The sequence below is a fragment of the Silene latifolia genome, chromosome 7, assembly GCF_048544455.1.
Source record: "Silene latifolia isolate original U9 population chromosome 7, ASM4854445v1, whole genome shotgun sequence".
Lineage (NCBI taxonomy): Eukaryota > Viridiplantae > Streptophyta > Magnoliopsida > Caryophyllales > Caryophyllaceae > Silene > Silene latifolia.
The window spans coordinates 104,924,785-105,068,963 of NC_133532.1; the positions used below are offsets into that span (position 1 = coordinate 104,924,785).

General features: G+C 38.9%; 6 protein-coding genes, 2 long non-coding RNA genes and 1 pseudogene across 11 annotated transcripts; 6 read left to right on the forward strand and 3 right to left on the reverse strand.

Annotated features, from left to right (window-relative positions):
* The first annotated feature begins 59,066 nt into the window (after nt 1–59,066).
* On the forward strand, nt 59,067–62,190 carry LOC141592456 (uncharacterized). Its single transcript, XM_074413137.1, has 2 exons — nt 59,067–59,599; nt 61,515–62,190. Exons 1-2 carry the CDS (start codon nt 59,276–59,278, stop codon nt 61,986–61,988), a joined length of 798 nt encoding a protein of 265 aa, XP_074269238.1. The 5' UTR covers nt 59,067–59,275; the 3' UTR covers nt 61,989–62,190.
* Nucleotides 62,191–69,923: 7,733 nt separating this feature from the next.
* On the forward strand, nt 69,924–78,008 carry LOC141592460 (uncharacterized). The gene is made up of 2 exons (XR_012521158.1): nt 69,924–70,268; nt 77,258–78,008. It is a non-coding gene; the product is annotated as an uncharacterized LOC141592460 (long non-coding RNA).
* On the reverse strand, nt 71,341–79,184 carry LOC141592459 (uncharacterized). The gene is made up of 2 exons (XR_012521157.1): nt 79,096–79,184; nt 71,341–71,645 (listed from the first exon to the last, which is right to left on the reverse strand). It is a non-coding gene; the product is annotated as an uncharacterized LOC141592459 (long non-coding RNA).
* Nucleotides 78,908–93,455, forward strand: LOC141592457 (WAT1-related protein At4g30420-like). 2 transcript variants are annotated; one of them, XM_074413139.1, is made up of 7 exons: nt 78,908–79,249; nt 79,708–79,782; nt 79,901–80,017; nt 80,122–80,368; nt 92,406–92,564; nt 92,688–92,839; nt 93,163–93,331. In XM_074413139.1, exons 1-7 carry the CDS (start codon nt 79,071–79,073, stop codon nt 93,209–93,211), a joined length of 978 nt encoding a protein of 325 aa, XP_074269240.1. In that variant the 5' UTR covers nt 78,908–79,070; the 3' UTR covers nt 93,212–93,331. The 2 variants fall into 2 exon arrangements, with proteins under 2 accessions (XP_074269240.1, XP_074269239.1); XM_074413138.1 differs by having other exon boundaries at nt 78,922–79,249; nt 93,134–93,455.
* A 419-nt stretch (nt 93,456–93,874) lies between these two features.
* LOC141592458 (cytochrome c oxidase subunit 6b-2-like) lies at nt 93,875–95,922 on the reverse strand (annotated as a pseudogene).
* A 4,115-nt stretch (nt 95,923–100,037) lies between these two features.
* Nucleotides 100,038–101,777, forward strand: LOC141590463 (uncharacterized). The gene is made up of 4 exons (XM_074411055.1): nt 100,038–100,430; nt 100,589–100,819; nt 100,947–101,471; nt 101,634–101,777. Exons 1-4 carry the CDS (start codon nt 100,038–100,040, stop codon nt 101,775–101,777), a joined length of 1,293 nt encoding a protein of 430 aa, XP_074267156.1.
* Nucleotides 101,778–110,758: 8,981 nt separating this feature from the next.
* On the forward strand, nt 110,759–111,073 carry LOC141590464 (putative mitochondrial protein AtMg00310). The gene has a single exon (XM_074411056.1). The coding sequence runs from the start codon at nt 110,759–110,761 to the stop codon at nt 111,071–111,073; it is 315 nt and encodes a 104-aa protein (XP_074267157.1).
* A 99-nt stretch (nt 111,074–111,172) lies between these two features.
* LOC141590465 (uncharacterized) lies at nt 111,173–111,895 on the forward strand. The gene has a single exon (XM_074411057.1). It carries the CDS (start codon nt 111,173–111,175, stop codon nt 111,893–111,895), a length of 723 nt encoding a protein of 240 aa, XP_074267158.1.
* A 25,792-nt stretch (nt 111,896–137,687) lies between these two features.
* Nucleotides 137,688–143,080, reverse strand: LOC141592461 (protein FLX-like 4). Of its 3 annotated transcripts, XM_074413142.1 has the most exons (6): nt 142,843–143,080; nt 141,945–141,969; nt 141,796–141,851; nt 139,911–140,485; nt 139,250–139,389; nt 137,688–138,130 (listed from the first exon to the last, which is right to left on the reverse strand). In XM_074413142.1, exons 4-6 carry the CDS (start codon nt 140,411–140,413, stop codon nt 137,868–137,870), a joined length of 906 nt encoding a protein of 301 aa, XP_074269243.1. In that variant the 5' UTR covers nt 140,414–140,485; nt 141,796–141,851; nt 141,945–141,969; nt 142,843–143,080; the 3' UTR covers nt 137,688–137,867. The 3 variants fall into 3 exon arrangements, with proteins under 3 accessions (XP_074269243.1, XP_074269242.1, XP_074269241.1); XM_074413141.1 differs by lacking the exons at nt 141,796–141,851; nt 141,945–141,969 and having other exon boundaries at nt 139,911–140,488; XM_074413140.1 differs by lacking the exons at nt 141,796–141,851; nt 141,945–141,969 and having other exon boundaries at nt 142,843–143,075.
* Nucleotides 143,081–144,179: the final 1,099 nt, after the last annotated feature.

The following is a 144,179-nucleotide window of genomic DNA, read 5'->3' on the forward strand; positions in this document are numbered from 1 at the left end:
AAATAATACAACTCGCAGCGGAAATAAATAAAGTGATATAATTATTCTATGTGATTTAGACTTCAACTATGGTCCAAGTCGAGCTCTCATCCCATTGCTCCCGAGTAAGCTAATCTTTGGTACCTGTCAAATCTGCTCCCCATAAAACGGTTCACCGCAGGTGTTCACGAATACATAGTCAACCACGAGGTTGAGTGGGAATAACCAACAACAAGTCAAAGTGAAATGATATGATATATAATGCAAACACAATTGTGCTCATCACCCGAAACATGCTCATCACCCGAAACACCCGTTCATCCCGCCAATCCCTGGCCCGGGGTATTCATCATTCCAACCGAAGTTGAAGTATTCACCATCCCAACCGAAATTGAGGTATTCATCATCCCAACCGAAGTTGAGGTATTCACCATCCCAACCGAAGTTGAGGTATTCATTTATACACCATGCCAGTTATAAAAACCATCTCAGACACGAGCTGAGGTATCCAATGCAAACGAAATTCCAATATAAATAATCAATAATAAACAATCCAATGATATATAATCCACATCCATTAATCCATCCAATTTCACAATACTTTTATAAATTCCACAAACCAACAAAGACAAGACGAGTTGAGTAGTTATCCTACCTTTTCGCAAATCTTCGAGTCACGCGAGTCACACAAGCAATCAAAATTGATTCTTTATAAATTCATAACCTACATAACATAATTATGTACAATTACTTTATAACCAATAATCAACCAACTAATCATGCACTTATCCTATTCCCATCACGTCCTAATCCTTTTGACAACTTCAAAGCTAAATCTCTAATTCTACTTGTTTTACAAAGACTGCTCAGTCTCGCTATAAAATTCATAATTAATTCATCAAAAATCAAAACGATGCAAGACCAGTGAGGTTGGAACCCTAAGACACATATCTACAATTCTTGTGAAACAGACTTTCTTCAAATTCCAGACTTATCAGGGTTTTCTTGAAGGAATCATAAATACTGACGAATTCCGTCGCATAAAAAGTATTGACCTCTAAAATAAGTTTAACAAATCCTTTTCAAGTGAAACAAAAGCCTAACATCATCTAGACTCTCCAATTTTAATGTATGAAAAAGACCCAACTCAATTTCAATTTATAAATTACGTTTACAAAATAAACTTTAGACCACTAGTGCATTCGCGGATTCTCAGTCGACATGTTCATAACGAATTTATTCTGGAAAATCTACAAGTTCAATTGCTACGGAATTTTACAGACATCAACAAGACTTGAAAATAACCTAAGTCTATTCTTTACGTTTTTGAAGACAACGACTTTAAGATAGTCTGTTAGTTTGTTTAAGACAACTTACAGATTTGTTGAATTGCTGTAACTTTATTCTAAACATTGAAAGATTAAAGATGAACTTACAAAATAAAAGATGATGAACTTCTTTTTTTCCCCTTTTAATTCTCTCTCCCCTCTCTCTCTCTTTTATGTGATATTCTGAGTTTTTATGTGGAATAAGGATTTATGGTTAGCTTAGCCTTGCTTATATACTAGTAAGGTAGTAATATTTTAGGAAAATTTCTCTCTTTATTATTATTATTATACTAGTCTTACCATAAGTAGGATTACCATACATCTCTTTTACTAATTTAATTATTAAGATATTAATATAATTATTATTAATTTCCCATATTATTATTATTTCCATATTATTTATTATTAATTCCCGATACAAAAACCCGATCACACCCATACTATACTAATAAATTTCGGTCCATATAATAATGGCACACGACCCAAAGCACAAATATAAGCTAAGCCTAATTCCCGACTTGGATGCTTAATTTATAATTTAATTAACGTCTTACCTATACTTATTATTAGAAATGTCTTTAATCAATTATTAATGTACATAAATTATTCTCGAAATTATTATCAAAATACGGTATTACGCTTCCCCCTTAAAATGAACTTCGTCCCGAAGTTCACCTATAACTACTACAACAACACCTATAAACATCCACACAACTGAGCACTATCCAACTGATGATAACACAATTATCCATTTACGATTATCAACCACACCAATCTTATCACAAGGTATCACAACAATAACTCAAAACATTCGTAGTATTACATTCCTTCCCCCTAAAAATAAACTTCATCCTCGAAGTTCGAGATAACAACCAACGGAAATAATTAGACCATTTATCACCAGAACATATAATACACATTGTAACATAAGACGACTATTATTTTCAACAGAACATCGATTGATGGCATAATTAATTTTAAACAGCAAAACCACATTGTTTAGTATATTCGAACCAATCTTTATTTAAACTCAACTACTTTACTTAACTACCGATGAACACATTGCCAGACTAAATAATAATCTATAACAAAATACGCCTAATTGTTTAGTATAATGGTCACTTAAGCCAATGAGATACTATCCACCCTTCCTTCATAATTGATTTAAATTTATTTTTCGTTCATTTTAATCCTTACCTAACGTCATCTAACTTAAGCATGGATGCAATTATCGTGAACATATATATGGCTTAGGGCAACACATTCCGCATATCACTATACATGTTATTCTACTTCACATAATTGACAAAATCAAATATAATGTTCAAGAGATCAAAAACAAAACTTGTTATACATTTTACATGTTATAACTTCTAACAATCTTCAAGGCTAGGAAAACACGTCATAACTCCTAACAATTATTAATACATAATAACATAACTACTTATTGAGAACATATACTTTTTAGAAAAATACAGAAAGTTAATAAACCATGAGAAAAAGAATGAAGGCCAAAGCTCATAAGATCAATTTATAATGCATTTGACAAACTACTTGGTCGAAACAGAAATTTTACAGGCAACTTGTCAGAAACTTAGGTCAACTTGTAAAAATCACTATTAATTGTCAAAAATTTAAATTTGGACGTGGCTTATCAATTTGAAAACTTACAAGAGTCTATTAAACAATGGAGTTGGAATTATAATAAATCATTAAGTATTTTTAAATGACAAGTTTTACAAAAACATGGGACGAAATTATAACTGTACAGAAATATTCCGACCACTGCCCATTAAAATATTTATTTCTCCTAAACCGTATATTATTTGAACATGATACCAGTGGCATATGAAAGCTAACTCACAAAGGTATCACACATAAAAATCCCGGGCAAGAATTTTAAACAAACAGTAAATGGAAGCCAAAACAATCAAGGGTAAAAATCTTGTGAAATCAACCAAAATCGCATTCTTCACAATTTTACACAATAAGTAATACTTTACGAGTTTAATCATATTCACACCTCCCACCTACATGTTATCATACCTTCCCACATCAAAGACATGCTTATCATAATGCTTAAAAAGAAATCATCCGCAATCATTAACGAAAACAGTCATTCAAACAAGCCAACAAATTCCTAAGGCCGAGAAATATACTATATTCATTTTAAATTATCCCACACTGAAATATCTCTCAAGGTACCCGGTTCAAAACTGTAAGGGCCATGGTACGAATTAAGGCTAGCTTCTTAACCGCACTAAGAGGGGCTTCTAACAGTTTTTACCTGTGGGTCATTTTATTTAGACACATCCTAAGTTCATTATTATTCACTAGTTAGGCCTGAGGATCGTTTTGCTCTGATACCACTTTGTAACACCCCCATTTATTCAGGAGCCTTTAGCTAGACTTTCCCAAATAAATAGGACTGTTACCATCTCGGTTTCCCGAGGTAGTGAATAACAAAGTACAACAAACCAAAGTACTTTAAATTAAAACTTTAATGATTACATATGTTTTACAATTTTGATCAACTAAGACTTAATATAAAATAATACAACTCGCAGCGGAAATAAATAAAGTGATATAATTATTCTATGTGATTTAGACTTCAACTATGGTCCAAGTCGAGCTCTCATCCCATTGCTCCCGAGTAAGCTAATCTTTGGTACCTGTCAAATCTGCTCCCCATAAAACGGTTCACCGCAGGTGTTCACGAATACATAGTCAACCACGAGGTTGAGTAGGAATAACCAACAACAAGTCAAAGTGAAATGATATGATATATAATGCAAACACAATTGTGCTCATCACCCGAAACATGCTCATCACCCGAAACACCCGTTCATCCCGCCAATCCCTGGCCCGGGGTATTCATCATTCCAACCGAAGTTGAAGTATTCACCATCCCAACCGAAATTGAGGTATTCATCATCCCAACCGAAGTTGAGGTATTCACCATCCCAACCGAAGTTGAGGTATTCATTTATACACCATGCCGCTTATAAAAACCATCTCGATACACGAGTGAGGTATCCAATGCAAACGAAATTCCAATATAAATAATCAATAATAAACAATCCAATGATATATAATCCACATCCATTAATCCATCCAATTTCACAATACTTTTATAAATTCCACAAACCAACAAAAGACAAGACGAGTTGAGTAGTTATCCTACCTTTTCGCAAATCTTCGAGTCACGCGAGTCACACAAGCAATCAAAATTGATTCTTTACAAATTCATAACCTACATAACATAATTATGTACAATTACTTTATAACCAATAATCAACCAACTAATCATGCACTTATCCTATTCCCATCACGTCCTAATCCTTTTGACAACTTCAAAGCTAAATCTCTAATTCTACCATTTTACAGCACTGTTCAGTCTCGCTATAAAATTCATAATTAATTCATCAAAAATCAAAACGATGCAAGACCAGTGAGGTTGGAACCCTAAGACACATATCTACAATTCTTGTGAAATAGACTTTCTTCAAATTCCAGACTTATCAGGGTTTTCTTGAAGGAATCATAAATACTGACGAATTCCGTCGCATAAAAAGTATTGACCTCTAAAATAAGTTTAACAAATCCTTTTCAAGTGAAACAAAAGCCTAACATCATCTAGACTCTCCAATTTTAATGTATGAAAAAGACCCAACTCAATTTCAATTTATAAATTAGGTTTACAAAATAAACTTTAGACCACTAGTGCATTCACGGATTTTCAGTCGACATGTTCATAACGAATTTATTCTGGAAAATCTACACGTTCAATTGCTACGGAATTTTACAGGCATCAACAAGACTTGAAAATAACCTAAGTCTATTCTTTACGTTTTTGAAGACAACGACTTTAAGATAGTCTGTTAGTTTGTTTAAGACAACTTACAGATTTGTTGAATTGCTGTAACTTTATTCTAAACATTGAAAGATTAAAGATGAACTTACAAAATAAAAGATGATGAACTTCTCTTTTTTTTTTCCCCTTTTAATTCTCTCTCCCTCTCTCTCTCTCTCTTTTATGTGATATTCTGAGTTTTTATGTGGAATAAGGATTTATGGTTAGCTTAGCCTTGCTTATATACTAGTAAGGTAGTAATATTTTAGGAAAGTTTCTCTCTTTATTATTATTATTATACTAGTCTTACCATAAGTAGGATTACCATACATCTCTTTTACTAATTTAATTATTAAGATATTAATATAATTATTATTAATTTCCCATATTATTATTATTTCCATATTATTTATTATTAATTCCCGATACAAAAACCCGATCACACCCATACTATACTAATAAATTTCGGTCCATATAATAATGGCACACGGCCCAAAGCACAAATATAAGCTAAGCCTAATTCCCGACTTGGATGCTTAATTTATAATTTAATTAACGTCTTACCTATACTTATTATTAGAAATGTCTTTAATCAATTATTAATGTACATAAATTATTCTCAGAAATTATTATCAAAATACAGGGTATTACAGTCTTCCCCCCTTAAAATGAACTTCGTCCCGAAGTTCGCCTATAACTACTACAACAACACCTATAAACATCCACACAACTGAGCACTATCCAACTGATGATAACACAATTATCCATTTACGATTATCAACCACACCAATCTTATCACAAGGTATCACAACAATAACTCAAAACATTCGTAGTATTACATTCCTTCCCCCTAAAAATAAACTTCATCCTCGAAGTTCGAGATAACAACCAACGGAAATAATTAGACCATTTATCACCAGAACATATAATACACATTGTAACATAAGACGACTATTATTTTCAACAGAACATCGATTGATGGCATAATTAATTTTAAACAGCAAAACCACATTGTTTAGTATATTCGAACCAATCTTTATTTAAACTCAACTACTTTACTTAACTACCGATGAACACATTGCCAGACTAAATAATAATCTATAACAAAATACGCCTAATTGTTTAGTATAATGGTCACTTAAGCCAATGAGATACTATCCACCCTTCCTTCATAATTGATTTAAATTTATTTTTCGTTCATTTTAATCCTTACCTAACGTCATCTAACTTAAGCATGGATGCAATTATCGTGAACATATATATGGCTTAGGGCAACACATTCCGCATATCACTATACATGTTATTCTACTTCACATAATTGACAAAATCAAATATAATGTTCAAGAGATCAAAAACAAAACTTGTTATACATTTTACATGTTATAACTTCTAACAATCTTCAAGGCTAGGAAAACACGTCATAACTCCTAACAATTATTAATACATAATAACATAACTACTTATTGAGAACATATACTTTTTAGAAAAATACAGAAAGTTAATAAACCATGAGAAAAAGAATGAAGGCCAAAGCTCATAAGATCAATTTATAATGCATTTGACAAACTACTTGGTCGAAATGAAATTTTACAAAGAACTTGTCGAAACTTAGGTCAACTTGTAAAAATCACTATTAATTGTCAAAAATTTAAATTTGGACGTGGCTTATCAATTTGAAAACTTACAAGAGTCTATTAAACAATGGAGTTGGAATTATAATAAATCATTAAGTATTTTTAAATGACAAGTTTTACAAAAACATGGGACGAAATTATAACTGTACAGAAATATTCCTACCACTGCCCATTAAAATATTTATTTCTCCTAAACCGTATATTATTTGAACATGATACCAGTGGCATATGAAAGCTAACTCACAAAGGTATCACACATAAAAATCCCGGCAAGAATTTTAAACAAACAAGAAATGGAAGCCAAAACAATCAAGGGTAAAAATCTTGTGAAATCAACCAAAATCGCATTCTTCACAATTTTACACAATAAGTAATACTTTACGAGTTTAATCATATTCACACCTCCCACCTACATGTTATCATACCTTCCCACATCAAAGACATGCTTATCATAATGCTTAAAAAGAAATCATCCGCAATCATTAACGAAAAACATTCAAACAAGCCAACAAATTCCTAAGGCCGAGAAATATACTATATTCATTTTAAATTATCCCACACTAAATATCTCTCAAGGTACCCGGTTCAAAATCGTAAGGGCCATGGTACGAATTAAGGCTAGCTTCTTAACCGCACTAAGAGGGGCTCCTAACAGTTTTTACCTGTGGGTCATTTTATTTAGACACATCCTAAGTTCATTATTATTCACTAGTTAGGCCCGAGGATCGTTTTGCTCGATACCACTTTGTAACACCCCCATTTATTCAGAGCCTTTAGCTAGACTTTCCCAAATAAATAGGATCATTCTTACCATCTCGGTTTCCCGAGGTAGTGAATAACAAAGTACAACAAACCAAAGTACTTTAAATTAAAACTTTAATGATTACATATGTTTTACAATTTTGATCAACTAAGACTTAATATAAAATAATACAACTCGCAATGAAATAAATAAAGTGATATAATTATTCTATGTGATTTAGACTTCAACTATGGTCCAAGTCGAGCTCTCATCCCATTGCTCCCGAGTAAGCTAATCTTTGGTACCTGTCAAATCTGCTCCCCATAAAACGGTTCACCGCAGGTGTTCACGAATACATAGTCAACCACGAGGTTGAGTAGGAATAACCAACAACAAGTCAAAGTGAAATGATATGATATATAATGCAAACACAATTGTGCTCATCACCCGAAACATGCTCATCACCCGAAACACCCGTTCATCCCGCCAATCCCTGGCCCGGGGTATTCATCATTCCAACCGAAGTTGAAGTATTCACCATCCCAACCGAAATTGAGGTATTCATCATCCCAACCGAAGTTGAGGTATTCACCATCCCAACCGTTGAGGTATTCATTTATACACCATGCCGATTATAAAAACCATCTCAGACACGAGCTGAGGTATCCAATGCAAACGAAATTCCAATATAAATAATCAATAATAAACAATCCAATGATATATAATCCACATCCATTAATCCATCCAATTTCACAATACTTTTATAAATTCCACAAACCAACAAAGACAAGACGAGTTGAGTAGTTATCCTACCTTTTCGCAAATCTTCGAGTCACGCGAGTCACACAAGCAATCAAAATTGATTCTTTACAAATTCATAACCTACATAACATAATTATGTACAATTACTTTATAACCAATAATCAACCAACTAATCATGCACTTATCCTATTCCCATCACGTCCTAATCCTTTTGACAACTTCAAAGCTAAATCTCTAATTCTACCGTTTTACAGCACTGTTCAGTCTCGCTATAAAATTCATAATTAATTCATCAAAAATCAAAACGATGCAAGACCAGTGAGGTTGGAACCCTAAGACACATATCTACAATTCTTGTGAAATAGACTTTCTTCAAATTCCAGACTTATCAGGGTTTTCTTGAAGGAATCATAAATACTGACGAATTCCGTCGCATAAAAACTATTGACTTCTAAAATAAGTTTAACAAATCCTTTTCAAGTGAAACAAAAGCCTAACATCATCTAGACTCTCCAATTTTAATGTATGAAAAAGACCCAACTCAATTTCAATTTATAAATTAGGTTTACAAAATAAACTTTAGACCACTAGTGCATTCGCGGATTCTCAGTCGACATGTTCATAACGAATTTATTCTGGAAAATCTACACGTTCAATTGCTACGGAATTTTACAGGCATCAACAAGACTTGAAAATAACCTAAGTCTATTCTTTACGTTTTTGAAGACAACGACTTTAAGATAGTCTGTTAGTTTGTTTAAGACAACTTACAGATTTGTTGAATTGCTGTAACTTTATTCTAAACATTGAAAGATTAAAGATGAACTTACAAAATAAAAGATGATGAACTTCTCTTTTTTTTTCCCCTTTTAATTCTCTCTCCCTCTCTCTCTCTCTCTTTTATGTGATATTCTGAGTTTTTATGTGGAATAAGGATTTATGGTTAGCTTAGCCTTGCTTATATACTAGTAAGGTAGTATTATTTTAGGAAAGTTTCTCTCTTTATTATTATTATTATACTAGTCTTACCATAAGTAGGATTACCATACATCTCTTTTACTAATTTAATTATTAAGATATTAATATAATTATTATTAATTTCCCATATTATTATTATTTCCATATTATTTATTATTAATTCCCGATGCAAAAACCCGATCACACCCATACTATACTAATAAATTTCGGTCCATATAATAATGGCACACGGCCCAAAGCACAAATATAAGCTAAGCCTAATTCCCGACTTGGATGCTTAATTTATAATTTAATTAACGTCTTACCTATACTTATTATTAGAAATGTCTTTAATCAATTATTAATGTACATAAATTATTCTCAGAAATTATTATCAAAATACGAGGTATTACAAATGCATCCTTTGAGTCTGCATTTGCATTTGTTTTGCATTCACGTTTCTATTTTTCCAGCTTACATTGTATTTATTTATTTCACATAAAATCCAAAAAAATTAGAAAATTTCAAAAAATTAATAAAATATTCACGTTTATTTCAGCATATAGGTTGAGTCGGAACGGTTGATTTCCGTGATGATATTGCACTTTAACTTGTCATTTTACTTGAGCCTTGCACTTTCATTGACGGTTATTAGCTGAGTCTTACGCATAATCTACGAGTTTTTGTTCAAATATAGCTGACTGTTTAGACTTGACCTGATAAATTGGCAACCTACTTTATAATTTCTGAGTTTTAGAGCCTTATAACTGGTGACATTCATGACCAGTTCATTAGGAATTGAGATTAGTACTCCTTGCCTAGCATGTTTATCATTTTTTCACTTTTATGACATTCGATTTCTTGTCAAATGCATATATTCGGGTTTGTGGTCGGTGTCACATGCAGGGAGGTGCTTGCAAATTTTTCCCTTTTCTTACATTTTTCACCCATTTAGCTCCACTTAAGCCAAATTTTGCCTTTTTGACCCATTAGCTACATCAAAAACTGAGCCTGCCTAGTCAAGCTAGTTTAGTATGTCTTTTGCGGTATGATTTTCCGTCTGCGGTTTGGCCCGTGTATATTTTGACTGGAGTTGGTGGAGATGAAGGAAGGGAGTATGAGTATGAATTGAAAAAAATGGAAAGAAAAAGGAAAACGTGAAAAGAAAAAAGAAAAAAAAAAGAAAAGAATATGAAAAAAAAAGAGTCAGACGTGTGAAAACCAGAAAAAGAAGAAAAAAAAAGATTGAAAAAGCTATTAATTTGTTTTATTTTATTCATTAAGACGGTATTTAAAAAGGGAAGTTTGTGACCGTCTCACTCCTCAGTTCTTATTCATATATTTTTGAGGAGATAGTGTAATTGGATGGTGAGTTGTGTGCGAAATGAAGGGCACTTGAGCTTTATTTTTCAGACAGTTGAGATTCGGACGGTCTTATATGGTCCTGTTTAGGAACTAGCTTGACGCTTTTACCTCCACATTTCCATAAATTATTTTGCCTTTTCTCACCTGAACCTCACTATTCCTATATTATTTGTAAGCCCTCGGCTGTGACAGACATTATTGGTTGGATTGTGTGCATTAGTACTTGAATCGTCTTTCATTTTTGTTGCATGCATGCTATGTAGGTCGCAGTTTAGGTGAGTGACTGTTTCTCTTTCTCTCTTTTACATATAATTCACCCTCTGCTTCATGAGAGAAGAGTGACCACGTGAGAGTCCGATTTTGTTGGACTTGCAAGGTCGATAGGTCGGCTTTATTTCTGAACAACTCATAACTCGTTTGCGTATTGACTGCTACAGCTGTAACTGTTAGTTTTGCAGCATTAAATTGGTTCAAGTAGACAAGTTATTGCTAGCTCTGAGTTTTCATTCCCGTTCCATTAGTTGCATTTTAGTTTACTCGAGGACGAGTAAAGGTTCGGTTTGGGGAGATTTGATACGTGCATTTTGTATAGTCTTTTTACCCTATTTTTGCACGTATTTCCATGTACTTTTGTACTGTTTATATTGCATTTTGCCCCGAATTGGCTACTTTGGTTCGTTTTATATATCTTGTCGAAATGAACGTAAAAGTAGTGGAATCGTACCATTTTCGTCCTATTTTGCATGCATTTTGAGGAGACGGGATTTTCAGAGTGGGATATTGCATTGGGATGCGTGAAGGAACGGTCTACGAAGCAGTCGGCTACTAGTTGGAGCTGTTTCAGAGGAAGAACACTCGATCGAGGACATTTATTAGTCGATCGAGTGGTTTTAGTGGCTTTGGAGGTCGATCGAGCAGTCTATTTTACTCGATCAACAATGCTGGAAATAGAGGTTACTCGATCGAGCAGTATTTCTACTCGATCGAGTGGATTGCTTGAAGAAGTACTCGATCGAGCTGTTTCAAACTGTTCGATCGAGTGGTTTGGTATCTCACGGGCCTTAATTAGTCCGTGTTACCTATTTTAGTTTATGGACTTCGCTAATTTCTATAAAAACACATAATAATTAGGTCATTAGGATCTATCTTTTCATCTATCATTTTTACACTACTCTTGAACGCTGCTTTTCTCCCTTCACTGTAAATTTTGCTTCCGGGGTTATTTTGCTTGGATCTTGTGTTCTTTACGCCGGAATTCTCGCGATTGTAATCTTTTTCTCTTCCTTAATCTAATCTTTCATTCATTTGCTTTAATTACTTATTTTGTTGCCTATAATTTCTGCCCTAATCTCTTTTATGCGATTTAATTATTTTTTTAATATGTTTGCCATTAGTTCATTCATAATTATTAGTCTTGACAATATTAATAATATGAGTAGCTAATTTATTTCATGTTGGGACTAGGGGATCTACGGTAGAATTGTGACGATGTAGTGAATAGGTTAGATGAATTATTTGTGAGACTCTGTCCCCATGGCAATTTAATTGTATTTACCGACTTAGTTGAGTGTACGCTTCTAAGTTACTCTTTAATCTGGTTAAATTTAATCTTGGATCGGAAGATTGGACTAAATAAACCTGCTATGAACAATAGACTATCCTGGCGAGGACGGAAGTTAAGTTAGTGAAAATCTAGGATAGAAAGTGGACCGGAAGAACTTTTCCATATCCGTCTCACAGTAATTTATCTGAGTTATTTACAGTTGAGTCACTGGACTACCGTAGTGAACCGAAATCCCGACATGTTCCTTTTTATTGATCATCTCTATTACATTTTCTTGCTTTTACTGTTCTTTCTTTACTACTCTTTCCTTTAAGCCTTTATTTAGTTTAGAAACCAAATTACAACCCCCCATGTGTGACCAAATAGACGGACCTTTTACAGATATCCTGCCTCCCTGTGGAGATCGACCTGACTTCCCTAGCTTTATAGTTAGTTTATATGGTTATTTTTGATAGGTATACGACTGCCCTGTCAGTATTGTTGTACTTTTTTATTCACTACCTCGGGAAACCGAGATGGTAACGCTCTCATTTACTTGGGAGGTCTAGCTAAAGGCTCCTAAATAAATGGGGGTGTTACAATTTTGATCTTTATTTTGGCTAATCTGTATTAAGAGGAATAGTGATAAAGATTAGATCAAATCAATTAAATATTGATTGTTTGATCCATGGTTCATAAATTGTACCTTAAATTGGTAGTTTGTAATAGTTTGTTTATGTGCTTAATGATAAATGTCTAACCTTTTACCAAAAAAAAAAGAAGAAAAATGATTGTTATTTATATCCATGTGTATGTATTAATATAATATTGGACAAAGAATGATGTTTAAATGGTTTTGAAGCGAGTCGTTTAAATAATGTAATTTCGAGTTTCTAAGTACGAAAATATGTAATTATCGTCTTAACTTAATCTAATTATAAGTTACCCTTATGTAAAACTTTTGAGCTGTAAGCACTAGCATTATTCATCTTGTGCTCGTAACACTCCCGATTTGTCCGTTAATTATTAATCATTAAACATGAAATTGGGTTATAGGAGAAAACAAAATGACGGATAAATTGGGGTGTACAGATGGTCTTCACTCCCCATGTTCGCCCATTGTGGCTCTCCTCACAAGGGGATGTGCACATTAATGATCTGAGATCGCTCGTTGCGATGAGCGGGGCTTAGGTGGCAAGACTGCGGTCTCCCACTGGCAGTATGGGTACCTGTTGCAATGGGTTACCTGACAGATATGGGCTATGGCTCATATAATGATACTTGGAGGTTGGAGATTGGATTGTTATAGGATTGAGCTGGATGGTTATTTTTTATTACTATATTTATGTTTAAGTGTGCAGTTGACGCCCCTTTTCTTTTGTTGTAAAACCTGCGGTGATTCATTGGGGGATGGTGAGCAGATATCTAGCAGGTTATGATTGCTTGAGCTCTCTTGCGGGACGGATGGATGTCGCTGAGTCTAGCTTTTGTCATAACTTCCACTGATTGCTAGTAGACTTTATTTTAGGACAGTTAGTTGTATTCACTTTTCATTTGAGGTTTTGGAATTTGTAACTCTAATTTACTCCCTCCATACCACACCAATGGTAACATGAACCCACTTTTTGTGAGGGGAAAAGTGGGTCCATGTTACCATTGGGGTGGTATGGAGGCAGTATTATACTTTTATATATTTCCGTTTTATTATGGTATCTGTGATGCTTACTACTTCGGGCAACTGAGATGGTAACACTCTTGTTTGCTACGGTAGGCCTTGGTAAGGCACTTTGGTAAATGGGGTGTTACACTATAAGCGACCCGCGAAATCCTCAGGTCATTGGACTTGGGGAATACTTTGACTAGCGCCTTGTCGAAGTCTCAGTCAAAGCGGGGGCTCTGTAGATACCCGTATCTGTCGATATTGGTATTTATAGAAATCCCGACACACCCCCGATGAACATAGGACGACATATATTTTTCAGTTGGCATTGTCATTATTTGAAGTTCTTTTTACGATGCAAAATGGGCGTCGTCTATGAAGCGTCTTATTAATGATATTTAATTTAAAAGTTTTAATTCGTTTTATTTAATTTAAATGATAATTAAATTAAGGGTTTTTTAAAAATTTATTTTATTTATTTAATTTGAATTTATTTTATGAGTTTATTTTATTGAAAATAAAATACTATTTGAGTTGAAAAATTATTTTGGAAGTTTAAATTGTTCTATAAATTGTATTTGAAAAATTCGATTTTAAGACGGTTGTATACGCGATTTCTAGCTCTATTTTGAGCTCGATTTAAGCTCGTTTTGGACTCCAATTTCGATGCAGTTTTGACCAAATCTCTTCCCCTCAAACCCATGTTCGAACCTCACCATTTCCCAACCCAAGAATGACCTTTAACCCACTCAAAATCTCGTCTTAAGCTCAGCCCGTCACCCCCAAACCCGTGTTCAACAACCAACCTCGCACCCCTCCAATTTTACTCAAATAAAACCCATCTCCTCACCTAGCCTAGCCTACATGCTAATCCACCATTCTATCCCTAACATCGTGCATATAGTCCACCAAGCCCAACAACCAACCCTACCTGAATCCCCCTCAAAACCTGAGCCAATCAACGCGCAAAGCAGGGGGTCCCTGCCCTTGTTTCGGTTCACCTTTCGTGCACCATGGCTTAAACCACGCACCACCCTTCAAGACACCACTTAAACACCTACCATATACCTTTCCATGATCCCCAAATTTCATATAATCTCCATAAAACCGAGCCAAATTCCCTTCCAGAACCGTATGACATACACTTTTCAAAAACCCGCAACAAATCTTTCTATGTTTCATATTCCGTATCCATTCACACCCATTACCTTATTCTTCAAGAAAACTATCTTCCATAGACTACTAAACCAGCTAAAAACCTTTAATAGTCATACCATTAATATTAAGATGAAATCTTAACACAAAAACCATATTTCAACCATTCCCGTATACCTATATATACGACCTTAAAAAACCCCTTGAAAGTAGTTTACCAACACCGAAACTTTGCTCCCCTAGTATCTCCTAACATCCATCCATAACCCAAAAAACACCACACGTGAAATCAAACCCAAAGCAACTCACGAAATGGCACGAAAAACCGAATGTTCTACACTCTGTTTTTTGCGTTCCTTCCTGCGCGGCAAGGCTCTATTTTGCCTCGATTTAAGTGCCCCTACCATCAAAACAACCCCTGTTTGTTTTCATATTGCAAATATATATTCCACCACGATTCCAAAACATCTTTCAATCGAAAATTGGTTAAGAAACAAGAGAGAAATTCGAGTTTGAAAAACGATGTTCGAGTTTAAAAAACGTGTTTGCAAATTAATTTTTATTCGTCGACGAGAGCCCCTCGAGACAAGATCTACTATCGATTATGATAAAAGACTTGGTCAGTGATAAATTCTAGATACCTCATTTCTACACCTTTCGCCAACCACCCACCGATGATTGGGCCGCATGTTTATCACGCAGAGCGATTTATGACATTTTCTAAGTTCATCGACAAGTAATAGCTCAAACAGTCGAGTCAACGTCATGGTCATCATCTACACATTGATACGGTCGTTTTGACAGTAATTAGAGTACATTTGAAGTCCGGGTCAAAAACCGTTTCCATTTTCTAAAACCGCCTTAAGCCGAGTCAGAATGTTCTAGAATACTCTAGAGTTTGATTCCTAAATATTTTTTTTTTATGATTAAATATCGAAAATATCTTCTTTATGGAATAAGGAAGCATACATCTTCCCTAATTCCTAAATTAAACCGCAGAAATCTTCGTTGATGAGGAGGAAAGGCCCCAGGAGATAACGCAGCAGGAGTTGCGCCTCTTGGAAAGGTCGCAGGTTCTACTGCGCATCTTCCTGGGCTGCTTTTTCCCAATTTCAAGAATATTTACGGATTTCTTTCCTAATCTGACTTTTTCCTAAATTCCTCTTCGTGATTAGTATAAATAGAGGCCTCTGCCTCACACATTTTTCACGCGAATGTCCGTCGTTCTCTTCTCTCTTTGCATTCTAAGACCGCGCTCTTACTTTTCGATGACTACGTGCTTGATCTACTCAACCACACAAACTCATATCATTCTGAGTACCAGTCACGTTACATAGACTGACCCACTTGACCAACTCCTCTTAATCAATTAAATCAATCGTTTTAAATCCTCCTAAAGAGGGAACTTTCAATCCTACATCGAGTCGAGCAATCACTAAACGACAACTTAGTTAATCTCGCTTCCTCAAACATGTAAGTCTGAGGGTATAAATCCCATTTAATTTTATATTTATTTTCTGTATTCATTTAATGTAAGATTTTATATCACGAATACTCTCAAAACCATCTTCAAAAACATGTTTTAAAACCCTTTCTAACGTAATAACAGAGAGACACCGTCGAGAAGAAACGCAAGAGCTGTTGCGCCTTCTGGAACAGTAGCAGCACTTGTTGCGCCTATTCCAGAGGCTGCTTAGCCATTGTTGCTCTTCTTCTTCTTCTTCTTCTTACTCATGTTTCTGCGTTGCTTTGTTTGAAAGTCTTTTCTCGTTTTCTTTCTTATTTCCTTCAAACCATTGTCTTTTCCAGTTTCTTAATTCTTTTTTATAAGCTCATTTCGACTTAAATCCCTCGCAATCTAATATTTCTGGGTTTTCGTCATTTATTCAAAAATGGATTTTAAAGGATTCGATTTTCTCCATATCGAGTCGTTTGAATTCGTCTTTGTACATGCTTTTAGTATGTTTTCCAGTTTTATCAAACCTTCACCTCCTTTAGTTTCATTCAAGTTTCGATCTTTGCGAATCCCACATCGTATAATCGTAACCATGTAAACCTTTGTATATCTTGTTTAATTCGTTCTTTTTCGCCTTATGACGGTATTAGATTCATATAATCAGTCTAAATCACTTCAATTCAAGTCTTATACTAATAATCAATGTAAATTAACCAATGAAAAATAACGAACAACGAGTTTAACTTTCACAGTCAGAATCCAACTCGAGAACAGTCGCATAAACTGATAAGCCTCTTCCAGAGGACGCAGTTCATGCTGCTCCTGTTCTTAGATGGCTTCTACCTCTGAACTCGTCACGCTTTGACGTAGGATTTCTAATTAGGCCTCTAATCGACTATTATCCATATTATCACCCTATAATACGACTTCTTTCCATATTTTATCTTGCTTTTAATTCTTTTGTTTTCTTTTCAAATCTTTCCTTTTGAGTGTATTTATGACGTAAATTCAAATATCCATTATAATTTATTTCTTATTTATTTATGTCATTCATCTTGTATGATTTATTTCTCTGGCATATTCACATGTAACGAATCTAATTCCAACCTCGACCTAATTGAGTGCTAAATTGTTGGTCAGCCGACATAGTATATATTCACATACTAGATTTTAAACATGAATGTTGCATAGCATGCATATAATTGACAACATATCGAATATAAATAACTTCCTTGATCATTAATAGAGGCCGCTATCGAGATGGGCGGGATTAGGTGTTCAAATAAAGAGCTTTCTAATACGTACCCTCACCCCTTACTCCGATATCTATGAGCATCCATGTTCATTGGCATCGCGAAAGTTATTCTAGACATAGAATGCTAAGGATAACGAATTTCTTAGTGTTCATGTCACTACTTTGTGTCTTGACATGACATTGATTATTCGAACGGTTCCAATTTTCCGTAAAAATTTGTGGCGACTCCGCAAATGCAGGCTTGCTCAAACCTTTCACCGGTTTCAATGCCTTTCAAATCGGTAATGGCCCATGACATGCTTTATCCAACCAGAGTTCCGTGGGAGTAGTGCCGCCGGCTTGAAATCTAACCAATGCGTGGGTGCGCGTGGCGCGGGTTGCTTGGTCCACAGTTTGGCGACTCCGCTGGGCGCTAGGGATGATACACTTAGTGTAATACTCCGTATTTATGAGTCTTTGGGTACTCTATCGAGTGGGCCTTACTCTGTCGAGTAAGGGTAAGTTGCGTTTTAGAATAGTTTCTGACAAGGGTACTTCGAGTAGCTAGGGTACTCGATCGAGTAAGGGGTACTCGATCGAGTACCTCGGTACTCGATCGAGAAACTTGGTTTTACGGGGAGTTTTCTCGGGTTTTGTTAATTACGCGATTAAGATATATAATCTTTCCGTCATCATTCTAAACACTTTTACAAAAAAACCTAATTTACTGTTAAAGAGAGAAAGCAAGTTCATTCATCTTCCTAATCGCATAATTAGCAATCCCCGGAGTTTGGAAGGTCAGTTCTCGTCGTTGGTTATACCGTTGAGTTCCTTGCGTCGAGGGTAAGATCTATGTACCCTTTTTGTTGTCTTTCCTTTGTTTTGGTTAAACCCTAATTTAGAGATTTGGGGGTTTTGGTGTGTAGTATGTGATGTGTAGTCTCTATGTGTTATATGATAGGAGGAGGGTTCGTAGAAGAGGCTTTTTGATACACCACCCACTTGATTGTTGTGCTTTCCGGGTAGGATTTCTACTCGGTATTAGTCCCATAATGGGATATTGGTGATGTCTTTGTAGTTAGTTGTTTGATATGATGATTGTCTTGTGTTTGTGGTTGTGATTGCTGTTGATGGTTCTCGAGATGCGTTCTCGGGTGAGTGGGGTCACTTGCGGGAGTGACTTCACGCCCTAGTTTCGCCATCACGAAAGGGGATGTGCACATTAATGGACACGGGTTATCGCTCGGTATGATGAGGGGCTTAGGTGGGAACGGCTCGGTCCCCCACGGCGGTACCGATCGGTGATTGAGGTGATTGGATTTGGTTGGTTGTGTGTGTGTGACAACTTAAGTACCCGTTTATCTTATTGTTGATATATGTATTGAATTGTGTGATTAGTACTCGACCCCGTTTAAATGTTTTAAAAACGTGGTGATCCATTCGGGGTGGTGAGCGATTATTGACGGTGTGATATGACGCGTATGGGATAGCCGGGATGAGTCATCACGTGGCGCTTAGAAGTCTTCCATTGTGTCGACGAAGTCTAGTAGCTTTGATAGTTTTAGTCAGAGACCGTATGAGAACCTTGTAATTCCTTTTATTCGTTTTGGTTTGAACATGTAATCACTTAATCTATAATTACTTTAAAAGTATGTTTCTTTATTGTCTTATGATATTCAAAGACTCGCAACCGAGATGGTAGTATCCTTATACCTGAGTGGTCCCGGTAAGGCACTTGGAGTATGGGGGTGTTACAAATGGTATCGAGCCTGTAACAAATGAACATAATGAACATAGGGAGTCTAATAAAATGAACCTGGTGTATGTGTAATGGGAGCCCCTACGATGCTAGGTTTTGGGTGAGTAGGCGCCCTCACTTCAAAATCTTGGCCCCATGATACTTAAGCCAGTCACATGGTATGGGAACGTGGAGTCCGTGTGTATATGTGCGACGTGTATGTTAATTGTGCTGTATATGGTTTGTTGAAAGCATGTTGCATGATAGTTGGTATACATGTTGGTTGGAATCGTTGGAAAAGTATATGAGAATGATGAACGATATGGTAGAAAAAGAAAGTAGTTCGTATATGATGATGTGTGATGAAGTGGATTTGTAATGTTGTTGTATTAGCAACATGGAAATAGGATTTGTAGTGTATGAGTGTGGTTTGTGCTATGAAAAGTTATGAAAATTTGAAACATGCGGGTAATACATGATTGAAAGTTGAATGTTATATGAGCATGATAGATGGTAATGTTTGGCTTTTGGTAAGTAGTAACATGAAGAATAGAGGTTCAATGATATGTGTTTTATATAACGAATTGGATGAAAAGCATGACGGTTGTTTATAACGTGGCACTTGATAACACGAAGTAGATTATTTTGTTAATTGTATGAGGAGTCGCGCAGATTTGAATGTGTAGTTGTAATCATAATGTTGAAATAATAATGAATGCATGGTACGTTAGGGTATGTGAGATAACATTCGGGTAGTATTCACGAATCATGACGCGATCGAGTGGGTTTGATTCGATCGAGTGGGTATTTGTCGTTATTTTTACCGAATCGTGTTTTTGGGCAATCGAGTACCTTTGGCACTCGATCGAGTATGGGATCACTCGATCGAGTAGCCGGGCTACTCGGTCGAGTAAGTCGAAGATCGGAAGGTCACTCACTCGATCGAGCATGATTGGGCACTCGATCGAGTAGCCTCAACTCGATCGAGTAGGTTCTCGTACTCGATCGAGTCCTTCGAGTAAGTCATATGCGTGTTTCGGGTCATATGTTTATCTTTTGACATTCGTTGCATATTATGTTCAATTTAAAGGTCTTGTATTACTTCTTTATGCATTGTTTTACGTATGTGTTGGTCCTGAAGCGTAAGTTACCCAATCTTTTGATGTAAAGAGTGGCTCTATGATGAGTATGAGTTCGGTGGGGAGGACATGAGTTATATGTGATTATGATAGATGGTGGAAAAAGAAAAGGAAGATTGGTATAGTTTATTGAGGCATGGCGCACGTTTTGCGAGACGGGATGAGTGATATGATTGTGTGTTGAGTAATGTAAAAATAAGTGAACATAGGCAAGGGATGATGTGAGTATAATGAACGTGAGAATGAAAAGATTGAAAGTAAGAATGTGGATAGTGGCAGCTTGAGATGTGTAAAGAGTTATGGAGGGAAATGGTTAGGAGTCGTGTGGGTTATGGATTTATGTAGTGAAAGTTCGTTTAAAGGGGTTGAGAAGAGTAATATATGGTGAACTTTGTGAAGACATGTCGCGAGGTGTATTTGTAGACAGTGAGTGAGTTTGGGAGGTTTGGTTTATTAAAAGATGAAACTACTGTGTGATTTCCTTGGAATTAATTAACGGTATTAAATGAATTCTGAATTCTAGAGATGTAAAAAGGAAGATGCAATTGTTTGAACATTAAACGTTGGTTCTATGGATAGATTAGTGGCAAGTATGAGTGATAGCATAATAAGAGAAGATCCATGGTAAGAAAGAGTGAGATGATGTCGGTAGAAAATAATGGAATTGAGTTTTGGAGCAACGAAGGGGTAACCAGATTTCTAAAGAGTTAGTTAGAAGGAATAAGGAGTTGAACTATAAATTGGTATTATTGAGTGTAAAGAGAAAAGAAGGATAAAAGTAAGTTGAGGAAAATGTTCACCGGAGCTATGTGATATAAAGATAAGGAATCATCGAAATGTGTGATGGTATCCCGAGGATGTTAGCTAAAGGTTATAGAGGAGTTTCAGGACAACATGATTGGTAATGAGTTTCGAGGAATTAAGGGAGTAAGAAGTTGGTGGAGTATTGGCACGATGCGAGATATTTGGTGGAGAGTTGGATGACAATACAATAAGATAGCATTGGGAATAATGTTGAGGTAATTTTGTGGATGGGTTTGATGTTCGTTATTTGCAATGTTAACCAAAAATAGGAGAAAAAACCATGTTATTTTGATATGAGTGTAAGAGATTTGATATACGAGCAGCGGTGGCATTGTGGTGTTATCACTAATGGTTAAGAGTGATGGAATATTAGAAAGGTAGCAATTCTAAAGAGGTTGATTTGGTAGGGACTTGATTGTTGTGTATGATTGTGAGAGGGTATAAGATGTGGTTAGATGAGGCGGACGCTATTAGTTGAATAGTGAAGGTATGGTTATATTTGGCAGGAAGTGATGGTTGTGCGGATGGGGGAATATGTTATGAGGGGCTTATGAGTTAAACTCGGGCGGCAGGTAACCTTTTTCGAATGGTAACTTACGTGGTCAGGATTGACTAGTTGGTTGTGATTACGAGTCTATGATATGTGTAAATGTTTGTGGGAGGTTCTGACCTCACAAGAAGTGGTATGGTGTGGTAATTATAAAGTTGTTTTATGAATGTTCTGTAATATATATGTTGGACACGGTAATTTAATTGAATGATATCCAAAAAGGTAATAATTTGATTGATTTGACATGGCTAGTTATAATTTTATGTGTATTGATAACACATGTGTATTCCGGGAAATGGTAGAGATGATGTTCATGAGATGTTTATCTGTTTATCCATATAATATGTTGCTTTGTGATTTAGCAAAGTGGATTTGAGTAAGTTTTTCTTGTTCAAGAAGTTATGTTGAGTCAGTACTTATGGGATTGTGTATGTTGTGATGTCTATCGATGCGGTTGTGGTGCCTCGGGTGGTGATCCTGCACGATATTTAGTCTTTGTGATGCGGGTGTTTTCGCACTACGGTGTGGTTTGTTGGTGGCGGTGTCGTGATGCCGTCACCGGTTGTGGTGGAGTAGGCGGGATGATTATGATTCGAGTTTCGAAAGTACATACCAATTATACATAGATTGTTGTTTCGTTTGTTGTTGTTTCCTGTGAGTTTCAGTTTGTGCTGATAGACAGTTGTCTTGTTTATTCATGTTTTCTTTACCAGGTTAAGTCGGGAATGAGGTAGAGTATGATATGAAATAGAGTTGTATATGTTTCGTGGTTGTCATGAGATAGTGATAATATGTTGATGGGACACGGTTGTGAGAGGTTGTTACAGTAATTTTGATCTTGCTTTCAGATGAGACATCGGTAGACATGGTAATGGAAAATGATTCGTGGAACATGTGTTGTAATGATCTGAAAGCGGCAGGTAGTTCATAATCTTTTGTTAAGACAGTGAGTGTAGGGTGTTGGGGAAATTAGTGTCATGTTAAGTTGTGTATGAGTTTTGCGGTAATGAAAGAAAGAACTTGAGGATCTAGTGTGCGTGTACGTAACGAGTGCGGATCGTGAGTTATGCTTCTGGGAGATAAGGGCCTTACATAGAGAGGTATGTTGTTTGGCAGTAATAATGAAGAGTGGGTATGGTGATTTGCTACGAGTTTATGGTATAGGTTAGGTGCTATGCCGAATGAGTTGAGGAATGGGAAATGTTTATGTATGGGAGCCTTGGATATAAAGATGGTGAGTGTTTGGTTTATAGACGGTTATCTTTGACATGTGGTGGTACAGAGGGTAATGAGATATAGATATGGTTTGGTATTAGTGAGTTACGAGGACGTAACATTTGTCTTAAGAGGAGTAGGATGCGATAAAACAGATTTTGATGGTTGTACATATGGTAATACACTCGAAAGTGAGTCTTGATGTAGAATAAAAGATCGATTCGTGTTGTGGGTGATTTTATTAAAAGGTCATGACCGTGCTTGTAGTAGCGTGATGTTTAGGAGTGTGAGAGTACTTCACTAGTGTTGACAGTTGGATGATGAGGTTACGAGTGTGAGTAAACTTCGAGGACGAAGTTCCTTTTAAGGGTGGTAGAATGTAACATTCCGTTTGATGTCTATGAGTGTCTTGGTATTGGATTTGATAGTTGATGATATTATGGAGCTAGCAGCATTAGGGGATGGTAGTTGGTTATGTATGGATTGGTGTCGTGAGAGATATATATGGGGTAGATATGATATAGTGAGTCATGTTGTGGAAGTAAACATAGTTGGTGGAGTGGGTGTTAAGAGTTCATGTTCTATGTTCCGAGTTCTTGATTCTTAGCTAAGTTGTTGTGTCTTGGTCTAGTCGGGTTGTTTTTTATGTATGGGTTGAACTTCGGGGACGAAGTTCTTTTTAAGGAGGGAAGACCGTAATACTCCGTATTTATGAGTCTTTGGGTACTCTATCGAGTGGGCCTTACTCACGAGTAAGGGTAAGTTGCATTTAGAATAGTTTCGACTGTTGGGTACTCGATCGAGTAGCTAGGATACTCGATCGAGTAAGGGGGGTACTCGATCGAGTACCTCGGGTTCGAGTAAGCAACAGTTTTCTCGGGTTTTGTTAATTACGCGATTAAGATATATAATCTTTCCGTCATCATTCTAAACACTTTTACAAAAAAACCTAATTTACTGTTAAAGAGAGAAAGCAAGTTCATTCATCTTCCTAATCGCATAATTAGCAATCCCCGGAGTTTGGAAGGTCATTACCGTTGAGTTCCTTGCGTCGAGGGTAAGATCTATGTACCCTTTTTGTTGTCTTTCCTTTGTTTTGGTTAAACCCTAATTTAGAGATTTGGGGGTTTTGGTGTGTAGTATGTGATGTGTAGTCTCTATGTGTTATATGATAGGAGGAGGGTTCGTAGAAGAGGCTTTTTGATACAAAAGTTGTAGATACCGTCTCTTGTTGTGCTTTCCGGTTGTAGGATTTCCTACTCCTCCCATAATGGGATATTGGTGATGTCTTGTAGTTAGTTGTTTGATATAATGATTGTACTGTGTTTGTGGTTGTGATTGCTGTGATGGTTCTCGAGATGCGTTCTCGGCTGAGTGGGGTCACTTGCGGGAGTGACTTCACGCCCTAGTTTCGCCCTTCGTGGAACCCGTCACGAAAGGGGATGTGCACATTAATGGACAGGGTTATCGCTCGGTATGATGAGCGGGGCTTAGGTGGGAATCCCCCAGTGGCTGGTCCGTGGACGAACGTTGGTTGTGTGTGTGACGATTAAAATGTTTATCTTATTGTTGATATATGTATTGAATTGTGTGATTAGTACTGACCCCGTTTAAATGTTTTAAAAACTGTGTTTATCTTATTGTTTATATATGTATTGAATTGTGTGATTAGTATTGTCTTATGATATTCAGTACCTCGGGCAACCGAGATGGTAGTATCCTTATACCTGAGTGGTCCTGGTAAGGCACTTGGAGTATGGGGGTGTTACACTTAGACTAAGTCTAGTGTTACCTAAGGTGAAACTTGAACAAGGTTAGAAAATATTTTATATGAGACAGTTGTCAGTTTTCATTACTCGACCTTCTTAGATCATTTCAACCAGCCTTCCTAGGCTTTTAACCAAACCAATTCGACCAATCGTCCCGTCTGGATGGTGCAAATTCCTATTTGTGCCCTAAATATGGATAACGATTGACGTCAACCATACCACGATGCTTACTTATGTTTGTATCAAGAGCTTTCATTACTCGAGCGAATGGACTAGGAACCGACCTTACTCATGTTTAGCACGGACCTCTCCACAGACCAGGGTTTGATAGCTTGGTATGACAACCTACCCTTTAAGCCAAAACCTTCTAAAAGCACTCAGCATACCGTTATAATGCCTATGCCTATGCTTGTAGCTTGTATGTTATCACCTTTTGTAAACAAAACATGACAAAATTTTCAAAAAACCTTTCTTCCAAAATGTAAAATGTAAAATCTTTCAAAAATGGCCTAAATAGCGTAAAGTCGATAAAATCAAGTCGAAACTCCGTCAAAATTTCAAAGGTCTTAATGATTTTCAAACTCGCTTTGAGTCAGCACTCCTACAATCACACATAATGGTTGTCTAGGATAACATTTCAAAAATCAACACTTTCAAAAACCGTCACACGACAAAGGGCACTCACGTCCTTTTGAGTCGAGTCGTTACACGAGTCCTTCGAGTAAGTGTGCAATGTGGTCAATTGTGTTTTGATTCGCCATCGGTTCTTATCCTCAGTCCAAGATGGTCGGAACTAACAAAAGTCAAGGAAGCGTCCACGGTCAGCCCGGTCCATCCGATGGTAATGGTACGAATCAAGTCTTGGCTGCATTACTCCGGCTCCAAGCGAGTCAAGATGTCGCATACACTCGTCTCCAAGCAATCGAAGGCCGCATTGTGGCGCTGGAAGCCAGACTTCCTCCTGCAGATGGTTCTATTCCTGACATACCAGTGCGCGATGATCCTCCACCCTTTGAAAAGCCTGAGCATTTAAAGTCTAATCCTCCACCTATTCTCACTGAAGCAGAAAAAACATCTTTAGTATCTGGAAGAGCAACTAATGTACCTTAAGGGGGATGACATCTACAGAGAAAATAGCTAAAAGTATGAAGCAGTAAATACCTAACTTCCAACCAACTTCAACATGACAGACATCCCGAAGTTTAAGGGGCACGAAAACCCTCTAAACCACTTTTGTGGTTTCAAAGACTACATGTCTATCAAGGGCATTAAGCCAGAGATGTTCCTAAGAATCTTTCCTTCATCTCTCGACACCATTCGCAAACAGTGGTTCTACTCTCTAGACCACAAGAAAATTGCTACTTGGGATGATGCTGCCATCGAGTTCACTAAAGAGTACGCAGATAATGTTGAGATACATGTTAACATGCGCACTCTAGAGGTCCTCACCCAGAATGAAAAAGAAGGTTTTGCCGACTTCCTAAGTCGGTGGAGAAAGACTAGCACTCAACTTGTTGAACCTCCAGATGAGGCCATTCTTGTGGAGAAATTTGTGGACAATCTAAAGCCTATCTATGCAAATCACTTGAGGTGCCAAAATATCAAATCTTTCAAAGATTTAACAGTGCTGGGTACTGTTTGGGCTAAAAATAGCATAATAAAGAAGGCCCATTTGATAAAATAAAGATTACAAAAGAAGTGGCGAGGAGGAAGGGAGCCCGCGGTCAGGGAAAAGGGAAATGGGCTTGAGAAGGATCAAGAGCCCGTCATAGAAGGTGCCCGCGTTAAGGAAGGGAGTGTTAGGGAGAATTTAGGGAGAAGTTAGGGAGATCGGGGAGAATTGGTAAGGGAGTCCGGGTTTGGAAAGAAGTCCTTATGGAAATAATATTCCTTTTCCATATTCAAGGTAGGATATATCTAGGGTTCTTACCCTATAAATAGCCAAGGGGAGCAAATCAAGAAGGGCATTCACTCATCCGCATATTCATTCAACATTATATTCAAGACAACCGCACTTACGCATTCACCTCAAAACCACGGCGTATTACTCTCAAATATATACCCGTCTGAGATCTTGCAGGCCTGACACCTAACGCCAGTAAGATTAGAATTAACGCTACCATTGTAATCATCCTCCTATTCATATAGTGCAATACTTGGCAGGGTACCGTCCCTCCCGCGGTTGTTCCCACATTGGGTTTTCCGCGTCACCAAAATCTTACGTGTCAACTTACATTACGCACTTTATTTTCTTATTTACTTAACGACATACGAACGAGCATACATCCAACCAACGAATATAGACTACATTGACCTTGATTAATCGATTTGGGTAAAAATACCTAAACAGTTTGGCGCCCACCGTGGGGCATTGTGGTCGTCAATCGTTGATATTCTAGATATACAATGGAAAAGCAAGTATCTGAAGCCATGACAGGGAGCAGGCAACCATCGCCACCACCACCGTCTACCCAAAGTCCAACATCGACAGTGGCCACGCAGGCTCCCGGACATACCTCAAGAATCATACCGACAACAAAAGCCTCTCTACCTCCCAGGACCCTCTGTCTCAACTCGGATCGGATCGACAAAGGAACATCAAGCTCGGGCGTCACTCCGCCGCCCGGGCCCACGCAAATCACCTCGCCGGGCGTGGAGAATCTTCAGAAAGCTATGGAAAACATGAGAGAAGACCAAAGGAGAGCGAGATGTTGAGGTAAGAAGGAGAGACAGAGAACTCGGGCACAAATTGATCTCCTCAAGCAAAGAAACACTCCAAAACAACGGACGGTGAAGGAAGATCTCCCTTGGTAGATCCGACACAAGGAATAATTACAAGATTGGATTTGGCTACGATACCATCAGATCGAAGGATAACCCCACGAGGGTTAGGATACCTCACACCGATAGTCGGGCGCGGCCGGCTAGTAGGATACAAAAAGGTGGCTTCCCCGTCGTCCCTGCGAATCGATCGACACCTATAGCGGATCCGAGTCAAACCAAAGTGAACGCAAAGGGGACAATCGTTACCACAATCCCCCGCACTGCCGGAGCTTATCGAAATCTTCAAGAACCGGATCGGGAGGAAATATGTAGACAAATGTGGGCGGACCCAGATTCACCAATATAACTAATCAAAGATTGAACTAAAGGAGATCTTTGAGCGAGGTCCCAGGGCTACCACCCCCACTCGAGAAAGCGGCTCTGACGATTCGCCGACTCACCATTCGTGGACACCATATCCATCACAACCATGCCAAAGGGATTCACAAATCCAAACATGCCTCTCTTCGACGGCACAAAGAGATCCCTTTGATCATGTTAGCCAATACAAGAAAATGATGACGGTAACAGCTGTAGGGCAAGTCAAGGAGGCTTGCATGTGTAAAGGGTTTGGGTCCACCCTAACAGGACCGGCACTCCGATGGTTTGTAAGCCTGCCCAACAGGTCGATATCTACATTTGCTGAATTGGTGAACGCATTTACTCAACATTCGCAAGCGAAAAAGCCACGAAGCACGCGAGGGGACCTGTATTTAGATCGTCCGGGGGGCGGAGAGAGTATTGGAGAATACAATACGGTTTAATAATGAGAAGGTAGCGATGCGAGAGTGTGATGTCTCAACAAAGCGGTAGAAGCCTTGAAGAGGCCTCCACCACGACTCCGACCTATACAAGAAATGACTATGTACCCCCGCCATAGTTTCGACGGTGCGGGAAAAGGCAAATGCGATCGACCGGAGGAAGATATCCTAGCTAGAGCCAGCTTACAGAGCACACCAACTATTTCTAGTATTTCAGTGGAGAAATCGGAAAAAAGCAAACCACCAACAAGAAGGACGAGAGATACGGACCATATGGGAGGGGAGTCAACGAGAATCGAGGAGAACCAGCTACTCCCACCCCGGCGAATATGGATTCACTACGGGTATCGGAGGAATCTTGAAGGCACTCAGGGAGATGGGAGATGGAGTCAGGTGGCCCAACCCACCAGTAGGAGAGCAAGCCTGGAGAAAGGATAGCAAGAAGAAGTGTGAATTCCATCGTGATATCGGACACAACATTGAGGATTACTACACATTAAGAAGAGAAATCAAGCGCCTGTACGAACAAGGAAAGTTGAGCCACCTATTACCACGTGGGGGCAAGCAGTAGGATAAGGTAGGTTCCACCAAGCCGGCAGACCCGTCCACATGCACTAAAATTATAAACGTGATAACAGGCGGCTCAGACTTAAGCGGCCTGACATACTCAGCAGCTAAGAGACATGCCACCGAGATCAAAGGAGACAGGCCAGCCAATTCTTGCAGAATTTCTCACAGTGAACTGCCAGCAGTAAGCTTTGATGAAGGGGATACATACGATGAACGAGAACATCATGACGCACTTATTATCACCCTGTCAATGGCCAACTGCACAGTCAGAAAGGTCTTGGTAGATACAGGAAGCTCGGTCAACTTAATCATGCTGAAAACCATAGAGAACATGGGGTTCAGCGAGAAGGATTTACAAAAGAAGACTATTCCGTTAGTAGGCTTCAGCGGAGAAACAGCCAGCTCGCTAGGTGAGATAGTCATCCCAACCTACGTGGGAGGAGTCAACAAGCAAGTCAGGTACCTGGTTATAGATGGCCCCTCTACTTACAACGTCATCTTAGGAAGACCATGGTTGCACCAAATGAAGGCAGTCCCCTCAACATACCACCAGTGCATAAAATTCCCCACACCATGGGGAGTAGAAACAATAAGAGGAGATCAGGAGGAAGCTAGAGGCTGCTATAAAAAGGCGCTCAAGTGCACTGCCAACCCTCCCGCGTAGCAATTACAGAAGCAGCCTATCCAGGACGAATACATTGAACCCCAAGCAGAAGAGCTGGATTAGATCAACCTGGATAGGCTGCGCCCAGAAAGAACCGTGCTCATTGGAGCAGGATGTACAGGAAGCTTACGACAGCAGCTAGTCAAGTTCTTGCAAGATAACATGGATTGCTTTGCATGGTCACACGATGATATGATAGGAATAGATCCATCCATCATAACACACAAGCTTAGCGTGGACCCAAAGTGTAAACCCATTCAACAAAGAAGAAGAAAGTTTGCAGCGGAGAGGAATAAGGTAATCAACCAGGAAGTAGATAGCCTGCTGGCAGCAAAGAAAATAAGGGAAGTGAAATATCCAGAGTGGTTATCTAATGTAGTGGAGGTGCCTAAAAAGAATGGGAAGTGGAGAGTATGTGTGGACTTCACCGATCTCAACAAAGCATGCCCTAAAGATCCATTCCCGCTGCCTCATATTGATGCAATGGTAGACGCAACAGCTGGACATGAGATGTTAACATTCCTGGACGCATGGAGTGGATACAATCAGATCAAGATGGATCCTGCAGATCAAGAGAAGACAGCATTTATGTCCGAGAGAGGAATATATTGCTACAACGTCATGCCGTTCGGCCTAAAGAACGCAGGCTCCACATATCAAAGACTGGTTAACCGCATGTTCAAAGAGCAAATAGGAAGAACCATGGAAGTGTACATTGATGACAATGTGGTGAAATCAGAAAAAGCCAAAGATCATATGCGGCATCCGCGAAACATTCAAAGACCCTTAGGGAATACAAGATGAAACTAAACCCATCTAAATGCACCTTCTGGGTATCTTCTGGCAAGTTCTTAGGCTATATTGTAACTCAAAGAGGAATAGAAGCCAAAGATCGAGCGATCAAAGTTGTCTTACAACTGGAATCACCCGAGAAACCTAAGGATGTTCAAAGACTAGTGGAAAGGTAGCGATACGAACAGTTCATTTCAAGATCTTCGATAAATGCGAGACTATTTTACGACGTACTAAGGAAGAGCCGAAGTTTGAATGGACCTCGAGCACGAGCAAGCCTTCGTAGAGAGTCAAGCATTATCTCAAAGTGACCCGCCACCGCTATCAAAGCCGGCCGGAGAACCATTATTCCTATACCTAGCCGTCACGAAGTAGCGTGAGTGCTTTGTCCCGGTCGAGAGCAAGAAAAGGAGCGAGAAGCCGTATACTACGTAAGCAAGTCTCTGCTGCCGGCAGAGACCAGGTACACATCTCTTGAAAAGTTAGTACTAGCATTGGTAGTAGCATCTCGCAAACTGCGTCCCTATTTTGAGTCACACGTCATACATGTTGTGACAAACTACCCGCTAAAAGCTATCATGAGGAAGCCCGAATCGTCAGAAGAATGTCTAAATGGTCTGTACACCTCGGTGGATACGACATCCAATACGACCCTAGAACAAAGAATCAAATCACAAGCACCGGCCGACTTCGTGTCAAACTTCATCCGCCATCCGTAATCCGCGATACGAGATCCTCACTTTAGAAGGAAGCAAGTCATGTAAGTCCGCGATGCATATCGACGAGCCTCCAACCAAAGGGGGGCAGGTGTAGGGTTAATTCTACGATCACCACAGGGAGACCTGACAGCGCAAGCTGTGAGGTGTGAATTCAAGGCAACCAACAACGAAACAGAATACGAGGCCTTGATATTGGGAATGAAGCTAGCTCTGGAGTCAGGGGTCAGACACCTGCTAATATCCAGCGACTCTCTGTTAATAGTCAACCACGTAAATGATGAGTTTATAGCAAGAGATTCGAAAATGATTGCATACCTAAAAGTAGCAAAGGAATTAAAACAAAAATTCGAAACTTGCAAGCTTAAACAGTCCCCGAGAGATCGAACGTGGAAGCAGACGCCCTAGCAACCCCGGGGGCAACATTCAAACCAACGAGCTATCCAAAGATTCCAATAGCACATATGCTAGAACCCTCAGTCCAGAAGGCAGACGAAATAGACAGGGGTGAACTGGAGGATCCACAAAGCGAAAAGGAAATCCAAGCAGTTACAGAGGAAGGTAAGAGCTCTCGGCCAAACAGGCAGGCGCCTGACCAAGTAGCCGATCCAGCAGACGACTGGCGCACACCTTACCTAGACTGGCTGCGTGTGACGATCCGCACACTCGAGCCCTTAGATTTATCTATGCTTATGTAATTTCATTTTCCTTGTACATTTGTAGTAAGTATTTTCTTAGTAGTTTTAGAATAGGTTTCCATAAATAGGTATATCGCTATTCTGAACTAAACTTGTAAATTCAATGTATCCTGCTACCAGGACCAAATAATCAAATTTGCCTCTATGAGAGGTGCTAGTCAATGAAAAACCGCTTCTCATCCAAAAGCTTGTTGTTGCTTGTTGCTTGCTTTCAATAATCGTATTGCTTACGTTTATTGCTTTCGTGTGCCGGACTTGATAATCGTGACTAGGATTCCCGACACACACCGACCCGAGACCCGAGTATCGTGCTAGTGGGCGATCCCTCACTAGTACGAAGATCCTTGTCGCTTGCATCTTGCCTTGAGACGGGCAAGGGTGCGCGCCACGGTCCGGCAAAAGTAGCGGACCGTGACATTTGGTATCGAGCCGGTCTTGGACGGGTTTCTGCACGCCACATTTGTTCATCGAGATCGAGAAAATGGGCGAAACAATCGAGGACCGAGTGGATGCCTTAGAGGACGCAATCGACGTCAAGCTTCCCAAACTCGAGGGCATCGTGATGCGAATGGCCGCGAGCCTCGAGGAGTTGCAAAAGACGGTTTGTGACCTTGAGACGAAGGTGGACGGGATGAACACCCGCATCGAAGCGATCAGTGGTGCGATCCCCGATGATCGGGAGGAAGAGATCAATCATCTGCATCGGAAGGTTGAGATGTTAGAGAACACGTGTGCCACGCTCGTGAAAGCGGTGGCCAATGACGGGAAATCTGTGGGGAGCCATAAGGTGAAGGCCCCTCCACCTCGTGCCTACGATGGGGCGAGGGATTCGAAAGCGGTCGATAACTTTATCTTCGATATGGAGCAATACTTCCGAGTAAGTGGGCTCGACGAGGACGCGGAAATTGTCACGGCAAGCATGTATCTAGTCGACGATGCCAAGATGTGGTGGAGGGCTAGGTACAAGGAAATCGATGCGGGCACGATTACGGTGACATCGTGGGCCGACTTCAAGAGGATCTTGAAGGATCACTTCTACCCCGAGAACACGGAGTTTGTTGCTCGGAAGAAGTTGAAGGAAATCAAGCACACCAAATCAATCCGGGAATATGTGAGGGAATTCTCAGCGTGCATGCTCGAGATTAGCGAAATGTCCGAGACGGATAGGACATTCGAGTTCATTGACGGGTTGAAGAGGTGGGCACAACAAGAGGTCATGAGGCGAATCCCAAAACTCTGTCTTCTACCATATCGGCTGCGGAGCGCCTACTCGACTTTCACGGAGAGCGAGAGGCACCAAGAGTTGTGGCACCAACGGGGAGTATGGGTGCATCACAAAGTGGGTACAATGGACAAAGGCCACAAAACAAATCATTTTCGGAGGGAACAGTCGGTTCCGCTCACAAGGAAGTCAAGCCCAATCGGCGAGCACTATAAACTCGCCCTCAAGCTCGTCTTCGAAGGCGGAAACTCTACGCTTCCACAACGAAGAGACCGTTCGCGTGTTTTGTGTGCAAGGGTCCTCACAAGATGGCCGATTGTCCGAACCAAGCGGAGTTCAATGCCATGTTCAAGCGAGATGCTTAAAGGGGCTCAAGAACGTCTTTGATGGGGCGTTGGCCGACTATCACCAAGAGTGTAACGAAGACTCGAGTGATGGTGAAGACCAACCACGGATGGGCTCACTTCAAAGGATCAGCGCGATGGGGAAGTACGAAGATTCCTCCGCCAAGAAATCCAACGGGCTCATGTACGTGGACTTGATGGTGAATGGGAAGCAAGCCCGAGCCTTGATCGACTCGGCGCCTCCCACAACTTTGTTACTAAAGAGGAAGGCGATCGGTTGGGGCTAGTTCTCGGGATGCTAACAAATACCTAAAGCCGGTCAATGGGAAAATGAGACGCGTCCAAGGAGTGGCTAAGAAGGTCGCGGTCCAAGTGGGTGAGTGGGCGGGGAGCTCGACTTCACCACCGTTCCGCCGGATGACTTCAAGTTAGTACTCGGGATGCGCTTTTTCGAAAAGCATTGGTAGTATTAAAACCAAGTGATGGATCGATGCTACTAATGGGGTCTATCGTAGTGAATACGGTAGATGGCGACGAAGACAAGGGGCAACATCGAATTTCGGCTATGAGGGTGATACCGATGCCGAAACAAGGGATGCGACCTTGGAGAATGCCTACGGTTTCGGTGGAGCCGAGGGCGAACAAGACCCAGGCTAACTACGATGCTAAGTGGCCTGGGGACGAAAGAAGAGTCTACCCCCTCACCGAGGAGTAGACAATGAGGGCGAGAGATGCCCAAAGAATTAGGCCTCGTACCATCGGGGGCCGCGTCGATATCTTGAATCGACGTCCTGGTTTGCGGGTCGATCGACCCAAGAGATAAGGCCTCGTACCATCGAGGGGCGCGTCGATGTGTTGAATCGACGTCCTGGTTTGCATGTCGGTCGACCCAAGAGAGAAGGCCTCGTACCATCGGGGGCCGCGCCGAAATGCGATTCGGCGTCTGGAGGACTCATATTCCCTTGAATGCAGGTGTTGAAGTGACGAGAGACAAGATGAAGGTCCGTTGGAGCCATTACTTGGAGAAAGCCCGAAAGAGTTCTTTTCAAGCAGCGGCAAAGTGGACTTTCCCGAGAGACAAGGAGCATGTGGTGGACTTGGAGAACATGATGTTCGGCAGCTTCTATGTCAAGGAACTCCAGCCTATCCTTGAAGGGACGAAGATGTCAGTCATTGTTTGGGATGAAGCGCAGATTCAAGCCGAGTTGTACAAGCCAACCCCAACACCGCATGGACAATCGAGCTCACCGAGGATGTCTCACGGAAGCACCATTCAAGATTTTTGTGTTGCCGAGGGCGGCAAGTTAGGTGGGGGAGAGTGTGACGATCCGCACACTCGAGCCCTTAGATTTATCTATGCTTATGTAATTTCATTTTCCTTGTACATTTGTAGTAAGTATTTTCTTAGTAGTTTTAGAATAGGTTTCCATAAATAGGTATATCGCTATTCTGAACTAAACTTGTAAATTCAATGTATCCTGCTACCAGGACCAAATAATCAAATTTGCCTCTATGAGAGGTGCTAGTCAATGAAAAACCGCTTCTCATCCAAAAGCTTGTTGTTGCTTGTTGCTTGCTTTCAATAATCGTATTGCTTACGTTTATTGCTTTCGTGTCTTAGGACTTGATAATCGTGACTAGGATTCCCGACACACACCGACCCGAGTATCGTGCTAGTGGGCGATCCCTCACTAGTACGAAGATCCTTGTCGCTTGCATCTTGCCTTGAGACGGGCAAGGGTGCGCGCCACGGTCCGGCAAAAGTAGCGGACCGTGACACTGCGCCACAACAAGCTACCAGATGATAAGAAGGAAGTGAGAGCTTTTAGAATAAAGGCCTCCAGATTCATACTTATTGATGATATATTATTCAGAAAATCGCTAGCAGCCCCTACCTACGGTGCCTGGACAAGGAAGAAGCACGACGTGTTGCATGCTCTCCACGATGGCGAATGTGGAAACCATGCGAGGGGGGAGTCTAGCAAATAAAGCCCTCGAGACAGGATACTATTGGCCTTCAATGAAAGCGGATGCGGCGAGTATGCACGAAAATGTGATGCCAGCGCTCGGCGCCCATGATCCATCAACCAGTGAGCCTCTGCACCTATCATCTCTCCCTGGCCATTCATGGCATGGGGCATGGACATAGTAGGCCCCTACCACGGGCCACGGAAAGCAGAACCGGATGCTAGCAATGACAGGTTACTTCTCCAAGTGGATAGAGCGAAAGCATTCACGGAGGTAAAAGACAAACAAGTCATTTCGATCATAAAACGAAACATCATTTGCGGTTCGGTATCCCATCGAAATCATATGTGACAATGGCTCACAATTCATCTCCAACGACACCGAGGGATACTTGTGCTAGGTGGAATATCACCTTAAAAAAGTCGGCACCTAGGACTCCAAAGTCCAATGGATAAGCTGAATCTAGAATAAAATCATTATGGACAATCGAGAAGGAGGTTACGGGAGTTAGGAGGAAAGTGGGCGGATGAATGCCACTAGTGTTATGGTCGAGACGAACGACACCAAAGATAGCAACGGTCAAACACCCTTGACCTTGTGTTTGGCGCGGAAGCGATCATTCCATCGAAGTTCTAGTTCCCACTCACGGGTATGAAAACATGACGAGGGAACCGAACAATGCGAGAGATGACCGAAGCCTGGACACAATTGACGAACTGCGAGCAAGCGCAAAAATCCGTCTGGCTGCCTACAAGCAGTCAGTGGCCAGGAGTTACAACAAGAATGTGAAAGTCAGGCTCCTAGAGGTAGGAGACCTAGTTCTCCGAGAGGTGTTTCAGAACACCAAGAATCGAAAAGCAGGCAAATTCGCCTACAAATGGGAAGGACCATACCAGGTAGAAGGAGTTGTTGGCCATGGCGCATCTGATGATGACTATGGACGGTCAAATCATACAACGCCCATGGAACATACTTCACCTGAAGAGATATTACTTTTAATAATAAGTAGACTCTAGCTTTCAGAATAATGTACTATGAGAAGCCAAATCATTTTTAAAGATAAAATAAAAATCCAGTAGTAGGCATACTGCCATTTTCACTCTTATTTCTTGCATCTTTGGTTATTTTTAAAACTTTAAACTACTATTGGATGGTGTGGTCTGGCAGCGTCCTGGGACCACAATTGCTCTGGTACCCCATGAGATGGCGATAGGTACTTCACATCATTTTAATAGATTTTCTTATTTTCAGGCTTCTCTAAGTACATCACTTTGAATTCTGGTATCTATGGTACTTTGAAAGGATGTCTAGCAGATCATCAACCGCCAACGCGGGGTGACAAGGCACACGGCACTCCAACATGCCCAACCTATTTTCTCCACAAGGAGCACCCTCACCAGGCGGACTGTGGAACATACGAAAGAGAGCCTGGTTGATAGCTGAATACGCTTATCCAGCTACCCCTGATACCACCCCTTGGACGTAGCTCGCACTAATCGCACTTAATCAGGGCCCAAGTATGCATGCAAAAACGAACATGGAACGTAGGGATATCTGCGCTACCAGAGTCCTGCAACGTCTCCATTTGGTCCTAGAATGACGATAAACTTGCCTCAATGATGCCCCTGCTGGCATAAAACGAGATGAACACACCTTGCGTCATGAACAAGGTTAAGTAGTCCACAAAACTGCGGCATACGCCTAAATCAGCCATCCGGCTGACACGGCAGCTAGCTTGGTCTGGATTAGTCTTTTCAGGCTGACCAGGCTGGTCTAAATCAGCCTCCAAGGTTGACACAGCCATTCCTCCTTACATTGCGGCATACGCCTAAATCAGCCATCAGGCTGACACGGCAGCTAGCTGAGTCAGAACGTTAGCCTTTTCAGGGTGACAGGACTCACCTAAATCAGTCAAGCAGACTGACACGGCACAAACTTCCTAAAATCGGGGAAGATAAAACAACAAGCACACGATATTTAAGCTAAAACCTTGCCAAACTATGACAAGGGGCATTTCAAAATACGGCCAAATTACGGCCTAAAGTTTAACCGCCACCTTGGCGGAGCAACTACAGAACAAGTTTAAAAAAAAAAAAACTTACAAAGTCTGCCACCTCTGGGCGAGACTGCCAAAAAAGTTCATCAAAACACAAAAACTTAATTATCGGTCACATTAATGACCTCCACCTCTGGTACCTCCTCTGCCTGCTGACCACTCATTTCAGGTACTACACCAGCTTGCATATCCTCAGCCGCCATAGCTCCCTAAGCTCCGTCAGCAGCATCCTGGGACATTCCAGCCTCACCCCCAGCAGCCTGCTCAGCCAACGCAGGAGAATTCACCTCACCAACCTCAGGCATCAGCATACTCAGATCAGGTTGAGCGGGGTAGAGCGTCTCCAACTGCTTCTCCTCTTCCTCTATGGCCTGCTGGGTGGGAGCCTCCTCAAAGGCAGCACGTATCCCGCTGATCTTTCCCCGCCAGGTGGCATAGGCGACAACGTTAGTGGCCAGGGAGATCAGCTCAGTGATCTTCTCCTCGGGCCCCCTTTCGAGAGAGTCGAAAAAGTCTTTGCATACCGCTTTGGTTTGAGCCAGTGATCGCCCCCTCCTTCAACTTCTTCTTGGTGACAAAGAAGCTCGGTCTTGACTCCACCACACGCTCATTCGAGATCAACCCGCTGCTGTGCCGATCTGCAATCTCCTTCTCCTTGACCCTGTTCTTGGCGCTGGTAGCACGGCTGGTGGTCTGCACTATGTTGATCATCTTCCTGTTGTAGAGTGCAGACTGAAGAGTCTGGGGCATAAATAATCAGAAGTCAGCAAAAGAGTTGAGAGGCAGAATTTGAGCAAGACGCAGATGGACAGACAGGTAGAGAACGAAGAATATTTACCATGAAGGCGTTGTGCACGTCATTTTCGGCCATCTCCTCTGGGGAGAACTCCGAAAACGTTTCCTCAACAGGAGGAAAGAGTAGCTGATCAATCTCCGGCTAGTAGGGCACCTTGTCCACGTTCCCAAAGCCCTCTGGGAAGTAAGTGATAATGCCTCCGCTGGATGAAGCCCGAGGACTGGCAGGAGGAGTAGGTGGATGGCGAGATAACAGGTTAACCTCCAGGGGCTCAACGTGCAGCAGAACTGGAAACCGTGGGAGGAGTCCGAAAAGAGGAAGCCGGAGCATTCCTCTTGGAGGCAGAGGCCACATCAGGGCTGAGAAGGTCTCTTTCTTTTAGCACTTTGGAGGATGAGTTCCAATGGATCAACTTTTGAACCTGCAAGCATACACAAGTCTCAGACGACAGGATGATTAAAACGTCAGTAGGAACAGCATGCAAGTAAAAGTGGTTGCAGAAATCTTACCGGAAGACATACTGTGAGCTGATTGGGGAGGATTGGAGGAGGAAGCAGGTGAAAAACCAGGAAGCAGGTCTGGGAACTTCCTCTCAGACTCAGAAATGCTGAACAGCTTGCTGCAGACAGGAATCTTGGCGCCAATACGGGTAAGGTCACGGGGGCCTGCACGAAGACGATGAAGTAAGCTAGTAAGCAGCGAGATAAAATAAATCAGGCGACAGGGAGGCTACTTACTCGAAGTCAGAACCCATTTCTCGAAAATATAATCAACAGGAGGCTGGATGGAGTCCTTCCTCACGTAGAAGAAGTCCTCAAACCATTTCTCATCACGGGATTTTGACACGTGTCTGAAGGGAGCCTCTCCATGGCCCCGGAATGAGAACTGACCCCGCCCGAGGATGATCTTTGTACATGTGGGCCGGATCGCCCCGAGTGACGGTTTACGGTACTCGACCAGCGGCCAGAGAATAGAGAAGAACTCTCCATATGGCAGCAAAAATTTGTGCCATGGCGAAATTGTTGGTGAAGATGAAATCTTGGACGAGTTTAGGGAAAGGAAAACGAAGGCCATATTTAAAAGGGTATAGGTAGAAACAGACCCACCCTGGACGGAGGGCGTCAGCTTTTTGTCCCGGTTCAGGGATGGTGATATCCACCCTATCACCAAGACCCAGCAGATTCTTGATCATAGGAATGTCGGCCGGAGTTAGGGCGGAGTCACAATCATGTGGGTGTTTGAAGAGTCCCCGAGAAGGGAAAGTGGGGTCAAGATTACGGTCTAAGGGTGTAGGGGTTGACGAAGATTGTCGAGTTTTACCCATAGTGGAGAGAGAAAATGAAGATTAAAAGAAGAAGAAAAGGTGGATTACCTGATGATGGAGACGGGGAAGGGGAACAGTGAAGCCGGCGAGGAGTGAAGGGGAAGGAAGATTGAGGGTTTAAGAGAGAAGAGTTTTTGAAATGATTTGAAGTGATTAATGAGAATGGAAGAGGGACGTTGGGGTTATAAAGAGGAGAGAGGGAGTTGGGTGCGGAGAAAGAGGAGTAGGGCGGCTGGAAATGATGGGTTGCATGGGAAGAAGTAAAAAGACGACGTAGGGTTTTTTAGCATTTGGTTACGTAAATTCCTTGCTCGATACTTGAAAGCGTACTTCACAAGAAATTTGGGGCAAACTGTTTGGGCTAAAAATAGCATAATAAAGAAGGCCCATTTGATAAAATAAAGATTACAAAAGAAGTGGCGAGGAGGAAGGGAGCCCGCGGTCAGCGAAAAGGGAAATGGGCTTGAGAAGGATCAAGAGCCCGTCATAGAAGGTGCCCGCGTTAAGGAAGGGAGTGTTAGGGAGAAGTTAGGGAGAAGTTAGGGAGATCGGGGAGAATTGGTAAGGGAGTCCGGGTTTGGAAAGAAGTCCTTATGGAAATAATATTCCCTTTACATATTCAAGGTAGGATATATCTAGGGTTCTTACCCTATAAATAGCCAAGAAGAGCAAATCAAGAAGGGCATTCACTCATCCGCACATTCATTCAACATTATATTCAAGACAACCGCACTTACGCATTCACCTCAAAACCACGGCGTATTACTCTCAAATATATACCCGTCTGAGATCTTGCAGGCCTGACACCTAACGCCAGCAAGATTACCATTAACGTTACCATTGTAATCATCCTCCTATTCATATAGTGCAATACTTGGCAGGGTACCATCCCTCCCGCGGTTGTTCCCACATTGGGTTTTCCGCGTCACCAAAATCTTACGTGTCAACTTACATTACGCACTTTGTTTTCTTATTTACTTAACGATGTAACAAACGAGCATACATCCAACCAACGAATATAGACTACATTGACCCTGATTAATCGATTTGGGTAAAAATACCTAAACAGGTACAAGGATTGAAGACGATATTCACAAAGGACTCTTGTCCAAACCTGTAGGGCGCGGATATCAAGGCTCAACATCAGCTGGAAGTCGCTCATACGGTTCAACTAACAAAACCGACGATGTCAATGTTATCGATACTCGGAATCCTCTTGGAACTCTGATGACATCAGATGAAAAAACTACCTCGGATTGCTCACACCTTATCTCTCCAGTCAAAGACGAGATCAATATGGTTGATCATGGAAAAATCTACTCTGCCATCACACCTAATATTGCAGATTTTGTCGCATGGGCAAAATGTGTGTGTAGATAAGTCACTGAATTGAAGGCTATCGTGTTGTCCATATGCAATCCCAATGTCTTAGCTCAAGAAAAGAAAGCCACGCAAATGGCCATTAGTCTATCCCATGAATCTACAATGCAAGAAGTCATCATGGTTGTTGATGATTTGGTTCAGCAGGTCATCGATCTAGAGGCCGAAATTCTACGTTTGAGAGAGCTCAACACTATCAATGGCATTTGGGCAGACGGTGATGAAGATGTTTAGCTCAAAGAACAACCTCTAGTCAAAGCCTTAGAAGATCTTGACGTGGATCATCTCACTCAATTAGGTCGCGCATATCAAAATATCACCCCAGGACAGACGAGTAATTCAGCTACCAATGGGAATGTCGCGCCTCCAACAAATAGTAATGAGGATTTAGCCACTGATCACTTAATGAAACAACGACCCACAGCAAAACGACGAAAAAAAGAAAAAGAAAATAAACCGGGTCGTTTTTACCTGTAAAATGATAGAACTCCCTAGATATAGGAGCTCACGGTTCGCCTTTCGGTTATCCAACCCTAAGATGGTCTCTCCTAATACCAAGCAAGCTGGACTCTTGCGCAGTTCCATTTGCTCGATAATACCCAAGAATCGCGGGTCACCTCTCATTTCTGTATTAGCATGGCCTTTTAAGACAAAGCAGTGAAAAAGGAAAAATTCAAAGGCTCTACGCCTCGCCGCATAGGAAATGGGAGGGTATTCCCTATCTATAAAACGGTCTACACGGTCGAACATTCTTACACCCTTAGAGGTTACAAGTCGATCCACCTCAGCCTTGGTCAGTCCTAAGAGGTCCCTAAATTTATTCTTCTATTCTTTGGAGCTAGATGGTAAGGCCGGAAGATTTTATACATCCCACCCTCCAACCGCTGCAAATTCCTGGGGAAAAGGATAGATTTCGCCTCCAAGAAAGGCAAATACATGAAAATCGGGGTCCCAATATTAAAGACAAGCATCAAGGAACGGTCTTACCACTTTTACTTGCTTAAAACTGATGATCGATCCAAAGTTAAAAGCACCCATGTCATGCTTCTCCACGTTCGAAAACTCGTTCGTCCATTCTTTGAGTCGGGATCCAATGGCGTCCATTTTTTGCAAATAATATTTTTGAGAGAGATTTTATATATTTGACGAACTACGGACTAATAGAAGGGAGAATTGTGAGAATAGAAGCTAACCCGAGGCCTCTATTTATACTATTCGGCATTTCCTAATTCTACTCAGGAAGAGACCAACTCAAGAGATGACGCAGCAACTGCTGCGTCCTTTGGAAGTGTCGCAACTTCTGCTGCGCCTCTTCACGAGCTTTATTTTCTGCTAATTTCCGCAGAGGATCTTTCCTATTCCCAGTTTAGTTAATATTTTCTATTCTTATAGGAATTTATTTGGTGAATTCGGAAATTTTGTTTCCTTACCAAATTTCTACTCTTGTTTCGCTGCAGAATCCTATTCCAATGCCGGTTCGCTTTTCGAGACGACATCGTTATTTCACATTTTGTCACACAAACACACTTAATCATTTCATTTTATTTTTTTATTTTTAGGGAATAATTTCGGTCCCTCCTCTCGCCACATTTATTTTATTTTACCTTTTTACACTTACACATTTCATTTATTTTGTTTTTTTTTAAGGGGAAGCAATCCCGTCGCCCGTCGTGCGTCGAGTCATTTTTGTGCTCACTATGGGGCACTTTTTTCTTTTTTATTTCACATTTTCAGCTTGGTCAAGTTGCATTTTATAGTGTTTAGGCCATTTTTATTTGCTACATGTGTTTGCTTGCGGTTTCTACTTGAATTTCGGCAGCATGACGATGTAAACCATCGATATGCCAAACCTGTTTCCAAGCTAACTTGCAGGTATGATAGAGTTTAAACCAAACAGCAGCAGTAAAAGGCTCGCGGGCCATCATATATACACATCAAAATATAGATATATACACCAAAATTCGAGCTCTTGCTCGAAAGGAAAGTACGAATGAACAAATGTACATGTATAGCTAGGACAACCAGCTAAACGACCCCTCAAGTCTACCACCATCGCCTCAAGAATGGAGATGTCGGCATCCCGAACTTCGAGCTCCCTCGACAGGCGGGCTTTTTCCTCTCGCGACTGCTCCATCTCGCGCTCTAGCTCACGCTCCCTCTTAAAAGAAAGAGAGTTGGTAAATAACAGAATATAGAAAGGTAAATGCCCCAAAAGTACCTCAAAATTCTCATCTTTGTCAAGAAAGGAAGGTTCATACCTGCCGTCCCGAGCCACCTGAAAGTGCCTCAACAGCCATCGCTCGCAGCCGGTTGGCCATCGTATACGGCTCCGTGTGCCTCGATGGTGCCACCTGCATTTTCATTTTCAAAAACAAGGTTTATTATCGTGTTCTTACACGATCATCAAAAGCGGTAAGACAGCCTAAACTGGGGCTTACCCTCCTCACGACGTACTGCCACTCCTCAAGTCCAGCCTCTGTCACCGCCTCGGAGAAGTACGGAATCTCCATAGACACCGTCGTACCACCTGGGCTCGCGTATTCCAGCGTCTCAGGGAAAGCTAGGGGCTTGACGCCCGCCACATCGATCTCCTGCCAAATCAAATTTGTCGTTTCTAAGCTACTTTCAAAGGAAGTTATCATTTCAAGTGGCTAAGTAGAAAGTATACTCACCACGATCGGCCAATACGCTAGTCTCCTCTGCACGAACTCCGAGTACTCGAGTTCGGGAAGAAAGAGAGCGTCATCACTTGCTCCTGCCAAGTCAGCCTCCCTCTCAACCTCTGAAGGCTCCCTAAACATCATCCGTGGAGGATCGATGGAAACCGTGAAGACGTCACGAAGACACTGCCGAGCCAAACGCTCACTCAGGCACCACCCAGGTCCCATGGGCGTCGTAAAAAGCAGCCTAATCGAGCTCCTAGGTCGAAGAACGTTGGCCACGAAGGCTGGAGCGCCAAAGTAATCCTCCCAAGCTCTCGACACTCACTAAATTGGATATCAGAGGTCATTCATATGATCGCTATCAATCGAGAAAAAGCGAATAAAAGTGAATACAAGGCAGAGTACTTATACTGTCTAGCTACACTGCATTGACACCCCTCCTGCAGGTGTTGTAAGAAGACCGCTGGCTCTTTTGCCGGCAAACGATCCAGTCTCTCACCATAGGGTACTCTCTCGCCATGTCTGCAGCCCTCGTAGGGTCAAAGTCATGGAAGTATAAGTACACCCATGCCTAGAAAAGAAGGGATTATTTCAATCAAAATGATCTTTCATTTCATATTTTATTTTCAAATGATCTTTCATTTCATATTTTATCTTCAATCAAAATGATCTTTCATTTCATATTTTATTTTCAAATGATCCTTCATATTCTATTTCAAAATGATCTTTCATTTATTCATTTATATTTATTTCTAAATGATCCTTCATTTATAAATAATTTGTCATTTTTACCATTTCTAATTTCATGACTCTAAAATAAGAAATATAAAGGAAGGCTCATACCTCCAAAATGAGACCTAGACTGACAGTAGCAGGAGAAGTCCCCTTTTCCATCAGTTCGGGACAAACTATGGCCCTCATGTACCGAGTGAGGGCCGCAAATCTAGGAGTAACCCACTCCAGGCGGTCTAGGCTACTCAAGTCAGCAAGAAAAGAAATAAGCTTCGTCAACAGCATCTCCCTCTTGTCTTCGAAGTAAATCAAAGACAGAAACCACCAGAGCCGCAAACGGGCCCGCTGCTCAGCTGTACACGGTGGAGGAGGCACCATGCCACCACCGGCAGTCATCTGCACTCTCGTCGAACCTTAACACCAAAATAATCTTTGATGTAAGAACTCGGAACCAGGCCGGGTACCCTAGCCGCGGCCCTAGCAATGTTCCAGCCGATCAAATCTCTGGCCTCAACCGAGTCCATTCTCATGGCCGTCGTAGGCCACACTATCTGCTCCTCTCCGCAAGGCAAGACGGAGATCGTGCCGCAGTCCTCCAAGGTGACCCCGATCTCTCCAAAAGGCATATGGAAAGTCGAGGTCGTGTCCCAGAAGCGATCTAGAAAGGCTCGGATGAGGCACATATTAGCCCGAATCTTCTTCCTCTTGATCTTATTAGCCCAAATCTTCTTCCTCTTGATCTCACGCCAGCCCCTCACTATGGCTCTGAAGGCCCCAAGCTCAATGATTGCTTCCTCCTCCGACAGCTTCTTGAAAGCCTCCATCATGGTCGTATATCCGGAGAACAACCTCATGTTGCCAGCCTCCTACATTTTGAAAGGTTTGTTAGCTTCTAAGCTAAGTAAAGTCGACAAAATAAAAAGAAATAGCAATACAAGGCCAGGTTGAAAGCTTACCATACTCCTTGTCGTACGATAAAGTGGCTCTCCGCTGCCCAAATGAGTTTTAAAGAATGAACGACCTCAAACTAAATTGTACAATGCCTCCCAATTAATGCTCTCTCCAAGTATAACATAAAGGTGTTTATTATGAGACGAGTTTACTGAAGGCGTCATTCTACTTGTAATATAAATATCTTTCATTATTTTTAACAAGAATAATTTAAACTATGGATGGTCTCTTCTTATAGTAATATGATCAATTTCACGTAGTCTCATAACAAATGGTACTATTAACCTCATCTTCTCGTAATGCACTCACTCGCTTCCCCGACCCCCCAACTCTCCCGCATCGACCACCCCTACCAGCGTCGACCAACATCTACACGGGCCGAACTTTCATTCTCCACTACTACCGCCCTTAGTAGCCCCCTGAAACAGCCACTGCAGTACTTCTCTGAATATGCCAACTCAAGCGCCACACGCGCCTTCTCACTGCGCCCTCCCTTCCCCGACCACCCTACCTTGGCCAATTTGACGACCACCACCCAGTACTCCTTCAACAACCAAAAAACCAAATCCTAATTGTAAAAATCCTCTTTTTCAAGTAAAAAAAAATTATTCAATCGATTAAAAGACATATATTAATAAAATTGTTGATAATACGGCGAAATTACTTGTGATATGCGCGAATTAAGATCCATAATTGTTGAACTATTAACGAATTTGTTAGGTTTTAAGATGGAGATAAGAGAGAAAACTTTTGTGGTGTTTTTTAATTTGTTTTTAAAATGAAGGGTAGGATTGAAATAATAGATATTAAGTGTGCAAGATTTCAATTGTGTGTGTAATTTAGCAAGTACGATAATGTTCAGTAAGTCTCACCTAAGACAGGCGGGTCAAGTATATAACACTTGTGTATATAAGAATACATAAAAAAAACATTATATTTGTCTTATATTAATTATATATACTGCGTGGTAAGATATTTGACTTGTTTTAGTTTAGGGCAGATAATATCATTTTAAAGAAAAATTTGTGAAAAAATAATTAGAATTGTACTCTTCAAATAGAATATGGCCGCCTGGCCGGGTTAAGATAGTTTTATTGTTTTTACAAATGGAAGAGTCCACTTGTAGCTTAGCCGTGGGAAGTGATAGTAGTGTTTTATGTCGGTCTAAGAGGGTGATTTTATCACCCTCGTGTCTTTTAATATGGGTCTTTAAGTATGCTTTTCCTAGCATTTGGTAATCGGGTATGATGTGGTAACTTGTGTGTTTTACCTCGGTTGGACAATTGATCTTAATGCACAGAACCCAAGAGTCAAAGAGCACCTTTCAAAGGTCAAGACAAGGCACAAGAGGCTCACATGTCACATGTAACCTAGAACCCAGCTGGGTTCAAGTTGTAATCTTTCCTTATTGTTTTGGGTTATGAAGACTATGGAAGGCTAAATCCTTCCCTACTTGGTGTAATTCATCCAAAGTCTCCAACTTTGGTATTGTAAGACTCTTTTAATCTCTTCTTATTTATCTAATGCTCTTTCCTTATGCTTAATTTTCATGTTGAGTAGATGAATGTAAGAATTGATCACTCTTGCATCTTGTTTACCCAACTATTGCAAATTCTAGAGAAATGGTTTAATCTATCTAGGATTATTTGGAGCAAGCTTGTTGTATGTTGATTTGGTTTAAAGCATTCATGCAATAAGTAGGAAATTTCATGTCTTTTCTCATTTGTATGGTTTAATCTTGTGAGAATTGATCCTAGCTTCTTGTCTTGGCACAACTCTTAATGCTCATGTTTGATTTACACTTATGGTTTAATGAATTGTTGATTAAACTTGGAGGACATGCATGGATGGTTTAATTTGTGTATGTTAACATCTTGACTTGAAAGTATTGGGTTGAAAATAAGAGGAGAGTTATAAAAGAGTCAAACTTTACTATTGTTGGTTATAAAGGAAGAATTGCACCAAGTCCTCTTAAATATTGAATCATGTTACTCACCAAGTGTTTGTTATATTGCTTGTTAGACTAAGATTGCAATTTTACTTTGTTTCATGTTACCAATCAACTCAAAAACCCCCCTTTATCTATGTTTATCGATTATTGGTCATTGTTGATAACCATTGTTTGTTTATAACCTTGTGTTTCATAGTCAATAGTTTACAATTCAAGTTTTTAGCTTAAAAGTCCTTCTCTTGGGACCGACCCTTACTTGCACTATATTGGTTTACCCATTAGAGTGATCTAGATTTAGTTTGGCTTATAAATTGTTAATTTGGTAGTTTAATTCTAGCATCTAACGACCTAGTTTTATTCTCTATCAAATTTTGGCGCCGTTGCCGGGGAAGGGCAACATATCTAGAACTTGAGTTTGTGAATTTATGCTTAGTTATTTTTACACTCCTCTTGTTGTTTTAAGTAAGTGGAAGTTCTAATTTGTTTTGTGTAGTGTCAAGGTTTATGTTTAATTCCCCACAAGGTGGTGAATTTACTCCCGTTGAAGAGGATTCATTCGGAGCATACTCTTGGTTATTTACGAACCCATGGTATCAAAGACCACCTAGGGAAGCCGAAGTTGAAGAAGAACCATTTTCGGTAGACCCTATTGAAGTACAATATCCTAGAATGGCGAACGATAATAGAACCATTCGGGAGATAAGGGCAAGGAACTATGATGAACAACCATTATGCATCACATACCCTCCTTTGGGAGAAAATGCCAACTTTGAACTCAAGGGTTTCTTCATTCACAACTTACCCAAATTCCAGGGGCAAGCGGGGAATGATCCTAACCGGCACTTATCGGAGTTTCACATGATGTGTGAAGGAGCCATTCCAAATGGGGTTACGGAGGATCAATTTAAGCTTCGTGCCTTTCCGTTTTCCTTGTTGGATGCGGCCAAGGATTGGCTTTTCTATCTTACTCCGGGGTCCATAAGTACTTGGAAGGAAATGAAAGCGGCCTTCCTTGAGAAATTCTATCCCGACTCACGCCACAACCGTGCAAAAAAGGCAATTACCACAATAGAGCAAGACCATGAGGAAACCATGTATGAATATTGGGAAAGATTTAAGAGGTTGGTGGCTCAATGCCCATACCATGGGTTGAGTGAGGATGACCTTCTTGTTAACTTTTATGAAGGTTTAGGCCAAGAAGATCAAAGGATGGTCAATTCCGCTACCGGGGGAGGTTTGGAGAATTATTCCATAGCGAATGCTAAGGAAATCATTGAGAGGCTTGCCTCAACCACAAGAAATTATGGTAGAAGTCAAAGGGGATCAAGAAATGCATCTTCAATGGGAACCTCCTCCTCATCTACTCAAAATGTTGAGCAAAGTGTGAATGACCTAACTCACCTAGGGAAGAACATGATGGTGAACAATCCAAACAAAGATGGGGGTCAAAGGAATCAAGTGGAATCAAGTGGAATGCAACTATTGCCAAGGTCCTCATTTGGAGGAAGCTTGCCCCATTATGATTGAAGAAGGAATTGGAGTGGAAAATGTAAGTGCAATGGGTTATGGGAATTACAATGCTAGGAATCCTTCCGGAGGAGGATATTACAATTATGACCCTAGTGGCAACACTTACAATGTTGGGAGTAGAGACAACCCTCGACTTGGTTGGGGTGGTGACACCTCAAAGAGCTTTGTGAATGGCCAATTCAACCACTTGAGGGACCAAAATTCACGACAAGGTCAAGGTTCAAATTCTCAAGGAAATAGGAATGGGAATTTCAACAACCAAGGTAGAAACCAAAACCAAGGTCAATCATCCCAATTTGGCAATCAAGGTAACAACACCAATTCTCAAAAGGAACCAAGTGTTCAAGACTTGCTTAAGAACATTTTGCAAGAGCAAGTTAAAACAAACAAGCGGTTTGACAAGATTGAAGCCGACAAGGGTGTTAGTGATGCCAAGGTTGCCAACCTTGAGGTCCAACTTGGACAAATTGCCCAAGAACTTGCCAAGCAAAACCAAAGGAATTCCACTTCTATTCCCTCCACTACATTTCCTCCTAGAGAAAATGCTAGTGCTATGGTATTGAGGAAGGGGAGAACTTTAGAATCCCCTCCCAAGAAAAAGAGAAGGTGCAAATCACAAGGGAGGGTTATTGAAATTGAAGAGCAAATTGAAGAAGAGCTTGTGGTTAAACAAGAGAAAGGGACATCTTCAAAAGCTATTGAGGAAGAAGAAAAGACTCCTTTGAGCATTGACAAAGGAAAGAAAGGAAGCACCAACACAAATGATCAACTTGAAGAGATTGAAAAAGAATATGAACCGGAGGTACCATTTCCTAGTGCCCTCACAAGTCCCAAGTTTGATAAAGACTCCGATCTTTATGAGACTTTTAGGAAATGTGAGGTCAACATCCCTGTTTTTACTATCACTAACTCCGCCCCTAGGTATGCAAAGTTTCTCAAAGAACTTTGCACCCCTAAACGGAAGCCAAGGAAAGGAGTTGAAAGGGTCACGGTTAGTAGGCATGTCTCGGCAATTTTCAAACGAAATCTTTCCAAAAAGTGTGATGATTCGGGCATGCTAACTATACCGTGCTCAACTGGAGGCAAAGCTTTTGCTAGAGCTATGCTAGACTCGGGGTCCTCTATTAATGTAATGCCTTATTCCATTTATGAGACCTTAGAATTGCCTCCCTTGTCTAAGACCAATGTTATGATCCAATTGGCGGACCGCTCTACAATTCACCCCAAAGGTCTTGTAGAAGATGTGTTGGTAGAGGTTGATAAATTCATGTTTCCGGCCGATTTTTATGTTTTGGACATGGAACCGGATTCCAAGGCTACACCCCTTTTGCTAGGGAGGCCTTTCATGAGAACCTCCAAAACCAAGCTTGACATGTATGATGGAAATTTGACCATGGAATTTGAAGGGAAAATTTTGAAGTATAATGTGTATGAGACAATGAAAAAGACCGATGATTTGAGTTTTTGCTACTTTCTTGATAAAATTGAGCCTTTGGCAAATCGAGTTTACCAATTGAGTCATAGGGACCCACTTGAAGTGGCATTTACCAACGATGTCGAGAAGGAAGGGTTGCGGTTTTTGTTGTTTCATGATGTGCAGGAAAATATAGAGGCATTGGAGAAGGAAGAACCATTAGAAGAATCTAAGGAAGAAAAAGAAATGAAAGAAATTGAGGAGGAATTGTCGAGCCCAGGCGCAGCCTGCGCAAGCCAGCGCAGCCTACGCAGCTCACCAGCGCAGCCTGCGCAGTACCCAGCTCCACGAAACCTTGTTTTTCTTCCTCTTTTTATGACTACCAATCCAAATTCCTTCACCTAGAAGCCTCCCTTGAAAGACCACTCCCATCCATTATAAAGCCACCCACCCCCAATCTAAAACCACTCCCCAACCACTTGAAGTACATGTTTCTTGGGGAAAACAACACTCTACCCCTCATAATTTCAAACCAACTTGAGGGTGATCAAGAAAAGAGATTGGTGGATGTATTGCACAAGTACAAGGAAGCTTTTGGGTGGAGCATTGCGGATCTTAAAGGGACAAGCCCAAGCGTATGCATGCATAAGATCCGGTTGGAAGGAGAAGCAAAGCCGGTTCGGCAACCACAAAGAAGATTGAACCCACCAATGATGGAAGTGGTGAAAGAAGAGATCATCAAATTACTCCAAATGGGAATCATCTACCCCATTAGCGATTCTCAATGGGTAAGTCCCACTCAATGTGTACCTAAAAAGGGTGGTGTGACGGTAATCGAAGGCAAAGAAGGAGCTTTAGTTCCCACCCGGATTCAAACCGGGTGGATAGTTTGCATCGATTATCGCCGCCTAAATGCCGTGACTTTCAAAGATCATTTCCCTCTACCCTTTCTAGACCAAATGCTAGAGAGGCTAGGGGGAAGGAATTTTATTGTTTCTTGGACGGATATTCCGGACACTTTCAAATTCCCATACGTCCGGAGGATCAATCCAAGACAACATTCACATGCCCTTTCGGAACATATGCATACCGAAGGATGCCCTTCGGTTTGTGTAATGCTCCGGGTACATTTCAACGTTGCATGGTGAGTCTTTTCTCGGATCTTGTAGAAAGAGTCTTAGAGGTCTTCATGGACGACTTCACCGTCCATGGAGACAATTTTGAAGCTTGCTTGGACCACCTAACTATGGTCCTATCACGATGCACGGAGTCACACCTTGTGTTGAATTCCGAGAAATGTCACTTTATGGTTAAAAGCGGCATCGTGCTAGGACACATAGTCTCAAAGAGAGGGATTGAGGTGGATGTGGCTAAGGCTGAAGTGATAAAAACCTTGCCATATCCTACTAATACTCGGGAGATAAGGTCGTTCCTAGGACATGCGGGCTTCTACCGTCGATTTATTAAGGACTTCTCCAAGATTTCTTACCCCTTGTGCAAGCTTTTGCACAAGGATGTGGAGTTTGTTTTTGATGATGCGTGTAGGTTGGCATTCGATTCTTTGAAGGAAAAGCTTGTGACGGCCCTGATAATTCAAGCTCCAAGATGGGACCTCCCTTTTGAAATCATGACCGATCCTAGTGATTATGCCCTTGACGCGGTCTTAGGCCAAAGGGACGGGAAGATTGCTCATGTGATACAATATGCTTCTTCACTTTTGAATGATGCTCAACGGAACTACACCACCACGGAAAAGGAATTCTTGGCGGTGGTGTATGCCATTGAAAAGTTCTGGGCTTATCTCTTGGGTGCCAAGGTCATCATTTATACCGACCACAAGTCTATAAGACAACTTGTAGACAAGAAGGACACCAAAGCAAAGCTAATGAGATGGGTTCTTTTGTTGAGTGAGTTTGATATCGAGATCAAGGACAAGCAAGTTAGTGCTAATATGGTGGCCAACCATTTGAGTAGGCTTCACATCAATGAGGATCTAGTGAAGACCATGGGAGTAGTGGACGGGAGTTTACCACTTGAATCTCTATATTCTATGAAGGCCGTTGAGCCTTGGTATGCTAACCTTGTCAACTATATGGTAACAAAGAAATTTCCAACCTCACTCTCATCAAGTCAAAGGAATAGGATAAAGGCCGATTCTAGATTCTACATATGGGATGAACCATACCTATGGAAGATGTGCCAAGATCAAGTCATTCGGCGTTGTGTGCCGGATGTAGAAATTCCATCTATCCTCAAACATTGCCACGAGTATGCTTGTGGGGGTCACTTTGGGCCTCGTAGAACGGCGCAGAAGATCCTAGAGTGCGGGTTCTATTGGCCCAAGTTGTTCAAAGATGCTCACACTTTCGTCAATACTTGCGATAGATGCCAACGTTTTGGCAACATCTCACGTAGAAACGAAATGCCCCAACAACCGATGCTTTATTTGGAGGTTTTCGATGTTTGGGGAATAGACTTCATGGGGCCATTCCCTAATTCTTATGGATTCCACTACATCCTCTTGGCGGTTGATTACGTGTCTAAGTGGGTGGAAGCCATTCCCACGAAATGTGATGATGCAAAGACGGTGAAGACATTTGTAAAGAGCAACATATTTTCAAGGTTCGGCTTCCCAAAGGCCATTGTTAGTGATAGGGGAACTCATTTTTGCAACAAGGTGATCTCAACCTTGCTTCAAAAATATGGTGTGCTCCATAAGATTTCTACGGCCTATCACCCCCAAACAAATGGCCAAGCGGAAGTCTCTAACCGGGAGATTAAGCATATCTTGGAAAGAACGGTCAATCCCGACCGAAAAGATTGGAGCAAGAGGCTTGAAGATGCTCTATGGGCTTATAGAACGGCTTATAAGACCCCAATCGACATGTCTCCATATAGGCTAATTTATGGGAAGGGATGCCACCTTCCCGTGGAAGTTGAACACAAAGCCTATTGGGCAATCAAAGCTTTCAATCAAAATGTCGATGAGGCGGGATTGCACCGAAAGCTTCAAATTCAAAAATTGGAAGAGCTTAGGCACAATGCCTATGACAATACTAGTATTTACAGGGAAAAGGCTCGGTCTTGGCATGACAAGATGGTGACAAGAAGGGTTTTTGAAGAGGGACAAGATGTATTGGTTTTTCAAAGTCGTCTCAAGAACTTTCCCGGCAAGATAAGGTCGAAGTGGTATGGGCCTTACAAAGTCAAGAAAGTCTTTCCACACGGAGCGGTGGAGGTAGAAGACCCGACCTCGGGAAAAGTGATAAAGGTCAAAGGGCAAAGGTTGAAGCATTACTTCAAAGGAATCGAGTTACAAGGTGAAGAGGATCTTCTTTTAGAAGATCCAATTTACAAAGATTAAATCTTCAACAATGACTACGTCGAGCCATCGACATTAAATAACGGCAAATTTGTAAATATTCTATCCCAATTTAATTGCTTTCCTAGCGTAGTTTATTTCCGCAATTTATTTCCTTGAATGTTAATTTCGTTTAATTAAATTAATTTGCATTGACATGTAAAAAGCACTTGAGGTTTGTTAAATGATGTAGTGATTTGCAAGAACCCTCTTGGAAGGCGTGCCCAAGAGGAGATGAGAGTCGGGTTTAATAGACAAGTTCATTGGAGGAAGCTTTGAAGAGGGATCAAGGGAAGTAAGAGCCAAAATTGGCTAAGTATTGAAATTATAATTAAAAGAAACAAGAGCAAAACTGCGAGGCTCGGTGCAGCCTGCGCAGAAGGCTTGCGTAGCTGCGCACGATTGCGCAGGCAACCCCAAATTTTGCGCAGCCTTCGCAGGTCTGTTTGCTCGGTTCTTTACCTTTCCTAATCCCGTCTTATTCATTCATTCTATACCAACTTCTTCATCGTCTAAAGCCCCAAAATTTCCTCTCATTCATTCCAACACTCATCAAATCATCCTATATCATCAATAAACCTCAACTATCTTCACCAAATTCTTCACCAAGTTCGTCTTTGCTATCAAAAACACATTCAAACCTCAAAATTTCTGACAAAAAACCCCCAATTTCCCAAGAACCCTAAAATTTCCGGGTTAAATTGAAGCTTTCTCAAGTGGATTTCTGGGTCACAAAGGGGTTTTTATGCAACATCCTTCTTCATTCAAGCAAGTTTGAGAATTTCCGGGAAGGTATAAAAACTTTCCTCCACTCTCTTTGTTTTCAATTTGTTTAATTCAATTTACATTGGTTAGTTGAGTTAAATCCTTATTTTTGATTGATTATTGGGGATTGTTGGCAATTATTTTCTGTTAGGGAAGGCACAATTCAACAAAACTACCTTAAACAATCAAGTTTGTGCTAGTGCACACAAGGTGTTTGTTGAATTGCCCCATAGAAAATGTTTCAGATTTTGGTTGTTTTAAGTGATTTTTGAAACTTTTGTAAGAAAGAAAAATGGTTTTTGGACTTGGAAAGGGGAAGTCAAATAAGAGGGGTGAGTCCTCAACCCAAGCACAACCCGATGCACCACCACCACCACCTAAGCCTTTTCGGGGGGGATGAAGGGTTAACCACACAAGCCAAAAATTTCTTCAAGTTCCTTGAGAGCAAACCCTTGCCTATATCAAAATTCCTTCACCCGGGGACCTTGAGGGATATGGGTATCTATGACCAAACCCTTGCCTTCCTCACCAAGGTAGGACTTGAGAGGTACATGAACCTTCAACCACATACTTACCCCGCCTATACCTTAGAGTTCCTATCTACCGTCCAAATCACGGGGGAAAGGGAGAATGCTAGGGTGAATTTTCGGTTGAACAAAGTGTGGCACACTCTAACCTTCGAGAGGGTGAGGGGGATTTTAAGAATTACTAGGCCACCCTCCTCCATTAACCCACCGGGAACGGCCTTGAATGATACTTGGTGTGCACTCACGGGAAAAACTCACATGACAAAACCTCCGCCATCACAAAGCCCCCCATCCGAATTCTTACACGGATGATATCTTGTTTCTTGTTTTCGATGGGGGAACCCACAAAGCTAAATGATGGGGTCCGTGAGTGCATTTGGGCGATGTTGCTTGAGGAGGAGGGGATTCCGGATTGGGCTAAGCTTTTTGTGGTAAGTGCGTCGAAGCATAGAGAAAAGAAAGGGGGTATAAATTGTGGGAGTTTGGTCACTCTTTTTGTGGCTAGCTTGATTGGTGCTATTCCCGATGAACAACCTAGGGTGTGGGGGAATAATCTTTACAATGAAGCGGGGTTGGTGGAGACCCATATGATCCACGCCGTGGACACGGTCCCATGGAGTTGCTATTGGTTGGGGGAGGGGGTGTGTAATACATGAGGCTACCAATGAATGGCTCCCTTCCAAGCGGGTTGAGAGCCCGCGATTTCTTTTGTCCCCCCGGGGCAAACCTCCCCAACCCACCCCCACAAAGAATGTGCAAAAGAAGAGCGATTGAACCATCCCATGGCCCCTAACAAATGGAAAAAAGAGAGGTTGAGATCATTGAGGGGGGATTTCATGCTACCCCACATATTCCTTCGTCCTACCAACCGCCTCAAGACACCCCTATGTATGAGGCCAGGGGTTCCTCCACTCCGACTTTGAAACCATGGCAACATCAAATGTTCCAATACTTTGAGGATACCCGGGGGACTTTGAAAGAGATTAGTGGGAGGGTTGAGAGCTCCCATTCTTGGCAACAACAACAAGGGCCAAGATTGGAGAGTTTGGAACAATTTTGTAATGCGTTTGAAGAGCACAAAAGGTTGGGAGATGAGGCCGAATTGGCTCAAAGAAGAATGCTTGAAGGGATTGTTAAAAAGCAAGAGGAGTCTTATGCTTGGCAACAACAACAAGCCAAGGTTTGGGCGGAGAATCAAGCTATGTGGCAAAGCCAAAACGAGTGGCGAGAGCAAGTGAGCCACCAATTTGGGGTGCAAAACGAAAGGCACCACCAATATCTTGAAGATTCATATCATGATGCTCAAGCCCAAGAAGACTCCTTTGGCCTCATTCAAGGCCTATTCGGCATGACTCTCCACCAACATGAACCAAATTACCAACCCTCCATTAATGAAAACCAAGTTGATGAGGCCTACATTCGGGCCAAGAAAGAAAGAGAAAGAAGAGAAAGAAGAAGAGGCAACCGGGGGGCATGTGAGCAAGGTGAAGGCTCGGGCCCCTCCAACCAAAACCCTTGAAGAATTTGGCACTCCTCCAAATTGAGGACAATGTGAGATTTAAGTGTGGGGGAGTGAGTAAGTGTAATATATGTAAATTGTTTCTTTTTGTCAATGCAAGTTCAAAAAAAAATCCGGCTAGGTGAAACCCACAAGGATGGGCACCTAAGGCAAGATTGGGAAGGTGGTCGAGGACGGAACGAAAACCCGAAAGGGCGTTCCGGGCAAAATGAAAAATCGAGTTGCGAGCCACCATGAGAGGAAAGGAAAAGCTAAGGTGAAAACCCGAAAGGGCGCCTTAGGCAAAATGAAGGATTTTCAACAAAAAAATGAAAAAATTGAAAAAGCAACACCAAAAATATGGAGGGACAAGAAGGGAGTGATATAAGGAGGGTCTTGGAAGGAGGTTAGTTTTAGGACTTAATTTCTTTTTGAGTCAAAGAAAATTGCTTCAAATTGGTGGTTTTTCATGTTGGCTACTAGGTTGTTGATCTTTATTGGCTTGGCCAACTTAGTAGCATAACTTGCATTGTTTGGAGTGATAAGGGGGTGATATAAGGGGAGGATGAATGATTTGGAGGATTGTGTAGGTCACTTTGCTATTGCCTTGGGATAAGGCAAGAGTGACCATTACTACTTTGGTGATATAAGAAGGGTGGTTGTGATGTTAATGAGTCAGAGTTGGAGGTGTGTCGTGTCCTTGTTTTGAGGGAGATATAAGGCGGGGGAGCGATGAAGAGTTTGTGTCAAATTTGAGTCAAGTTCTTTTCTTTTTAATTGGTGGTTGTGTAAGAGGGAGATATAAGACGGAAGAGGAAAGGGAAGAGTGATCATTCACCCCTACACGTACTCTCTTGTAGACTACATACTTGCTTATTTCGGGCTTTACTCGGGACTAGCAAAAGTCTAAGTGTGGGGGAGTTTGATAGTAGTGTTTTGTGTCGGTCTCAGAGGGTGATTTTATCACCCTCGTGTCTTTTAATATGGGTCTTTAAGTATGCTTTTCCTAGCATTTGGTAATCGGGTATGATGTGGTAACTTGTGTGTTTTACCTCGGTTGGACAATTGATCTTAATGCACGGAACCCGAGAGTCAAAGAGCACCTTTCAAAGGTCAAGACAAGGCACAAGAGGCTCACATGTAACCTAGAACCCAGCTGGGAGAAGTAGGAGTGAAGATTAGAAGAAATGAGGACATTTGAAGAGGTCTAGCTCTTGGAAATTAGAAGTCCAAAAATGCGAGCCTAGGCGCAGGCTGCGCAAACAGGGTGCGCAGCTGCGCACGATTGCGCAGGCAAGAACAATTCTGGCGCAGGCTGCGCAGTGCGCAGCTCTGTCTTACGGGATTTCTAATTCTCTTTTGGGCTTCTTAAGTGGAAATCTTTTTAGGTTTTCGTGAAGCCCTATATATACCCAAGAGTTTGAAGACCTAAATCATTATCTACCATCCTATCATCTCATCTAATCTCATATTTAGGGTTTTAAGCTTGTAATAATTTAGAAGACAATTTTCATTCAAGTTGTAATCTTTCCTTATTGTTTTGGGTTATGAAGACTATGGAAGGCTAAATCCTTCCCTACTTGGTGTAATTCATCCAAAGTCTCCAACTTTGGTTGTAAGACTCTTTTAATCTCTTCTTATTTATCTAATGCTCTTTCCTTATGCTTAATTTTCATGTTGAGTAGATGAATGTTAGAATTGATCACTCTTGCATCTTGTTTACCCAACTATTGCAAATTCTAGAGAAATGGTTTAATCTATCTAGGATTATTTGGAGCAAGCTTGTTGTATGTTGATTTGGTTTAAAGGATTCATGCAATAAGTAGGAAATTTCATGTCTTTTCTCATTTGTATGGTTTAATCTTGTGAGAATTGATCCTAACTTCTTGTCTTGGCACAACTCTTAATGCTCATGTTTGGTTTGCACTCATGGTTTAATGAATTGTTGATTAAACTTGGAGGACATGCATGGATGGTTTAATTTGTGTATGTTAACATCTTGACTTGAAAGTATTGGGTTGAAAATAAGAGGAGAGTTATAAAAGAGTCAAACTTTACTATTGTTGGTTACAAAGGAAGAATTGCACCAAGTCCTCTTAAATATTGAATCATGTTACTCACCAAGTGTTTGTTATATTGCTTGTTAAACTAAGATTGCAATTTTACTTTGTTTCATGTTACCAATCAACTCAAAAACCCCCCTTTATCTATGTTTATCGATTGTTGGTCATTGTTGATAACCATTGTTTGTTTATAACCTTGTGTTTCGTAGTCAATAGTTTACAATTCAAGTTTTTAGCTTAAAAGTCTTTCTCTTGGGACCGACCCTTACTTGCACTATATTGGTTTACCCATTAGAGTGATCTAGAGTATAGTTTGGCTTATAAATTGTTAATTTGGTAGTTTAATTCTAGCATTTAACGACCTAGTTTTATTCTCTATCAAGTAGTGATGATAATTATGACCCAAACCAAACCGAAATCAAATCGACTTGAAGGGAAAATTCGATCAAATCCAACTCTTAATAATTCATACCGATACACTAATTAAAAACCCAAATTTAAATCCACTATTGAAAAATGCGAACCAAATCCAAACCTAAACCATCCTACCCAAAACCAGCCAACCTGGTCTATTGCCATTTCAATACCCGTGGGGACTGGGGAAGCATTAAAGCAATACCCAAGAAAAAAGGGAACAACTATTAGTACGAAACTTGGAATCATCATCATCACCCATTCATCCTTGAGTCTTCTACAAGTGTCACGCAACATTAAGACAGTATAGCATGGTTCAACTAAAACCCCATCACTAAAATCCGTTTAAATCTCATCACAACATCATCAATATTCATCATACTGTAATTTCCATTCTTAATCCCAAAAAATGTCACCAATTACCGTATTCCAGAATCTGTTATTCCCACCACCTTCATCCATATACGTTTCAATTATGTCACTCGTAAGTGTTGGATCCATGGCTAATGCTGGTCTCTCTGAAATTAAGGGTAAACATCTTCAATACTCCAAATTTCTTAATTCTAAAGAACCAAAACAAGTACAAATTTCAAGCAAAATTGGGATGTTTGCCATGTATTCTCCTGCTTTTCTATTTGGGATTGCTTCATTTTTTGTCTTCCCTGATCATGGCTTGAGGTTTCTTTTGCTTCGTTTCGCTCTTACTATCCATTTTCTCAAAAGAGTGCTTGAGGTTTGGTTTTCTCTCTTTTCTCGAACCTCGAATTTTATTTACTAATATTTGGTTACTTTTGTTTACTTTTATTTTTTTAATTCTTTGTCAAACTATGTAAACAAATGATTGGGACGGAGAAATTATGAATTAAGACACACTTAAATGGACAATTGGATTTTGGGTTCATTTCCGTTGTCTATAAGACACACTTAAATGGACGTTAGCTGGTTTAGTTGGTAAAGTTGCAAATTTGTAGTCGTAGTTGTAGGTGCTGACTCCCATGTCTGTTTAAATCGCGTCTACATGACTACATCAGACCTGTTATACTCTGTATATAAAGTCTAGCATTCATCATCCATGAATCATCTATAGTAACAGGGAAGTGAATACAACTAAAAATCCTACTTTTAATAAGAGACTTCACCTATTCTAAAACCAACTCAGGCTTCAACAAAACTCGATTAACTCTAGCTTCGTTCCTCTGTTGATAGCATTTAGAATGTCCTTGTGACTCACTTGAGTCTGCTATTTTCACAGTCTTGAAATAAATTCTCATGACTCTTGACCTGACTTTAGTCCAAGCCCATAAAGGAACTCGATTGTATTCATTGTTTCCTTCCCATAATAAGTTCCTACAAATGGCATCAACTCTATATATCACTCCTTTAGGCAAGACAAAAATAGAGGCCCAATAACTGAACATGTAAGTCATCCTCATTCCTCCCATTCCCTCCTCCTACACCTTCCCCATGTCCCCTTGCGTTCTTTATTTATTTCCTAGCAAAGGGTAAATAAAAAAAAAAGTTTTGCAAGATACAGTCAGCATTTTTTGGTGTATGTATACGAGATTCGTAATGGAACATATAACCCAACTCTGTTGATATATACTCCATATAAATCGAAAGCTATTGATCACATGTGATAAGTTTGTATAAGACAAGTGTATCTGTGTGTACGAGATTGGTTGGGTTAAGATACTTGTTTGACATATATGCGTCTTCTCCTGATTCTGGAAATGGAGTGTCAAATACTCGAATCGAGTCCTGATAACAGAAGTTTCTACTTTTTAAAGATAGATTTAACTAGTCAGACCTTGCCGTTGCTTTCCGTTTTTCATCATAGGACAAGTAGGCCTGAATGCTGATATTTTTATCTATTTGAGAAAATAACCATTGAGGGAATGTAATTTTTTTTTCTTATAAACGATTTTCAAATGTCACAACACAGCATATGCTGAATTGTTGGGGTGATCATGATTTGCTTGTACCCATGTTTTCACTCTGAACAATGTCTGCTGTGTTTTTTGAACAATGTGTTTACAATTCATTAAATCTATGGCCACTGGATGTCACTGAATGCTTTTCAGTGCTTGTGATTGGTTTAAAATCTCTAGTATCTCAGTTGATAATATGGATACGAGTCGCAGTAGTCATGAAATTAGTGAAATGTCTGTAGCACTTCTATATGTGCAGTAGTGGATATCAGTTGTGATTCTGATTTTGTAATCATTCAATCGTTCGTTGTAGCTCAATCATGTCAATGCAGTCGCAGTGACATTCAAAACCTTCTTTAAATGACTGCGATGCAGTGTCTCAGTCCAAATTCAATACCATGGAACTTATGCTTACCCCAATAGTTATGCATGTATAGGCAGCAGAACAAATTGGTTGTTTTATCCGACCTAAAAACACATGAAATTCTAAATTATTTGATGTTTGGTTACCAAAAAAAAACCTGGGATCCTAATTCCTCTAAATTGGAGGAGTTTGCTTACATGGTCTCCTGCGTAAGTGAATTCATTTATTGTGTCTAACTAATCATCGTTTGCCAATTTGTACGAAACATAAAATCATATTAATTCTACTTTACACGCATTGTAAATTCGTATGGTGGATCAAATGATTATTGATTACTAATAAATTTTGGTATGCAGGTACTGTTTGTTCACAGATTTGGTGGTAGCGGAGTAGCTCTTGATACCGCATTCACTGTTTCCTTTAGTTATTTCCTCTCAACTGTGACAATGATTTATGCCCAGCACTTGTCTGAAGGACTTCCGGAGCCGTCTATTGATCTGAAATATGTCGGAGTTGGATTATTTTTACTTGGTATAGGGGGCAACTTCTATCATCACTACATCCTATCAACGCTAAGGAAAACGGGCGAGAAAGAGTACAAGATTCCCAAGGGAGGTTTGTTCGACTTGGTCATCTGCCCTCATTATTTTTTCGAAGTGCTGGGTTTTGTGGGCGTTTCGTGCATAGCTCAGACGTTATATTCGGTGTGTTACACAACCGGAGCAGCTTTGTATCTGATAGGTCGGAGCTACGCCACGAGGAAGTGGTACTTGTCGAAATTTGAGGATTTTCCCAAGGATAAGAAAGTAATGATTCCTTTTATTCTCTAGTTCTCAGGCAATAACCAAAAGGGACTATGGAGTTTGTACTGTACTCCTGAAACGAAAGTTGATAAAAATAGTTGGGATATTCTACGGTGTACTCTCGTGGTTTTTGGTTTTCTACATTGTACCCCTTTTTTTATATTCTATGGTGTACCCCTAACCTCTATACATTAGTCTATATCATGACCTTATTTATTGTTTTTGTTAACTTAGTTTCTTAAATGACCTATTAAATCGTCTATTTATAATTCCAATTACTCGATAACCTACTCATTTACTTATTAGTTCACCGAATTACTCATTAGCCCACGAAATAGTATACGAAACTAATTAAAAGTTCAAAAAATCTCCATTATTATGTCATGACTCATAACATATGTTTTTAATAGTAGTTGGTATTTATTAAAAGTGATTTATGATGTTTCTTATATAGAAGGTTGATACAACATTATTCGAATAAAGGTCGTTTCTTTTTATATAAAGTTAATGGAGAGTTAAACGAGGTTATGATGGAGAAAAACTAAGAAGTTTAGGGGTACAATGTAGAATTAAAAAAAAAAAGGGGTACAACATAGAAAACCGAAAAACTCAGAGTACACGTAGAATAGCCAATGTTGTTCAACCTTTTTATTAATTTTGTTCAGAGTTATAAATTGAACTCCTAGTCTATTGGCTAATAGAGAAAAGTCGTTACCTTTCACATAAATTGACCGGGGTAACAATTTTTTTTTGTTTTTTGTTTTTTTTAACGGAGCGTACACTTAATTGCATTACAAAAGTTCAAAAATCTCATTATTATATGTCATGACTTCGGTAGGGGTAACGATTTCTTTAAGCAAAATTTGTTCCAATGTGTTGGTGGCTGCTACGATTTGCATAGTAGTTGGTATTTATATTTCGGAAATAATTTATTAATCAAATAAAAGTTGATATTTAAGTATTTAAAGTAAAAATAATTCAAAGAAATATAATTTTATTATATTTTGAAGAAAAGTATTTATTTTGATAGTTTCGAGATGTTTAAAAATAGTTTAAACCGTGTAAAACTTTTTATTTCAAATAAGGGCGTCGGGGAAAATAACAATTCTTTTGAACATTGGGTAAACGAATTTGGAAATGGGTAGTATGAATATTCAATTTTCTTGATAAAAACTTTGTTTGATTTGTTAATGGTTTTAATTAATCGAAACGATTAAACCGATTTCAAAAAATCCCGACTCAAACCCGAAAAAAACACATTTCAACAAAAATTTAAGCTGTTTTGGCCATAATTTCTTCGTTTAATCGGATTTTCAGTTTACCTTTCCTAATCCCCTCGAGATCTAAACTTGGTATAATTTAATTTCAGTTTTCTTGAAGTTGTTTTAAGACCAATTTTCGGAAAATTTCGTTTTATATACTTATCTTTGTGTTTTAATTGTTTATTTAGGTGAAAAATTGGAGGACGAGTTCGGGGACTCGTATATTGTAGAGGATAGCGGCTAGTTGTCGTTAGGGTTTGGGTTTTGAGGTGCTAATTGCTCATTTTCTAAAAGGTAACATATTTCGAGTTCTTTCGACGAATTATCGCCATGCTTTGTTGTTTTTGTATGTTTGGTGATTTTTGTTTGAGTAGTAGTTTTCACATGTTAAAATTTGTTGTATGCTTAATTTATGCCTTTTGTTAGTTTAAATTTTGAATTGGGAACGACTTTAATTTTTTACTAAACAAAAATGGAAAAAAATGGTGGTGTATAAATTGAACTCCTTGAACTTGGTCCGTCTTGTTTCGCGTTTTTCTATTGGTCATTTCGGGTTAATTAATGTTAGAATAGTATAAGTAACAAATGGGTAGTATTTTGAATTAAAGCATACTAGTAACAAAAATTATGTTAATGGTAAAATTGTGCTTATATTAATAATTATCACATGTTAGGATAGTTTATAAGTTGAAATTGTAATGATTAGGCTCAAGGTAAATTTTATAGCGATAATTGTAATGTTTTGTTGATTGTCTAAAAACCGAGCCTTAGTCCCTTTGATCGATGCGATGTCGATTAATTGAGTGATTGGTCGTTAATTTGACCCGCACTAGGGTATTTGCGGGTAAAAATTCGGTTGAATGATTTAGATAATCGGCCTTTTTCTTGTTTTAGGCCATTTATCAAGCTTTAGTTCACATGTATAGCTTATTGAATTTAATAGTATCTTGTATTGTAGAAATGGCCCTAGTTTCCCCTAAAGCCTTTAATATTGTTAAAATTGCTAGAATTAGAAATTAGTATTGAATACTTATTGAGGATATTGTTGGGTTGTTTCTTTGAATAGACATTTATATAGCCTTTCACATGATAGAATGTTAGCATTTAGGTTGGTAAGTTGGACTTTTTGTCCTCTTATGGTTAAGTGGGTGTCTTACTTGACTTGTGTGGTGAGTCTTGTGTGGTGTGCTAAAGTATTCAAGCTTGGGACTAATTAGTATTTTCCTTCATCATAGATAGGTCTTTATAGTCTTTGACGAGTATATGTTCACTGCTTGATAGCCTTTGTGTTCCCGACTAGTGGATTTATATCCAAGTTGGGGCATGACCTCGATTTTATTTTGATAGTAAGGGGTCGAAAACCCTTTGGTGGACTCGTTAGGGTACTCACTTTGTTTTTAGAAAAATTGTGGGTCTTGGGTGCGGTGGTGTGTATCCGCATGTCTAGGTCTTTTTAGGCTAGGGTTGTGTTGTGTCTTGGCCATGTTTTATTAATATTAACCGCGGTTCGATTACCTTCCCTACCTCGTGGTATAGACTCCAGTTACAAAGTGACTATTGACTGCTAAAAACTTATGCTCTCTTTGATATATTGCCCTTTCTTGTATGGTGATTTTATGAACTGTAATAGGTGAGATGTAAGCGATTTGATTGATAAAGTTTGGATTACTATTTGAATTATATGATTCACATGATAGTTTAGTTTGGTCGGTTTAGGGGTCATAGGTTAGATTTACATGATAATTACATTGTTTATCATATTGTTTACATGTTTTACTACATGTTACATTAATTTTGACGATTCGTATTTAGGGAGGACTCGAAGTTACTCCCCACCGAATTGTGGCTTTCGTGTTTGTATAAAATGCGATTGACGATTTGTTGATGCTTAGTTGGGGTCACAGACGAGCTAGTGAGCAAGGAACCTTGGACTTAGTTTTGGCTATTCTATTAGTAAACCTTTTACACTTTTGGTTTGTATATAATTTGAAGGGACATATGTCTCCCTTTTCTATTTTGGGTTTGTATCACTATATCTCCGCGTCTTAAGTTATGTATGTAAATTAGTTTATCGAATGCTTTATGACACTCTTCTTGAGTTGGATTGGTTGTGAATGGTTTAGGAAGAAAATTTTTTGAAATTGCAGGTTTTATCTAGTTGAACCATTTACAAACATATCCTACCAGTTTTTCTGTAGAATTTACGCATTTAAGTAATTAGATAACGCTAATTTTTTTAAGGGTGTCACAGTTTATGCTTTGCTTTAAAAACTATGATGATTTTGACTGCTCTGAAATTAGTGATTTTTCTTTAAACTTGAATTTAGCGATGCTTTGCTTTGAAAACTATGATGATTTTGACTGTTCTGGAATTACAGATTTCTTTAAACTTGAATTTAGCGGCTTCCGTAATATGCTCCATTATGAGGCGGCCAAAAACTTTTGCTCTTTGATTTTGTCATCCTTCCCTAAATATGCTAAAGTTCTATTTCGTAGAACTGTATTTTTTATGTAGACAAATACGCTTTTAGAAGTGCAGACTGTTCTAGACACAGCGTCAATGCTTGAACCTAAGAATAAAGATATTCTTAGACAAAGAAATGTCAAGAATCTACGTACTATTAACTCTAATGGTAAAAGAAGTATCGACGATCATTTGTTATGTGAGGAGGCAACGAAAAGTATAAGACCTAACCCTACTATGGGAAATATTGGGGATAATTATGTGGAAGATAACAGCGGCTCTTATACTCCACTAGCAAGTAGGGATGAGCAAAATAAACTGAACCGAATTTTTAAACCGAAACCGAACCGATAACCGAATTAAGAAACCCGATAATTCGGTTTTTTTCCGGTTCGGTGCCCGAACCGGTTTTTTTTGGGGAAATCCGGTTCGGTTTCGGGTCCTAAAAAAGCAAAACCGGTTTACTTTTTTTTCGAAAAAAAAAAACAATAAGAAAACGACTTAAAATAAACAAAGATGTGTGATTTGGTTGAATTAATGGGGATGCACAAAGGTTTACGTAGGAATTTAAGAGTTAGGATGGAGAGGTGGGTTGAAAAGCGTCAATTTGGGGTAAAAAAAGTTAAAACCGGTTTATAAATTCGGATCCGGGTAACCGGTTTTCGGATCCGGTTTTTAAATTGCTAAAAACCGGTTAACCGGTTTAAAACCGGGGCGGTTTCGGTTTGGGAAAAAACCTGTTTTTGAAAACCGATAACCGAACCGGTTTCAAATCCGGTTCGGTTAACCGGTTTTGCTCACCCTCACTAGCAAGGATACCAGCACTTTTGATAAGGGTCGTGTTAAATACCGTCGACACGTTTACTAATTATCGTCGACTATTAACATATCTTTTCAACATTGCTCCCCATTAACCTTCCCTTGTCTCTCTCTAAAATCTTTCTAAAACAAAAAAAAAGGCCGTTTTTCGGAAAAAAATCGCAATTTAGTTTACGAAATTTTCGATTAAAACGGTTTTAATCATATCGACTAATGACGGTAACAACGATAAGTTAGTAATGATGTGCAAGAGATATGTTTACGTTTTAATTACGTTTCAAGTTTATGATTTGACGAACGGATTAGCGATCGATCCCCGCCCCCAAAACTAATCTAAGACGGAAATTATTAATTTTTTTTTTAAAAAATATGTCGGAAAAAATTTCCGTCCAAACGGAAAATATTTTCGTCCGGGACAAAAAAAAAATTTAATTTTTTTGCCGGACGAATTTTTTTTCGTCTGGACGAATAATTTTTTTGTCTGGATGGCTGGACCTAGGTGTGGATGAAAAAAATTTCATCTGATTTCGACTTAGATTAATTTTGGGCGTGGTAATCGATATAACAATAACGATTCTGTTCTAAACCAGCTAAATCTACTAACTAATTACAAATTTTTAAAAAATTAAACTAGTTTCGATTACTTGCGTCGCGATTTCTTAAATTTGGTGGCGAAATTGAAGCGGTGGTGACGAAAATGTCGTACTTGAAAAAAAAGTATAATATATGAGAGGTTTAGAGTGAGGGATAGATTAGGAAAGTCATTACAACTTGTCGACGATATTTAGTAATTTGTCGAAGACGTTTAGCAGGTTGGTTTTGATAATGATTTTGCTAAAAATTTTAATGATAATTTTTGTATGGGTTCTTTAACTAAAAAAAGGGGGGAAAAAGGAAATTTGTATGGGTTCGGACTGCAATCATGAGGACTATCAAGAGGGTGGTGTATTAAGTTGTTTCAATTTAGCAAAAAAGGGGAGGGGAAATTCCTTGTTAAGCATCAATGCGCATACCTATAAAAACTCCTTGATGACAAGGAAGTGAGTTTTTTCAAGAAGTCGCATTTATCTACTATGAAAATTCGGATACTACAACACCTGGTATTGAGTCCGATAAGACAACCTTCGTCAATCCAGGAAAGAATAAAAGAAGAAGAAAAAGGAAAAGGAAAAGGGAAAAGGTTGGTCGATTCAAGAGACTAAGACGATTATCAACAAGACTGGACAAACGTCTTTATCTTCTTTTGATACAAGTGTGCCTCTTGTTTGTGATCCCAATTTAGAGGGAGTTTTTCTCGCCCCATCATCCGAGATTGTCAACCACTCCGCCATTCTTCTTTACATCGTCGAAGTCTCATGTTAGGAAAATCCCCATTGTTAGAAGCCAATTAACAAGGAATCGAAGTCGAGGGGATAAATCTCCAGGATATCGTGTCTATACTTTACAAGGTAAAGCTCCACATACTCGTTGCTTGAGTGTGTCATGTTACAAGTACGCTCATAAAGCTCAAATGATGAAGAAAAGAAAAAAAATTGTCATCCGGAGTGTGTTATACTCCAGCAATCCTACCCTTAGATTAATTTTTTGTACTAAGGGCATGCACAATGAAGAGTTTTTACTCTCCTTTACTTTCCTCTCTCCTCTAAAAGGTCGCACTCTTCATTGTACCTTCCTTTTTGTTTGTCTGAGAGAAAGAGGTCTCCTTTATGCAGAGAGGTAATAAGGCATTGGCTCTTATGCAAGTTTGTTCTATTTTATTTGCTTCGGCCAATCATATTCCTTCACTTTTTTAAATAATACTCCCTCCTATTCTTTTTTTCTTCCCCTTTGGTTTGAGGGGAGGAATTAAGAAAACCAAAAAATTACCTAATTACCCCCATATAATCCCACCCCCATTTGTGACTATGAGAAAAAACTCACCCGCACTTCTATCACCCCCTTCCCCGCTACTACTACCTCCACCACGACACCCCTACCTCACGACACTAACAACCACACCCAACAACCGCGGTAGAGGAGGAAGGCAACAAAAGAAGGAGAGAGGGGCGGTGTATTTGAAAGGAAAAAAAATAAGAAAATAAAGGAGGATGAACGGTGGTGAGTGAGGGCGGTTGAAGTTCTGACGGCCGTGGCAGAGGAGAGGACAGAGGCGGCAGTGCAGATCTAAAGAAAAACAAAATAAAAAGAAAGAAAAAGGACAGCAGAGGAGAAGAGGGCGGTGGTGTAGTGGTCGGGTTGTGGAGAGGAAGAAGGTGGTAGGCGTTGGTGGTGGGTAGGCGGTGATGGCAGTGGTGTTGGTGGTAGGCGGTGGTGGTCGTTGTTGTGGTGGGTAGGCGGTGGTGTTTTGGTGGTGATGCGCAGGCATTGGTGGCGGTGTGGTCCTCGTGGCGACATGAGGGTTGGTTGGCGTTAGTGATGGGTATGTGGTGGTGTTGTGGTGGTAGTATTGTTGTGGCGGTGGTGGGTGGTGAGGAAGAGATGAGAAGTTTTTTTTTCTTTTGGGAGTGTAAGTGATGAGGGGTAGTTATGTCAATTTATGAACATTATATGTCCAAATAAGGAAATAGGGAAGAAAATTTGAATAATCTGTTTAAGGAAATAGGGAAGAAAATGGTAAATATGAGGGAGTAATAAAATTCGTAGAGAGTTAAGACTTATGCAACTTGATGAATGTAGCAGTAAAAAAAAAAGCAGTTTTAGAAGGAAAAGAAAGATGTCATTAATGCAGAAAAGATTAGTTGTAAGATAAAAGTCATGAGAGATAAAAACTTAGGAGGAAAAGAGTCCCCTTTCATTGTTCATGCGCTAATAATGTAATTGTTTCATCTGATTTAAAGAGTCAAATGTGCATTGTGCATTGTTTAAGTTTCTTTTATCGTTCCACCATCTAAAAAAAAGAAATTGGCGATACCTAATCCATGATGATGGTTGTAAGTAATTTTTTTTTTTTGTCAAATGAGGCGCAAGGTCAGGTCATTATAGCGAGGAGAAATTCGACCCTATAACCTATCGTCATATTAACTCAGTCTTAACCAGTATTTGGTTAAGATCTCTTAGGTATGGTTTACTAATGAGATTGTTTGACAACAAATCTTAAAAACCGACTATTATTTCAAGACCAATTATTCTTGCTTGTGACATATCTATAGGTCACAAGTTTGCGCCGGGTCGGATACTACCGTTTTATTAAAAATGGTAGAGAAAGTGGGGGCAAGTTGGCAGTGTAACACGGTTGCCAAGTAAATAAAAAATTGAAAATTGATTTGACTATTGAGGAGAGAAGAAGTGACACATTATTTGTTTAATATGAAATAATGACTTTCCCAATGAATATTATTTACCACACAATTAAAAATGAACCTACTCTAATCTCTCTCATTTCCTCTCATTTTCTCTATTACTCCTATTTTCTCTCTTTTCAACTCCTCAATCTCTCTCTAAGTTCAACCAAATTAAAAAAAAAATCAGACAATAAGGAAAAAATTGGCGACATGGTTGCAAAGAAAACACAAGCTAAAAGACCACCACCTAAAAATAATACTAGACGGACAAATGCAAGCAACGTGGTATTTTTTTTCACTGTCATTTTCTTCTCCGTGTTTCTCTCTTTTCAAATCCTAAATTTCCATTCTTCTTTTTTATTCGTCTTCAACTCTCTACAAATCAACCACAAACCCAAACATTAACACAATAATTCTAAACATGGCAAAGAAAATCATAACAAAAAAGGCACCACATGTGAAAGATACTAGAAAGAGACATGTAAGTGATGAAAATCTTGCTATATTGTTGTAGTTTGTTTATTTTTTATCAAATATTAACAACTTCCATGATTACTACCCATTTGTTGCTTGATTTTTTAAATTTTTAGTTTAATCTTACCATTTTATTTCAATTTTCCATTTTTAGTTTTGGTAAATTTACTTTTCATAGGTACTGCTGAATTTTTGTTGGTGATTGTTATCAATTTTAGTTTGATTGTTACTGTTTTTGGTTCATTTTTCTTTCTTATGGTTGTTGTATTTTGTTAAACTTTGTATCAATATTTTTTTAGCAAATTCCAAGATTTTTCTCATTTTTAGTTGCTATTAAATTTTGATTAACGAACAAAAGGAAATATCACCATATCGAGTTCACTTGTTTATATATTATAGTACTTTGTAATCAATTTAGAAATCTTACAGACATTGAGAGATGGTAACATATTTATCAATTAAGTAAACGTGTAACACACTGAAATATGTGTCCATTTCCTAAATGTTTGTGACCATATTTAGATGGTAACATATTGACCAATTAAGTAAACATTGTTCATGTTGTTTGAAGTAAAACTATGGAAACAATTTCATGTTTGGGCTTATTTTGGTCATGTTTTATGGTTGTGTTAAAACATGGTTCATGTTATTTGAAATAAAACCATGACTTGTGTGATTTTTAAGGACTTTATTTTGGACATGTTCTTTTGGGTGACATAGTTCCTAAAAAATGTTGCACAATTTGCCAATATATTACCTATTGCAGAATGGTAAAATATTCGATAAGGATGTGAACATTATAGGTATATGTCATGTAAGTTGAATAGGTCATGTATTGGCCAAGTATTAGCCTTATCAGTTAGAGTGTGTCCAAAGATCAATCAGTTACCTTCTACTACAATGACATAGGTAATTCCCTTTTTTAATCGTATCATATTGAAAAAGATATGAACACATAATTTGTAAAATACACTGGCATAAGTAATACACTTAAAATAACAACTTGTTTACATATTTATCCATTATGTTACCAATTTCAATATGGTAATAGAATGCAAAAATGATAACATTACTTAACATATAGAATGACATAGATAATATATTGATTTAGTTGGTAACATTTTGAAAATAAGTGCCCTACAACATGAAACGCAAGTCATAGTTTTGCATACAACTTAATTAACAACTGTTTAACACAGCCATCAAGCATGTTCAAAATAAATGCCCCAAAATACCAAACTACTGTTTCTTGACACGGCCTCCAGCTTTTGCAGCATCACCCACGGTCTTTTGACCTCTTCTGATTGTCATGTGTGTGTAGCGTTGGCTGTACTTGAGATCCTCAGCGGCAGATTCAGGTTCAGTTGTGGAGTTGTGGACTCATCTGGACAGAAAATATCGAATATACATTATGTCACCACGTTAAAAGAACAATGTTACCATAATACAACTGGAAGAAATGCTCACAAACAGTTGATAATTGGTTACATTTTATAGTACTCCACAACTTTACTAAGAGTTCACCATGTTGACACCATCCTCAATAATACGTTCATTAATAATAATCAATATAACTAAGTTATATCCACAAGTAGTAACAAATGTACCCCTTGTAACAGAATATGGAACCAACTCGGTTTAGCAACATTTTTAAAGAAATTGGTCACAAAAAATACTTCCCAAATACACTTCGCAAGTATAAATTATCACCACATCGATATAATATGTTACCATATATGCATAAATAAAAAACGGTCACAAACAGTTGATAATTGATTACATTCTACCGTACTCAAGAACTTCCTTAAACATTGTTACCCTATTGACAGTTTAATTCTATATGTTACCATTCTCAGTTATATGCTCATTAATAATGATCAGTTAAACTAAGTTATTATATACACAAGTAGTAACAAAGTGCAAAGTATATAAACATAATGAACCATATTAAACTAAGCAAAAATGTAATAAGATATGTTACCATTTAGTCAAACAATGTTAACAATTTTAGAATTATCATATAAACTGTATTACATCTTACAATATGGCCTTAAATTTCAACTATATGTCACCACACAACAGCCTAACACATATAAATAAGGATATAATGACCACGTTTAACAAATAAAACCAAGGATAAAACGGAAACATCTTACTCAACAAAAAAAATCCACATTAATCTACAAAAAAAAAGAATAATTCACAAAATAAACAAACAATTTAATTTGATGGTTTCTTCTAGTCACATAATATATTACAAGTGATCAAATATACAATTTTTTTTCAAAAGATTCATTTCCATAACAAATCTTGCAAACAAAAAATCCCTAATTTTTACCCAAATCCCAAAACTGGAAAAGAACAATTAAAACCCCCTAATTGACAAAAATGTGAGATTGTTCAACTCATTTCTTCCGTCAAGCACATTTCTTCACCAAACATTCTTAATTAGAAAAAAAATCAAAAACATAGGAATGCAAAACCGTATTGATGGCTTCTTCTAGCTAATCTTTGTTATTGGTAGATCTTCATACTAGTAGTCTAGTATTGACAATGAATTTTTTGAAATTTTTTTTGGTAGATTTTTAAATTATAATGTTCTAAGGGCGAAGAAAAAACTTGTGAATGTTAAAGTGTGAATTTCTGAGAATTTTTGGGATGTATAATGACAAAATAAGATGAGAAATGAATTAGAGGATGCAAAATAATGGAGGAAATTATGGAGTTGTGATGGAGTTGATGTATATGCTTGATACGGTTAACTATGGGAAGCATTCAATGCATGAGTGTAAAATCCAATAAATGAATATTAAAAATTGGAGTTTGTACTTATAAAGTACATGATTCATCCGCTTAACATCAACTCTTGTCAGCCACTTGTATTACCTATTCAGCTCATTTCCATATAATACGGTATGTGTTGGAAATATAGGGTCACTATAGAGGCGAATATATATTAAGATAATATATGTTGTTGTGTCGTGGTATAGAGACCACTGAATGAGAAACGAAATCGTCCCGACTATGGCACAAATCGGAATAGGCGTCGTCTCCCAAGGTCACACAACACTCCTATAAGTTGTGTATTCAACCATTAGGACATGGAACTCATATGGTATGCTCAAAATTATCAAAGAGATGTAGTATATGATATACATAAGATGTGTGTTTCAAATACTACAACCTTCTCATATTTGTAGTGGTAGAAATGGACATCATAACCACAAAGTTAATGGCATAACCACTACCAATAAACATGGGTCAAACATGATGTTAGTGGCTATAAACATGCAAGTAGTGGAGAGAGTGTAGAGATTCTCTTACAAGGCAATGGAAGGCTTCTCTACAATGTAATCTATCTAGACGACATTACTAGCCTTTGCATTACTTCCAACAATCCCCCACTAATGCAAATGATAGACAAAATTTTAAGCATATTAATAAGGATTGATACTTAAGCATTAGTATCTTTCGATTTGAACTAACACATAGTGAAATGGAACAATTCTTTCATCACCTAGAGAGTAAACGAATCTTGAACTCCTAGATTCCGAGGTAAATTCCAAACACATATCTCACCCTAAGTTCCAAACGAGTTCCGCGGTACAAATCAACAAGTTTATGGCCAAATGAACCTTGGGATTCTCATGAGTGCTCTAGAGAGCTAGCCTAGTCTCTCATAGAAGAAAGCCAATTCTTCACACTCACGTAGGTGATTCCATCTAAGTTTATCTCCACATTGTCCACTCACGCATGAGCTATAGAATCATTAAGAGTTCTAAGGCTCAACCTCTCGAAATAGCGGTGAATCCATCAAGTCCTTCTCAATAGGACCACCCAAAAATAGTGATATAGATTCATTAAGAGAAATATCTCAACCTTCATCATTACGGTGATCTCATCCAGTCCGTCTCACAAGGACCACCCAATTTTGGGCTATAAGACCATTAAGAGCTACATGCTCAACCTTCAAAAATAGTGTACATGTCCTAGGAATGGGATGTGTACACAAGTATGAGTTATCTACGGCTTCGTTAGACCACCCTTTCATTAACAATTTCCGGTATCCACCACAAATTCCTCAACTAATAGGCTTTTGCCCAATTCCCCTCGACAATTCTAGGAGTTCTTTCTTTCTTAGTCCATTAACTTTAGAAATAAATATGCTCCACTCAAATTCCACAAAATTAATTTGTGAGCATATCATTCTTAACCAACTTTCTCAAATCTGCATAAACTGTGTAAATTTATAATTCATATACACATCAGTTTTAACATTATCAAGTTGATATTAGCATCATGCTAAAGATAAACATTAGGCAAAACTCTATACCCCCACAATTAAATAGTAGTTAATAATAGCTTCACAATCACCTTGCATCTTACCCTGCAAGGTTAAGAGCAATATAATATGCTTACACAATAGACAAAGTTATAATAGTCTTCTCAATAGACTTAAAACAGATCACCATAAAAGGTGAAAATGTACTCACCAAAGATCTCACCTTGTCGTCAATCATTACCTTTTGTTTGATTTATTATTTTTCTAGCTATCCAATCTAGCGCAATTCTCAATATTGCACCTTAGACACTTCAACAAAGGTAAATGATCAATTTTAGGAATGAGTACACAAACAAAATGTACCAACACCATAAGCTACATTGAGTCAAATCTAGTTATACATATTAAATTTCTCACAATAGTCAAAACATGTTCTCTTATAACTCATTAGCATCATTATTCTAATTAAATATAGAATTTCACTCTCACATCATCATAAAAAGAACAAATAATCTTCTTTGTTATTTTTTTTTGCTAATAAATTAACATAGAAGAAAATATACATGAAGTATTTGTGATTTTTCACCCAAAATCATATTATTTTACTGAAGTCTCTATATACATCATCAATCTTATATTAGAGAACAACGAATAATCTCGATGATTGGTTCACTTATACTTTCTCTTTGCAAATCCACATTTTACAAAAAAAGAATTTTACTTCTTACACACATAAAATCAATCATCATAGTCTCATATAGTGTGGTGTAAGCAAGTATATAAATAATTGGACCTTACGCAACCATTGTTTATTGACATAGCCATTAGCCAACAAATCAAAACTTCTACATTTGGTTCAATTAGTCACGTATAAAACATATGATCATCATTTTCTGTACACCCCCACAGTCAAAGATTTATATACTCTTCACAAATTATAAGATATCAACTCTAAACTTGATGAATAATTTTATCAAATAAGTTAAACGTCTTCCCCCTCATGTTGTCACGCCACAAATTGGTGACAAAAATAATCGTTCAAAAAAAAAATATACACATTATTCATTCATTAATCATGTCAACGTTTAAATATCATATAATCGTACATGACAAATTATATTCTTCATAATCTACTTTTATGAAACTTTGACAAATAATCATTTCCATTTTTTTGTCACACATGCATATTCAAGATAATATATCAATTTAAAACAAAATATTTAACCCCCACATTTGGTTCATAACTCAAATCTCAATTTTAGTTCATCTCATAATCAAAACTAAATAATCAATCCAAATGTGTGAAATATTTTGCTTGATAAACATATTATACACATAACAATATCTTGGTCACTCAATCATTATAGCTACTTATCATTCAAAATCTTGGAACAATTTCATTCACATAATCTCTAAATCAATTATCAAGTAATTTTAGATTATAGACATTACCAAATAAATTAGTAGCGTAAACATATGAACGATTAATGCATATATAATTTGAACAAACCTTCATATTTATCATCATAAATATTTGTAAAAGAAATTCACGGGAACATACCTTAATCAAAAGAATGAATTGAGCAATAAAATTATAGATAATACCATTCTTTTATGAATGTTCATAAACTTTCCATCACACTACCATGACATTACTGCCCATTTTAAGGAATGTAAATGACATAATCTGCTGACGGCTTCAACTACAAAGTTGCAGCCCTTCTTCTTAACTTTCCAACGCCATATTACACGCCTCAAACAAAGGTCTAGAGACAGAGTTATGGCCAAAATACCGATGTGCTGTCTCACTCTCTACGGGCTGAATCTTCTAGACGAAAATAAATATTTTCTTCAATCAAATGATTCTCAATGACGAAATCACAACAATAATAATAGTGACAAAATTTCGTTTCTCAACTGTTGGAAATATAGGGTTACTATAAACAGTTCGGATCATCTGTCCCACAAATTTGTCCCACTCCTTGTCACATCCACCAAATACTGACATGTGGCAGAAAATAAAAACAAATCACATGCATCTTCCTCAATCTATCACCCCATCTTATGCTATCAACACTTCATCACAATTGCTCACCTCCCCTCCCATATCAAAAACCACGCACGAACTCGAAATCGAAACCCGAGTATCGCTTCAACATCAACAACAACCGCCTTCTCTGCCTCCTCGCCTAATTCACTAACAACAACCCGACATAATATAGCTTCGTCGCACATAAGAGTTGGGCTTCATTTATACTACATCACCACCACACCACCACACAATAACAATGCCCGATAATCACAGTCAACAGAAACTTGATTAAACTCTCACATTCATACACAATAATGGCGGGTAAACACATAGTTGCTCTCTCTCTCTCTCTCTCACTCATCTCCGTTCTACCTCTTTCTCTCTCCATTGTTAAGCTCGAGCTTAACCTCTATTTGCTAGAACGTCGGTCCAAACAATGCGAGAGAAAATGAAGGATCTAAGAAGAATATGAGAAGCAAATATCTCTAATCAACCGTCAACAGTGTTCGTGCTATTATTGCGAGTATTTGTAACTTGCGATTTAATTGAATGTATTTAGTCATGTTGATGTAGAAACGAGGATTGTTCACTTATTTAAGAAGAATTTTAGGCGATGAAATAGATCGTGATAATTAATGTTGTGTTTCTTCTGTATTTTAAATAACAATTGGAAAAATTGCAGTGAAGTTGAGGGAATTCAAGTAAGAATTGAGAAAGCTCGGTAGTGAACTCGTCAGAGCACCACCGGAATCAGAAGCACTTCTTGTTCACAGCCACTGCCGCACCACCGCGACGTCGGATTTTGTTTTGTGGTTTTTAAAAAAAAATATGTTGATGCTGTTTGTAATATTTTATGAGAGAGAAGAGGAAGAAGATGAAGTGGTAGATGGGGGAAGAAGTGCACGTGATTTGTTTTGATTTTGTTTTATTTTCTTCCACATGTTAGTTTTTGGTGGATGGGACAGGAAGTGGGACAAATTTATGGGACAGGTGATTCGGAGTGCACTATAGGGGTGAAGATATATTAAGATAATATATGTTGTTGTATCGTGGTATGGAGATCACTGAATGAGAAACGAAATACCCTCGACTATGGCACAAATCGGAATGGGCGTCGTCCCCCAAGGTCACGCAACACTCTTAAAAGTTGTGTACTCAACCATTAGGAGATGGAACTCATACGGTATGCTCAAAATTATCTAAGAGATGTAGTATATGATATATAGAAGATGTGTGTTTCAAATACTACAACCTTCTCGTATTTATAGTGGTAGAAATGGACATCATAACCACAAAGTTAATGGCATAACCATTACCCATAAACATGGGTCAAACATGATGTTAGTGGCTATAAACATGCAAGTAGTGGAGAGAGTGTAGAGATTCTCTTACAAGGCAATGGAAGGCTTCTCTACAATGTAATCTATCTAGACGATATTACTAGTCTTTGCATTACTTCCAACAGTATATATCCAACTCATTGCAAACTTATGACGGATTAGACATCACAAATGAGAATTTGTGTTTCAAGACACGCATTCCGTGTTGCACATCACGTTTCATACTTCTATCTAAATCAGCAATAATATATAAACATGTTATACTCGTACGATATGCTTTTTAATGCAAGAAATCTATCAATCATATGCTAAACGATTAGGAATGATTCAAGTACGTTGACTTGGAATACGAAAACCTGATCCGCCACCAAATTGCCAACTTTACATTATCAACATTTGATTGATTCACGAATCACGACCACATTATAAATAAGATAACCACGCCTCGCGCATTATTATTATTATTAACCTATAATTGTCAATAACCTTAGATCAACATGAAAAGGAATGTCATTCCAACCTTAGATCGTTATTGCAGGAATATAGAGGAAAAAAGAATTATACATTCGCGGCTATATCGCAAAAAAACTTATAGTGACACCTAAGTCATGACCCTAAATAAGTATTTAAAACGCGTTGCATAACCCCTTATTAAAAAAAATAAAAAATAAAAAATTTATAGTGACATACGAGTTCTGACCCTAAATAAATGTACCCCGGATTAAGAAAGGAGCTCTACTTATATAAACAAAATAATTAGGTTATGGAGTATTTTATAAGATGACGACATATTATATCTGTCTCATCTGATTCTTATCTTTGATTAAAAAAAATAATATTATTTCATACTTTTGGTTAGGTATTTTATTATAATGATAGACATAGTATAGTAAATTTATATCATGAAATGTATTATTCTTAGAATATTTATTATCTAAAATTGCTGGATCCTTGATATGAATGGAAACAATAGGACGACAAAAAACATGTGCCTAATCTCATATGAACAAAATAACGTGTAGCCGTGTAGGACATTCGTCCTTCGTCATTGTCAAAATAACCCAAGTCTCATGATATATAAAAGGGAGTAAGTTTAATTTAAAGAACTGGAGCTCTTCATTCTTATACTAACATTGAGAGTATAGAAGAGACGAAATGGGAGTAGGGGACGATCACTTACCGGCGGTGGCGATGGTGTGTCTACAACTAGTGTCCGCCGGCACCGCCCTCTTGAATAGAACTGCCTTTTTGAATGGTGTAGATCCCATGGTTTTCATTGTCTATAGGCAAGCTATTGCTGCTTCTGTCACTTTTCCTATTTCTTATTTCACTAGGTATTCTATATATCTTCCTTCACTTTTGGATTTCTTTGTTTGCATTATTTCTTATTGTTTTTTTTCTCACGTATGTATGTTTATAGTAATTGTGTCTCAAATCCAAACTTGCAAAGTTAGGGAGGAAGGTCTAAATGTAAATAAAGCATCGACCGCGACGGTACGGAAGTAGTTGTTTTCTCTTGTCGTTGTATGAATATGTTTGCGTATGAAAGATTGAAAGTCACCTTTCAAATTGGTAATGTAATCTACCGAAGAGGCCTTACCATATTGGCATACTGGTTAAGATTGGGGTATTGTGGACAGTAGATCAAGGTTTGAATCCCCTAATCCTCGATCACATAAAACCAATACCATTCTGAACGTGACTTTTGTTGAGTTGCTTTACGGCACTGATATAATGTTATTGTTAGCGAGATGACCGAATTGTGGAATCTTAATCCGAATGTCACTGACAGGAAACAACCTAGTAGATGTCCATCAAGTATGGGAATCAAGAGTTTTGTTTTGATATTCACAACTGCCTTCCTTGGGTATCAATCTTTCTTGTTGCCCATTTTTTGTTTTTATTCATTTATTAGTGTGATTGGTGTTTTTTTTTTTTAATAAAGGTAACATTTGTTTCTTGTGCTTTTGGGAAATAATGAACAGAATCACATTAAGTCAATATTTGTACAACAAAGGATTATACATGACTTCGTCTTCAATAGCAACCGCATCGTCTAATCTAGCTCCCGCCATCACCTTCATCTTTGCCCTCACCTTCGGGTACGTTATTACTCCGTACTTAGTTGTGTTACTGGAATATATGGTTATCGACATCTTAATACTCAGTTCCAGTTAATTGAATGAATAATTTATATGAAATATAGGCTAGAGCAAGTAAAAATTAGGAGATTGAGCAGCATGGCGAAGATAGTAGGGACAAGTATTAGCGTTGGAGGAGCAATATGCATCGCTTTGTTGAGAGGACCTCGGATATTCAACACCCAACTCTTACCGCCATCAACGAATACATTTTCAATGCTACACTTACTTGCAAGTGATCAAACATGGCTATTAGGTTGTCTATGTCTTTTTGCAAGCATGTTAGTGTGGTCATCTTGGCTTATTCTCCAGGTACACATGTTTTTCTTTTATTAACCAACTTCACATTTACAATTTTTTTCGATATAAAGGGAGCCACTAGGGCGATTTTGATGCTAACGGGATTTGTACCCATGTCATGAGTACCACCTCTCATAACTAACTAAGACGGTTGACATCTGCACAATTACAAAGTTATTGTTGTTACAATTACTCTTTATGAATGAATGAATTATGATACAATGTCTCGTTTGGAATCTCATGCACACCCCCCCTAATCGACCTGCTAGGGTTAAAATCATATGGAGTATTTGAACTCATTCCATAGAGAGTAATTGTTATAACAATAAGAATTACCTCAAGCTAAGGAAAATGAGATAGCGTTACCACGTGATACTCAAATTGGGGGCATTTTGTATAGAAAAATTATGGAGTATTTTAATTTTGTTTGACTCAAGTTAAATAATTATTTATCTCTATAAAATCACAATTTCAAAATAAATATTTATGTTAAGTAGTGTGGACAGCGGGCCGCCCACGGGGGCGCTTGGAGAGAAACAGGGACAAGCGTTTGCATTTTGTAAGGAGTCGCCACCAATTTTTATGGGAAATTGGAACCGTTCGAATACCTCGTGTCATGTCAAGACACAAAGTAGTGACATGAACACTAAGCAATCGTTACCCTTAGCATTCTATGTCTAGAATGACTCTCGTGGATGCCAATGAACACGGGTGCTCACGGAGATCTGGAGTAAGGGGTGAGGGTACGTATTAGGAAGCTCTTTTGATCGAACACCTAATCCCGCCCGCCTCGATAGCGGCCTCTACTAATGATTAGGGAAGTTTATTTATACTCGATATATCGTCGGCTATATGCATGCAATGCAACATCCATTGATTAATCCTAACATGTGAATTAAGACTAAGTCGGTAGACAATTAATTAGCAAACAATTGATGTCGAAGTAGGATTTAATGTCAATTTACATGTGGAAACATACAAATAATAAAAGCGATACAATAATTATAAATTTCAATAATGAAAATACATTAATTACATTGGAATAGGCGATTTATGTCGAAAATACCTTTAAAACGGATGATTTGATAAAAAAAGAAAATAAAAGAATAAAAGAAAGAAATACGAATAAGTCGGAAGGTGATAATACTAATATTAATTGATTAATACGTAGCTAATTAAACTAGGTCAAGGCAGAAAAGGAGTTCGAGAGCAATCACCCTGAACAGAACGAAAGAGAATCGCGCCCTTTGGAAGAGGCGCGGCGATTCTTTGCGTCTGTTCCAAGGGTGAGTTCCAAGCTGTGGCGGAACTCGCAAAACCGTTAATGCTATTTGATGATTTTAAGGATTGATTACGACAATTGACTCGGATGAAAGTGATTAATTGGATTATTTACATATGAATGGGTCATAAAACAGTAAAACATGGATGAGACGGATGCTAAAGAATTAATTACGAGATGAAATAACATTAATTAGTAACTACAAACTAAACAAAGTTAATTAGACTAAACATGATGAATTGATGACAAATTAATGAATAAATAAATTAGAATGTATCAAAGGATGAATTCGAAACTCAAACTCGATATGATGAAGTTGAATCTCTAAAACCCGGATTGAATTTATGACGAAAACCCGCAAATATTGATTATAAGGGATTTAAGCCGGATTTATGATGATTAAACGTGTTAATGGCGAATGAATAATATACATACGAATTATGAATGATAAATAATTATACGAACGAATTAAAGAACAAACAAAAGAAAACAAATAAAACAAAAGACGAATTTACAGAGGACGAGGAAGAAGAAAAGAAGCGAGAATCTGCGGCGGCCCTCAAGAGGCGCGGCGAATCTGTGCGCTCCTTCAAGAGGCGCGGCGATTCTTGCGTCTTTTCTCGACGTCTGTCTACTGGAAATTAGCAAAAAAGGTTTTAAAGACGGTTTTAGAAATCGGTTTTAAAGATGCTTTCGACGTGAATCTTACAATGATGATTACAATATATAATAAATAACAATAAATAAAAGAGGATTATTACACCCTCAGACTTACATGTTGACGGAACGAGACGGACTAAGAAGATCGATTAGTGAATGCTCGACGCGAATGCAAGGAAAGAATGCCCTCAAAAGAGGAAAACGATTTAACAAGTTGATTAAATTGATTGAGTGTAGTGGTCAAATTGGTCGGTCATGCAACGGAGAGGCTGGTACCCGGAAGGATCCGAGCTTACGTGGTCGGAAGTCCAAGCACGTAGGCGCCAATTAGTAAGAACGAAGTCTAGAATGCAAAGGGAGAAGAGAAGGGCGGACACTCGCGTGAGAAATATGAGGAACGAAGGCTCCTATTTATACTAATCACGCGGAGGAATTATGGTAAGACTAGGACACGGAAAGAAAGATCCGGAAACAACCGACTTAGGTTAAACGCGGAAACTTGGACAAAAAGAAAACCCTGGGGAAGAGGCGCAGCAGGCACTGCGTCCCTTGGAAGAGGCGCGGCACCTGCTGCGCCCTTTCCCGGGTAGGTTCCTCTGCGCGTAGAAAACGCGTTTGACAGCCTGTCGTATTTTAGGCATAACTTTCTCTACAAGACTCGGAATAAGGTGATTTCGGTGGCGTTGGAAAGCTAAGAGAAAGATCTAGAACTTTATGTGAAATAGGCCTGACCCACAAAAATCGTTATGACCTCGTAAAACGGGCCTAAAGTTCGGGTTGTCATTTTAGCTAAATGAAATGCACATTTTGTAATGTAAACTTTATGTTTAGCCTAATAAAGTGACATGAGACTCAAAATGAGATATAATCTCAACATTTTATGACATCCTAACCTTAGGTAGACAAGGACATTGCTTTGACTCGGGTTTTGACGGTTTTAGGAAATGAAGACGGTTTTTGACCCGGACTCCAAATGTACTCTAATTACTGCCAAAACGACCGTATCGGCGCGTAGATGACAACTAAGAGGTAGACATTAATATTTGAGCAATCACTTGACGATAATCTTACGAACTGTCACAAATCGTTCCGCGAATCAAACATGCGGCCCAATCATCACCGGGTGGTTTGCGGGAGGTGCGAAACGAGGTGTCTCTGAGCCCCCACTTTGACCGAGGCTTGGACAAGGCGAAAGTCAAAGTATAGCCATCAAGTCAATCGAAGATTACAACTTGACGACTATGGCGACGCGAGGCGGCTCAAGGGGTCCGAGCCAAGGACCTATCGTCGGGAACATTTTAGAGTCCGTCGACTATCGGGAGGGTCGTTTAAAGTCCATTAGACTACGTAAGGAAGCTCGCCACCATAAGAAGAAACCATACCCGAGATACCCCTGGGTGAAACGGGGATCAAGACGCTTCGGCAAAACTCTTTGGTCTCGAAGATAACTTGGTGTCTGGCGAAGGCATTAGGGTCAAAGGGATACTTGAAGAAACTTCTTAACACTTTCGAAGGCTAACTCAAGGCTACCTCTCACCGAAGGCGGGATGAAGGATAATTCTCTCTAAAGGGAAGGATGAAGGATACTTCTCTCTAAAGGATTGAAAGGGGACTTAATCGAAAAGGGTTATCTCGAAGGATTACTTGAAAGGATTATGACTCAAGTGTCGAAGAAATAAAGGATTATCTGAAGAGAGGAAGGCTGAAGGAAGGATTATCCTGAAGGGGATATCTAAGGGTTATCTGAAAAAATAAGGTAAGTTTCTGAAAGGTATGAAGGGATAATGGATTATGTGAAGGAATCATGTGAAGGGTTGTCTGAAGGGATTATTCTGAAAGATATCTAAAGGATCTAAAAGATCTAAGGGTTTATCCTGAAAGGGGTTACCTAAAGGTACATGCAAGTTTATGAAAGATCTGAAGGGTTTATCCTGAAAAGGGTTATCTAAAGGTATGAAGGTCTATCCTAAAAAGGGTTACCTAAAGGGATGAAGGATCGCCTGGGGGTATCTGCCTGTTTCTGTCCTCCAGCAAACTCTCACTGGGGAATGAAATGATGACTTTGGGGAATCTGCCTGTCTCTGTCTTCAAGCAAACTCTCATTGGGGAATAAAACGATGATTTTGGGGAATCTGCCTGTCTCTGTCCTCAAGCAAACTCTCACTGGGTGATTAAATTGACGACTAGGAACATCTTGATCGTCATGGGAGAAATCTTGAGTGAGCAATCTTTAAAATACTACTTTGCTTTGGATATAAGGATTTGAGCAATCTTGCAAAATACTTTGTTGCGCTGGATATAAGGATTTGAGCAATATCTGCAAAATCTTTACTGCTTATTTGGATAAAAGGATTTGAGCAATCTTTGCAAAATCTTCGCTGCTACCGGATAAAATGAATAGGGGTGTGTCGAAACATCGTCAGATAAAAATCCGCTCGTTGTTGCAAGCGAAGTCTTGATAAAGTACTGCTTTTGATACTTACCTGCATGGTTAGTAGCCACACAAGGATGCAATCTAATATATGCACGTAAGCGATTATCACATGGACCTCGAATGAGGAAACACATAGGTTTTGCAAAAGTCGTTTCTTTATAAAAGTCGTTTAAAACTTGTTCAAAGAAATTTGTCGTTTGTTATGCGTTATGTATATTCAATGGGCTTTAGACACATGACTGACGCGACGCAGACTTTATACGGACGTGACGCGAAATGTGGACTTAGGTTTGACTGACGCGACACTAACTTAGATTTGACGTGACACAGGGATGACTCTGACAGACTTTGCTTAAGCATGCGCAACTCCTAGCCAAGTGTGGGTGACAATGCGTATCGGTTCCAAAGGTATACGAATTGCAAGAATGATGAAGGCATATAAAAGCAAGGCATGAGCCATAGATTAGCTGTTCACTTTGACGTCTTTTGACACCGTTTGCTGTAAAAGAGACCCCTTCTTGAGGCACGATGACTTTGAGAATCGATCTAAGACCTTTGTCATTGTTCGGACCGAGTACTAGCTAGACTTAAAGGAACAAAGGAAGGGTGGCATCTCGGAAGAGAAGCCCCCAGGATGAGAAGATGACTCTGGACTTTGGTAAAAAAGAGGCTGGGCGACAATAAGGAGCCCCCAGTATAGAGGTGTTGATTATAGAAGGGATGTTAATTGAGATTGAAAGTTGGAAGGTTGAAATAGAGGTTGAAAGTTGATGGTTGAGGTGGTTGATAATTGAGATTGAAAGTTAGAAGTGGGGATGGTTGTGTCCCTGAGGACTGCCTACGTATTCACCTGAGGAGGTGAAATCAAACCAGATCGTAGTTCAAGTGTGTGCCTAAGCTATGCTGTTAGGGCCTTAAAGTGCAGGGGTCAGGAGAGTATATTCCTTTGGTGACTCGAAGAATCGATTTGAGATAACTCCCTCTGATCATAGACCAAAGAGGTATAACTAATTTTGTAAAAATTTCCTTATCATGTGAGCACACTTAGTGGACCCTAAGGATGATATGGGTATGCCTCGTCCTAGGTAGCAAAGTATTTGAAGACTCCGTGTTTGGGTCAAGGTGAAACTGGATTGGATATTTGGAATGTGGAGCTTGGAGATAAGAGGCTTTGATGAACAAATCTCTGGAGCTTCGATTTTGTGGAGTTAAGGCTTAATCGGGTTATGGCTTGTAATGTGGCTTGGAAATGGAGTCTCTTGGCTTGATGTAGCCTGAGCACATAAAGGTAGGTTAAAATGACGTGGGTTCAAGTTTCCATGTCTTGGCCCTAAAGGATGGGTATATTTAACAAGCTTGAGAGGATTCTCAAAATTCCTAACTATCTCCCTGTAACGGTCTCGAGAAGGACTTAGGGTGTGCGATGTATGAAAGGCTAAGTGAGGGTGCTAGCTAACCATCTTCATTGATGTCTTGATTCTATACTGTAACTTGATTCTATATAGACTTCAGTAGTATTTCGTATAGTATTTGATTTCAGACTTGTTCTTGCTTCAGATTCAAATTCTTGGTCTAGAATATATCTCGGCTTCTGCTCAGATTTTTGATTCAGGTTTTTGAGGATAACATTGACTTGACAATGACTTGTTTGATTGAGCCTTCTTCTTTTGACTCTTTTGTCTTGGATTACGAGCATAATTGTGGCCTTGGATATTGACCTAAGTTTCTCTTGATTGAGCCTTTGTCTTTGATCGTGGCTCGTATCGTCTTGGATTTGCTTGCATAACATGGATTTGGATTAGACTAGCACCTTTGGTGTGAAATGGGTAGGTTTTTAGTAACAGGGTTGTTTATTGTGGGGAATGGGCTTGCCTTCCGTCATGGATTGTCAACAAGGGAGACGGTCTGGATTCGTCCTAGAATCTCTTGAGATAGGCTCGTCCTAAAATGGGGTTATATTGTGGTTTCTATTGCCAGACATGGAATAGGTAAGAAAAGAACACGGAGTTTCAGGTCCTCTACAACTTGGAACGGAACATCATTTAAGTGTACTCACATCGACTGTCATGTGTTGTTGTTCATTTTAAAATGTCTCAAATCAATTCTTGTTGTCACAGGAAACGGGGAGAGGAAGAGATATGATTGAATATGTGGATTGAAAAGTGTGCTTTTATTGAAATGAATAATGAATGTATTTAACATAGACTCGAGAAGACATGTGACTCGTGGGACAGCCCCCAGGTTGTCACTAGGAATGGAAATGGACACGAAGAAAGTTACTAGAACAAATATGAGATAGAAAGCCTAAAACTCGGACTCGGACTCGGACTTTGACTCAATCCTAGAACTAGACTCGTAATCATCGGCCCATGCTTGAACATTTTCCCTTCCAGCAACTGGCTTTGGCATTTGGTTTTGAGCATTCACCCATTTGAGCACCCCGTCCTCATTATTGGGAACGTTGGAAGGATAACAGTCAAGAAGAGTTTCTTGATATTTGGTATATCCATGAGGATTGCCTAAGCTACCTTGTGGGTTAAAGGTTGATAGGGACAACCTCCCGCTTTCAATCATATCTTGGATCACATGCTTGAGCTTAAAGCACATCTCAGTATCGTGTCCTTTGCCCATGTGATACCGGCAATAGACGTTCTCATCCCAGAACCTAGACTTCTTTTCTGGATCAGGTGTAGGACCGACAGGTTTCAATATTCCTCGCTCCATGAGTCTATGAAGGGCATCCGTGTATGTAATACCAAGGTTGATAAATTTCCTAGGAGATGTGCCTTTATTTTCGGAAGCCTTTGTAACTGACCTTGGAGGGTTGTTAGGTTTCTTTGACGAAGGATCCATGAGGTTGCCTTTGTAGATTCCGATTCTTGGATGAGAAGAACCAGGAACAGGTCGCTCACTTATTGCTTTCTCCTCGAGACCATGAGGTTGAGGGTTTGTCTGGACATTCTTCATCTTGAAAGATTGGGCATCAAGCTTCTTACCCATTTCAGCAAATTGATTCTCCATCTTGGAAAGTCGAGAGTTTAGGCTATCAATAGCTCCCTCTATTTTGGAGAATTTATTGTCAAAGGCCCTGGAAAGCATGAGCATTCCATCTTGGATATCTTCGTCTTCGAGGACATTGATTTCTTTATCATCATGATGATTGAGGAGATGAGAACAATCCAGGAATGATTCTTTATCATGTTTAATGATATTGGACCCAAGAGGGTTGGTCTTCTTGGATTTCTTGGCGGAAGGTGGCACAGGAAGCTTGCGATCCTCGATCATATCCTGAATAATATGCTTTAGACAAAAGCATTCCTCCGTATCGTGTCCCCTACCTTGATGGTACTGACAATATGAATCGCCCTTCCATCTAGGGAATATCTTTTCGTGGTCCTGGGTTGGACCGATTGGATGAAGTTTTCCCTGGGAAACCGGTCTTCGTAGAGCTACTTCATATGTGGTTCCGAGGTCAACGAATTCCCTATGGGCTCGTCCCGCCTTACGGGTGGAGTTTCCAAGAGGTTGACTCCCTTGCCTTCATTGGCCTTCTTAGATGGGTGAGTCGTGTTGAAGCTAAAACTTGGCCTTGGGGTATGAGAAGATGGTAAAGGTTTCATCATGCCTATTTTGTTTTCCATATTGATGACACGAACGCTCAAGTCTTCAATGGTGGCCTGAAGCTTAATGATTGCAGCACTTAGTTCCTTGACGTCGACAGATAAACGTTCTTGAACACTTTCATTGGAAATTGCGGAACTCCTACCGAGAAGAAAATGATGTGCGTTACAACTTGATTTGACATGGGATTACGCATACTAGAGCAACAAACAAAGGAAGGGATGAGATGACAAATCTAGACTTGACTTGTGAATTCATGAAATGTCGTGAGCGACTCCTCGTGTTTGGATTCACGGTGTTTGACCTTGACCTTAGACTCGAGTGTTGACTTTGACAGAGTGACGTTTATGTGGTTGACCTTATTGACGGGATTGATGACACGTGTTGATTTTGGACTCGAGGTTTGCTTATAGGTGTTAAGAAGACTGTTGTAGTTTAGACTCAAATATGAGGCCCATTGAGACTCATGTATTGAGCCTCGGAACGTGTGACTCGAGTGTTTAGATCCTAACTGAATTGGGGTATGGGCTCCAAAATGACGGGGTGACGCCTTAGGACTTGACTTGAAGACCCAAAAAAGTAAAGGAAAACGGTTTATGACTCGACAGAGTTCCGACTAGGACATAGTCGGTTTGAACTTTGACTCTAACTTAGCCCAATTGAATTTACATTTACATGTTGGAAAATATTTTGAATAAAACGTTTTTGTTTTTTTTTTTGGATTTTTTTTTTTTTTTTTTTTTTAATTTAGAAAACGTTTTGTTTTTTTTTTGGTTTTTTGAAATGGGTTTTGCAATGGGTTTTAGGCCCGAAGTTTTGACTCGACAAACGGACAGAGTTTTGACTGGGTTTTGCGCTAATCAAAGGCCTTTTCGAAATTTTTGTTTGAAAAAAGGGTTTTGCTTTTTTTTTGAAAAATCGTCATGGTTTCGTTTAGAAATGGTGATCACGTAAGGTATACATATTTATACAAGCATTATAACGGGATGCTGAGTGCATTTAGAAGGGTTTTGGTTTAAAGGGTGGGTTGCCATACCGAACCATCAAACCCGAAGTCTGTGGAGAGGCTCGTGCCAAACAAGAGTAAGGCCGATTCCTAGTCCATTTCCTCAAGTAGTGAAGGCCCTTGATACAAACAAGAGTAAGCATCATGGTATGGATGACGTCAATCGCTATCCATCCTTAGGCCCAAATAAGAATTAGGACCGTTTAGACGGGACGATTGGTCGAATGGGTTGGGTTGGGCCTAGGAAGGCCGATTTAAACGGTCTAGGAAGACCGAGTTATGAAAACCGACAATTGTCTTGTACAAACTATTCCCTAACCTTGTTCAAGTTTCACCCTAGCTATACGTAAGTGTATAATCCCCAGCGGAGTCGCCAAACTGTGGACAGCGGGCCGCCCACGGGGGCGCTTGGAGAGAAACAGGGACAAGCGTTTGCATTTTGTAAGGAGTCGCCACCAATTTTTATGGGAAATTGGAACCGTTCGAATACCTCGTGTCATGTCAAGACACAAAGTAGTGACATGAACACTAAGCAATCGTTACCCTTAGCATTCTATGTCTAGAATGACTCTCGTGGATGCCAATGAACACGGGTGCTCACGGAGATCCGGAGTAAGGGGTGAGGGTACGTATTAGGAAGCTCTTTTGATCGAACACCTAATCCCGCCCGCCTCGATAGCGGCCTCTACTAATGATTAGGGAAGTTTATTTATACTCGATATATCGTCGGCTATATGCATGCAATGCAACATCCATTGATTAATCCTAACATGTGAATTAAGACTAAGTCGGTAGACAATTAATTAGCAAACAATTGATGTCGAAGTAGGATTTAATGTCAATTTACATGTGGAAACATACAAATAATAAAAGCGATACAATAATTATAAATTTCAATAATGAAAATACATTAATTACATTGGAATAGGCGATTTATGTCGAAAATACCTTTAAAACGGATGATTTGATAAAAAAAGAAAATAAAAGAATAAAAGAAAGAAATACGAATAAGTCGGAAGGTGATAATACTAATATTAATTGATTAATACGTAGCTAATTAAACTAGGTCAAGGCGAAAAAGGAGTTCGAGACGAAATCACCCCTGAACAGCGCGTGAGATAAGCATTTGCGCCCCTTTGGAAGAGGCGCGGCGATTCTTTGCGTCATTCCCAAGGGTGAGTTCTCAGGCCGGCAATCGCAAAACCGTTAATGCTATTTGATGATTTTAAGGATTGATTACGACAATTGACTCGGATGAAAGTGATTAATTGGATTATTTACATATGAATGGGTCATAAAACAGTAAAACATGGATGAGACGGATGCTAAAGAATTAATTACGAGATGAAATAACATTAATTAGTAACTACAAACTAAACAAAGTTAATTAGACTAAACATGATGAATTGATGACAAATTAATGAATAAATAAATTAGAATGTATCAAAGGATGAATTCCAGAAACTCAATATGATGAAGTTGAATCTCTAAAACCCGGATTGAATTTATGACGAAAACCCGCAAATATTGATTATAAGGGATTTAAGCCGGATTTATGATGATTAAACGTGTTAATGGCGAATGAATAATATACATACGAATTATGAATGATAAATAATTATACGAACGAATTAAAGAACAAACAAAAGAAAACAAATAAAACAAAAGACGAATTTACAGAGGACGAGGAAGAAGAAAAGAAGCGAATCTGCGAAAACCTCACGAAGAGGCGCAGCAGATCTTGCGCTCCTTCAAGAGGCGCAGCGATTCTTGCTGCGTCTTTTCTCGGCTTGTCATCTCTGAAATTAGCAAAAAAGGTTTTAAAGACGGTTTTAGAAATCGGTTTTAAAGATGCTTTCGACGTGAATCTTACAATGATGATTACAATATATAATAAATAACAATAAATAAAAGAGGATTATTACACCCTCAGACTTACATGTTGACGGAACGAGACGGACTAAGAAGATCGATTAGTGAATGCTCGACGCGAATGCAAGGAAAGAATGCCCTCAAAAGAGGAAAACGATTTAACAAGTTGATTAAATTGATTGAGTGTAGTGGTCAAATTGGTCGGTCATGCAACGGAGAGGTCGGTACCGGAAGGATCCGAGCTTACGTGGTCGGAAGTCCAAGCACGTAGGCGCCAATTAGTAAGAACGAAGTCTAGAATGCAAAGGGAGAAGAGAAGGGCGGACACTCGCGTGAGAAATATGAGGAACGAAGGCTCCTATTTATACTAATCACGCGGAGGAATTATGGTAAGACTAGGACACGGAAAGAAAGATCCGGAAACAACCGACTTAGGTTAAACGCGGAAACTTGGACAAAAAGAAAACCCTGGGGAAGAGGCGCAGCGACGGGATCGTCCCTTGGAAGAGGCGCGGCACTGCTTTGCGCCTTTCCCGGTAGGTTCCTCCGCGTAGAAAACGCGTTTGACAGACTGTCGTATTTTAGGCATAACTTTCTCTACAAGACTCGGAATAAGGTGATTTCGGTGGCGTTGGAAAGTTAAGAGAAAGATCTAGAACTTTATGTGAAATAGGCCTGACCCACAAAAATCGTTATGACCTCGTAAAACGGGCCTAAAGTTCGGGTTGTCATTTTAGCTAAATGAAATGCACATTTTGTAATGTAAACTTTATGTTTAGCCTAATAAAGTGACATGAGACTCAAAATGAGATATAATCTCAACATTTTATGACATCCTAACCTTAGGTAGACAAGGACATTGCTTTGACTCGGGTTTTGACGGTTTTAGGAAATGAAGACGGTTTTTGACCCGGACTCCAAATGTACTCTAATTACTGCCAAAACGACCGTATCGGCGCGTAGATGACAACTAAGAGGTAGACATTAATATTTGAGCAATCACTTGACGATAATCTTACGAACTGTCACAAATCGTTCCGCGAATCAAACATGCGGCCCAATCATCACCGGGTGGTTTGCGGGAGGTGCAGAAACGAGGTGTCTACAAGTAGATTATGATACACTCCTTTATAATAAATAGTGTGGTTATTGACATAATTGTTTGAAGTAATAGGTGCCCATCACAAAATACTACCCAGATCCACTATCCCTCTCTGCTTGGCTATCCTTACTAGCCATGTTCCAAGCTGCGGCAATCGCCTGGTTCACAGTTAAAGACCCGAAAGCTTGGATTATAAGTTCACCTCTCGAGCTCACTTCTCTCTATTTTTCGGTATTAACATTCTAACCATCCTCAACTCCGTCATTCTTTATCTTTGTTTAATACAGTATAATGGAAGGACAATAATTTGTATAACTGCAAAATGTGAAAATAATGTCGAATATGTTGATATAGGGAGTAGTCGGATCCGGTATAACTGTGTTCGTGCAAGCATGGTGTATCACCCGAAGAGGTCCCTTCTTCACGTCGGTGTTTGCTCCGTTAGCCACTGTTGTCACCACTTTATTGGAGTGCATCATTTCACATGAAAGCTTGTACCTCGGCAGGTATGGAGTAATTCTTATTCACATAATAATATAGTTCGGCATAGACAAGGACCAGAGTGGTTAATAGAGGTCCCGCTCAGCATCTTCCGGTCACCAACATACGGTCGAATTTTCACAAATTTATAGTCTGACAGGCTAACCGAACTAAAACACGCTAATCAGCGTATATGGGGATCAAGTCAATGTGAACTCACATTGTGTCTGGTTCAAGTCCGCATTTAATTACTTCTAATAAGAAATTTAACAAAATAACGAGTACTTAGTTTGTTTTATTGCCAACTTAATTAATTTCAGCTTGCTCGGGGCTGTTGGGGTGATTATAGGATTATACATTGTACTATGGGGAAAAGCTCGAGAGGCGAAGACCAATAATTCATTTCCTAATACAGAAGACCATCAAGCCCAAACAAATATGCCTTGTGAGAACGATATAGAGCAACCGCTATTGACAACTACAGATGACACTATGGAAAAGGTCGAGAGTTGAGACTATTTCCACATAAAACGTTACTATGGCGCGAAATTTTTGTATCCGTTTCTATATGTATGAAGTTTCAGTAGTAAGAAAAACGTAAAGAAACACATGTACGTGAACAAGAAATCGAAGCTCATTCAACAGACAAGCCAAGCTTAAGTACAGCATCATTCAACTCGCTCATGTGCAGCGAACAAGCTCATAATGTTGACTAGAGTTATACTAGATAAAACTTAGCGACGTCTAAATGGTGGCATAACAAGCCCAGGTCTAAATGAGATTACTCTAGCAAGCTCAGGTGTAACTGAGATTACTCGAGTGCATATACCATCTAAACAAATGGGTCAATGAGATCAACTTCAGCTTGAGTATTTTCTAATTGGTTATGATTCAGGTATACTCTCTCTCGGTTCGGATCAAATACAATTCAAGCTCTCACTTCTCTGCTCACAAGGAGTGAAAAAATCTACCTTCCATTTGCATGACAAAGTTTACAGTATAAAACAGAGACTGAATAACATAGAATTATCCGACACCATGAACAAAAAGTACAGCGAAACTTTGACATCAACCAAGTCTATTATTAATCGCATTCCAAGCACAATGGGCAATAAAATCAAAGGTTCAAGTGATACGTTATCAATCTGCCATGTATTGGTACAGAAGACAGCATCGCTTCTGATAGGAAAACTGACAATAAAAAAACAAAAACACCTTACCTAATCTTCTTTCTTTATCGAAAAGAGTAAAATCAAACGTTCATATGGGGGCCAAATCATGCATTCACGGATTATAAAGGCCCCGGGAATGTTCCATTCTCCCTCTGCTCATTCCAGCGCTCAACCTGTCAATGTTCCAAGCAAGGAAGACAGATTATTATGTAGTGGAAGGATAACCGAGATTATACGGTGTGCCTTCCCACGCTTTTGATGCGGAAGCATGGGTTGATGATTGAAAAGGGACAACTTTTTAAAATAAGTAAACAGCAAAGAAGAGCCTTCTACAAGAAAACATTTCAGACAATCTGCAATTTATAGTGTATATACAAGATCGGATAGCTTTTAGAGCCAAGTAAACAAACTTAACCAAGAATACATGCAGGTCAACTGGTCAAGCAACCTTGCAAGTTGCAATTCAAAGTTGCCAATAAAAACTAAGTTTAACCGTAACTCACCCATTCACCAGGGCAAAGAGCACGATAATATTTGGCAAAGCGCACACTCATTGGATTCTTCACCCTTTGCGGCTAAGCACCTGCAATCAGAATGCCAATCTGGTATAAATTAATCTAACCAACACGTATATTCATATGTATATATTGTTTCCAGATGACCCATGAAGCCATGACCAAAATTCCGTCAAGAATTGCATCATCTAACTTCTAGTTCACAGTTAAAGGAGCACAATCAACTTAGATTTACTATGTTTCATCTCAATTCACAGCTAAAAGAGTAGTGCGTCATTGGCTCCTTTAATAGAAACGTACATTCACATGTATATGCCGACAGAGAATGCCAAAAACACACCTGTGGAACTCTATGTATCTGGTGAAACAGTGCCTTGTTTGATTTGTAGTAGGAAAGCGGAAATCTGCTGGGGCAGTCTTAAGCTCAATCTGGGCCCAAGAAACAATGGCTTAGAGTTCATAAAAAGGTCTCAGAACTTGAAAATTCACGATTCAATATCCTTATTAACAAACGCATATATTGTACACAATCATGATTCATCGTCAAACAATTTCTCTTATATTAAAAATTCATTAGGCAACACTACAAAAAGAGAAACCTGGATTAGTGCAACTTTTCTAGTAGATTGATGGTGCCAAGCAACAACTGGTTTTTGCTTACTTTGTCAAAGTTCAGTATCACATTAATCAACTTGCTTTCCTACTCCATAGTCGTACAAACAATAGCAAATATACGTCATTGTCATTTTCAAGAACCGTAATCCATTCTCATTCGCATCATGTCTCTTCTCTTCCTTCAATTTTCAGTTTTCTATAACCCAACTCTTCTCCTACCCCCAATCAATAACTTAATGCATTACGCCATTTTAAAGTTGTTGCAAAATGGCAACAGATACAAATTTCTCCTATATGGAAATTAACTAAAATATCAATTAAATTAATATTAATATCTACATCAAATCATTAATCAACACAGAAAAATCAAATTCAAACAACTGTTTCCATCATAACAATCACTACTATGTCCCCCGGTCAGTTGTTTACAGCATTAAACAAATACGGAGTACTACGTATAAATTCAATGATAATATCAGAAATGAAGAGTAAAGAACATTGGATAGATTCTCCTAAAACGTAAACTAATGTTAATTTTGAAATTCGAAAATTCGTAATCAATAAAGTCAGTAGAAAATGCGACACAATGCTGAGAAGAAGAAGAAGAAGAAGAAGAAGAAGAAGAAGAAGAAGAAGAAGAAGAAGAAAAAGATTGCAGAGAAAGGGAGAAAATAAATTACCTCGTCAGACATGGTTGGATCAGATCAAACAAACTGAACAAATTGTAACAGAAAAAATGGCAAGAGAGAAATTGCGGGTTTGCTAGTATTTATGTTTGGAAAACAAATTATACAATTTTTTTTTTTTTTTTGTTTTTTTTTTTGAAAATATAGCATATCATCCCCATAAGTTTAATATGATGTGCAATTAAGCTTCTTAACTTATAAATATAGCAAATATTAGTTTAGAACCTGTGTAAAAGCTGCACGGGTATATTTAGATAAAATATATAGGGATATTCTCTCACAGTCTCTCAACTTTTTCATTTTCTGATATCTATACTCTTTTAAATGCAAAAAAAACTTTGACCGTCAATAACTCTTGGTTACAAGTTCAGAATACGTTGAACTTTTTTTCCAAATTGATCTTCTTTAAAAGGTCTTCCGTTTAAAAAATAAATTCACCGACGTTTCAACTCGTAGTCGGGAATTATGGTCGGTCAAAGTTTATTCGTTAAATAATGTTTGACCAACCATAACTACTGGCTACGTGTTTAAAAAGCGGTGATTTTTTTTTCAAATTGAAGGCCTTGACGAGATAATTGGTTTGAAAAAAAATTACCATTTTCTGAACTCGTAACAGAGAATTATTGTCGGTCAAAGTTTTTTTGTGAAAAACGAAGGGTACATCATAGAAAACGAAAAAGTTCAGGGGTACACGAGAGAATACCCCAAATATATAAATAAGTTCAATTTTTTTAAGTGACTTTGCAACATTTTATATAAACGATAACTAAAACTTGGGAGAGACGGTCTTTCAATAAGTTATTGAGATGTCAGTCTTCCGTATCTTTTTATTTGTATTTTGTGATCTTTTTGTTGTTGATCCTGACATAATAATTTCATACCTATTTACATAATAAATATACTCATTTTATCTTTAATCATGATTTATACCTATTTTATTAACTTTAGTACCATTTTCACTTAAGATTGTAAAATAGTCTCTCAATAAACTTATTGAGAGACTGTCTCTCAGGAGACCTACTCAAACGTTAAAATGGCAATAAAAAGTGATTTAGTACAAACAAACTACACAGCACCGCTTTAGATATATACTCCCTCCTATTCTGAATAACTCTCCCCATTAGAGAGTGGCATGAGAGTTAAGGATGTTTGAATTAAATAAGCTAAACTATTGTGGTAGGGTGGACTAATTGGAGAGAGGAAAGATATTGTGGGTTATTGTTGTGGGGTGAGCTGATTAAAATAAGTATTGTTATGGGGTGAGCTGATTAAAATAAGTATAAAATTTTATTAAAAAAGGAAAGGGGGGGAATATTGTGACTAAATGAATAAGAAAAGAGGAGAGTTATTTAGAATAGATGGGAGTAATAGCTTATGAGTACTTAATAGGAAACACTTATAAAAGGTTAATACTCCACGATAAATGAATACACTTATACTTTGTACTTTTAGCCATTGGGAGTTACAAACTTACAATCAATTACTAAAACCTATTCATTGCCCATAGCCGAGCACAGCCTAACTACGTGGTGTGCTAACGTATAACCCCTCGCTTCACATGAGACCACAAAAAAGAAGCAAATGAGGTAATATAATGCAAATGAGCTAATATAAGAACAAATATCACTAATAAATAAACTAAAAGGAGTTCTAAGAAAATCTTCTATCCTTCAGTCCTTCACTGCTAAACGACCCCCTGTCCATTACTGTCCATGGTGATATTTGACAAGCTCATCCTCTCAGCTAGCTCGAAGCCAAACGCCATCTCACCTTTGTTTCCGCTATAGACGACTCCCATTCCGACCTCATTCTTTTGCACCCCACCATGATGATACTTCCATTCTCTTCCCTCGCCAGCTCCCCTAAACCCACCTACTTGTTGCAAAATAGCACCGCATCCATGTTGATTTTCACCCCCCCCCCCCCCCCCCCCCCCCCCCCCCCCCCCAATCGCTCCTAGTAGGCTGCCTTTCACCTATGTATTGTCCCCTTACCTTATCCTGGTACAATTTGTACTCCACCATACATCCTTAAGAAACCAATGATCACGATGCTCGGGTTTGGGTTCACATTCTCAAAATCACGTGCATTTCGAATTCTGCCATGCCCATGCAAAGCGTCCTGCACATGTTTCCTTAGGCGCCTCCTTATTAAGATCCCCAAACTCACTCGAGTCACGTACCAATCCCTCCTCCATTCCGCCCTATCTCGGTCAATCAATTATGCGATAAGCATCGAAGGGTTAGCTTCCATATTCTAGAACATCTTAAAGGGTAATAATTTAATTATCTCTTGACAACAATTAATAGTCGTACCTATGCTTAATCAACATTCCTTTTATGGACAATAGAGTTTCAAAAGCTTGGGGATTATCACAAGTAATTGAAACCTACACCTGCAACTGCAAAATGACATGATAAAGATGAATTCCAAAAAATATATGCATTAAATAAAACAAAGACTATACCATTAAATAGCTAGTAAATCATGTAGTTCCAAGAAAGAAGGATAAATATGACCTAACTTTATGGAAATTTGATAACTAGTAAATCATGTAGTTCCAAGAGAAAGGAATAGCTTATACCATTAAATTGAAGAAATGCAATGAAAATTGGGGGTGTTTGTAAGAAATTTGAGAGCACAATAAATCTTCAAAGGGAATAAGAAATATTAAAAAGAGCTTAGGAAAGTATATCCAAATTTAAAAAGACCAAGGCTGAATGTCTAGGGTTTCTCTCCTAGGGTTTCTGTTTTTTCTTCTTTGAATCCTCCTCCTCGATCGAGGCCTCTCTCACGATTTTATATCGTGCTTGGGCTTTTTGTTTTTGCTTTTTGGTGTCTTTGTTTTCTTGTGCAGGTTTCCAGACGATGAGTAATACGTGGGGCCTAACTCGGAGTGGGAAGGAGCATGTTGATGAGGGGGGTGGTGGCAGCCTAGAGGCGTTTGATTGGGAGGAGGGCTTCGTTGAAAAGGCTGAGAGTAATCGATGTATGCTTGTGGGAAAATTATGGGCGTCGAGAGCCGTAAATGTGAAAGCGGCGATTGATACTATGATCAAATTATGGAACCTGTCGAAGCTTGTGGCTGGTAATGTTATTGACGCGAAGGAGAAGACCTTTGTTTTCCGCTTTGATGACGATCGTGATAGGGCTAGGGTTCTTCTTTGGACACCATGGCACTTTGATCGTTTTGTCCGGTGCTTCAATGAGCCTAACGAGGCGTAAACTTTCGATGCTTCTCTCAACCATTTCCTGATTTGGACACGTGTTTATGACCTCCCTATATCGGGTCGTTCCGGTGGGTCCAACGCTCAGAAAATTGGTGCTAGTTTAGGGCAATTCATTGATGTCGATTTGGGTCCTAACACCGAACTGAATAGGGCTATTAGGGTTCGGGTCCTTTATGATATTCGTCAGCCATTGAAACAAAATATCCCTATCCGTATGAAAGAAGGAAAAATTGTCAAGTTCGATGTTAAATATGAAAGACTTCCGCTTTATTGCTATAGTTGTGGGTTTATCGGGCATGGTGAGAAGGATTGTGAACAGGGTCCGTATGAAGACGAAGATCTTATCTATGGGATTGGCTACGGGCATCGCCGTGGAAAGTGACTAAAACTGCGAGTTATGATGGTTAAAGCAAGGCACATCGTGATTTAAATGGTTTATTTGACAAGGAGAAGCAAGAGGATCATGAGAATAATGTGGCTAAGATGATAGAAAAACTTCAAGTCATTGCGCTTGACCTACGCAAAAGAAGGAGCAAGTGAACCGGGAAGGGCGACCTCAACATGAAATGCGAAACGGAGAGGAGGAGAGCGGTGGGTGCTCGGCCAGAAGGGGGAGAGCAGGTTTTGGAGGGGTGGAGTCAGGGAGAAAATGTGGTGGGTAAGGAGGGGGGGTCTTTTGCTGATATGGAATTGAGGGAGAACTATGACAACGAGGTGGAGACACCGATGAGGGAGTCGGGGAATGGTACGGGGGGCACGGGCATGGTGTCTGATGGTATGGGACAGGGTTTTGGGGGTGAAAAGGTTGCGGGTAAGAGTTGGAGGAGGTGGCCGCGAGATGTGCGGGAGATAGTGGCGGCGGTGGGCTAATTTTAGCTATTGAAGGGAAAAGAGGTAGAGAGGAGGACTTGGGAGATGAGGGGTGTAAGCATACGAAATTCTTCATAGACGGGGGCGTCTTAATACCTGAGGCGGAGGTTAAGGGATCTCAAACCCGCCAGGCCCAATGAATCTTCTCAGCCTCAACTGTGGGGGTCTGGGCAACCCCGACACGGTGCGTGCCCTTTGTGCTTTAGTGCAAAGGGAAGCCCCGGCCATGATCTTTTTATGCGAGACAAAGCTTTGTGGTCGTGAAATGCGGAGGGTTCGGGAGAAATTAGAAGGGTATTACGGGTTGGAAGTGGATAGCATGGGGAGATCGGGTGGTCTTGCTTTTTTGTGGAAGAAGGACATAGAGTGTATCTTTGTGTCTATTTCGGTACATTATATTTACTTCACGGTTTGTGAGGGTGACAAAAATTGGAGAGTCACGGGTTTCTATGGGTGGCCGTCTGTGTCTGAGCGCCATCTTTCTTGGGAGTTACTTCGTGTCCTTAAGGGTCAGATGGACCTTCCTTGGGTATGCATTGGAGGCTTTAATGAGATCCTCTACTCGACGGAAATGAAAGGTGGGAGCCGACCGCAGTGGCAAATGAATAATTTCCAAAGAGCGGTGGATGAGTGCGGTTTACGGATGTTCGATAGGAAGGATATCAATTCACTTATGACAATGGGCAGATTGGGGATGCAAATAGACAAAGCATGCTGGACCGTGCTATGTGCAACGAACCATGGCTTGATATGTTTTCGTATGCGACCCTACACCATCTTGATCGGGAGTGGTCTGACCACGCACCTATCAAGCTTATCCTTGACAAGCGGAGTACTGAAGCGGTGACAAAGGGAGGCTTCAAGTTTGAGCAGATTTGGTTGGGTGAAGAGGGGTGTGAGGATGCGGTGCAGCGCAGGGTGATCTTGTGAGGACTTTGAGGGAGTGTGCCAGGGAGCTCCAAGGGTGGAAAAAAAACGAGTATTTGGAAGATTAAACGAAGCATCGAGCTGAAACAAAAAAACTCTATCACGGCTTAATGGGGAGGAAAGTGCGGAGAGCAATGTGAGAAAGAGGAAGAAAATAGTCGCGAAAATTGGTGATCTGAGCCGGCAGGAGGAGCTTTACTGGAGACAACGTTCTAGGGCGTTATGGTTGAAAGACGGAGACCGGTACACGAAATTTTTTCATAATAAAGCAGGGGAGAGGAAAAGAAAGAATTTCATTGGGATTCTTATCGATGATGCGGGGGTAGAGCGCGTAGGGGGTGAGGCCGTTTCTAAAGTGGCGAATGACTATTTTGTGGAGCTGTTTACGACATCAAATCCTATCAATTTTGAGGATGTTCTTAATGGGCTCGAAGGGCGAGTGACAGATCAAATGAACGGATACTTGACAGCTGATTATACTGAGGACGATATTGTTGAGGCACTTAATCAAATGCACTCACTTAAGACTCCTGGCCCGGATGGTATGAATGGTCTCTTTTTCCAGTCTTATTGGCACTTAGTTGGCTCGGGTGTGGTGACCACTGTGCTCGAAATTTTGAGGGGCGAGCGATCTTCAGCTGAGGTAAATAAGACTAATATTGTTTTAATTCCGAAGAAAAAATAACCAGACAAAATTCGTGATTTTCGGCCCATTAGTCTATGTAATGTGGTGTACATGCTTGTGTCTAAAGTCCTTGCGAACTGGCTGAAACTTTTCCTTGAAAAAATTATCTCGGAAAATCAGAGTGCCTTTACTCCGGATAGATTAATCACTGACAATATCCTTATTGCTTTTGAGGTCTTTCACCACATGAAAAATGCGAGACAATTAGATGGTCATATGGCGATCAAACTTGACATGGCGAAGGCATATGATAGAGTGGAATGAGAGTTTCTGAGACGGGTTTTATTAACTATGGGTTTTGATGGAACTTGGGTTCAACGAGTGATGGAGTGCGTCTCATCTGTCTCATTCTCGGTTCTTATTAATGGAGTGCCGTCACCGGAATTTCGACCATCTCGACGCCTGAGACAAGGGGACCCATTATCTCCGTATTTATTTATTTTATGCGCCCAGGATTTGTCTAATCTGCTAAGGCGAGCTATTGAGAATGAGGCCATCCACGGAATCCGGATATCGGCCAGTGCACCTCCCATTTCTCACCTCCTGTTCGCGGATGATAACATCTTCTTTGTTAAAGCTAATGTGGAGGAGGCGGATGTAGTTAACGGTCTTCTAAGGTGATATGAGGCAGCGTCTGGGCAGCTGGTGAGTTTGGAAAAGACTACGGTATCTTTTAGTAAGGGTGTTCCGGAGGAGAGAAGACAGCTTGTGGCGGCTAGGTTAGGGGTGGGGATTGTTGAGGAGCAAGCTCGGTACCTAGGACTTCCTACGATAGTTGGGAGATCGAAAAAAATACTGACGGACATTATTCGAGATAAGCTGTGCAAAAGACTTCAAGGATGGCGCGGGAAGTTGTTGTCGAGAGCTGGTAAGGAGATTCTGTAACACCCCCATACTCCGAGTGCCTTACCAGGACCACTCAGGTATGGAGACATCACCATCTCGGTTGCCCGAGGTATGATAATCAAACAACAACGATAAAGAAACAACATTTATTATTAATCGTTTAATGAATGAATACAATCCTTGAAACCCCAAACTGATAGTAAAATACATTATTCCAAACTGTCTACTCAAACTGAAATGTAAATAAAGCTAAACTACAGCGGAAGACTCTATTGTCACGTCGTGGCCATCCCAGCTATCCCGTATCATCTCTATACCTGCTCAATATCTGCTCACCATCCCCGAATGGATCACCGCAGGTTTTCAAAACAACACCGGGTCGCACTAATCACACAATCAAAATAAATAACAACAACAAGACAAATAGACAAAATTTGAATCATCACACACACACAACCACATCCAACCAACCGTCTCAATCACCGATCGTCCACTGGACCAGCCACGCCGCTGGGGACCGCAGCCGTTCCCACCTAAGCCCCGCTCATCGTACGAGCGATAACCCTGTATCATTAATGTGCACATCCCTTCTGTGGCGGGTTCCACAGAAGGCGAAACTAGGGCGTGAGATCACTCCCGCAAGTGACCCCACTCAGCCGAGAACGCATCTCGAGAACCATCACAAACACAACCACAATCACAATCACAATTACAATCAACAAATCAATTAACTAATTACAGCACATCACCAATATCCCATTATGGGACTAATACGAGTAGAAATCCTACCCGGAAAGCACACAAGGCATCGGTATCTACAAATGTCTCAAAACGCCTCTTCTATGAACTCTCCTCCTAACATAAACATACGAATACTACTATTCAATCACTTATTCACAAAAACCCCCAATTACTAAAATTAGGGTTTCACTAATCTTATCAAAACGTTATAAAAATTATGCTAGAAGCTTACCCTCGACGCAACGAATCCAACGACACAAACTACGATGCAATCCGACCGTCCGATCTCCGGAATTGTTAAGGACGCGATTAGGAAGATGATCGATCGCTTTCTCTCTTAAACAGGTTTTAGGTTTTGGTAAAAGTGATTTAGAATAAAGACGAATTGATTTAAATACCTTAATCGCGTAATTAACAAAACCCGAGAAAAACCCCCCGATAAACCGGACACTCGATCGAGTACCCAAGGTACTCGATCGAGTACCCCCCTACTCGATCGAGTGCCCCAGCTACTCGATCGAGTGCCCAACAGGTCAGAAACTATTCTATTCTGCGACACACCCCTTACTCGACAGAGTAAGGGCTACTCGATAGAGTACCCCCAAGACCATAAATACGGAGTATTACAGTCTTCCCTCCTTAAAAGGAACTTCGTCCCCGAAGTTCAAACCACTACCAAACAAAGGTACCCCCATAAGCTTCCCGACTCGAAGGTCCAAAATAAACACAACGTAAAACATGCTACTAACCCACTTATCCCGACAAACATACCGACACAACATAAACAAGAGGGTGTAAAAACTCTTAAAAACTCTCGCGATCACCTCCTACCCCCCTAAAAGAAACAAGGTTACGTCCTCGTAACCATACATACCTGATCAAAAAGGAAAGGGTAACGCTCTTTCATGATATCCTCCGCCTCCCATGTAGCTTCCTCAGTCTCATGGTTAGACCAAAGGATCTTAAGCAACACTGTCTCACCACTCCTGGTCTTTCTAACTTTTCGGTCTAGGATCTGCTTAGGCACCTCAAGGTACGATAAAGACTCATCCAGCTCTAAGCTCTCTGCCTCCAACACATGCGACGGGTCACTCACATACTTCCGCAACTGCGATACATGAAACACATTATGCACTCTCTCCAAAGCGACGGTAAAGCCAAACGATAAGCCACTTCCCCAACTCGCTCTAAGATCTCATAAGGCCCTATAAACTTCTGACTTAGCTTGCCTCTCTTCCCAAATCTCATAACTCCACGCATAGGAGACACTTTCAGAAGAACCTTGTCCCCAACCTGAAACTCTATGTCCCGACGATGTAGATCTCGCATAACTCTTACGTCGATCCCGAGCTCTCATCCGTTCCCTGATCATCTTAATCTGTTCCACCATCTCATGTACCATCTCCGGTCCTAAAACCACTGCCTCAGCACTATCGTCCCAACAGATTGGACTCCTACATCTCCTCCCATACAAAGCTTCAAACGGTGCCATACCAATACTAGTGTGATAGCTGTTGTTGTAAGAAAACTCTATCAAGTCCAACCTCTGCTCCCAGCTACCACCAAAATCCATCACACAAGCTCGCAACATATCCTCAAGAGTCTTGATTGTTCTCTCAGTCTGCCCATCTGTCGCAGGATGAAATGCTGTACTCATCTTCAAAGCTGTTCCCAACGATTCCTGCAACTCCTTCCAAAACCTTGAGATAAACCTCGCATCTCTGTCAGACACTATGTCCTTAGGGACTCCATGTAACTTAAGCACGTTCTTTCGATAGGCCATAGCCAGTTGTGCCTTAGTCCATGTATCTTTCATTGGAACAAAGTGAGCTGACTTGGTCAACCGATCCACTATCACCCAAATCATATTGTTACCTTGTTGACTCTTAGGTAAACCCACAATAAAATCCATGGAAATGGATTCCCACTTCCATTCAGGCACCTCCAAGGACTGAACCTTACCTTGTGGTCTTCTCTGTTCCCCTTTAACTCTCTGGCATGTCAAACAACGGGACACAAACTCAAATTGTCTCTTTCTTCATTCCGAGCCACCAAAACGTTTTCTTCAGATCTTTGTAAAGCTTGTCTCCACCTGGATGAACTGAATATGGTGTGCAATGCGCTTCTGTCATGATTGTCTTTTTCAACTCCTCATCATTAGGAACACACCACCTACCATCGAACCTCAAACTACCATCTGTATGTATCGAAAACCGGGACACTGTCCCTTTCTCTACTCCAGCTCTCCACTCCACTATCTTAGGATCCAAAGCCTGCTTATCCCGAATGTCATCATAAAACTCAAGCTGTACTGTCATATCACTCATGGTATCTCCTTTCTGCATCATATGAATCCCAAGGCTCGCTACTTCCTCTCTCAACCTCATCAAGGATAGAGCTGTACACAAGGAATGTACACTCTTCCTACTCAAAGCATCAGCAACCACATTGGCCTTTCCTTCATGGTAGATGATTTCCATGTCGTAGTCGCCAATCAGCTCCATCCACCTCCTCTGTCTCATGTTCAACTCCTTCTGCGTGTAGATGTACTTGAGACTCTTGTGATCCGAAAATACCTTAAAGATTGCTCCATAAAGGTAGTGCCTCCAAATCTTGAGAGCAAACACCACTGCACCCAATTCCAGGTCATGAGTAGGGTAGTTCTCCTCATAAGGCTTCAACTGCCTAGAAGCATAGGCAATTACTTTACCATTCTGCATCAACACACATCCCAACCCATTCTCCGAAGCATCGGTATAAACCTCAAAATTCTCGCTCCCTTCAGGCAATGCCAAGACAGGAGCTGTGGTTAAACGCTCCTTTAAGGTTTGGAACGCCTTCTCACAACTCTCATCCCAACGAAACCTGTTCTCTTTCCTCATCAACGCTGTCATCGGTCTAGCTATCTTGGAAAAATCCTTCACAACCGCCCGTAGTACCCGGCTAAACCCAAGAAACTCCTTACCTCGGCCGACATTCTTCTGTGCTTCCCACTTTGTCACTGCCTCAATCTTCGCCGGATCCACAACTACCCCATCTTTAGAGATTACATGCCCCAGAAAAGCAACTTTCTCCAACCAAAACTCACACTTAGACAACTTAGCATACAGCTCATGATCTCTCAACGTCCGCAACACGACCCTCGGATGCTCCTCATGCTCCTCCTTAGTCTTAGAGTAGACTAAGATATCATCGATAAACACTACTACGAACCGATCCAAGAACGTCCGAAGATCCTATTCATCAAATCCATAAACACCGCCGCGCATTGGACAACCCAAATGGCATCACCACATACTCATAATGGCCATACCTCGACGTGAAAGTTGTCTTCGGTATGTCCACATCTCTAATCTTCACCTGATGGTATCCCGATCTCAAATCGATCTTAGAAAAGACCGTTGCACCACTCAACCGATCAAACAGGTCATCTATCCTTGGCAAAGGATACTTGTTCTTTATCGTCACACGGTTCGGCTCCCGTGTAATCTATGCACACCTCAAACTCCCATCTTTCTTCTTCACGAACGAATCGGTGCTCCCCAAGGCGATACACTTGGCCTAATGTATCCCTTCTCTATCAAATCATCCAACTGCTTCCTAAGTTCCTCCATCTCCTTAGGACCCATCCGGTACGGTGCCTTAGAGATTGGCCCCGTCCCCGGCTTCAACTCAACGGTGAAATCTATCTCCCTCTTCGGTGGCAACCCGGAATCTCTTCTGGAAAGACATCTCGCATACTCTCCCACCACTGGTATCTCCTCAATCGCCGGCTCTCTATCCGGTCGTCTCTCACGTGGCACAAAATCCGAGGACATCCCTTCCTCAGATACGACTTCAAAGTGACAGATGCAATCAACTTAACTTTGGGTTTGACTAGAAACCCACGATAAGACACACTTACACCCTTAGGACCTCTTAGCGACACTCTCTTCGATGACATCTATCTTAGCCTTATACTTCCCTAACCAATCCATCCCAACTATCATCTCAAAACCATTAAAAGGAAACTCTAGCAAGTCTACAAGGAAATCGACTTGCCCAACTATCAAAGATACATCTCTAAACAACCTCCCACACGATACCGACTCACCCGAAGGTATGAAAACTTGCTCCCTAACAGACTCATATACTCTCAAACCCAACTGTTTTACATGACTCGAAGACACAAACGACCGAGAAGCCCCCGAATCAAACAAAACAAACGTAGGAATACCATTAACAAGGAATGTACCGGTGATAACGTGCGCATCCTCCTCACCGCCTTCTTGTCCATCATGAACAACTTGCCATCGGTCTTCCGCCCACCTCCCTGACAAGACTAGGCGATGCGGTCGGCTTAGCACCCGACCCTTGATTGTTGTTGTTGTTGTTCATCGGTGTCTTCGATAAGAATTACCGCCGTTGCGGTTGCCTCCACTCGATAGCTCGACCTCCCCGTTTGGCCATGATCCACTGGTCCGTTGCTCGCAAAGCTCTGTGCGGGTCTCGAAAAGATCTCGGTGCGCTCGTGCACTCATGTCTCTTGTGGCCTACGCCACCACAACCAAAGCAGTCACTCCCCACCGTTGCTCACACTCCCACGACCTCGCCCAAAGGAAGTTCCGGCGCTAAACCCGGAACTTAAGAAAATCCCTTAGATTGATTGTGGTTGCCTTTCTTGTAATTAGATTGGCCACCACCCTCGCTCTCCGACTTCCTCTTCTCTCCACCGACCTCTCCCGAGCCATCTCCACTAGTCTCTCGGCTCTCCCCACCTCTCATATGCTTCCTTCACATCAGTGAGGACTCCCACGGGTAACTTATCCATAATTTTCGTGGTTAGTCCACTCTCAAACCTCAAAGCCAAATTCTCATCACTCAAACCCATGTCCTCAGCATATCTGGATTTCTCATTAAACTGCCTGTAGTACTCAGCCACAGACATCTCAGCCGTCATCTTGAACTTGTCGAACTCCTCCCTCAACTTACTCCTTACATGCTCTGGCACGAACTCCTTCCTCACAGCTCTACGAAACTCCTCCCAAGGTATAGCAGGTAACCCCTGGTTGGTATACATCTCCTTGGCACTCACTTTCACGGAATCCCACCACTTGCCACCGCCTCCCTCGGATAGAATGCAGCCTCTGATCCACTCTCATCTCATCCGGACAGCGAACTAAATCCAGTATGTTCTCCATCTCCCTCAGCCAACTATCAAGGTGGTTAGGCTCCTCAACTCCCTTGTACTCCTTCGGGTTAAACCTTGCGATATAGAGGCTGACTTTAGCATGGTCAACCTCCTTCTCCTTACTCTTGTCCTTGTCCTCATTCACTCTCTTCAGGGTCTCTGTAAGAGCGTCTTGATGTTCCAACATTTTAACGATGTCATCCGTAGTCATAACCTCAGCTCTCGCGTACAAAGCGTTTCTCTTGGGCGGCATCTTGAAGCTATAGAAGAAAGGGATAAACATAAACACGCGTACTAATCCTCAAAACACGAACACGCGTTGCCCAGAACCCACTCGATCGAGTATCCAAACCCACTCGATCGAGTAACGGGCTACTCGATCGAGTGCCCCCATGTACTCGATCGAGTACCCAAACTCCAGAACCAAACAGACCTTCTGATCTCTAACCCACTCGATCGAGTATCTAGGCTACTCGATCGAGTGACTTCCTACTCGATCGAGTACCCTAGTTACTCGATCGAGTGCCCCAAAACTCGTTTACGGACTCAAAATCGCCAAAAACCTACCCGATCGAGTTAGTCTCACTCGATCAAGTACCCCCAATACGTACAAGCTACCCGCATGTTATTCGTATACTAACATGCCAATTTATCAAACCTCATTATATTCTAACAAATAGGCTACGCATCTATTCTACTAATCAACGAAATCAATTCATCATGCTATTAAAGCCACATTATAAACATCCAACATGTTATCATTTCATTAACATGTTCCACATATCATTATTTTCTTTCACACGCTCAACTTCCTATTTCAACACCAAACATTCATCACACTTCATCACTTTATTGCACAAGTCACTAAGCACATACATGACTCAAACACATTTTCCCCACGTGACCGGTTCAAAGTTGTAAGGCGACCCCTTGCGACTTTAGGACGTCTCCCAAGCCTTTGCACTAGCTCCTACAACTTTTACCCGGGTTCATTTTAATTGACTCTCTACGTTCATTAAGTTCATTGGTTACGGGTTTCGGGATCGTCGCTCGATACCATTTGTAACACCCCCATACTCCGAGTGCCTTACCAGACCACTCGGGTATGGAGACATCACCATCTCGGTTGCCGAGGTATGATAATCAAACAACAAATGATAAAGAAACAACATTTATTATTAATCGTTTAATGAATGAATACAATCCTTGAAACCCCAAACTGATAGTAAAATACATTATTCCAAACTGTCTACTCAAACTGAAATGTAAATAAAGCTAAACTACGAGCGGAAGACTCTATTGTCACGTCGTGGCCATCCCAAACTATCCCGTATCATCTCTATACCGCTCAATATCTGCTCACCATCCCCGAATGGATCACCGCAGTTTTTCAAAACAACACCGGGTCAGACTAATCACACAATCAAAATAAATAACAACAACAAGACAAATAGACAATTTGAATCTGTCACACACACACACAACCACATCCAACCAACCGTCTCAATCACCGATCGTCCACTGGACCACCACCAGGGGGGACCGCAGCCGTTCCCACCTAAGCCCCGCTCATCGTACGAGCGATAACCCCGTATCATTAATGTGCACATCCCTTCGTGGCGGGTTCCACGAAGGCGAAACTAGGGCGTGAGATCACTCCCGCAAGTGACCCCACTCAGCCGAGAACGCATCTCGAGAACCATCACAAACACAACCACAATCACAATCACAATTACAATCAACAAATCAATTAACTAATTACAGCACATCACCAATATCCCATTATGGGACTAATACTGAGTAGGAAATCCTACCTGGAAAGCACACAAGCATTTGACGGTATCTACAAAATGCTCAAAACGCCTCTTCTATGAACTCTCCTCCTAACATAAACATACGAATACTACTATTCAATCACTTATTCACAAAAACCCCCAATTACTAAAATTAGGGTTTCACTAATCTTATCAAAACGTTATAAAAATTATGCTAGAAGATTACCCTCGACGCAACGAATCCAACGACACAAACTACGATGCAATCCGACCGTCTGATCTCCGGGAATTGTTAAGGACGCGATTAGGAAGATGACTGACTGCTTTCTCTCTTAAACAGGTTTTAGGTTTTGGTAAAAGTGATTTAGAATAAAGACGAATTGATTTAAATACCTTAATCGCGTAATTAACAAAACCCGAGAAAAACCCCCGATAAACCGGACACTCGATCGAGTACCCAAGGTACTCGATCGAGTACCCCCCTACTCGATCGAGTGCCCCAGCTACTCGATCGAGTGCCCAACAGGTCAGAAACTATTCTATTCTGCGACACACCCCTTACTCGACAGAGTAAGGGCTACTCGATAGAGTACCCCCAAGACCATAAATACGGAGTATTACAGATTCTTATAAAGGCAGTTGCCAATTCACTCCCTACCTATGTGATGAGTGTTTTCAAAATTCCCGTCAACTTTTGCAACGAGCTTCGATCGATGGTTTCGCGGTTTTTGTGGGGTCATGAAGAAGGGAAGCGGGGTATGGCGTGGGTATCGTGGAAGGCTATGGGTAGACCGAAGGCAATGGGAGGGCTGAGCTTTCGTGATTTTGAGAATTTTAACCTCGCCCTCTTAGGGAAACAAGCCTGGAGGCTTGCGATCGATGCTGATTGCTTATGGGTCCGTCTTATGAAGGCTAAGTACTTCCCGAATGGTAACTTTATGGCTGATTCGATGGGTCATGAACCTAGCTATACATGGCGTGGTATTGTTGAGGTGAGGGCTATGCTCGAGAAGGGCTTGCGAAGGTGAATTGGCGATGGATTGGAGACGAAAGTATGGGGTAATGCTTGGATCCCGGGCACACAAACGGGATGGGTTATTTCACCTTGTGTGGAGGGGGACGAGACAATGTGTGTGGTAGATCTGTTGGAAGCGGATGTGGGTGGCTGGAATAGGGGGCGTCTCTCTGAGGTGTTTTTGTCGTTCGAGTTGGAGCGAATTCTTAGAATTCGAATTAGCCCGAATCGACCGAAGGATACATGGTACTGGGGTCTTGAGCGTGATGGGATATACACGGTCTGCTCTGCTTATAAGATGATGTTGGGTGTGTTATATGATTTGACGGAGGGGTCGAGTTGGGAACGGGAGAAATCGCTTTGGAACAAGCTCTGGAAAGCTCCGGTTTGGCCACGCGTAAAGCTCTTCTTCGGGCAACTCTGTCGAGAAGCTCTGGCCATAAAAGCAAACATTACGGCTCGAGTAGGAGGTAAGTCTCTTTTATGTCCCTTTTGTCTTTCTTATGCTGAGTCTAGTATCCATTTGTTTCGGGATTGCAGTATGGCGGGTTGTGTGTGGGAGGGTATGGACTTAGCGATTGAGGTAGGACGGGACTCTTTTGACATTAAAAAGTGGATTGAGGCGGTTTGGAGCGAATTAGGTGTGCTGGCGTACGGGAAGGTAATGGTTGGGTGCTGGGCAATCTGGGAACATCGAAACAAGGTGGTTTTTGATGGTTTAGCGGTTGACCCGAGAGTAATAGTGCGAGGGGCGAATGATGTGCTAGGCCGAAGGTGTGGGGGAGGGGGTATGTGCGGGAATTGTGAAGAGGCGTGGAAGGAGGGGTGTCGATGAAGGAGGGGGGCAGGAGGGGTGGAAGCCGACTAGGAGGAGTTTTCTTAAAATTAATGTGGACGCTGGGGTGAAGGAGGGAGAGGAGGTAAGAACGGGAGTCGTTTGCCGGGATGAGGGAGGTCGGGTCTTATGGGGGCTCCCGCACAACCATGGAGTATATTGGGAGGTTCATGTCGCCGAAGGCCGTGGCGGTGATGGATGGATTGGAAGAAGCCAAACGTAGAGGGCACCAGCAAGTGGAGGTGGAGAGTGATTGTCTTCAAGTCGTGGAGGCGCTGCGTCGGAAGGAGCATGGCAGAAGCATGTTTTCACTTATTATTGATGAAATTAATCATTTAGTTCTAATTTTATTTCTGTTTCTTGGTCTCATACTAGTCGTATAAACAATAGCGTTGCTCATTCTTTAGCTCATTTAGTACCACGTGTTTTGGGTCGTTCGGTCTGGGAAGGTTTACTCCTCCGAATGCGAATAGTGCTGTAATATTTGATTTATCGTTATTATAGAATACCTTCGGGTTTCTTTTTTTTTTAAAAAAAAAAAAAAAAAAAAAAAAAAAAAGAGCTTAGGAAATGACGGCAAAGAGAAAATGGTATGATTGATTTAGTTTTTTAGGTGTAAAGTCAATGTATTGGCTGTGAGCGGGAAAATATTGAAGGAGAACAAGACACGTGTCTAGTTAAGTGTTTAGTGGTTCTTGTATTATAATTTTATATAGATATAGATGCCCCATAAGTTTATCTTAATGTACAATTTACCACATTTCTTATTTTTCGTAATGAAATTAATGAAATTTACTAAATTAAATATATTCACTATTATTAAATGTCAAAAATATTGAACAAATATTAATCCTAAAATTCCTAATTATTAGAAAGCATGTTTAAATATTTTTTTTATTTTTTTTTTGTGAAAAAATATTCATAATATTTTTTTTTACATGTCCAAATTTTTTTTTATCTTAAATTTAGTTCACATTTTTTGTTGAATATGTAAATATTGTATTTAATTTTTAATAAATATATTTAAAATGATTTTTATAATAGAAAATAATAGGTTTTAGTTAAAAAAATGGTAGAAAAATTAATTTGGGCTTAATTGCACATTTTTAAAAACTTATGGGGGTAATTTGTTACAAGTGAAACTTAAAAGGTTGAATTGCACATAGTACATAAGTTATGGGGGTAATTTGCTACATCCCCGATTTTTTTTTTTTTACTTTTATTTTCGAATTCTTTTTCTCAAGTCCGTCATGTATTATATGACAAAACTAGCTTAGGAGTTAGGACCCGTACGAAGTTACACGGGCATATATAAATATTATTATATGATTACTTTTTAGAAATCTTATCTATATTAATACAAAAGACAATACTCAATCCTCAACGTGCCACGTAATTAATGCAGTTTTTTTTTTTGGAAATTAATGTTATGGTTGGACCCGTTAGTGTGCAATGTATTTATTTCTTCAGATTTACGTCTTTTCACACATGCGATAAATTCCGTCTTGCAACAAATTCTATGAAATAATATTACGAAAAAATTTTATGAAAATTTTTTATTCATTCCGAGTAAATGAAATTAATAACATATACGAATTACAAATGGGAGTAAATGAAATTGAATTACATAAATTTTAAAACAAAATTAAGTTGATTATTAGATTATATTTCTTTTATCCGGATGTAAAGTTTTTTATGTATGCAATTTTTATTTACAAGAGTAGATTACGTTATTTCCTTATAAATCAGTGCATGTGAACACGTGTTTCTAACAAATTTAAACATTAATTATGTACATCGTTGATTTAAACCAACTAGATAAGTACAATAGAAACGCAAAAAAAAAAATATACATCTAAAAACATTAACACTGACCCAAATACATACCCGTGCAATTTTGCACGGGTTTAAAACTAGTTTATATTGATACCATTACATCATATTAGTTTGAAAGTATAACTATGAGGAACAATAAATATTATTACATTGGAATTTTGTACTAAAAAATTAGTCTCTGTGTTTTAGCATATTGGTGATTTTAAATGGGAGCCAATACATATCGTATATATAAGTATTGAAATGTTCAGTTTTAATATTAAAAATCGAGAAAATAGTAAAATAAAAGGTACAATTTAGATTTAAGTCAAATAGTCATTACTACTCATGATTACTTAGAATCCGTTTTTAAAATAATACTCAAAAATAAAGTATTTGTCGTTTTGGGTCAATTTTGAAAATATTTGTCAAAATGGTGTCCACGTAGGCCCGGGTTTTCAAAACCTAAAACAGGGCATAAACACGCCATTGGCAATGGCGTGTTATAAGTTAGTAAGAAGATCGGTCGTAAAATAAAATAACAAGGTAAGACACGCCACTACGAATGACGGGTTTTATCTAGTAAACACGCCGATGCCATTGGCGTGTTTGTTCAACTGCAATGAAAACCAAAGCTTTGCTCATAAAGGATACTGTAAAGCCTGCAACTCTTCGAATAAACCAAGTCAAAGTGTAAAAATCAACCATTTTCTTCAATTTACCCTCTCCACCTCAAACTACTTGACCAAATAAAAGTACATTCGCCATAAATCAAAGTACCATGGCAACCATCATCCTCCACATCATACCTCCATCTACTGTTAACTTCCATAACAAATCAAAACACCTTACCTTTTCATAAATTTGGCCACCAGACCAAGATGTTGGCGATTCGAAATGGTGATTGATGTCGATTGGTGCCTGATATCGAGTTTTCGGATCCGAAAATTGGCAAGAGGAGATCGGCTGGTTGTTTTGCTTGTGGTTGATTTAGGGGAGGGGCCATGGGTGGCTCGATTGCGGTGACAGTGATTGATTGAAGGTAGAATTGGCCCTCAACGTCTTAATCATGACTTCAAGCTCACAAATGACAACATAATAGAGAAATTCAAAAGGGGGGGGGGGAGTGGTTTTTGATGGGTAAGATCCAATCTGAGACAACAGTAGAAGATGAAGAGAAGTGAGAAACTGATTTATTTATGCATCAGATTTTACCGTCTAAATACCAAATACACGCCATTTGCAATGGCATTTGTGTTACATTAGACACGCCGGTCTGAATGGCGTGTCTGTTTTGCTGCACTTTCTATCTCTCTAACTCCCTTTAAACGCGCCATTAGTAATGGCGTGTTTATCCGTGTTTTAGGTTTTGAAAACCTAAGCCTACATGGACACCATTTTGATAAATATTTTCAAAACCGATCCAAAACGACAAATACTTTATTTTTGAGCATTATTTTAAAAACGGATTCGATTACTCACTACCAATTTTAAAAGCTATATGTAAATTTTTTTCTTCCATTAATAGATTGGTACATGAGCATAAACTTGGTGGTATTACTCATCAATTTTTTCTTCGCTTTTACCTGATTAACAAGTTAACTTTATAATAGATTACTACTTTATAAAAGATAAATTTGATAAACTAAATTTAAAAGAAAATTGTCAAATAATTCAACACTAGTTTTCTTGCCCGTGCGTTGCACGGATATTAAAATAATGTGTGATAAATTTCACAATAAAATGGGATATAGACATATAGTACATCGTTCATATCTAAGATTTTATGTATGCCACATGACCAACAAATAATTCTCGTTAACATAATATTGACATAAGAATAAAAGAGTGTTTAATTAATAAAATACTTTTTTTTAGGAAAATAAAACCAATATGAAGTTTATATATATGATACTTGGACTGATAGTTTTTAGAATTTGTTCATTAATACCTGTTTGTTTTTCAGTTGGTCAAGGAAAACAATAATATCTACTCTGCATAATCAACTCAATGATACTGAAGATGTCTTAGTCTAGTGGTTAAGACGTAGATATTGTGGACAATAGGTCCCAGGTTTGAATCCCCCCCTTCCCCTCTATTGTAATGCGACTAAGTGCGCTTCGATTGACAAAAAAAAAATCAACTCAATGATGCAACAAATCTCCTTCTTTTGAATAACAACCATAATTTACTCACTGCTGGATCAAATTGTAATTATGTAAAAACATTTAGAGCGAGGTAGTTAGAATGTTATATCTCCCGGTCAAACTATAGAAGTACGTTTGAATGTGAACCAAATTCCGACACAATATTACATGGCTAGGGCTGCTTATGACCCATTTCTCTCTCTCTCTCTCTCTCTCTCTCTCTCTCTCTCTCTCTCTCTCTCTCTCTCTTTTCCCCTCTCTCTCTCTCCCCCCCTCTCTCTCTCTCTCTAGCAATAGTCTTGGCCCCAATCTTTTGAAACAAAATCTTTCACGGACCACTATTTTTCTTCCATATTCACACACATGATTTTAAACAATCTCATCCTTTGAAAGATCGATCCTTGTCTCCGAAACTTATCTCAAATTTATCCAACCAAGTGAAAAACTAAACCCCTACTTCTAGAAAAATCCACCATCCAATGGAAACTAACCCTTGCTCTCGACAATGTTGTTTTTTTAGGAAAATAAAACCAATATGAAGTTTATATACTCCCTCCGATTCAGACCAAAGGTAACATTTACTATAAACGGACGATTCACACTAAAGATAACATTCCTTAGTTAGCCCACAACATTGCCAAATTATCCTTATACCCATTTGATATTTACACAAAATGTCATTACATACCCCACCTACCAACACACAATTAAACACAAAATTACATGGCCCACTTATTTTTTCCTTCTTTACCCTTTCTTTTTCCACCTTTTCTTAAATACTCCATTTTTTCCCATGTTACCTTTGGTCTGGATCGTAGGGATATATGATACTTGGGACTGAGAGTTTTTTGATTTTGTTCATTAATACCTGTTTGTTTTTCAATTGGTCAAAGAAAACAATAATATGTACTTTGCATAATCAACTCAATGATGCAACAACTCTCCTTTTTTAGAATAACAACCATAATTTAATCATCGTTGGGTCAAATGGCAGTTACGTAAAAACATTTACAGGTAGTTAAATGTTATATATCCCGGTCAAACTATAGACGTACATTTGAAAGTGAACCAAATTCCAACGCAATACTACATGGCTGGGGCAACTTATGACACCCCCCTATAACAATAGTCTTGCCTCCCCCCCTCAACACCCACCCATCATCTCATTTGAAACAAAATCTTTCATGCAGACTCCTATTTTTCTTCCCTATTCACACACATGATCTAAAACAATCTCATCCCTTGAAAGATCGATCCTTGTCTTCGAAACTTCTCTCAAATTTATCCAACCAAGTGAAAAACTAAACCCCTACTTCTAAAAAAATCCATAATCCAATGAAAACTAACCCTTGCTCTTGACAATGTTGTTAGAATTAAGATTTTACTTTAATTTGGATTGATGGGGTCAAGATTAAGTTTATCAGTATGATTTTTTTTGAGGTTTCTTGTTATTATTCATGTTACCTATATGTTTTAATGCAAGCGATACTGATCACAAAATAAAACATCAGCCACTGTGATTAGTTCTTACTGCTTGAAACAACCTCCAATCCACTACCACTATCACTACCTTTCTGCCACGTTTTACATCTAAGAAGTCATAAATCACATTCACCTCCAAGAAACACCAATCTTTACTCTTGATGATATAGAACCTCGTCTCCCTTATCGAAGACAATTTATTTCTCCTTTAACAAAAAAAGTTTAAGAAGCAATCTTCCCTTTTATCTCTCTCCCTTTCTCTTCCTAGTCTTTTTCTCGTCCCCTCCCCTACCTCCATTCTAGATACTCAAACAAAGTGTTTGGGTACTATGTTTGTAAACTGAATAAGTTTGGATATTATATATATAAATAAATAAATAAATAAATATATATATATATATATAGAGGAAGGATCAACTAAGGTCCTTAGATATAATAAGTCCATAAGTCCTATTGTGAGCCATTGGATGGAGGGAGATGGATGGCCAAGATCAACCTCCAAAAGTGTGTTTATGTACTAATATCACTCATTCTCTCCTCCTTCACTAATCCTTCTAATTAATCACTAATTCACTATAACGTCTTTTCCTCTCATCCACTTCTCTCATATATCACACAACTCATCTTCTCTCTAAAACCCCAAAAAATAAAAACCCAAAAAATCCAAATAAATAAAAAACCCAAAACCCAAATAAATAAATAAAACCCAAAAAATCCAATTAAATCAAAAAACCCAAAAAATCCAATTAAATCAAAAAACCCAAATAAATCATTCATTCTTCTCTTCCTCATTCACCACCACCCACCACTATCCCACCCGACACCAACTCACCGCCCACCACCGCCGCCACCGCACCGCCGCCAACTTTTTTTTTTTGCCTCGGTTTTTTTTTTTTTTTTTTTTTTTCGTTTGGTCTTTATTTTCATGTTTTGAGTTGTTTTTTCCATTCATTTTTTGTTGTTGTCTTTTATTTTCTTTTATTTTATTACTTCTCCTTTTTTATTCATTTTCTCAAATCTCTTCTTGTTATACTTTTTTTTAAGATTTCGGGTTTTAAATCTTGTTATTTGGTTTATTTTAGATTTCGGGTTTGGTTGGGTTGTTGGTTTTTTGGTTTTATTATTGTTATTTGGTTTTTTGTTTTTGTTATTATGAGTTTTTTTGGTTTTTGTTATTATTATTTTTTTTTCATATTTTTCATATTTATTGTTTGATTTTTTTACTATTTACGACTAAAGTTATACATTTTATGACCAAAGTTATACAAAAATGCACCAAAGTTATACAAAAAATGGACTAAAGTTATACAAAAAATTGGACTAAAGTTATACAAAAATGAACAGAGTTATACAAAAATGAACCAAAGTTATACAAAAATGAACCAAAGTTATACAAGAATGGACCAAAGTTATACAAAAATGGACTAAAGTTATACAAATATGGACTAAAGTTATACAAAAAAAGACTGAAGTTATACAAAAATAGACCAAAGTTATACAAAAAAAGACTAAAGTTATACAAAAATTGGACTAAAGTGATACAACAATGGACTAAAGTTATACAAAAATGAACCAAAGTTATACAAAAATGAACCAAAGTTATACAAAAATGGACTAAAGTTATACAAAAAATTGGACTAAAGTTATACAAGAATGAACCAAAGTTATACAAAAATGAACCAAAGTTATACAAAAATCGACCAGAGTTATACAAAAATGCACCAAAGTTATACAAAAAATGTACTAAAGTTATACAAAAAATGGACTAAAGTTATACAAAAATCGACCAGAGTTATACAAAAATGCACCAAAGTTATACAAAAAATGGACTAAAGTTATACAAAAATGGACTAACTTTTGTATAACTCTGGTGCATTTTTGTATAATTCTGGTCCATTTTTGTATAACTTTGGTTCATTTTTGTATAACTTTGGTTAATTTTTTGTATAACTTTAGTCCAATTTTTTGTATAACTCTGGTGCATTTTTGTATAACTCTGGTCAATTTTTGTATAACTTTGGTTCATTTTTGTATAACTTTGGTTCATTTTTGTATAACTTTAGTCCAATTTTTTGTATAACTTTAGTCCATTGTTGTATGACTTTAGTCCAATTTTTGTATAACTTTGGTGCATTTTTGTATAACTCTGGTCGATTTTTGAATAACTTTGGTTCATTTTTGTATAACTTTGGTTCATTTTTGTATAACTTTGGTTCATTTTTGTATAACTTTGGTTCATTTTTTGTATAACTTTAGTCCAATTTTTTGTATAACTCTGGTGCATTTTTGTATAACTCTGGTCAATTTTTGTATAACTTTGGTTCATTTTTGTATAACTTTGGTTCATTTTTGTATAATTTTAGTCCAATTTTTTGTATAACTTTAGTCCAATTTTTGTATAACTTTAGTCTTTTTTTGTATAACTTTGGTCATAAAATGTATAACTTTAGTCATAAAATGTATAACTTTAGTCATAAAATGTATAACTTTAGTCGTAAATAGTAAAAAAATCAAACAATAAATATGAAAAATATGAAAAAAAAAAAAATAACAAAAACCAAAAAAACTCATAATAACAAAAACAAAAAACCAAATAACAATAATAAAACCAAAAAACCAACAACCCAACCAAACCCGAAATCTAAAATAAACCAAATAACAATAAAAAAAAAAACAAATTTAAATATCGTGTGTATAACTCTAATGCACGCAGTGTATAACTTTAATAGACAAGATGTATAACTTTAATCTAAAAAATCAAATAACAATAACAATCAAAAAATGAAATAACAATAACAAACAATAACAAAACCAACGACACAAAAAAAACTCAAATCTGAAAAAAACTCAAATCTATTAAAAGGGAAAAAACAAGGAACTCAAATTTAAAAAAAAAAAATCTAAAATCAACAAAACCAACACATGCGTGCTGCCTGAAACTATATACTCTAAAAAAAACTCAAATCTGAAAAACTAAAAGGGAATGGTGGATCAACAAAACCAACGACACACAAAAAACTTGAAATACGAAAAAAAAAATGAAAAACCAGAAATTAAATACACGACAACAAGTATCCCGACAACAATAATACAACCGACCACCGACACACACCAACAGCCGGCAAAACGACCAACAATCGTCACCCAAAAAACCACCACCACGCAGATCTAAAACAAAAAAAAATAAGGAGAAGAAGAGGAGCAGGAGGGAGGCCCGCGGCGGATCTGTGAAGAAAAAAGAAAAAAAAATTGAATGGAGGAGAAGAAGACGGCGGCGGCAGTGAGGCATGAAGGAGGGAGGAGGTGGCGGCGGATCTGTGAAGGAGGGAGGAGGTGGCGGCGTGTGTGCGGGGTGGTTGAGGGAAGGTCGTGGTGGAGGGATGGGGGCCGGAGGAGGAGGAGGTCGGGTGGGGGTGGGTAGAAGGGAGGTCGGAGGAGCCGAGAAGGAAGGAGGAAAAGGGTGACGGGTGGTGGCCGGTTCAGCCGTGGGTGAGGAGAAGGAGGAGGTTGAGCCGTGGGTGACGGGTGGTGGCCGGGTTGGGTGGTGGTCGGTCACCTGAGGTGTGGAAGAGGGAGTGGGTATTTTTTGGGTTTTTTTTTGTTGATTTGGTTTTTTTTTTGGTTTTGTGAGAATGAGAGGGAAATGAGAGTGAATGAGAGAGAAGTGAGAGGATGAATTATGAGGAAGTGAGAAGGGAGAATTAGAAGGAGGATGGAGTTATACAAATTAGGATGGAGTTGTACATGGATTAGGAAGGGAGATTAGGGAGGAGATTTATGACCATCCATTTAGATGTAATCTCATCCCTCCATCCCTTCCATCCAAAGGCCCTTATAAGGACTTAGGGACTCAATGGATGTAAGGGCCTTATAAGAACCCTTCTCTCTCTCTCTCTCTCTCTCTCTCTCTCTATATATATATATATATATATATATATATATATATATATATATATATATATATATATATATATATATATATATATATATATGAACTTATATACATGAACTTTGCTATTTATTTTATTTTGCATAAATAAATCTTACTACCTCCATCTAATTTTTATTGTCCTTTTTTCTTCAAATTTTATTATCTCGTAATTATTATCCCCTTTCTAGATCTAGTAATGAAAAACTTTAGTCAACCAACCCGTCGCCATCAACCTCATTCCCACTCGAAACAACCTTTAGCCCACTACTTAATCCCTTCTGTTCACACATAAAACGGTCTAAAATGCAAAGCTTTAATCTCCCTCTTGAAAAGTCCATCTAACTAACAGAAAACTAACCGCTACTTTCTGAACATCATCATTTTTACATCCCGTAAAGATTAAGTTGAACATGACAAAAAAAATGCAGAAACTTAGGTTTTGTTTTGATAACGACAGATTGAACATTTTTTTTTAGCATTTTGAGAGTTTTTACACTATTTAAATAACAAATGTGCTATTTTGAGTGTTGATCATCGACATATTGAAATAGTAGATTGTGATGTAATTTCCTGTTTTGCATTATGACCTTTAATTAGTATATTATAAGAAAATAAAAATTGAGTGTTTTTATCTCTGAGAAAATTAAAGACCAAACTTTATCTTTATCATATTTATAATTAATATTCTTCACTTTAAATATATAAATTTAAGCAAGTTCAAATAAGTTAGCTAAAAGTTATAAATCACAAATTGTATGAAGCAGTATAATCATTTTTTTTATTAATATGAAATAAATGTCATAAACTTCATGAGAATATTAATGCGGTAGAAAACTATAGAAGAGTTAGCAAGTACGTGACCCCCTTTTAGGTTTAAATTTTTTCATTTATTTTTATATTTTTATGTAAAGGTGGTTAAAGCATCGTATTATGCATGACGAATATGTCTCACCCTTCCCCAATTCGTATCTCTCCCTAAATTATAGTGATGATGTGCTCAATTTACATAAAAAAAAAAAAATTATAGCATCAACAATAATTAGTTTGCTCCATATAATTGAATAGTACCGTTTTTTATGCATGTAAATTTGTCATAAGAAAAGCTTGAGAGAGACGGTATTCACTATGTTAGGAAAAGACTACTCTTGCCCTTTTATGTGTTTTTCATCACTTTTTTTTAAATGTTGATCGTTGCTTGAATTGAATCTTAACCTTATACATATTTCTATAATAAGTGTATCTAATTTACCTTCAAGCCTCATTCAAATCTATTTTATTACTCGTGGTACCATTTTTACTTTAAATTGTAAAACAATCGCACAATAAAGTTTTTCAAAACATTTACTCATTTGTCATAATATGATATTTCGATTCGCAAATTAGCAGCAACTTTCTTTATCTTTTAATACTCCTTGAAAAATAGATATCAAACTTTGTACTTATCAAGAATTAGTGAGTATCTTATTTAAATTTTGATTAATATACTGTTATATAATGACAAATGAATGTAAATAATATAATGTAATAAATTATCAATAGAAGTTGAAGTGTATTGTGAGGGAAATAACTTTAAAATTAGTAGGAGAAATACATATTGTAATACTACGTATTTATGAGTCTCTGGGTACTCTATCGAGTAGGCCTTACTCTGTTGAGTAAGGGTGTGTTGCGTTTTAAAATAGTTTCTGACCTATTGGGTACTCGATCGAGTAACGTAGATACTCGATCGAGTAAGGTGGCACTCGATCGAGTACCTAAGCTACTCGATCGAGTAAGTATGTTTTACGGGGTTGTTTTGTCGGGTTTTGCTAATAACGCGAGTTTAATATAAAAGATTTCCGTCAGTTTCTTTAATCACTTTTATCCTTTCTAAACCTTTCAAAAGAAAAAGGAGTTACGTAGTTCTCTCTCGTTGCGTTGTTGGCAAATCCCCAAAGCTAAGAGTGTCGGATCATCTCGTTCTTTGCATCATAGTGTTCCTTATCTTGCGTCAAGGGTAAGATCTACATACCAATTTTATAGTATTTCGTTAAGTTTCGTTAAACCCTAATTTTGGGATTGGGGGTTTTCTATGTTTATGTTGATATGGTAGTGATTGTAGGATTATGTGTATAGGAGAAGGGTTCGTAGAGGAAAGGTTTTGAGACAGCTGCTAGATCGTCTGATGTTTGTGTTGCATTCCAGGTAGAGTTTCCCTACTCAGTATTAGTTACATAATGTATGGTGATTGTGCTGTAATTAGTGCTTGTTGATTGGTTTCGTGACGGTTGTTGATTGATTGTTGTTGATGGATGTGATTGTTTGTCTCTGGTTCTCGAGCTGCGTTCTCGGCTGAGTGGAGTCACTTGCGAGAGTGGCTTCACGCCCTAGTTTCGCCCTCCGTGGAACCCGCCACGGGAGGGGATGTGCACATTAATGGGACAGGGTTATCGCTCGGTATGATGAGCGTTGCTTAGGTGGGAACGGCTGCGGTCCCCCACTGGCAGGACTGGTCCAGTGGACAGTCGGTGACGGAGATTGATTGGAGTGGGTGTGATTGTGTGTGTGACTGTTTGAGCTGTGTTGTTTGAAATGTTGATTGGTTTATATAAATTGTGTGATTAGTACTGACCTCATTTAAATGTTTTAAAAACTGTGGTGATCCATTCGGGGGTGGTGAGCAGTTATTGAGCAGGTATGATATGACGCGTATGGGATAGCTGGGATGAGTCATCACATGGCAGTTAGAAGTCTTCCGCTGAGTCAGACGATGTTTTATAGCTTTGATAGTTTTAGCAGTAGACCGTCTGAGAATATTGTATTTCTTTTATCAGTTTTGTAGTTGGTTTGTAATCACTTTAAACATTATTTACTTTTAAGTTTGTTTCGTTATTGTCTTATGATTATCATTGCCTCGGGAGACCGAGATGGTAGCACTTCCATGCCTTAAGTGGTCCTGGTAAGGCACTTGGAGTATGGGGGTGTTACAAATGGTATCAGAGCGACGATCCTGAAACCTGTAACCAATTAACCTAATGAATATAGGGAGTCAAATTAAAATGAATCCGGGGTAAAAGTTGTAGGAGCTAATGCAAAGGCTTGGGAGACGTCCTAAAGTCGCGAACTCGCCCTACAATTTTGAACCGGTCACCATGGGATATGAGTCGGGATCGCTATGTGTTTATCTTGTGAATTGTGTATCTATATAGTGAGGTGTGACATGAATCAGTGGATGTACGTATGTGGATAATGGGGAATGTGTAGAAAAGATGGTGATGATGTGATTTCGTATGTTGTTGATTGAAAGCATGTTGCACGATAGTTGGTTTACAATGTTGGTTGGAATTGCTAGAAAAGTGTATGAGAATGATGAGTAATGTGGGGGAAAAAGGAAGTAGTTCATGTGTGATATGATTATACATAATTTTGTTTGTGTAATTTTATATAATGATTTCTTATATATGTCTACTATTGTTCATATGTACATGTTGTATGAAGAATGTGATTGAAGTAGATGAATTGATTGGAAAAGATGAAGTCACAATTGTATGAAAATATGAATTTCGTGATTATGAATATTTTTTTTTAGGTGACGAAGTGGATTTGTAATATGGTTGTATTAGTAACATGGAAGTAGGATTTGTAATGTATAAGTATGTTTTGCGTTACGAAAAGTTATAAAACTAAAGCATGCGGGTAGTACATGATTGATAAGTTAAATGTTATGTGAGCATGATAGATGTTAATGTCTGGCTTTTGAAGATAGTAACATGTGGTTAGGGATACTGGTTTTATGAGCATCGTGTTGTTTTTGTTTACCATGTTGTCGTTTAAGTTGTTTGGATGTAAAATCAAGTAGTTGTGTTTTTCGATTATAAAGAGGTTGTTTTTAAACTGTTATAACTTGGGATGTATAAATGATTTTAATGTTATTCCAATTGGAGGTGATAGCTTGTTCTTTTACGATTCTAACGATAGGTCACACGCCCAAAACGACCAAGAAATGAGTGAGTTATGACTGTTTTACGAAAACTGGACAGTGCTGAGAAATGCGTAGGTACTCGATCGAGTAGGGTGGAACTCGATCGAGTACGTCAGTTACTCGATCGAGTGGCCCTGGTAATTTGTTTTACGTGCTTCTGATCTTCACCTACTCGATCGAGTAAGTCACTTACTCGATCGAGTGGCCAATACTCGATCTAGTGACCCATGATTCGGGTCATATGCTTATCTTTTGAATTCGTTGCATATCGTGTGTAATTCCAAAGGTGTCATTTTGCTTCTTTATGCATTGTTTTACATGTACGTTGGTCTTGATGCGTAAGTTACCCAATCTTATGGTGTAGTGAGTGGCACCTGTGGTGAGTATGAGTTCGGTGGGAGGACATGAGTTATATGTGGTTGTGATAGATAGTGGAAAAAGAAAAGGAAGATCGTTATGGCTTAATTGAGACACAGAGCATGTTTTCTGAGATGAGATGAGTGATACGATTGTGTGTTGAGTAACGTAAAAACAAGTGAATATGGGCAAGGGATGATGTGAGTCTAAGGAACATGAGAATAAAAAGATTCAAAGTAAGGATGTGGATAGTGGCAGCTTGAGATGTGTAAAGAATTATGGAGGGGGATGGTTAGGAGTCGTGTGGGTTGAGGATATATATAGTGAAAGTTCGTTTTAAAGGGGTTGAGAAGAGTGGTATACAGTGAACGTTGATTTTATGGATAGATTAGTGGCAAGTGTGAGTAATGGCATAATAAGAGAAGATCCATGGTAAGAAAGAGTGAGGTGATATCGATATAAAATAATGAGATTTGAGTTTTGGAGCGATGAGAAGGTAATTGGAGCACTAAAGAGTTAGAAAGAAGTAATAAGGAGTTTTATGGTTAATTGGTTTTGTCGAGAGTAAAAGAAAAGAATGAGGAGAGTAAAACTAGGAAAATGTTGACCGGAGTTATGTGATATAAAAGTAAGGAATCGTCAAGATGTATGATACTATCATGGGGATTTGAGTTAACGGTTACATAGGAGTCTCGGGACAACATGAGGAATTAAGGGAGTAAGAGGTTGATAGAGTATCTGCACGATATGAGATATTGGTGGAGAGTTAGATGACGATACGGTTAAGAATAGTGTTGGGAAGAATGTTGAGGTAAATTTTGTTGGTGGATTTAATGTTCGTTATTTGGAATGTTAACCAAAGATAGAAAAGAAACTGTGATGTTTAGAGATGAGTATAAGAGATTTGATGTCCGGACATTGGTAGTGTTATGGTTTGTGACTCATGGTTAAGAGCGATGGTATATTAGAAAGGTAGCAATTCTAAGGAGGTTGTTTTGGTAGGGACCTGATTGTTGTGTATGATTGTGAGAGGGTATAAGATGTGGTTAGATGAGGCGAATGCTAATAGTTGAATAGTAATGGTATGGTTATACTTGGCAGGAAGTGATGGTTGTGCGAATGGGGGAATATGTTATGAGGGGCATATGAGTTAAACTCGGGCGACAGGTAACCTTTGTTGAGTGGTAACTTACGTGATCAGGATTGACTGGTTGGATGTGATTACGGGTCTATGATATATATAAATGTTTGTGTGAGGTTTTGACCTCACAAGAAGTGGTATGATTATTATAAAGTTGTATTTGAATGTTCTGTAATGCATGTTGGGTACGCTAATCTAATTGACTGATATTCAAAAAGGTCATAATTTGTGTGATCTGGCGTGACTGGTTAGATACTTGTATGCATTCATGATATATGTTATTCTGTGATATAGTAAGGGGATGATATTCATGAGGTTATTATCTGTTTAATTCATATAATATGTTGCATTGTGATTTAGTAAAGTGGATGTGAGTAAGTTTTTCTTGTCCGAGAAGTTATGTTGAGTCAGTGTTTATGGGATTGTGTAAGTTGTGATGACTATCGATGTGGTTGTGGTGCCTCGGGTGGTGATCCGGGCACGGTATTTAGTGTTGTGATGCGGGTATTTTTCGCAATGCGGTGTGGCTGTTGGTGGCGGTGTTGCGATGCTGTCACCGGTTGTGGTGGAGTAGGCGGGATGATTATGATTCGAGTTTCGAAAGTACATACCAGTTACACATAAATTGTTGTTTTGATTGATGTTGCTTCCTGTGAGTTTCAGTTTGTACAGATAGACAGTTGTTATGTTTATTGATATTTCTTACCAGTTAAGTTTTGGTATGAGGGTAGAGTATGATATGAAAGAGAGTTGTATATGTTTTGACATTCTGTTAATGGGACATAGTTGTGAAAAGTTGTTACAGTAAGTTTGATCTTGTTTTAAGATGAGGTATCGGTAGTCATAGTCATGGCAAGTGATTCGTGGAACATGTGTTGTAATGATCTGAAAGCGGCAGGTGGTTCATAATCTTTTGTTGAGATAGTGAGTGCAGGGTATTGGGAATTGGTGTCATGTTAAGTTAGTATGAGTTTTGCGGTAATGAAAGAAAAGAACTCGAGGACCTAGTGTGAGTGTACGTAACAAGTGTGGATCGTGAGTTATGTTGTTGACGATGGGAGTTTTATATAGTTTATATAGAGAGGTATGTCATTTTGCGGTAATGTGGAAAAGTTGAAGTTTTGGGTTAAGCTAAAGATTTTGAGGTATAGGTTAGGTGGTGTGACGAGTGAATTGAAGTATGGGAATATTTTAAGTAAGAGAGCCTTGGATATATGTACGGCGAGTGTTTAGAGTATTGGTGGTTATCTATGACATGTGTTGGTGATGGGAATAATGAGAAGATATAACTAAGGATATAGTATTAGTGAGTTACGAGGACGTAACATTTACCTTAAGAGGAGAAGGATGCGATAAAAGAGATTTTGATGGTTGTGCATATGGTAGTATATTCGCAGTAGAGTGTTGGTGTAGCATAAAGAATGAAGTTGTATATTTTGTGGTTGATGTTGTTAAAAGGCCATGGCCGTGCTTGTAGTAGTGTGATGTTTAGGAGTGTGAGAATATTTTACTAGTGTTGACAGTTGGATGATGAGGTTATGAGTGTGAGTAAACTTCGATGACGAAGTTCCTTTTTAGGGTGGTATAATGTAACATTCCGTTTGATGTCTATGAGTGTCTTGATATTGGATTTGGTAGTGGATGATATATTATGGAGCTAGCAGCGTTAGAGGATGGTAGTTGGTAGTGTATGGAGTTAGTGTCGGGAGAGTTTATGATGTAGTTGATACGACATCGTGAGCGATGTGGGGAGGTAGGAATAGTTGGTGGAGTTGGTGTTAAGGGTTCATGGTTTCATGTTTTATAAGTTGGGGTTTTGGTTTTGAGTTCTTAGTAGCTTTGTTGCGTCTTGACCGAGTTAGTATGTTTGTTTTTATGTATGGGTTGAACTTCGGGGACGAAGTTCTTTTTAAGGAGGGAAGACTGTAATACTACGTATTTATGAGTCTCTGGGTACTCTATCGAGTAGGCCTTACTCACGAGTAAGGGTGTGTTGCGTTTTAAAATAGTTTCGACTGTTGGGTACTCGATCGAGTAACGTAGATACTCGATCGAGTAAGGTGGCACTCGATCGAGTACCTAAGCTACTCGATCGAGTAAGTATGTTTTACGGGGTTGTTTTGTCGGGTTTTGCTAATAACGCGAGTTTAATATAAAAGGTTTCCGTCAGTTTCTTTAATCACTTTTATCCTTTCTAAACCTTTCAAAAGAAAAAGGAGTTACGTAGTTCTCTCTCGTTGCGTTGTTGGCAAATCCCCAAAGCTAAGAGTGTCGGATCATCTCGTTCTTTGCATCATAGTGTTCCTTAGCTTGCGTCAAGGGTAAGATCTACATACCAATTTTATAGTATTTCGTTAAGTTTCGTTAAACCCTAATTTTGGGATTGGGGGTTTTCTATGTTTATGTTGATGTGGTAGTGATTGTATGATTATGTGTATAGGAGAAGGGTTTATAGAGGAAATGTTTTGAGATAGCTTGCTAGATCGTCGATGTTTGTGTTGCATTCCGGTAGGGGTTTCCCTACTCGGTATTAGTTACATAATGTGTGGTGATTATCTTTGTAATTAGTGCTTGTTGATTGGTTTCGTGACGGTTGTTGATTGATTGTTGTTGATGGATGTGATTGTTTGTCTCTGGTTCTCGAGATGCGTTCTCGGCTGAGTGGAGTCACTTGCGGGAGTGGCTTCACGCCCTAGTTTCGCCCTCCGTGGAACCCGCCACGGGAGGGGATGTGCACATTAATGGGACAGGGTTATCGCTCGGTATGATGAGCGGAGCTTAGGTGGGAACGGTTGCGGTCCCTCATTGGCAGGGCTGGTCCAGTGGACAGTCGGTGAAGGAGATTGATTGGAGTGGGTGTGATTGTGTGTGTGATTGTTTGAGCTGTGTTGTTTGCAATGTTGATTGGTTTATATAAATTGTGTGATTAGTACTTGACCCGTTTAAATGTTTTCAAAAATCTGTTGTGATCCATTCGGGGTGGTGAGCGATTATTGAGCGGTATGATATGACGCGTATGGGATAGGCGGGATGAGTCATCACGTGGCGCTTAGAAGTCTTCCACGAGTCGACGATGTTTTATAGCTTTGATAGTTTTAGCAGTAGACCGTCTGAGAATCTTGTATTTCTTTTATCAGTTTTGTAGTTGGTTTGTAATCACTTTAAACATTATTTACTTTTAAGTATGTTTCGTTATTGTCTTATGATTATCATTGCCTCGGGAGACCGAGATGGTAGCACTTCCATGCCTTAAGTGGTCCTGGTAAGGCACTTGGAGTATGGGGGTGTTACACATATGACATTTGAAAAATAAACTTCGTATTATGTATAATTAAATATGACATTAGCAATAACAAAAGACACAGGGGCATATTTCAGCGTTTAGTTTACTCTTTACATGAGTAAATTTCATGTAGTACGTATTATGCATGCACATTTGTCACAACCCAGTTCGGCCTAGGGCCTCTTAGCCTCATAATACCTTATTTTTTTAATCGGAAGTTGTTATAAAATTGGATATTATAAATATATCAAATGTTTTTTTTCCTTCTAATTTAATTAAAAGTGAACAAATACTAATGAATAATTTTTTAATATTAATAAATTGTAGATAATTAATTTATTTCTTGTTTCTAATAATAAAATTGTAAAATAATTAATTAATTCTCATTTCTAATAGGAAAATCATATTCCTAATTATAATAGAAAAATTTTAAATAAATATTATCTCCTAATTCTAATAGTATAATTAGGAAAAAAAGCCTTAATAAATTATTAATTTATTTCCTATTTCTAATAGGAAATTTGTAAAATAATTAATTAATTCTCATTTCTAATAGGAAAATTATATTCCTAATTATAATAGAAAACTTGTAAATAATTTCTTATCTCCTAATTCTAATGGTACTAATGGTAATAGTATAATTAGAAAAAAAAAGTCTCCTTTAGTTATATATATTGATTTCGTTTCTTCAACGACTCTAATAATTCTTAAACTGACTTCAATAAATTGGAGGTATTGTGGTACTATTTTTCAATTGAAATTACAAAAATAGGTCGATTTTGGAAAATATAAATTTGGTCCCTTATTTTAAAGTTTTATTCCCTCCGTTCAAATTAGTGACAATGAAAATATGAAACCGAATAGTACATGAGCATTAATTTGATGGATGGTACATAATCAAAAAATGACGTGCTATAAAAATGATTGCTGCATAATTTTATTATGCCCTATATGCATGATTTGATTCAAAATGAAAAAAAAATTATACTCCGTATGTATTTAGACAATATTTTTATTTTATCAACAAAATAAAAAAATATTTTTATTTCAGAAAAAAAATTAAAATAATATTAAAGTATTTCACTGTTACATGTAAACAAAATAAGTAATGACAATTATCAAAGTATTGAGGATCTTATATATTTGTTACAAAATAGGACCCTATTTTGAAGGTAATATGTCTAAAAAACACATATTGCATGTTATTATTTAAAAACTTAAAAATTAAATTACTAACACTATAACTAATTACTTAGATCTGATTGTTTTATTGTAAAACACATAATAAATTAACAAAACCATCGAATATATAACAAAAACACACAAAAATGCAAGAAAATCACTTTGTGTATCATATAAAATATAGAAAAAATAAAACAAAGTACAAGATTGTACCGTCAAATAAATTTACAATAGATTATCTTCATCTCGATTTCCTTGCACATCGTCTTCACCCTTCATCTTCATCTTACACGGATAAAAGTGTGGATGATGGAGGCGAAATGGACCATGGAGGAGGCAAATGAAGGTGTGGATGAGAGATGATGCGAATATGAGAGAGTGTTCATGATGGAGGGTATATAGGAGTGAGTTGTTAATGAGGATGCTGAAATGAGTGATGAATGAGCTAGGCGGAGGAAATGAGTGATGATGAAGGAGGCGTAGAGTGAAGAAGTAGGCGGAGAAAATGAGGAGGCAGTAGAGTGATGAAGTAGGCGGAGGAAATGAGGACAAGAGATTAGGTTTAGGTTAAGAGTGGAAAGAAGAGGGTTTATATAGTAACAGTGTTGGTTGGGGCGGATGGGTTATGTTGTGAGATGGGCCAAGTTTATTTTTTAAGCTGCTCGGCCCATATAACTAATGCAATCTGTTCATATTTGTATACTCAGGTTTGTGTTGTTTTATAACGGTTCATATTTTCACAATTAGTATACTCGAGTCTGTGTCGGGTTGGGTCAGTGAATTATATAAATTGAATGGGCATTTTTAAGTTTTAGTGAGTTCGGCTCATATAACTAATGCAATCGATCCATATTAGTATACTCGGGTATGTGACGGGTTGGGTCAGTGAATTATATAAATCGAAAGGACCATTTTAAGTTTTAGTCAGTTCGGCTCATATAACTAATGTAATCGACCAAACACACTTTTGATAAAAAGAGACTGAAGATTCTGATTTGTGATAATAATAAAACGCATGTCCAATAGAATTAATAATGTAGTGTATAAAGAAACTTTTAAGAAGTTATAATATAATTTACTCACACAAATATTATCCTACAACTGGTTGTATAAGAGCTATGTACAACCGCGTCAAAGTTATCGAGCTCTCACACAAAGTTGTTGAGTTATTTTACAAGTTATTGAGCTATTTTACGAAGTTATTGAGCTTAATAATTATTCTGTTAAGCTCAACAACTTTGTATCATAACTCGATAATTTTGTTAATAGAGCTCGACAACTTTGTAACAAAGCTCCACAACACTGAATAAGTTGTATATACAACCGGTTGTATAATACATTAACTGAATGATTTGTACACTGTAACAATTTATTGTTTTTTTCCTTCAATTTTGTCTATCTTTATTTGTTAAATTTTGATATATGATTATATAAAATGTAATTTTATTATTTCAATATTTTAGATACCTCTGATAAATACAAACTTGGAAACTTCAAATGAAATGATCTTCATTGAAAAAAAAAATAAATATGAATTCAATTAAAGCGCAATATTCTCTATTTACATAATTTAATACACAACTTTAAACAACAAATTCGTGCAATTTGTACGGGTTTAAAACTAGTAATTCTTAAACCGGCTTCAATAGATTGGAGGTATTGTGGTACTATTTTTCAATTGAAATTACAAAAATAGGTCGATTTTGGAAAATATGAAGTTGTTCCCTTATTTTAAAGTTTTATTCCCTCGGTTCAAATTAGTGACAATGAAAATATGAAACCGAATGGTACATGAGCATTAGTTTGATGGTACATAATCAAAAAATGACGGTGCTATAAAAATGATTGTTGCATAATTTTCTTATGCCCTATATGCATGATTTGATTCAAAATGAAAAAAAAAAAATATACTTCGTATGTATTAAGTCAATATTTTTATTTTCTCAAAAAAATAAAAAAAAAATATTTTTATTTCAGAAAAAAAAAATTAAAATAAGATTAAAGTATTTCGCTGTTACATGTAAACAAAATAAGTAATAGCAATTATCAAAGTGTTATGTGAAAAAAAAATAGGGTTAAGAGAGATGTTTTTTTGGGGCCAATTTAATTTATTTTATACTCTTTTAAATTTGGTATGTGTAATTAGAGGGAAAAAAATATTTAGTGGTTTCTGTTTTATTATTTAAGTATAGATTATAAAATGATGACTTGTGACAAAAAAAGGTGTGAATTAGTCTGTATAGTATAACATGATATAAATAGTTATTAAATGTCAAGTGAGTTAAGTAGTACTTTTACTTATAAGTCGATGTATAAATATGTCTCGCATTATGTTAATATAAGAGTACTTTAATATAAAATAGACTGAAAAAAAAAATCAAAACAAATTAAAAAACAACGAGGGGTCTCACGATAAAATAACATAGCATTATTAGAGATATAGAGTAATCCTCTCAAAATAATAAACTAATAACATGTCCAATTAACAATTGATTAAGATGGAGAGAATAAAAAATCAACTTAAAGATAAAGTAAAATTAGAAAAATATTTTCATTTACTATATCAAAAATGCAAGTCAGGTGATAGGTGGGGACCGGTGAAAGCGGCGGACAGTGGTCAAGGCGGCGGTAGGCGATGGTGAGAACGAAAGTAGATGGGAAATTGAGAGAATGGGAAGGGTTTTTTTTTTTTTTTTTTTTTTGTCAAACACAACATTTAAAAAACTTTTTTTTTAAACACTACCTTTTAAAAAAAAAGTTTGTAAACATAACTTTTGATAATTTTTTTGTTGTCAAACGCGACATTTTGGCAGGAGGACTCGACCTTTTGGCCAAAGTTTGACCACTTGCAAAGGGGTGACTTTCAGTCGATGTTTGAGATAGAAAACGAGGTCGGTTTGAGGTGTTTTTAGACTCATTGGAAAGGAAGGAGTATAAGCATTCTAGTGGTTATCAAAACGGTGGTGATAGATTGCCTTATGTGGGGTCTATTGGTGTGTAAAGTAAGGCTGGTCAGAGAGGAAGGTTGTAAATCTGGGTTTACAGCGGGTGGTCGGAGGGTTTTTTATGGGTCTTTTAACGAGGGTATAATGCTTTGTTTGGTCTGAAATTTGATATGTAGGTAGAGGGGAATGCAAGGTAGGTCGTAGTTATGTTGTTTGTGATGGTTGTTGGTAGCAAGTGGTGATCCGAGAGGAGTAAATTGACCCACGAAAAAGTCCTACTTTGACTTTCTTCTGATTTGTTTTTACCTCCAATTCACTCCTCTCGAACCACCACTTGCAACCAAAAACCACCACAACCACCACAACTACGACCTACCTTGCACTTCCCTCTACCTACATATCAAATTTCAGACCAAACAAAGCATCAAAACCTCATTAAAAGATCCACAAGAAACTCTCCGACCACCCGTTGTAAACCGAGATTTAGAGCAACCCTCTTTGATCAACCTTACTTTACACATCAATAGACCCCGCATAAGGTCACCTATCACCACTGCGTTGATAACCCCTGGAAAACGTGTACTCCCACCTTTCCAACAAGTCTAAGAACACCTCAAACTAGCCTCGTTTGCTATCTCAAACATCGACTAAAAATCACTCCATTGCAAGTGGTCAAACTGTGGCCAAAATGTTGTGTTTGACAAAAAAAAATTATTAAAGGTTGTGTTTTACAAACTTGTTTTTTAAGGTGTATTTGGAAAAAAAAAAAAGGTTTTTTAAAGGTAGTATTTGACAAAAAACAACCAAGGGAATGAGAGGGGGGTGTTATGAAAAAGGGCATATTATGGATTGTGGAAATAAACGACCTCTAGTTATAATTTTAGGTAAAACTAATCTACTTAATAAACCCATCATTAAAAAACACTCTCTCTCTCAAATCTAGAGAGAGAGTTTTTTCCAAAAAAACAAAAAAAAATCTCAAACTTAATCTCTTAGCTCCACTTTAGCCGCCACCTACCCATCTTCCTCTCTAATCTTAACGACCTTCGGTGGAGCTAACAAATAATGACACGACACAGAAACACGACACGAACCCGACACGAAATTAACAGGTTTATGTTGAGGCTTAATGACCAATTTATGTAAGTGGGTCGACACGAACACGACACGATATTTAATTGGGTTGGGTTTGGGTTGAGCTCTCTAAACACGTACCCGACACGAGTGACATGTTTACTAAATTAATCCTAATTTTATTTGATCCTCCATCACATAAATATACTTAAACTATCTAAATATGGTCGTGACACGAAAACACGACATGAAATCAACGGGTTAGGGTTCAAACTTGATGACCCATTTATGTAAGTGAGTCGACACGAACACGACACGAGATTTAATTGGTCGGGTTTGGGTTGGAGGGTTTATGACCCATTTATATGTGACACGAATACGAACACGAACACGAACCCGACATGACCCGATCTGTTTGGCAAGTCTAGTTATTAGGCCTATCTCCGGCGACCCGACACCTCGCCTTCCTTTAATCCACTTTACTTCGAAGTTCTGACCGTATACCCCTTTTGGATGCGGTCCTTCATCACTCTTCCCCATCGTTTCAATAGTCATCCATGCTTCTCCTTTTTCCGAACCCTTGTTATCCGTCGGTTTGCGTCGGTTCTTTGATCTATCGTCACTACCGCTTTCCCTCGCAATTGGTGCGGTCCTTCGATCTGATTTCCTCTGGGTTCTTACCGAGCAGGTGCTCCCCTTCCCTCGCCCCCTCCCCCACCTCCTTTGGTAAGTCCTTGTTGTCCCGTGTTGTCGATCTATGGGTTGGCCGTTTTATGTTGTTGTTGGTGTTTGCATGTCACTGATTCGGTGTTCCCCCCTTCCCTTGCCCCTTTGCCCCACCAATCAGTTCATGCATGTCTCCTTTGTGTTGGTCTCTTGTCCGATTTGGCATTTTTCGGAGTTGTGTCCATCCGGCTTGGGTTTTGTTTTGGTTTATTTGGTTTATTAATTTGTCCGTCCTTGGTTTTGTCGTGTTTCGTTTATGGGTTCGGGATTTGGTGTCTGTGGATATGGGTGTCTTTGCGTTGTATCTTGGTTGTAGAGTTTGGTTTGAAGGTAAACCTTGTCTCTGCTGGTGACTAACACTTCTTCGTCTTTGAGTTATTATGTGTGTTGATGTCCGGTTAGGTCGTTAATGTTTTGACTTAGGTTGGTATGTGCAGTGGTCCTCCAACAAATGTCATTGTGCTTTAATTTCCTTTATTTGTTACTCTTTCAAATAATCGTCTCTTTTAAGAGTCTTTGCTTTAGATTGTCTAGTATTAGGTTTAGTGTATTTAGTTGGCTTTCGTCTTCTTCACTTGCATTTTTGAATAACGGCCTCTCTAAGGCGTTGTGGGAAGTGCCTAAGAATCTGGTCCATGTTGGTTTCACCACGAACGCTCCTTTATGGTTCGTGGCGGGGAGAATGGCTGGGAGGGGGTCTTTTTCTCTTCTTATCAGCGTACTTGTTTTCTTCGGTTGCTAGTCTTTGGACTGTTGAGATCGATTACCACGGTGTAGGAGAATCTTCTCCACTGAGAGCAAGCTTGTTCGACTCACTCTTTCTCTTTTATTTCTACGCTCATGGGGCGTAAGTGCACCTGGTTCGTCTCGTTGGCCTATGGAAGTTGTTATTGCTGATGACTTGGGCGGAGTTACTCATGGCCAATCTACCTTATTTCACTAGTATGCGTTTGTCACCACTCGTATCTTTAGTGATATGGTGGTGTTAGTTAGATTAAGTTTATGTTTTGCTTTTATGTCAAATAAATTTGGATATAACTATGGCTCTATAAGCCAAAACAATACTCCCTTCTATTCTTTATTTTCTTCCCCTTTCTTTTTTGTACAAGAAATAAGAAAGTGAATTTGGACTACACAAACCACACTATCTCATATACCATTGAATTTGGGCTACACAAATCTTCCCAAAAGAGAAAATAGGGAAGAAAACATGAATAACCCAATAAGCAAATACGAAAGAAAATATAGAATAGGAGGAAGTATGTAATTACGTCTTTTGCCAACTGTCAAAAAAATAAATAAATAAACAAGTAATCGGTCAATCAGTTTTAAGTTGGAATGACTCTCATGTTCTTTAAGTATGAGTCGTGCAAAATGTCAACTAGCTTAACTAGTAAACCAACGAGAGAGAGAGAGTACTCAGAGTCACGACTTAGGTTCATAGGCTCTCAACATAAAATTTGTCCTTGCGAATGTTATACCGAAAAAAATACGTCTTGCAGCAAATTTCTTGTTGCTCAGATTTGGGCTAACATATGCCAGACTGCATATATATAAAGCTTGGAAGCCTTGAACAGTTGAACCATTGACTCAACCAAAATCAGACCCACTTAGACTGATCAACGATAACTGGTAATTCCAACATCCGAAATGGAGATGATTTCAGTTTGCTAGTAGCCATCCGGAGTAGTTATCCCTTCATATTTCCCTCATAATGTAAACTCAGTATCAAGTAAATATCAATCGCACCACAGAAATTAATCATTTCATTCATTTAAATATTCTTGTGAAGTGAGCTACAATGTGCATGTCATGAGTCATGATGACATTATCACGAGACAAGCAAACCAACTGTGGATGCAGGACTTCTATGTATGCAGTACACTAGTACAGTACCTACAAATCAGTGAAAGCCTACTCACTTCGAATTACTTCCAGGTAGTGCTCCGATCATACGTTCCATCCCAATCCATAGGAGCTGAAGCACCCGAGACATTAGGGCTTGAAATGGCGCCTGCTGAGGGAATTGGACCGTTAGCATGGGCATGTGGAACCACTCCCTCCGTGGTTCCATTAGCTGTTGTATGAATATGAGCCCTGCTATAAGGATCATAATAAGGACCATTATCCCGGTATAAGGAGCGATACTGAGGATCCGAATTTTGATATGAACTGTGATATGGAGCTGTCACTGCATGGAAACAAATGATAGAAGCTAATGAACAAAAGAAACAACATCAACCCAAAAGCTAAGATATAGACAAGTACGACAACACAAAACCTACGACCTGAGGAGACCCAAATTACACCCTAACATAACCACCCTGAATATGATCCAAAACCCAAATTGGACTGATTAAATTCTAAATGACCCACCCAAAATCACCAGACAACAAGGGTGACAATGGGCTGTGACATGCCGCCAATTATGCCGTTCCTCGTGCCTAATACAAAAAAGGATCCAGCTCGTTGAGCCACAGTGTAGTGTCGTGATATGCCTATTCTTTTGGAGGGCACACGACCCGTGTGCCAGCCTGGCCTATCGTGCGTGGACCGTTGCCATGGTTAGTTAATTTGGCCCAAAGGTTTGGTCATAGATTCGGTTTTCTTATGATAAAAATTGTACATTTATGATAAAAATTTTTTGCACAAGTTAATATAAGTGAGAAAAAAAGAAGCTAATAATATTTTAGTAACCATTAAACTGCAATAGACTGTGACTCCAGGGCTGTCAACTGGCTTACCATGTCGATCTGTGTCTTGCCCTTATTTTTTTCAAAAACGATAACGAAACAAACTCTCAACCTGCCATGCAGTGGGCCACACCGACCTAATATTAAATTAGAATTAAGTCATGCCTGGCCGTGTTCATGCATAGTTTGTGCTGGACGGAGCTAAACAGCGACTCGCGGCCAACTGCCACCCTCAGCTAATCGGAAAATGACCAAGTTCAAATTGGCCATTTAGAATTATATCTAATTTTATTTATTTACGTACAAACGACAAAATCCAATACTGCCGGACTCAGACGGTCAGACCTGATTGGCTCAACCTGTATCCATTAACACTAAACCGTGACATGTCACAATCTGATGTATTCCGGAAATAACACGACCTGAAGTGCATATATACCCTAAGCCCACAAGTGACCCAACCCAAAGTGCGTAATATGGCATTAAATGACTCAATCCGAATTGACTCAACCCAGATATCAAATTTGCCGAATCTAACTTGAGAAGTTTCTATTATATAAAAAAAGAAAGATAATTATGACTGTTGTACGAAATTTTTCACATGGAAGAAGGATAACCTTGTGCTCTATTCTCGGCTTTGAGTGATTCAGCTCGTAATGTGTCAAGCTCCCTTGACATTGCTAATAGCTTGCTTTCCATCGATTGCATTCGTTCCACTAGATCAATGTTTATATTCTTTTCATGCTCAAAGGCAGAACTTCACACAGAAATCAATAAGCTTAGAGTTAGAAACAATTCCAGTGATGCCTTATGTTCTGGGGGAAAAAAAATCATCATATTAACCATCAAGCTGAGATGAGATACTGCAGTTGTGGTAAGTATAACTGTATAAGCAATAAAAGGGAAGAATTCAAAGAAATCGGCCATTATAATTGCAAAAATCAGGCAAATGCCCAAGGATTCACAGTCAAATTATGCCAGGCCAAGGCTAAATAGCAACTAACACACTATAGTGAGCATGCTAGCGCATCATTCCTTGCCAAAAGCATTAATAGCAGATCTTCCAATCTTGACTTTCGCTCCCATCACATCAAAAGTATTATTAGGACATTGTGCAATTACAGTATGATATTCAACATTTCTTAGTGTGATAAAAAAGAACACATTATCCTCTTCTTTACAACACTCTGAATTTCTACTGACACGGTAAGAAAAGTAAAGTAGAAATTTTTAGGAGAAGCTGTCATAAGCGGTACCTTACAGGCAATGGATACTTACCGCAAACGTTGATGCTCGACTCGCATGCCGTCTATTTCAGATATCATATCAGGAATATTCTTGATGTCAGTATGGTACATCTCAATCTCCTGACTGGCTTTCTGAATGTTCGATAAGAGTTCTTTTCTAGCTGCAAGTAGGCTTTGAGCCTCCTTGTGTGCCTGTTGTAGGTCCTTTTTCACACCATCCCCAGCTTTAATGCTGGACTCCATTTTTTCAATCTTTTCTAGCAAAACTCTGATTTGAATATCACTTTCCGTCTCAGTACTTCTAATGTGTGAACTAAGCCTCTTTATTTCATCCTGAGCAGCCCCAAGATCCATCCTCATAGCTCTTACTGATGTCGCTAATTTCCTGTTTTCCAACAAAAGACGGTCTATTTCCGCAACCTGAGCCGTCAACTCTGGATGATCTAGAGGGCGATGGCCAGAAGAAGTCCCTATCCCGGGAGGTTGGCCATGCTGCATCATCCCAGGTACTGTGGAACGGCCTCTTGCACTCATATTCGAATTATCAACCAACGAGAGAAGTTGGAAGTTAAAAATAAATTAAAGCCAATGAATCTTCCACGTGCACTGCTAACATAAGAAACACAATTAAGTAAAATCAATGCAAGGCAATATTGTTAGTCTAAAAAACAAAGTGATTAGGAATGAAATTCCTGAGCAAGTATTGCCAATGCTAAGCTAATTTAGATCTCGCGCAATGCATGTGCGGTATACATATATAAATTTAATGTATTACGGAGTACTATACTACTATGTAACTAGTTTAGATCTTGCGCAATTCATGCGTGATATGTATATATATTTTACTTTTTATTGTATTAGTTATAGGTTAAATTGACACGTCATTAATTTTCATATTTCACGTCAATGTATTTTGATTTGAGAAAAAAAAATCGGCACCATTTTTGTAATTAATAATAGCAATTTATAGTTTTATTTTTATACAGGTAATTATGCGTGAAAAGATAATAATACCACCAAATGGGAAATTTAGCAATTTGTAATTTATGGGTATATATCAAATTTATTTTATTTTTATCAAAAGATTATAGTTTAGAGTTTAATAACAAAGTTATAGTTTGATGAAAAGATTATATTTTAACGAAAGGATAATGGTTTAATGAAAGAAAATCAATTTCATTCGTTTCCTTATTTAAGGGAGTGCATTTTGGAGGGAAAAGATTAAAAATTTCATTGCTTATACTCTTAGTATATAGGGGATGTGGCAATGACCTATATGAAGCATGTAAATAACCGCACTGTAACTTAGCCACAAGAGTCAAGACTGCATGATATGAAAATTGAATTTGGCAGAATCAGCAACTAGCATGATTAACCCACAAACTATAAATATGTGATACACCATAACATAAACTTCAAACAAATTGACAAAAGTCACTAAGAGCCAAGAGGTTCAAATCGAAGACCAACTAACACGTACGGAATATATTTGCAAGATCATTCAACCACGTGTCATAAGCTAAAAGTTTCAGAAACACAAAGTGACACATACGGCTGTACTTTCCATTTAAACAAACTGATTCGCCGCAGAAGCAAAATCAGCAATGCACAAGTGTAAGCATTACAATTGCAAAAGCTAAAACAACGGTTCAAATTTGATGCTTGTCACCAAAACAGGAAGACCAAATTTATTTGTGTCGTGGAGAGAGATGACAAATCCAATTTACGGCGATCAAGGGACCATAACTTTGAACAAAAAACATGTTTACGAAAAGTAAGATCAAACAAACCCAATTTACTACAGCTAGTGGGCCCTGAACGAGTTTAAAATCATTTTAGAGAATGGACAAGATATTCCTTTGATCTCTTTGCTAAAACGAAATCAAATAGCGGACTTCATTGGATTGGCAGCAAACCTTACAGTCTGAAGCCACTCTACTTGCCTTCTTATCTCTCTATCCTTGAATATATCCTAAACCACAAACGACACAAATTCCCGATTCATCTTGTCTCTCATACAGGATATTTCCAGAAACAATGGCATCATCAAGAATCAAGTTCATACCTTGCCTTCTTTCGAATTTGGAACACTGCAAAGATGCCACATGAGAAACATGTCGGTTCTAACTAGCTATTCAATCTTCTAAACTAGGTAATATTGTATCAATTATCCTTTTATAACTCTATCCTTGGACAAACCCTAGACCCTATACGACAAACAAAGCTCCTGTTTCATAATCTTCTAATTCAGGATATTTCCAGCACCAATTATATTGTCGGGCACAAAATCTGACCTATTATTCTTTTAAGGTCAAACTCGGGATGTCCAAAGATGCCACCAAAGGAAAATGAATTGAAACGTTATCTAATTCCAATCTGGTACACTATGTAACAATGTACCATTTACACTTACTTACAATAATATTCTAGCTCAGAAGGACGAAAATTCACTATTAATCTCAAATAGACTGTATTAAACATGGCATCATAAACATCGAAATTTGATACTTGTTTTAGCTCAATAATCTTCTTCGTAAGGCATTCTTACAAGCCCTACACCGCAAATCATCCACATTATCAGTATCCATTTGCAATTCATACATATGATCATAATCATATCACTTAATTCTTGTCTCTTGCTAGAATCTCATAGAACCATACACAAACCGCAAAAATCTCAAGCTTCCCTAATTCTAAGAAATCTCACCAATCAACAATTACCTAAATTTCTACAATTATACTTCCGTTTGCAGTAGAAGCACTAAAATTTTAATTGACATAACAATAATCAAACAACAATAAAGGTACAATCTTTAGCCTAAATAACGCATATTAAACTACGAAAAACGTAAAATTGAGCGATCTTCAGTAACCCTAATATCAAAATATCACAAATTGATTACCAGAACTCAAATCAATGCAAGTAAAAATAAAGAAATCAATAAAATTCTGAAAATAATTACCTTTAAGAACTCCAGCCGAATTAAAAGATGAGACTATTTGTGTAAGTGGTTTGTGGGTGGAGTTAGAGAGCAAATATGGCGATTATGGTAAAGGACGAATGTCGTAAAAATAGCTGATAAAAGAGTGACGATTAGTAACAAAGATTAGAGAAAAAAAAAATGTGAACCTCAAGGACAGATCAAGTAAGAAATAACACAAATTCCACCTCGCAAAATCAACCCGATCTTGTTAACCCGATCTAAAAAGCTGGCTTAACACCTGAAATTAACCCGAACAACCGCACCCGAATGATACCTGAAATCCGAATTGACCCGACCAGAAAATGACCCGAACTTTCATAGACCCCTAACAGACCTAACCCGGAATAACCCGATCTGAAACCACCCAACCCGAAAATGACCCGACAAAACATAACTTTGATTGATCCCAAAAAACTTGAAATGCCATTTTTTCTCTTAACCATTCACCCGAAATGACCCGTCCCTAAACAACTGGACCCGCTTGACCCAAAAATAACCAGACAAACATACCCGAAATAACCCAGAAACCTGAAAGGACCCGAACTAACCCGATAATGTGACAAACCTGAGCTGACCCAACCCGAATTGGCCTGACCCGAACCCGACCCGTTTTGCCAAGTATAGAAATAATAGATTATATCACCGGTTGTATAACTAGTGGTTTAGAATTCGAGCTCTGTACAGTTTTGTTGTAAGGAATCTGAGCTATATTGTAAACTTTCTAAACTCACACACTTAAACATATACAAAAAATAAATTATTTTTAAAAAACTCTGAAAAATTACACATAAGCTCGGACAAATGTATAGCGGTTGTACAATGCTTGAATTATTATACAACTTGAGGTATAATAGTATTTTGTGACGCACAAAGCAAATCCTCTGTCCCATTTCATGTCTCATCTTGTGTCTCATTACTTTTCCGAATGACACATTATCACTTTATATATAATAATATTACTATTTTTATCGTTTCAAGTGTGATGTGTCAAGATTTTAAGATGATGGAACACAAAATATGAATAAAAGTGGGACATTTAAACTCTACCCACCTATACTATATCTCGAGAGTCGAGCCTAGACTATGAGTTTGCAACAAAATTTCTTTTTTGAAAATCAAACTTGTAAATATGTTGTTTTTTAAAATAAAAGAAATTATTGTTTTAATGTATTGAAGTTTATTTGGTAAAATAGTTTTGACTTGGCATAACTCTCATCTACGAATTATTAATCCAAACCAAAATCTCGTAAAACTGATCACCTCGAGAAATAAAATTTATCATTTTCAAAATTAGTAGCAAAGAGTTGTGAATTGTT

Excerpts from the sequence above, each read along its gene's own strand:
- LOC141592456 (XM_074413137.1), top strand. The coding sequence starts at position 59,276 with ATGTCACCAATTACCGTATTCCAGAATCTGTTATTCCCACCACCTTCA. Across the intron at positions 59,600-61,514 it reads TTCTCAAAAGAGTGCTTGAG|GTACTGTTTGTTCACAGATT; the intron begins GTTTGGTTTTCT and ends TTTGGTATGCAG.
- LOC141590465 (XM_074411057.1), top strand. The coding sequence starts at position 111,173 with ATGTGTGTGGTAGATCTGTTGGAAGCGGATGTGGGTGGCTGGAATAGG.
- LOC141590464 (XM_074411056.1), top strand. The coding sequence starts at position 110,759 with ATGGTTTCGCGGTTTTTGTGGGGTCATGAAGAAGGGAAGCGGGGTATG.
- LOC141592457 (XM_074413138.1), top strand. The coding sequence starts at position 79,071 with ATGGGAGTAGGGGACGATCACTTACCGGCGGTGGCGATGGTGTGTCTA. Across the intron at positions 79,783-79,900 it reads TTCACAACTGCCTTCCTTGG|AATCACATTAAGTCAATATT; the intron begins GTATCAATCTTT and ends AATAATGAACAG. Across the intron at positions 92,840-93,133 it reads GAAAGCTTGTACCTCGGCAG|CTTGCTCGGGGCTGTTGGGG; the intron begins GTATGGAGTAAT and ends AATTAATTTCAG.
- LOC141592461 (XM_074413141.1), bottom strand. The coding sequence starts at position 140,413 with ATGAGTGCAAGAGGCCGTTCCACAGTACCTGGGATGATGCAGCATGGC. Across the intron at positions 139,390-139,910 it reads GTCGAGCATCAACGTTTGCG|TTCTGCCTTTGAGCATGAAA; the intron begins GTAAGTATCCAT and ends TTCTGTGTGAAG. Across the intron at positions 138,131-139,249 it reads AGCCGAGAATAGAGCACAAG|TGACAGCTCCATATCACAGT; the intron begins GTTATCCTTCTT and ends GTTTCCATGCAG.
- LOC141590463 (XM_074411055.1), top strand. The coding sequence starts at position 100,038 with ATGAATCTTCTCAGCCTCAACTGTGGGGGTCTGGGCAACCCCGACACG. Across the intron at positions 100,431-100,588 it reads GTCAGATGGACCTTCCTTGG|ATTGGGGATGCAAATAGACA; the intron begins GTATGCATTGGA and ends GACAATGGGCAG. Across the intron at positions 101,472-101,633 it reads GCGAGCGATCTTCAGCTGAG|AGTGCCTTTACTCCGGATAG; the intron begins GTAAATAAGACT and ends TCGGAAAATCAG.